Here is a 142178-nt window from a genome sequence, read left to right as displayed (position 1 = left end):
GAGACTCCTCTTCTGACCTTTTCAACTATCCAGTGTTATTTTAAGTCCTAGACTCCTGTGTGAAAATGCTCCTACAAGCAGTGCCAAGCTTGAAAGTTGTGCCATATAATATGGATTTCCCTTACAAATACAATCGGATCTCATCTCTCCTGTGAAAATCTTGGCTTTTCTTGTGTTTTGGTAGCAGCAACAGTTTTTCTGGACTTCAGCAGCCTGGACAGCTGAGCATCCAAAAAGTTACTATTAAGTACGTGCACATAAATCACTGCTGTCCTCTATACTGAGCTCACCAGGCTTATGTGTATACACAGAGTAACTGTGTTACAGGACAGAGAGTTCAAGCAGACTCACTGCCTTTGCACGCAGTGTGTAGTCACTCTCCACATGCACATTAAACCTGACATGCTGGGCTTGCATGATGTTTACAGAGCTGCACATGGGAAACTTACCTTTTCAGGGCTGCAGAAGCCACTGGTTAGCATCTGTGTGCAAAATCCTCCAAAATCCTGTGTACGGTCCTGGAAATATTATCCTGATTCTGCTGCTTGGGGAATTTTAATTCATCTGCTAAGCCTGCAGTCAAGCCTGGCTCCTTCAGCTGTCTTAGAAAGATACTATTGGAGTGGTGAGAACACTTTCTGAAATTATACCTTCTTCCCAGAAAATAAAAATAAATATCCCTCCTAAGGAACAGAAATAACCAAAAAGCTCCTCACCACCTGGTTGCTGTCAGCGAGTAAAAAGGCATGCACTTTAATATTTTCGAGGAAGTCACAAGTGAAGTAGTCCTCCTGAGTAGATGTGTCAAGCCTGGCTCCCTTTTGAATGGATGAGCGAAAGGAAATGCCCACAGGGAATTCCGCGTTACTCAGCACTGCTCCCATTTATCAGCATTGGTGGACCTTGTCAATGCTGAGAAATTTGCTGGAGGGAAAAGACAGGGGCTAAAAGAGCAAAGAACAAGAAAAACCAATATAGTGACTCAGAGTATCTCCTATTTTGGGTTACTGCTGGTGATTGGAAGTGAAGAATTGTAGCTGTGATCCTGACCATGCTCCTTACTATGAAATAGGGATTAAACCCCTCCAGCTCTGTCAACAGACTGACATCTAGTGGAGGTGAAATGATGGGCTGCAGAACTCAACCTAAAATCATCTCTCTGAACGTCTATACTGAGTTCATATTACTCACTGCAGATGTTCCGTTCATTTAATTTGTTAATTCCATTTGTGAAATATAAAATAATTTCATGAATGAATCTATGACTCTTTATTGTAAACTTAAATCACAGGGGATTGTAAGTAAATTTGCAGCATTTCATTTAGCCTACACAGAAATAAGATTAGGAGCTAGCTAAATCATATAAAAGGTTGTCCGTACCTAAGATACTGTGTCAGCAGATAAGCTTTATAAGACAAAGGCAACAGGACTGGGATTTGTATCTTAGGTGTTAGGAAACAAATACCTACAAAGTTTGGTTTCGGAGCATTTATGAAAGCCAGTCTTATGTCACCTTAAGAAAAAATATTTTAGAAGATGCCATTGGTTACCACATACATTCTCTGTCTCTCTCTGAGGACAAAATATATCCAGTTATATAGAGGGAGCTGTTTGAATGACTGGCAGATACAGAACTGAGAAATAATGGGTTCAAACTTCAGTTCTCCAGAATCTTTTTCTTTAGGTTTTTGTCAATTTTTGCAACTATAAGAGCAGTTTAAGTGTAGTGAAGTTTAGTGAGTATTAACTTTGATATAATACTATGAAACACATGAAGATCTAGTTAAAAATCTCAGATCTTTTTTTCTTAGAATTGTCCTACGCCAGCTTTATATTCCTTTGAAAGAAACATGGAACCTAAACTTTAAAAAAGGGAAAAAATATTGCTATTAAAGTAACATATTCAGAAGATTGCAGAAGATTTGTGGATAAGAGGATATTTTATTGCCTTTTAATTTCAAAACCTTAACACACCAAAGAAATATCTGATGAAACTTTGCTGTTATATGTGTGGACCTGAAAAAAAGAAAATCATGTTTCTTTTAAACCAGTATGTAGAGGCTGTCCAAAAAGTTCATCTAATTATATATCTGAAGGGAAGCTTTGATCCATTCATGTTTTATATGTTTTTTTTCCCACAAGATCATGTCAGTAGACTAAGGTTAAGTGATATATAGATAATTATTTTTTTTAAACTGCCATCTTAACTTCCTTAAGCAGCCACAAACATACATGAAATTAGATAGTTTCCTTCTGCATTTGCTGATTATAAGATTCGGGCTCTGCGCAAGTCATTATTTGTATTTACATGACAGGATTCTGATTTTCTAAATTGAAAAAACCCACACTCTTTAATGACTGGGAGCAGTAATGCTACGGAGCTATGAATTTCCCAGCTCACATGGAGATAAAAGCAAATTTTGAAGGAGAGGGTTGTCCGTCTGTTCACCTGTGCGGTGTCCTCCTTAAGCCCAAAACTCATACAAATCAGTCAGCCCACTGTGTCTGCATCTGTCTGCCACATGTTATCACTTGCTAGATCTAGATTACATGGGTTTTATTAGCCTCTCCCCACATAATTTACCAGCCTCTGGATGTGCCTGGTACCTCAATAACACTGCATGCAGTTATTAAGTAATATAAATCAATAATTAAAATAAATATTAACTATTAATACCGTGCAAACACAGACATGTTCAAGACACTGTCAGGGATGGGCGAGCCTGCTTTTTGATCTGAGCAAGTGCTGATATTCACCAAATACAAATACCAGTTTCACTGGAGGGGTAAATAAGGAGAAGACACAGTGGTGAGTCAGAGGTGGAGCCTCGGTTGGCAAGAACTGGGTCTGGGATTATGTTAGTCTAAAGCCCCTCCTGGCTTCTCTCTTCCCCTTTCTCCTTGCCCATCATTTCTGTTACCTGGGACTCTGTAATTGCACAAGACTATGGGTCTTCCCATTAGGCTTGGGAAAACATCTTGTTTGTCTCCCTTTCTGTGTTGTCTGGTTTAGAGGCAGGATGAGAAAGGGAATAAAGGAGAATATGGCTTTCATGTCTGCTAGACTTCATTTCTGTCTTTTACCCGTGCTCGCCCTGCACTGATGAAATAGCCATCTTTGTCTGCAGGGTGAATCAGTACAGCAGGCTCATCACACCCCGGGGGCTATGCTCAGAGATAACAGGCATCAGGATTCACGCTGTTCATCGCCGGGTGCAGGGGAACATGCAGGGTGGCTGCAGGATCGAAAGCAGGATGAGATAGTTCTTGTGTAATTAATGCAAAGTAAGAGGCCCGAACTCCGTGGGCCACAATCTCTGCTCTGCTGCTTCTGTTTTATGCCAACATCATTGAAAGCCAGAGACGTATCTTACACAAAATCTGTTGAGTTGCTTTCCCACCTAGAAACTCCGTCCAGCTACCTCTGGTGTAACTTCCCGAACTAACATCCCCTTACCTCCTAAAATGTGATTTACACCTGCACATCCCTGACTTCTGAATACAGGCTGTAGTTTCCCAGCACTGTCACACTCAGTTGGGCAAAAGAGGAGCCACTTGGTAAATCAAAAGTAGGTAACAGAGTCAGTTTTTCCTAGCAGAAGACAAAGGTTTCTAAGACCATCACGTTAGGCGAAGAGTCTGAGGATGGTGTGCACCTTCATTCCTGAAGCAAGGAGTGCCTGTACCGAGGAATCTATTATAAATCACATTTTTAGTGAGACTGGCAAAGCTGCATAACTCTGGCCTCGGGGAATCTGTCTAATTTGTCAGCTAAAATTCAGTCTCCTGATAGAAAACTAGTCCATTCATGCTTCGTGAAGGCTAATTATCCATGGAAGGAATCTGCTCAGGGAACTGTCAGCAGTGATGTGGTGTGGCACCATCACCCGTCTCAGAGCTTCCCAGGGAAGGTCGGTGGAGTTCCCCCTCCTCCTTGTGCTGTGCCTTAGCTGTGCAGCCGCTCTCCCCTGTCTCTCCTCTGTACGTGCACATCACTTCACAGCACAGTCAGCGGGATGTCCCAAGAGAGAAGCATCCCGATGTGGCACTTTTGCAGGTAAACCACTTGCTCCCAGTAGCAGGCTGTCCTCTGCGTCTGGAAGTAGCAGGAGTTTGCTGTAGTCGGCATGGTCTAAAAGAGGCAAGATTTGCAAGAAAAGGTATGTTTTGTTAGACCATTAACAGAGTTGCAGAAACCAGAGGAGTTCTTCAGACCTGCAGCAGAAGGTGCTTATGAACTCACTGTCACTTACATTTCAAGACAGAAGGAACACAAATAACATACAGCAAATAGGAGCTTCCAAAAATAATCCTGGGAAGAAACACTACTTAAATTCTTAAGAACTTGTTTTTTGTAATCATTGACATGCATTATGAACTGTAAAAACTCCAGCATTGAATAAATTGCCACAGATTTAACAATTCCCATATCAGAGAAGAATGAAAGTAGTTACAAAGATTTTCTAAGTACAGATCCCCTTCCATAATGTTAGGTGTGCAGTGTATTTTTTTTCTTCTGGGAAATAATCCTCTGTTGTTGGTCCTAAACTTCGATGAGCTAAGTACATCTAGCTCCATTTGTTCCAACTTAGTAGCATTTTTAAATTACCATGTTTTAGCACTGCTAAATATCTCAAACTTGTCACTAGAATAGTGATGAAAATGGGAAGAGATGTTGGAACGATGGTTGGATCTTGTGGAAAAAAAGGTCATTCACAATTATTAGCAACCATTAGCAACTAGAGGTTCAGTACGTCTCAAGGCCAAGTCATGATCCTGTAAGAAATCTCTTCAATTGAGAGTTTAACTTAATTTAGGAGTTATTCATCAGGCAGTTACGAACAGGTCTCCTGGACGGAATTAATTGTATTAAAAAAGGAAAATAGTATGAATAAGAAGATAAGAGTTGTTTGGGAAAAAGTTATGTACAGCCCCAAGCTATGTATATCCACTTTTTCATTTGTTGTTATAGAAAGGCTTAGTTAAAAAATACTGTTACCAAAAATTGTTCGCTGCAGTTAAAAAGCATAATGCAGATTGACCGAGTAAGCCTGAATTCAGCAGGATGCTGAAGCCAATGCAAGTTTACAAGAAACTGAGCAGTCTTGGGATGATTAGCAACCTTAAAATAATGCCTGTGTTTAAGTTTCTTGACGTACCAAGGCCCCTCTGTTCTGTTTGACTCCATCAAGTTTGTGTGTTTGTTCTATTAGATGGCATCAATAACCAGTCTCTTCTGAGTGCTGTGTAGAAAAGGGAGCATAATTGTCTGAAAAGAGGCCTATTAAGTGTTTGCTTTTAAATCAAAGAACACTTTTGAAATATTAAATAAAGAGGGACTACAATATATAAGTCACTTCAACCCATCTCAAAAATACTGATGCACATTAATGATTTACTTTGGGCTTATACATCTATTTGCTTTCGTATTCAAAACGTTGCATTGTTACCTTGGTAACCCCAATATCTCACAGAATTTAGCTTATTCTCCATCTAAAGTACACCCTCTTAAGGAAATTCATACAGGTTCTCATGAGAGCACTTTTCCCTTTTTTCCCCCTTGTTTGTAAAGGAAGAAATAATGACTGGTTTTGTCGTGAATGAGCCATTTTGGTCTTTTTTTTTGGTCTTTTTTTTTTGTCTTTTCTTCCTCCCCTTTAAACATGACGGCAGACTTAGCCACTGTGTTCACTGTTTAACAACGTTCCCAGTCTTAAATGAGTTGGGCTGCTTTACTCCCGTATCAATGCATATTGATATGCTGCAAAAAGCCTTTGTAAGAAATTCCTCTCCTTGTTTTAGAGGATACCTTGGTTCTCAACAGTCTGGCCTCTCCTATATTCCTTTAAACAAGGGCAATGCAGCTCTGCTCTGATACGCTGGTATTTTACTGGGGTATCATTGACTGGGGCATATTTCAGCCCTTCTTAGCATTCAGGGCCCTTTCAGCCCTTGGTGCAGTGGCAAACACCAAGAGGACGTTGCCAACGAGCCTCACAGCCCCGCTTCTGCCCCATGGCATTCCCTGGCAGGTAGACAAGGATGGGGGGAAGAGCAGTAAATACCCTGTGGGAGACTGTACCTCTCAGAAGCCAGAGATGACTTAAATTGTCTGCCTTGAAATTATCTGGCCTCCCTCCTGCGCTGGTGGTGATTGCTGATGATCCAGCTCAGGGCGTTGAGCCAGGCGAGCATGATGGCTGCAGACTGATGTTGGAGCTGACAGCTCTCGGACAGGGGCAGTCCTGCTTTGCCCCGGGTGCCGGTTCCCACCCTCGCTCTGCTGTTTGAGGTCTAGCAGTCACCCGGGGGAGGAACAAGCCGATTCAGAGGGCTGATCCGGCAGGAAGGCTGGAAGCCAACTCCAAGACTCCCTGTCCTCCTTCCTCCTGCCTGCTCTTGGTTGCTGGTGTCCCGCACCTCCCTGCCTCCCACCCTGTGCTGGTGCGAGTGTTTCTGTGGCCACACATCCATCTGGGTTGGTGACCTGATCTGGCTGTTCTGCTTTTGCCACATCATATTCGTATTCGTATTCGTATTCGTATTCGTATTCGTATTCGTATTCGTATTCGTATTCGTATTCGTATTATTGTCATTATTTTCATTAGTTCCTGACGCCGGTCCACCACATGGTGGCTCAGCAGTCACCTTAACACAAGGGAGGAGATGCGGACCTGCAGGGTTGAGGGACAGGGAGTGTGAGAGGGCAGGACATGCTAACTGGCATTGCCACCCTTCCCGCAACGCATGACAGGGCAGGTGATTTTGGGGAGGCAGGTCAGAGCTGCAAAGGAAGATAAACTTCGCAGTTTGTACTGGGCAGACAGCCACCTGTAGTGCTGTGACACAGCCCAGAGCTACAGTGGACCTAGCCCAAACTAGACCCCAAGTAAGCCACAGGCGGCTCCTGAACCAGAAAATGCCGTCCGCATCCCTTCTGTCCCTTCCTGGCACAGGGCAGCATGGGGCTGCCCACCCCTGTCTGAAAGGGCAGAAAAATGCGAGTCAATGGAAAGCTCTAGAGAATTAGGTCCAAGGGATAATGTTCCCAAGAAGGGGTGGATGGAGAAAACCCTACAGTCTGTCCCCTGAGCAGGTACAGTGCAGGTGCAGGTACAGGTACAGTGCAGCAGGCACAGTGCAGGTGCAGCCGCACGCTCACCTGCAGCACTCCGCTAATGCCAGAAACAGCAAGAAGACTTGTCGAGGACTGTGGTTTACATGACAAATCAATGTTTGTTCCAGATGTTGATTTTTTTAATTAAGAAGATTCATTCAGAGCAATGCAGAAGAAATGAAAGAAGTAAATGCAAGCTTAAAGCTTCAGAAGAGTTTCAAAGCTCGTTACTCAATATTATTTACTTGCTGTATAATCTCTTCTCATCACTCATTGACCTCTGGCAAACAAAGAGTTGGGCTGACAGCAGCTTCCATCTTCTTTCCTCAAGCCAAGATTCTAAAAAATACCTTCTTTTTAAAGTTGTATTTCATCCTCTACAGACACTCTGCCCAATAATCTCTCTTAAAAGCACTGTCCTACCTGTCTTTGGCATTTAAGAATCTTGCTAAGAGGACTTCACCATGAGCTAGGTAGGTAGATTGGTTTTTTTACCAGGAGTAAAGGGGAAAAATTCCAAAAGAAGTGAAGCCAGCCTGCTTTTATAACAAAAACTCTTTTCTTGATTTTTTCTCTTTGATTTATAAAACCATCTCGTTAATCACTGCAAGGTTTCTGAGGGAAAAAAAAATGCCTGAGATCCCTACACAACAATGTAAGTTAGACTCACGTGAAGCAGAAAAGAAAAGACTGACTGATTTAATGATTAAACAAAAAGAGGATGTGTAAATGACTGAGGAATGTACCAGGGAAACATATTAACTGCAGTTTCTCAATGTGTCTACCTTTGCATTCTTAATAATTCACTTAGAGGAGATGCTCAGGTGGACTATCTCCGTTAGCTCTTGCTAACGTTAAATGTAAAGAGGTTTTATCTGTTTCAATCGCAAAAACCCCCAATCAGACTATGTCCGCTTTTTGACAGTTTATAAATCTATCTGTCTCAGAGCTGATCAAAGCTTTCCAAATTTTGGATGATGTTATCCTCTTAAGATTTTAAATTTGGATGAAATAAAGTGTTTTTCAGATTTTTGCCAAAAACAGTAACTGATTTTTTTCTCAGACAGAGAATTCTCTGAAATTGTTCATGTTTTGAAGTGGAGATGAAAAATGTTTATGAACATTTTAATGTGAAGTAGGAAGGAAACTTCCATTAAAAGCTTCGCAGTGTTTGGATAAAACCAGAGAAAGTAGAGTGCCTCCTAATCTGTCCTTGACTGCATAATCGATGTAGAAATTACAACACAGAGCTACTTTTATTATCACAATATAAGTTTGGAATTGCAAATACTAAGTGCCAGTGATACAATCACAAGGAATGTTGTGAAAAATACAGAACTAATTTGCTGATTTAGCAAAAGAAATACTTTCACTGAATGAATTGGTCAAATGAGCTTAATGAGCTCAAGTGACAGCATTTTTTTCCAGTTACACTGCGAATGAAGGTATTTTGTAGGAGTTACCTCCAGGCGATGAACAACCTTCTGTTGAGCACAGGTGGAAAGTAAATGGCTTTGAAAATGGAAGTTACCTGGGCATCTAGAAGCTCCCATTGACCTCAAACAAGGACGAGCGTCTCTGTGACCACTGTGCACAGGTCCCATTCTCTTCTTCCTATCTGATCGCTTCCTGCAGCTCCGAGCATCGCTGTTAACGCATAGGGCCTGAACCTGGGCTAGTTTGCTCTATAGTGGCTGGTCCTTGGAAAGCCCTTACACTCCAGATCAGATTTGATTCATGTATACTAACACAATTTTCAATTCCTCCTTAACACCAGTCTGTGAATTTATTGGAAAATAATGCCCAGGTTTGCCCCTAGAACGAGTACAGCATAAATGCCATCAGGGCAGTATCACAGGAGCTTTTCCCATACTGCAGCGGTGAGGACAGAAATAGCCTGGCTCTCAGCTGGCATTCAGTTTCTAGTGCTTCCATTGATGATCCTTGGCAAAGGTAGAACCATAAGATGGTGCCTGTTGAAATACGATCAATTATCGTCTCTGTTGGTGCAGGACCAGTCTACCTCAGGCAAGCTACCAGGCAGGGAGGTGTTATTTGTATTAGATGCTGTGGTAGCAGTAGAGAAAGCCACGATTCCCTGTGAAAGGTGTCCAAGAACAGGAGAGTCTCTGTCTGGGGGAGTTTGGGTGCTACCAGCTCAGGTGAGATCTGAACCATGTGGCCATCAGGTCAAAGGTTCTGCAGTTCATTAGTTGCTTCATGTGCCAAACCGCTCTATCGCACCATTTCGGATTAATCTTACTACAGAACTCGTCTTTGTATAACACAGTGGAGTTTTGCTCGCTGCAACACGTGTGAGTTACTGCTAGCTGTGGCTAGGGGCAGAGCTATCCACGCCAGGGATCAAATCGGGATATGGAGTTATAACCTCCTTCTTGGAGTATTCTGTCCTCCTTGTTCCAGTTGGGAACATGCTCAATTACTACCCATATTAGGGATATATTATCTTCTCCTGCATGAAGCTTAGCTATGTTGCCTCGCAAATTATTGGAAAGAAAGCCAAAGCACCATCCATTTATGACCACTTTCATGTTCCTCCCCTCCCACCCCTGCAAAAGCCATCCCACAAAGCTTGCTCACGCAGCCCTGACTGTCCCTAGCTCTGCAAAGTGGTCTCTGTGTGTGCCTGTCCAGAGTGGTGGGATGTAAGAGAGGAAGCCGTGGCTACAAGTTAGAAAGGAGAAGCTTGAAGTGCACTTTCCTCCTTGCCTTATTGGTTTAGAAATGGAAGGGTGGGGGGAGAAGGTAGTTTCTGGTTGTAGCGCACATTTTCCTAGCTCAGCTTAGCTGGAGTACACATGCTTGTGGTTCATCCTCACAAATGCCATATCAGGCCCTGGGCCAATGCAAACACCAAGTCTGTCTTCAATATATATAGTGAAAAAAATAGTTCCAGCTCACTCCAAATTAGAGTGTGTTTGCAGACAGGGGGAGGAAACAAGGAGGGCTCTGGTAGTTGTAGCCGAGTAATACTGATCTCTGCCCTTAATAGGTTATGTTATGGAAAGCACAGCTATTTTCCCTAGCTGGCATGCTTTAGAGTTGATTATAATACAAATAAAAATGTATTCAAACACACTAGGCCAAAGATCTTGAAGTAATATATCTTAATTCTGTAGGATAAGAGTTTTCACAGGACTGTGTGGGAATTAAGGTGCCAGCACACCCCGTAATTTGAGGGACATACAGGTGCTTTATGCCACATGCCTGTCTGAAACCACCAGTATTAATTCCTGATAAAGACATGTTAACAAGTGACATCATATTTGTTGATTTTGTCTTTAAAATATTCCCATGTTGTAAAAGTCTGCAAAAACACCTCCCTGAAACTCAGGTGTTGGTAAAAACGTTCAAATCTGACATTTAAATAGGCTGAGATCTTGAAATCTTTTTCATTTTCTTGCACCTGGAGATCCAGTCATCCATGAAGCAGAAACAGCATGAATAAAATAAAATAAAACAAGAACTTTGCAAGAAAGGCAGCAACTGAAATGGATCCTGATAAGTGTTTGAGCACAACTGAAGATAGGAAGAAAAAAAAAAAAAGAGAAAAGTTAACTTTGTTTGCAGGTGGTCAGTCACTAAAAATTAAATTGAAAACAAAAGAGACCATATAAATTAATAAATGATTCATGGCAATTAGTTTTCCAAGCATAAATCCATGCAGTTTTCATTGAGAATAAAGATCCCAGTCTGGTTTCCTGGCCTGATTCCAGATAAGGTAATTATATTGTGCCTACTTAAGTTTCCCCTTCAGTTCAGCATGATGTATGTGTCTTCCTCTCTGAAAACTGCTGTCTAACAAATCTAAAGCCTGCCACTTGCCTTTCGACGTTGGATAGCTTTGGGTTTTACTACAGGACTCTTTATACCTCTACCACAATAGGATTCATATTTCTTAGCGTGATAGCACTAAAAAATAGAGCTCAAGCCATAGCGTTGCTAAATCCTAATACTTCTAAGATTTTCATACAATTAAATATTTTAAGGCCCTTGAGTTAAAAGTTTCAGCCATGCCAAAAACACAGAATTCAGCCCAGAAAGGACACTGACTTTGCCCAGCCTCCAAAAGCTGCTGCGTGTTTTTATCGTTAGTTAGGAACCAAATTTCAGTTGGGCTACCCTCCGCAGATATGAACCTTGCATCTTAATGCTTCCCTGTGGGCTGGGGATTATCTGCACGTGACTTCAAGTTTCAGAGCAAGCTTAAAAACATTTCAAAAGCAGCTGAAGGCTGTTCCTGCAGCTCCACCTTTTGGGAGCTGGGGATCAGCCAGATTGCTTGAGTTGGTTATTTCTTTACTAGAGAAGGACTTTAACCTTACTGTATTTGTTGCTGACATTAATGTCTAAAATATAAAGAATAAAGCACCTTGGAGGTTTTAAAGACACATTGATTCCTCACAGAAAGCCCTAAAATACATTAGGCTGGAGATATTTTTATTCTGAGTAGTTTCTGAAGGCTGCTCAGTATCAGCAAGGACCCAGATATACATACTTCATCATCATCATCATCAAAACGTTTTCATCTGGCCTTCCTGCTTAAGATTCACTTGAAATCATTGTGCCAGATTGAGATGTGATGCAAGTAGACCATGTCAAATATAACAGGCTCACATCAAAATCAATACCCTTCTTGTACGTTTGAGTTGGATTTGGTTTCTAATCCTCCACTTGCATGCTCACAAATGATTGCAACCTGGAGACTTCATGCAGTAAGGTCCTGAGTACCTTCAGCACTGTTAGGTAATTTCTGTGCTCCAGAGGGAGGTCAAATTATCTGGTCCCTTTTAAAGAGGGCTCAGCACACAGGAGGAGGAGCTGGTACCCTGTACTGGTGGGCTGAAGACATTTGAAACATGCAGAAAGCAACCTGGATGCCATGAACTTCCAAAACACCTGGATCTGGACTACAGCACAAGTCTGCCTCTGCTGGAAAAACCAGGGGTATGCTGGAGACTGCCGAAGGGACTGATCCAGAGCCCACTGGAAGTCATGGCACAGACTGCTTCCACTGGCACTTGAATCAAGTCTGCGGTGAGCTTTAAGATGAAAAGATACTGCAGTGGCCAAGAGTGACCTTTAAGAGAGGAGAATCCCCCCAGAATAAATACCCTCCCTTGTTGGTTCCAGAAAGCGAAGGGATGAGTGAAAAAAATTAATAACTCACAGACCAACAACATAAAATCCTTTTTACCTCTTTTCACTATTCAGCTTTGGATTAAATTGCTTTGATGAATATCAGACATGTATTTGCCTTTCATCACTTTTCATGTTCTAAACTTTGCCCCCCGACTCGGCATCTCTGTTTCAGACTACTAAATATTATATGTGCACAGGAGCAATTTGGTGTATATAATGATAGGCATGATTGTTAAATTGGTTTCCAGTGTCTTTCAGGCTGTGTCCCTGCAGAATTGCAATTAAACACTTGACAAACCACAAGGCTATGCTAATCCCGCTTCAAAAATCTCTGATGGTAAGGATGGCAGTCTGCCTTCCTTCTCCACTGAAAGACGGAGAGACCCAGCATTACTCAAGCTCTTCTTAAAAATACTCTGTTTTTCCCCCTTGGCTCGGTGGTTCATGTTTCAGCTGTAACATTCTGCCTGAGTTTGCTATTGCCATGTAACAATCTCCTCTTTGTTTAGCCCTGCTACCTCATTTCTCTCTATTAGCCTTTAATCCCTGTCAGGGTTTCACCTTTGCAACGATGAGGTCACAGCTCACGTTGATTGGGAAAGGAAATCCTGATGATTGTTGCTGACAGAAAGCTGATAATGCTGGTTTGGGCAGCAATAAATTCTCAGTCTCTAAATGAAGACTAATCTTTGAGCCAGAAATCACCTCTTTCAGTAGTTTTTTTGGGCCTCATTCACAAATATTTTCCCATGCTCAAGCTGCTTGACCTTTGGAGCATTCAATGCACCTATGTTCTTGTGCAGAACTGTTTTCCAGGGATCAAAATAAGCAGTCATCTATCAGTGAGAGGCAGGTGAAGTTAGGAAATAAATCAATGATGTTCTCCTCATTGGTGATGCAGCACTTGGAGCTCTCTGCAGCTTCTGCAGCCCTAAGTGCAAAATGGGTATCTGCTGCTGAGTAGTTCTGCCCTGTCAGCATTTTTATTTCTTCAAATGACTGTTGTTGTCAGGACCAGTTATTTTTATTTTTTCAGGACAAAAGTACATCATGCAGAGAGATAAAAGAGGTGAGCAGGAGGGGTTTGTGCTGTTAAATTCATGTTGCTGACCCGATGAGTGATTCAATAAAGATAGTTCTTAAATAACCCTGAGCAATGCAGATGCTACTTTTACAACATTATAAATGCTGTCTGTGGTGTGGTTGACCACGTTAAATCAAGTATGGCCATTGAACTGGCCCTTCTCCGCTGCAGTATCCATTATATGCAAACTCCTTGCACCTCCTGCAATGACACAGCTCCTTGCCAGCAGCGAGCAGCGGGAAGTTCACCAATGGTTGAACAAGGAGGACTTTATTGGAAATCCAGTACTTCAAATAATTGACAATACTGTCAAAAACTTAACTTCTGCACATTATATTGTCTTTTTCTTTCTGTTCCTCCTGCTGTTCCCCAAAACAGATGTTCCGTCAGCACACTGCAATCTAATCTATTCCTAGTGTCTTATTTACCTAACAGAGCCTCAGTGCTCCCAAATGCAGCTTCTTTGTGTACTAATTCACTCCTGGAAGAGCTGTGTCCAGGCTTAATGCTCCAAGAAATGAGAAGCTGGTGGTTGAAAGCTTCAGCTCACTCTCTGCCAATCCAGTCTGGCTATTGTTTTTGTCTCTGCAGCAGGCTATACTCACTCCTTTGATCAAAATAACCCTGGACTTTGGTCTGAATGCAGATTTGAACTTTACAAATTGGGTCTCCCCCAACTAACAAAGTGGGCATTTTACTCTCTTTCCTGCCAGCAGTAACAAAACTCCCTGCTCCCGTGCACAGCTGGTAGCATTTTAGTCAGGCACTTCCTATGTAATCTATTATAATTTTTTTCTTCCTTCCACAGTGTGTTGGTCTTCCCAATGGTGAAAATCCACTATTGCCTAGCCATAATCCTCTCTGAATACAGGCTCCAGCAGAGCTCCTGAGGGGAGCAATTCAGGTGCCTGAACGCAGATGTGCAGCGCCATAATAGATGATTTAGGCTAGCCGAGATACCCGCACCAGGCTGGCAGATGTGATGTAGGAGCTGTGGAAGATACACACCTTTCCGGAGGGGCAGCCAGAGCCCAGGCAGGCTGTAATACAGTCTTGAAAAGACCTCAGCTAATTTCAGACACCTGCAGCCTGTCCAGGCAACACCATGCCATCAGAGGGGCAGATTGCTTCTGTGCTCATCAGCTGAACGGGTAAGTAAGTTTGCCCCGTACATTATCAAGGGTCAAACATGGATCATTACATGATAGTATAGAAACCAGCACTTCAGTGTTTATACCGACATTCCCACCTTTGCAAGGACAAACATCAATATGTTTGTATTATAATACTTATGCCTACAGGTAACTACTTTATATGTCTTATACATGTCCGCATCTGTCTGCATCTATCAGATTTTCCAGTCCTTTTGTCAACTAAATCTACTGGCCTGTGGGTTAAACTTTTCAGAAGAGAAAGGGAAGCTTTGTTCCTTGAATTGTTTTGACTTTAGGATTCTTTCCCATCTTGGTTTAGTGAAAACACTAGCATCAGCTACACTTTGTTTGTGTGCAAGAGAAATTTCTCATTAAAGAAATTTCGCTGGACCAAGACTCCTAAACCTGCCTCACATCCCCAGCCAAGAACCCCTCTTTACACATCCGCATCCCACTTTCTGTCAGGGACAGCTCGGGAGCTCAGTGACGACAACAAACACAACGGTTGCGGGTCAGACCAAAGGTCTATCTCACTGTCTCGGATCACGGAGTGTAGGCAGATACCTGGGAAATGCTTAGGTAAACTCAGCCCAGGGTTCAGGGAAGCACCGTTCTGGGAAAGCAGAGGCTGAGGAGCCAGCGCACACCAAGCAGAGACCCGACGTCTCCTTGGGGCTGAGGGAGCAGCAAGGAAGCAGGAAGGGTAAAAGCAGGAAAGCAGCTGCGATACAGAGAGCGCAAGCAGAGATGGTGGCATGCTTAACCTTGTTTCCTTTACCTGCCTTGGCTGAATAAGAGTGAGTTTCTTTAATTGCAAGAACATTCTCTCTGCAAGGGATTGGGCTGGATAGTCTGGCTGTTGTTTCTGCCCTTCATTTGTATGCCCTGGGACGTTGGTGAGACAAAATACTGCATAAATGCATGGGTAAATACCCTGCAGTGTAGCAGTCAAACTCAATGGGACCACAGCATCATCCCTCCCGCGCTCCCAGGACTCTACTCCACATTACAGATCTTGCTGTTTTGTGCTGACTCCTTTGAGCATCTGGCCATTTTCTGCCTGTACTGCACAGCTCCATTTCACAAAATTTAAACCTCAAACTGAAAATGGGCATACTAATACATCCTGGAAGGGAGATGTCTGTGGAGATATGGTAATTGCTGATGGATAAAGTCCCAATAGATGGCACTTATTTCTCCTGGACCAGATCAAATTTCCTTCCATGCATTGCAAACAGCTTTTCGTGTGCATCCCTTTGCAAGCAGCCCTTAACAACAAACACACTATCCTGCTTTTTGTACAGATGTTGCTAAAAAGAACAAGTATTATGGTTTTAAAGTAACTGGTTTTGGCATCTTACATTTTATATATCAATATAACATAAAAGGTAAAGAAAAACAAAGTAATCCTGATGTTGCTGAAACATATACCTAACCTATCCAAACTGGCATCCTGAATCTTATCACAAGGAAAAAATAAGCAGCTCAAGACACGGAAAACCCTTTAAGGAAGAAAAATTGGGATGTCAAGTACAGTGCTACTATTCTGCAATGCTATTTTAATCCAGTTACACAACTAGAACTGAGTAATTAAAGTCACCACAAAGCTTTCTCCAGCTCTGCACTGAATTCATTATTCCCATTTCAAAATATAATTGCTTAAGCTAAAGTAACCACAGTATTATTGTCACAGATCTGTGCCGCTGCAGCTAGATAGGATACCCTTAATCTTTCTCAAGCAATGTAGCTGAAGGCAGACTCTTGCAGCAGAACAGCTTGAATGCCATACCACAATTACATGACAACCTTTGGGACTGAGAATTGCCTTGGGTTTTGGATATTTTATATAAATAAATGCTCTTTCTTGAAAAACAAACAGTTAATTTCATCAGTATTTTAACCCTCTTGGCTGCAGGCATTTTTCCTTCAAACCCCATTTTCCATTCTAAGATTTCTTCTTCTCTTTTCAGCACCTCTTTTTGTTCAAAGGTTGTATAACAATTACGACCAGGTCCCCTTCAGAATATTTGGCCTATCCTAGAGGTGGCATATAATTAGTCTAGTCTAGTGCCTGAGAAGAAAAGGGCCTGGCACACCTGATAAACTGGGTTTTCCAGGGAACTGAGAGGCTGCAGAGATGCCTGACCCATGAATCGCTCGTGACCTAACGCAGGATGCAGGAATTTCGAAGGTCAGATTGACGGACACTTCAGGGTGTACTCCATGGCAGAGATTTAAGCTTCTGGTGCACTTGGTGATGAAAACTTAAGATGATTCAATACCAAAGAGCCTTGGTGAGATCTGATGGTTTCACCTATAACAGATGTGCACCTAAATTCTACCTGCTTAAAAAGATGTAGTGGCTAGGTGCTGTAGCCTAACATATCCCTATTGACTGAGTGTTTTCAGGCTGCTGGTTTTCAAAAGTTTCTCCATTCTTGTATTTTTGTAGATTTTCTTGGAGATGGAAAAAGTTGCTTGCCTGCCAGAAAGGCCATCCCACCTGGGAACTAGGGAGCACTTGCTCAGCAGCCTGAGAGCATGCCAGGAAAAAAACAAAAAAAAAAGAGAGAGAGAAATCCATGCTCATTTTAATATAGGAAAACTGCAAATTTAGACTTTTCATTAGCAACAGGCAGTGCATCATATGCTCCTCCGTTCACCCCCTCTTCAGGCACCCATCAGCTCAGGTCTATGGTCACTCTGATTTGACACAGCTTCGTGCTTGAAAACATGAGGCTTGTTTTGGCTAAGAAACAAAAACTGACCTGCAGCATAGAAAATTTCTGCCCAAACACTAAGGTTTTGCCAAAATCCTAGCTCTGAAAAGAGTATCACGTAACAGGGAGCGTTGAGCAAAAGTAATGGTAGGCTGCACTGCCAGCTCCTCCTATAAAGCAGAAAACAGGAGATGGGAGTTTGCCTCTTACTATAAATTACCATATATTTCCTTTTTTGCAGCACAGGGTGCTTTTGATCTGTGCAGCGTTCTCCATCCTTATAAACATACGTCTGATAAAGAAAACCAATGTGCTTTCAGGTAACTTTAGAAAGTGGTTTAATTTACCTCTGAATTTTCTGCAGAAATTAACTAGTGTAAAAGGATGGGGTCAGGTTTTAAAGAAATTTACTCAGGCTTTACAAACTAGGAGGCTTACAACGTGACACGATTTTTTTGTTTTGTTTTGTTAGAATTTATTAATCCCTAGGTTGCAATAGATCAGTACCAGCTGCTTCACTTCTATAGATGGGATTTCCTAATTGCCACCCCCTAGCAAATGTTTTATATCTTGGGACAGACAGATCCAAAAGGAAAAAAGTGCCAGACCTCACCCAGTCTATGGAGAAGGAGTTAAACTGTATTTCCTGCAATATCAACCGGGTTCTAGCCACTGGTTGATAGAAAATCCACGTTTTGAATTGCACAAAGAACGTAACTGTGTGGGAGACTGTGGAGGAAGGCTGCTTGCTTTGAGGCCAAAATTTGGACAAAGGAATTATAGTCACTACAAGTATAGACACACCAAACTGTGTGTACCTTACTTCTATGATAAAGCGAAGGTAATTTTTTTTCTCTTTTTACACCCTTGTGCTGTTATTTATAGCTGCTTTGTTGTGCTTATGTGATCTTTTAAGGTAATGACCTATATGCTGGACTGCTAAAAGCACCCCGGTTAAAACACCTTCCACAGCAAAGCAGTGATTTCTTTTTTTAATACAGACCATGTAAAAGACCTGGTTTACAACACAAGTGCTTAAAGAGTTGCATCAGCCACAGTGATGGGATAGCGAAGTGCCGCGCCGGGTTTGAAAAGACTGCTGAGGAGCAGGAGGTTCTCAAACTGGCTTTGAGAAGGAGACCTGTCACAGGGTATATAACCCCTCTGAGTATTATGGAGCTGCTCTCTCGGACCTGGTTTTGCCACCAGAACTTCTGATTCCCTGATGAATATGGAAAAGTCTGAGCTTGGCCAACAGCGACACTAGCTGCTTGTGTCCATATAAGCTGTAGATTTATACTGCATCATATGTGTGCACTGAGGCTTTCCACCAGTGGCAGATCAAAAGCTTCAGTGTGAGCCAGTAAGGGATTTTTTTGCCTGGTGGGTTGTTTGGTGGGATGCTGAGATTTGGACTGAACAGATTTGTTTTCATAAAAAGCATCTGGGTTCTGGGGAAATCACAGTTCTGTGTAAACACGTGAATGCCCAGTCCCCAAAATACTGAGGCTGAAGTAGCAATGTTCAGTTTTCAGTACTCTGCCACATCATTGAGACAACAGAGTTTTTGTCCTTTCCCATCATGGACCATTTCCCAACTTTGGGGAAAGACTTGTGGCATTATCATGAGACTGTCTGTAGAAGGACCTCAGCTATTCTGGAAGAAGGAATAACCAGTTTCCCTCTCCCTGGGAAACCACAATGTCATTTCCAAAGATATATTTCAAATAAAAATAATTCAAAACCTGAATCATTGAAATTAATTATTTGAATGATTAAATTTGAAAAATCTAAAGCCTTTTAAAGAAAGAAGTGGTCAATTTAAGAATGATTATAACACATTAGATCAGAGGTCTATCTTGCTCCATTACCCTATCTCTGGCAGCAGCCAATACTGGGTACTTGGGGCAAGCATATAGTGATTCTTCCCAAGGACACTCTCCAATCCTCCAGAAATTTGAAGCTCAGAGTTCCTGACACACAGGGAAAGTCTTTGAAAAAATATCCCTCCCTGAATTTTACTTCTGGGAATCTATGCAGCCACTTTTGTAACCTTGTGAAGTTTTAGTATCTACAATATCCCGTAGCAAGGAACCCCACAGCTTAATTACCCATTGTGTGAAGAATCACCTCCTTCTTGTTCATTTTCAGTCTAACCTCCACTAATCATGCACCTACTAAACATCATTTAATCTTTGCTTATGTGTTGTCAAGTGAATGCTGAAATAAAATATGCTATCACATCTACTATCATTATCATAGTAGCTAAACAGGTCACACGTAAATGAACCTAGTATAGCAATATCCCTATGAGACAGTAGGAGTAAAAGGGTTATCTGCATCAGCATTTCAGTTTCCACCATTAGTGCACTTATGAAGTGAATCTCCTAGTTGTCCCCACCTACTATGCTTTGGTTTGTACTGTGGAGAGGTCATAGAATACCAGCTGGATTCACCCTAGATGAAAACTAAATCAAGATGCATACCAAGAGGGCTCCTAATGTGCTCCAGCCTCATGGATGTTTGGTACTACAGCTCAGACTAGACTTTTTTTGGAAAAAAAACCCCGTAGGGTTTGTGCGTTTGTGGAGGGTGAACATCAACTCCTTACCTGCAACTGTTTCAGTCTCCAGATCTGATCCTTTTATGCATCACTGCTTGCTAGTGTAGACAAAGCCTACACAATTTGCTCAAGGCCACAGAGAACATCAAGGGCAGTGTGAAGATAAAACTCAGCCCTCCTGAGCTGCTTCTTGCCTCTTTGCATCCAAACATATTGGGCTACATATAGCCTCATATCAGGATGCACATCTGCACCCACCAGCTGCAGTCAGACAAGATGCCCCCCCATGGGGAGAGGGGGCATCTAGTATGGACCTGTCCCTCTCATCTTTCTTTCCTTCCCACAGAAAAGTGCTTTTATTTCCATCAATGAGTGCCACAGTGACCTGGGACAATTCCACCTACTGGCTTCTGACAAACCAACTTAGTCGTGGGTGATGATATAACTGGACTAATAATAGGTCAGCAGTGCAAATACTGCGAGGCCAGAAATTATATAGCATGGTGATGACAGTCTCTTCATGTTGAAAGGATAAGTGGGCAGTATTACTTTTCAAATGAGATTTATTGACCGTGAGCTAAAGGTGAAGAGGCTGCAAGTCATTCCATCAGTAGACTTTCTTCCACTGTTTAACAAGTGATTATTTGCTCTGCTGTGTAGGTGGTTTACAGTTAGTTGAATCACATTGCCTTGGTATCTTATAGGATATCAGCATTTCTATGCCTCAGTCCCAGTTGAAGTGCCAATACCATCGTCAATTTGCTTCAAGTTTTATGTATATAATCTCTGGTTTAAATTTAAGGGTGGGCAGTGGGAAAGTACGTTACTTTCTACCAAGTCCAATATATTTTATTTTCATGTTCTAGTCAGGAAAGCATGGTATTTAAAAAAATGCCTTTCTGTAAATACCTTAGCACATACTTTCTTATTTGTTATACAGCCAGATTTTGAGGAGATAAGGACTAGATTAAAAAAAGCATTAACATACCTAAATATGACACGTAGCTAATCTGTCTTGACTCTTATGACAATCTCACTAGGCATCTGCAGACCTTCAGAAATCTGGCCATGTGGAAAATGCTTTCAGATCCACAGAGCCTATCAAATATTTGTTGTTGGTTCTCCCCTCCCCGCACCAAGAGTTTCCTTTTTGGTAAACAAAAAATAAGGTTGATGTGTTATAGAAGGTCTAATGCATTAGCATTGTAGAAGAATCAAACAAAAAGAAAACGGGGTAGGGAGAGAGGGACAGACAGAGAAAGAGGTTCAGTCATTAATGAAATTCTGTGGTCAAAACTAATGGCAATGCTCCATTGACTTCAGGAAAGCAAATTCAGGCCATGAACTGCAATTGGAAGAAGAGAATAAAAGCATATTGTCTGGACAAGACATATGTGCAGTCTAAGTTCAGACATGGATGCTACTCAGTTATTTTAGCATGTTGCATTTATGAGCCAAACCCAGGGCTGCAATTACCTGTGTTCCTTTTTTGAGCGTGAATTAAGTTTCATATAACGTTTACTAGCTGCAGAACAGAGCAGTGATTGTTTATATCGACACAGTGGCTTACACGATATTCCAAAGAAATGCCAAAGAGCATGGCAGGTACTGAAGAGCCATAGAGGGCAGGGAGGAAGAAGACTTGTGTATGCAATTAGATTGCAAAGGAAATTAAATAAGCAGAACATAATCGCCAGGTTGGTATTTAGCCTGTAAACAGGCTATAATATACCTGCTTTTACAAACTCCTCCTTCAAAAACATCTGATGTAAACTCTTCAACATACTGCAAATAATTACATTAATGAATTTCCTTTAATCTCATATGTGTGGGACTTAAAACCTTGAGTGAGGCACCTGTGGTTTGAAGCTGATTTTTTTAACTTACCTGTATCTGATGGTCCCTGACACAGCATTGTAAATTAGTCATGGCTAATTTGGTTATAGCTATGTTTTATCTCTTTTCTTTTTTTTTTTGTTATGGCATCCTCTCTCTCCAAATGAGCACTATCCTCACTGCATTTACCTCACCTGTGTTTACTTTTCCAAATGTTCGTGATCAGGAGCAGAAGTGAACCCTGTAACCTTAACCTGAGCTGTGAGCAGAGGACCACAGAAAACCATTTAGACTTCCAGCCATTTCCCATCCACTATTAACAAAGATAGGAAAACAAGTGTTTGTAACTCTCTCTTTCCCTGTCAGATCAAGCCTGCAGGCTCCCTCCCAGTCTGGGGATCTGTCAATACAATAACATTATTTTTTCAGACTCCTCTTTTTGACTGAAGTCCTCAAATTCCAGTCAAATGGAGCAGAACAGGGCGATTTAGAGTTTTGCATTTGAAGCTCCCACCAGTTTCCATAAAAAGTCCCTGATATTGAAGTGAATTCAGTTGAACAGCCTTTTTAAGATTCAGTTACAGACCCTTGCTGGCCTTCTGGTAAGATTCACTGGGCAACAAATATTGTCAACAGAATTGAGTTCCTTCAATGACAGTTTCCTCTGACAACACATTAATGGTCTTTATTTATTTATGGCTTACATTTTATGTGGTTTCCTATATTATTCTATTCATTACATTTTATTTTTGTAAAATGTGTGTATGTATATTTTATATGTACATTCACACACACACACAAAATTAAAAGATGCAAGTTAATGGAGACCAATAGAGAATGATTTAAAAGAAGACAGAGTTGTTTCATTCCTGCTTCACTGATAAGTCGGCCTGAACCATAATCTCTACGTGCTTTCTGTGAATGGGGGAAAAACTATTAATTTAACTCTGCTTTTTCATACATAATAGAAAAATAATAGGTTTTAAACTTCCTAGCCTGCTGCTACTAGTTCCTACTGATAGATCCACAAAGATGGATCCCACAAGACCCTCAGAGGTACTTCACGCAGAGGTCTCCCTCGGCACAGCTTTTGGCAGATTGGGAGGTCTCATTTTTTTTCTGAAAAGAACCAGCCAAGTGATAGCACTTGATTCGTATACTGGAGTTTGTGGTCTATAAATAACTTATCTGATTTACATACAGGTAGCTATCAAATGCTCTTCTCTCATCTGGGCAGTTACACTGATATTATCTGGCAGCCACTCAACCACTTAGATGTAAATCCATTGGGCTGAAATGACTTTAATCAGATAAAAAGGGAAAAGCAAAACCATAAACTTCCAACTCTCCCCAGCTCCTTGTTCAATCTTTCTTTCTGCCTACATTGTTCTTCCATTTTTGTCAGTTTTTAGTTTTTGAGCATTTTCAGTTTCTTTGCCCGGTCGCTTCCTGGTCTGCATTTTCCATCTTCCAGCTAAGATAATACTGAACAACCTTCTCCTCCATATTTGCTTCATTGCTTTAAATGGGGCAATGAAGTAGAAGAAGAGGAAGGTGTCTGATAGCATCTGCTTTTGCTTATCCTCTGAGGAGCGTGGCAAGATGACAGAAAACAGCTTTTTTTGTCTACAGAATTCTATATTTTGCTGTTATCTCTGTTAGATTAAACCTCATTTTCCCTTTTACATTGGCTTGTCAACAAATGGTTATGAAAGCCATGAAGCTGTGTTGGCTTTTATTCTGCTGAATTCAGTGGTGAAATTCCTGTTGACACCAATGACTGGATCCAGCCCCGCATGAATGAAGCCAGCTCTCGCCTATGGGAGGGAGAGAAGGTCACCACCAGTTTAGATACGGCCATACCAGCTGTGCCCACCCTCTGTCTCCCCACCAGGGCAGGCCCCAGGAGGGCTCAGTGCTTTAGGATGCCCTGGACCTGGCACTGGGGTGGGGTTCAGGTGCTGAAATTCAGGCAGTTAGTGACAGCCTAGATGCCCCCTGGTCTCCATCCTCTTCCAGAAGGGTATGGGTCTCCTGGAAGTCCTCTGTCATATCCCAAGCCACACACAGATGTCTTGGACACCCTGAGACATCTAAAATGGCACTAGAAGCCCATGGTTAAGGAACTGAATCCCACCCATCAGGTCCTTGCTGACAGTGGTATTTCTGACTGACCGTCCACCTTCACAACATGTGGTCTTGGAACCACATGGAGAGGAGCAGAACAAATTCAGATAAGGCTCTTTTTGCTTATCAGTCTGCCTGGGGTCATTGTGGCAGGACTGGGTGGGCTAGCTGAGGGCCACAGGGGGCTAATGCACAGGGACTGGTATGTTGGGGAGGAGCCTCTGCAGCTGGGCACCATGAGCTACCAACTCACCAAATTCCCTGGAGACCCCAGACTGCTCCTTACAGATTAACAGCCCTGTCTCACTTTTACTTCAGACAGTTGCATTTCAGGTAGACCTGCACCTCCATCAGTAGGTGCTTTCAGACTGAAGAGAGGTGGCTGTTCCAGGGAGCCACTGTTTCCTTAGGAGGTGGCTTGACAACATGGTCTCTGGTCTCCCAGGCTGCTGCTGCCTCTCCTCCCTCCTGCCTGCATGCTCAACCAGCTGGGTCTGCTGCTTGGTAGGCCTTTGCTTCCCACCCACTCACCAGGAGAAAACTACCTCTCCCACCCCAAAAGCAGGTATTTATGTCATTTTAAAGACTTCAGTCAGTTCAAGGAAAGAGGGACACAGGGACCAAGAGCTGCACTACAGGGCATTGAGCCCTTAGGCTGGCTCTGCAGGATCAAACCACCCCTTTGAGACTCTCCCAGCTCAGGATATCCCACTGCAGACTGTAGGAGCCAACGAAAGCCACCCCGTTAGCACATGGTGGTGAGCACCCCTCAGCAACATGGGTGCCGAGCTGGATCTCTGCACAGAGCTCAGGACTGCAGAAGATACTTTTCTTTTTGGCCTCCCCAGTTACTATCGCCACCTTGCAGTGGTCCCAGCCAGCCTTTCCACTGTTTCTGTGAAGTTTCTGGGTTATAAATTTAAAATACTTCCACAAAGTGTCAACATTTTTATATAGCTAAAGCTACCTATTAAGATTAACCAATTAATAAAAATTTTTTGATCTCCCGTGGAGTCTTTGCCACCCAAGGGTTCAGTACAACTTGCATTTATTAACAAAACATCAAAACATGGGTTTTTCAGGTACCCATCTACATATTCTCCATAGACAGAAGAAATGGGTAAAACATGGTGTGAAGAGGTGAAACACTTGCCCAAGGTCTCTTTGTGATGTTGGGTACCTGACAAAGCATGGACAAAGCATGAACTTTTCCTTAACTTCAATGGACACCAATTTAGGCTTTTAGTATTATTGCCAGGAAATGAAATAAAACTCAAAATGTCCTGACCCTGGTACAGTCGTGGAGAGTAATTGGATAATATTACTTTAGATAGCTCAGGAACCCCCCACTGGGTCTCCTTGGCTTGCACTGAAGAAGCCATCCAGACCCCTGCCACAGCCGCCGAGCAGATAGGAAGCCAGGTCTGGTACAATAAGCACAGTCAGCTGGAAACAAGCGGAGCCAGCGTGGTTTCCCTGTACAGCTGGTGTTGTGTAGAGAGCAAACACACAATGAGCCCTTCCTCCTATTACAATTGCATTCCTCCCTTCCATGGGCTCATGCAGCTCCCCTCAGCTGCTGCTGGACCCCCCTGGCTCTGAATGGCGCACAACCTCCATCCAGCTCTGCCCAGCACTTCCCAGCTAGGAGATCAATCCTGTTGGCTCATTTTTCCTCCTCCTTGCTTCAGTAGGAGTGTTTTCTCCATTTCACTAGAACATAACTGACTGCCATGGAAAAGAGGTTGAACCAGGTGTTTCCCAGTTCATCTTGCCAACCCATGGCCTTCGTGTTTGAGAGGAGATGGGGGTCCAGAGAAAGGGGGTGTTGAGTTTTGCTGCGGAGATATCAGAGAGGTCCTGCTGACCAAACTGCTCTTTGAACTGCTCATTCTCCCTCCAGTCTCCTTACAGAAAGGCTCCTGCAGAGGCAGCCTCTAGACGAAGTATCGAGTACACAGCCACCACTGAAGAGAGGATCTCCAGATCCAACCTCAACTGACCCCTTTGTGCCTGTTCACTCTTACTAAAGAAAGCAAAGTTTACCATTGTTAACTGATGGGGTCTGATAAAAAAAAGAATCCGTGAAATTTAGTGGCTGCAGATGAGGTCTCTAATCTGTAAGAGGCGAAGTGCATCGTAAGTTGAAGGCTACAGAGTCCATTTTTCCTTATGTTTTGTGCAAGTTGTTCTACAAAGTATTTTGTCAGTTATTGATACAACAGGTAACCTGATGCTTTCTGGTAGAGCTGGACAAATGGTCACCAGCTCAATATGTACAAATGTACAGCAATTTTTCCACTTTGGAAGGAAAAAACATTCTTTTCTAATTTCTAAATACTAGACAGCTGGCCACAGTTAAAGCACCATCTAGTACTTTCTGGTTAGCCTTACTTAAACACATATTTGTAATTTTCAAAACCTAAACTGTAGTTACAGAGTTATGATGGTATCCGTTACACTGGTGCTTTTTTATCATTATTACAACTTCTGCCCAAAATGTTGGCAGTATTAGGACAACTCAGCAGCATGTAATTTAACTTACCTCGCATCCAGAGTTGAGGGTGGTCCCTCTGATCAGGTCCAAGGTCACTGATGGGGCAGGTTCAGAGAAAGTTGCTCTTGCTTTTGCCAGGGTCAATCTGACAAGAGCAACCAGAAAGCATTTCTCTTTTATCAGCTCTCCCCCCCCACCACTGTGTTACCTGCACCGCACCTCACTCATGTCAGAACCATCAGCTAACAGCAAAACAAAAGAGCTATCACCATCTCGGGAATCAACCTGCAAAGGTCATTCTGTGAGAATTGCCAGGCCAAGATATTTGTCACCCATGGTGTCAGATAAAACTGCTTTTCTTTCACTTGGGGTTTGGTTTTTTTTTAATTTAAATGGGGTGAGGGAATCCATTTCCATCAGACCAGTACCAACGCCAGACTTAAGCTTGTCATGATCATAAAATAACAGTGCTTTGCCTTCATGGGCTCTCAAACACCATTAAATCCCGCGTTGCACCTCTGCGCCACGTGAATCGTCAGACACCAGCTGGTGACCTGCTCCTCTTGCCGCAGGGTGGAGACACTCCTGTAGCCCAGTCGCCGCTGATGAAGCGAAGGGGAGCGAGTCGTGAATCCTGACTCCTTGCTCCTTGTGGTCGGCAGCTCAGTGAAGTTCTGAGGTTACTAGAGCCGCTAGCAGATGTGTAAGTGAAGGCATGGAAGGGCTGGATATGATATACCCAGTTACCAGAATAGCATCAAACAGCCCGGTTCCTTAATCCTCACTTTTTATCACTACCAAAGATCATTTCAGCATGAGCTTCAGCATTATATCTCAATGATATAATCATAAAACTTCCCAGTTGTTCATAGTTAGCTACGTGACATTTAGTGAACCTAGTTCAGTGATTAAGCACAGTTCCAGAGAAGAGTCGTTCTTGTGCTTCTGGACTCCAGTCTACCCAGACAGCGACCAGCACTCGTTGCAGGAGGGGAGGGAAAGCCCCACCTTGCTGTTGTTCAAAGTCCCAGGTCTTCTGATGGGACAAGCCTGCTCTGCCAGTTGCCTTTTAACACAGGCAGACCCCAAATGTCTTCTAAGAACCTGATTGTAGCATGAATTCATGGAGAGGCCATGACATTTTGTGGCAAGTGAGAACACGCTGTCGGTAGGACGTGGGAATTAGTGCGGGGAACCTGTATCTGCAAGTGGTTCAGACTCCATGAGGTGGCTCCCCACACCCCTGACCCAGTGCCCCTTGCTGCAATACAATCATGTCTGGGCCCGTGATGAGGGACTTTGCTTCAGCAGTACTGGCACAAGTGTCAACCATGACTGAAGCTTGCAAAGAGCGTGGCAAGTCCCCCAAATGGCCACGCAGGTCTGAAGGACAGCAACAGATACCATCCAGTTCTCTCACCTACAGAACAGACAGAGAAGCCCTCAGAAAAACAGATCTGGAAGCAGAAGGGAGAAAGTATGTTTATATCTTGTGCTCACATTGCTTCTCTGCATTACCCATGGTCAGCAGAGATTTAACCTGGATCCTCTGACCCTACGTAGATGAAGCATGGTCAATTCACATGTTCTGTTTGCCACAGATGCAGGAAGCTCAGAGATCCCCTGTGTGGCCTGTCTTCCCACAGGGAGTGACAAAGTACCATCCCAAATGGGAATATCTTACAGAAAAGGGCTTTTGAGTCTTCTGTATTGCCTCATGCTTCACATTGGCTATTGCACCTTGAAGTGATGGGGTACATGGATTTAACTGTACGAAATAAATTTTAAAAGAGGGTGGCCATAAACTGTCCTATGCAAGTGTCCATCCTGGCGTAATCTAGATGTGATACAGAGTGCCATGGTAAAACGTTTGGGGTATGAAAGCACAGTGTACCTCTGTCTGTCTGCAGTGACCCCAGGACAGGTTTTCTTTCTGCGGCTCTTCAATATCTCTCTTCTGGGTCTGGAGGACATTTAACTTCAATTGCTTTGTTACAAGTAAACACTCAGTCAGTGACAGAAGAAAAAGAAAAAGATGGACGCAGGGAGTGAAAATAAGAAGAGGGAGAAGATAATCCAATAAAGGGAAAGGGAGAGGAAAAAAAGATATGAAACAGGATAAGGTGAAAGAAAAAAAAGGCTCATTACAGAACAGATAGTGCATTTTTAGCCACAGCAGGAATGAAAAATCTTTCATCAGATCAATGACTTTGGAGACTTGGTGGGCGTACTTTACGTCTCTCTTGTCTAGTAGCAGCAATTTCCACGCAGCCTCACACCTCCCGCGCTCACCACAGGCAGCAGGGAACAAAGGCGCTCAGAAAGCAGGAGTGATGTTGGGAACGGCTTTGGCATTCCTTGCCGTTGCAGAGCGGGGAGGACCATTCAGCATCAGACCAGACGGGTAATTTGAGGGAAGGGCGTCCTCCACAGGCACGCGGGGCCGGCTGGGGAGCCCCGGCCGTGATGGGCAGAGGCTGAGGTGCGCAGAGGGCAGGCGAGGGTGCGGGACTGCCTGCAGGCAGGTTTGAAACCTCAGCCGAACTCGGGACCCGGGGATACAAATCACATTCCGGTCCCTCTCACTGTTTCTCCTTAGGAAAACTGGTATTTCTTACCTAATGGCTAAGTGCGTGCTGGCCAACCAGAAGTGGCTCCGGCGTTTTTATCAAAACGACGCTCGCTTCAGACTCGGCCAAGAGAGAACAATCAAGCGCTATTTTCGAGGGCGTCTGACTGCACGCCCTTGGAATGAGCATCCCTGGGAGACCTCAGCTGACATCTTTTAAAGAGCCAGGAAAAATCTCAGCTTAGGAAAGAGAAGGATTTTTTTTCCTTTCAGAGAGAATGGCCTTTTCTACAAATCAAAAGGAATATGTTTAATCTGACTGGGTGTTAAACATACTAAAAACCAGAAGCAAAGCGGCAGCCGATGGACCCAAACTCGAACCTTGCTATGGAAAACAAACACCGTTCAAATGCGAAGACATAATATCAAGACAGTAGACATGCCCACAGTAGAAAAAAATTGCAAAATGCTTTATAAGCAGATTTTGATTTTCTCAAAAAGAAAAAAGAAAATAATATTAAGGAGCACAATTATTTATTTTGATTCTACTGAATTCCGACAGCCTCGTCTTGAATTCTGCTTGGAACTACATCGGATTAATTTTGAACCCCCAAAACTTAAGCTACTCTGCTGTCTAGCATATTTTGCTTATTTTGAGATGCAGTAGATCATCATGCAAAAAGTAGATAAAAGCAGAGTTTACCACTGCATGAGTATTTTTCCTGCTATTCTTACAAATAGTATCCTCACAATTTACTAGCAAAAAAAGTTAAATGAAACAGATATGGCGGGGGGGGGAAACAACCAATTTTCTATATTAACTCTTACTTTTGTACTGATCTAATACACCACACGGACCATATACAAAAGACAAGGTCATTTTCCAGACACTTTACAATCTCATTTTAGACAAAGACAAAATGCAGACCAGGCACTCACTCACTACAAGCAAGCTGACATCCCTCGGTCATTTTGCCATTTCTGTAGAGGAAGAGCGAGCAATATTTTACATTCACAAAAGCTCTCTGAAAGAAGTCATGGTGACATGACGTAAGGGGAATTACTGCTGGAGAGGATGTGGAGGAATCTGTGCTCATCTGACATGTATGGCAAGGCTGGACCCTGAGCCCTGGTACGTACACAGGCTGCTGCGGGTGGTGGGTTGTGAGCCCTGGGACTTCCCACAGAGGCAGCCTCTGGAGACCCCGGCTGTCAAGGTGTGCAGGGCCCACGGGGAGCCAGACGGGGTGCATCTGGCCACTGAAACTGCTGCACATTGCCCACTTGTCCGTGGGCTCTCAAATGCCATGGCAAATCATACTATGTGACACCCAGCATAGCGAACGCAAGGGACATCCCCACAGGACACCTGGTTTTTGACTTCACATGGAAGTAAGCTAAAGTAGTTGACATTCCTTTCTCAAAATCCTTGCAGTGCTATTTACTGGTCGCTCACAGGGTATTTGTAAACTAGTTATTGCCACTGTGCAAGTCACTGTTGTCTCAGTAACTTGTAAAAGCAGTTGCTCTGACTTGCCTGGTCTCTCATAACCTCCTCCACATCTTTTCCTTGCTCTTCAGTTTCTCCATTACAGTCAGATTTATTTGCCCGTTTGAGGGTACCAAGTCCTGTCACAGCCCTAAATGCACCAACAAGCTCTAATTAGCATGACCAACCTGCAACAGCCTTTCTCTGTAACCCTCCCCTGCAGCCGCTTCCCCCCGCTCCTCCTTGGCGCTTGGCCACCGGTGCTCCAGGCCAGCTCTGACATGGGGCAGCTGGATCACACTGAGCTGGCCACTGTGGAGAAAGTGGTGTGAGGAAGGGCTGCCAGAAGCCTCAGCTGGGGCCTGCACACATCAATTTGGGAGCTGCATTGGGGCCCTCAGCCGTGGTCCTTGCCTGAGCTGTGCTGCACATGTGCTGTGTCCAACCATGTCAACCATGGCCAACCATCGCCAGTCCTCCCCACAGCCTGGGCTTGGCCTTGGCGCTTCCAGCAGCACCAATATGGGGTTTTCCAGGCCAGGCTTTAATGTCTTGGGTTCAGCTGGCCATTAAATGCATCAAGCTGTCAACTAAGAATATTGTCACGTTCAAAAAGGATATCTGGCAGCATATGTAACAGGGACAGTACTAAGTGTGTCACCCTTACTTGTGATGAAATAAATTTTTACCCAACTGCCTCTAAACCTGGAATTTAACAAAAAAAACTCAGAATGAGCTTCTCCTGGGTCATCTGTTAATAGCAATTACTCCTGACTGGACACAGGCTAGACTTTGCTGCAATTTCATGGGAAGTTTGGAATATACATGACATTAAAATGGCTCTGCATGTAACATACCTCATTGCAAAGGGAACAGATCCTTTGTTTAATTTCTGTGAAGGACTACCTACCTGGGAAAGCCCATCCCATAGACAGCATCCCTGGGGCGGGTTTCTTGTCCAATTGCATTAGTGATCTTCCTAGTGTCAAGAGCAAGAGACTTGGGAGACAAGCCGTCAAGCTCAGCTGGTTAAGATAAAGGCAATATGGTCATGGCATGAACAACATCTCTATTCCAGCAGGTGTGAATTGCTCCTCAGGCATCAGGCTTTCTTGTTCTAAAGTTCTAGTAAGCTACACCTAATACATACATATACACAATTTTCTTATGCAATATGGATTAACTCCACCACAGAATACAGAAAAGCAGTGTGTCAGCATCCCTGTAAAAGCCTTTTATGGAATACTAAATCCAAGCTGCTGAAATCTTGCAAGAGGATTGCTAGAGGCTATCATCCACAATGTTTCTAAGCGCCCATGCCCTTTTTTTCTGCCACAGCTGGCACCTTTTTTCTGCATCAATAACATTTTCACAAACAGACCAAAAATACAAATACTCATTTAAAAATTAAAGGTAGTAAGATCACACTGACTGATGAGCAGAGCATATTCTCTGTGTTCAGTAGAACGAACAGCATATGTAAACATCTTCTGACACTCGCTCCTGGAGGGAGTTGTCTTCACAGGGGTACCTACATACCAGATGATATAAGGCAGCCGGTGTTGAATTGGTGGCTCTGTGCCACTCTTCACAATTAGATATTAAATAATAATTGCATTCACTTCAGTTACCAGTAAGCATGTTTTTAACTGGCTTGAAATATGGGCTGTCATCCACATACACTTGCTAATTGAACTACAGATCATTATAACGAGTTACTGTATTTAATCTGGAAACCGTCTCTGTTTTAATTCCTTTATACTGGCATGGATGTGAGAACACAGCTGCATTGAACCTGCTTCCATAAAAAGTGCAGTCTGTCACGTGTTGGTGACACTGGTGTAACTCACTCTGCTCCAGAAGTCAGCTTGGGTCATGTTTTTCACTCCACCCTGCATTGCACAAGGTAGGAGATTTCATCAGGGCCATGTTTGAAGCACTGATTGATTGCACGTGTTCAGGCACAGAAGCAGTCACGAACTGTGTGGGCAAAGTGGATGCTATAATATGTTTCATGGGCCAAACTCAGGCATAGTGTGATTTTGTGGTTGAGACAGGAACACATTAATGCTGCACGACCTCCAGATAATGGACATATTCACAGTGCTGCAATTTGCCATGTTGGAGCGTTACAGTCAGTCACCAGCAGCTTCCAAGAGTTACCATACACTGTAGTTAGCACAGCTACCCTGGAAAGGCACACGGTATTTCTCTCCAAATCATGAAATAACTTTTGTCATCACTGCATAAGCTTATCCAGCTATCATACGTGGCATGTACTGATTTGAACACTCTTACGAAACTTGTTTGTTCTTCATTGCTATTGTCTTTGGCTGTCTTGCCCTCCCTCTGTAAAAGGAGTAACTATGCTAGGATTACATATACTATGCTATTTTGCCTTCTCTATCTGCTAATAAATTACAGATCCATCAAGAAGTGATTTTTAAACTCAAGAAGTAGAAAGTAGATCAATCTATCAGCAAATTGATCTGAAATATTCCTGGTTTGTTATTATTTTATTTGACCAAAGCTATGGCCCCGATTACTCAGAACCGTCAATGTACACTTAATGCTTACTCAGGCAAACTGTCCTAATCCCACTAGAAATAACTCTGAGGCAATTTTTCCTGCCATAAGATTTGTCCTAGAAGCAGTCCCTGTAGCACAGAAGTCTTCCCATGTGTGCAGGATGCCTGACTTTTGGCAGAACAGCCTGAGACCCGCTGCTCCTCCCGTCAGGAATCTGGCTAGCACCTACGAGCCTTTGCTCATTCGAGTGATTTTTGTCTCTCCATACTCATCTAGGGTCAAATAAGATAGTTTATCAGGTAATTCGATCCTATATAGTATCTGTAATTGTGTGTTATTATTACTCATGCTTTTAATGGTGTGCGATTGTTTTTCCAAGGCAGATGATATCATTCTGTGTATGACTGAGCAGATGACTCTTAAAAAGCAGACTAATGAACACTCAGCAGTCTGTACTTGTTCTCGTTGTTTTCTTCTAAATGCTCATTTACTTGTGATTCTGTTTCCCCACAATTAAAATGATTTGAACTTAGATCTACTCAATCCAAAGAGAGCACAGCAAAAGAAAAGCCCTCAAAGTGAGTGGATCTCAGTGACAATTTCATAAGCACATTCTCCCACTTGAACAGCTTTAATGATTTGCCAATAAAAATTACAAATACTTTGTCCCATTTGCAACAAATGAAACTTTATTGTCACAGGTTTGGATGAGAGAAATACTTAATCTTTCCTGTCATTATTGAATTATCTAGTTTTTCTATGCTGATCTATTAAAAGTTAAGACACGTCACAGTGACCATGGCACTAAGCACTCTTTAATTTTATTATACACAAACCATAAAATCATCTACTGGATCAACGTTCTCATATGACATCAGGACTATTTAAAAAGCTGCTTGCAATTTTCAAATATTGTTTGGGACAATGTAGGAAAACAAGTTTTCCAGGAAGCAGTGGTAATCCTTCTTCTATCCTATTTTTACTCAAAAATGCAGACAGAAGAAGGGGAGAGGGGGGTGTGTGTGTGGTGGTGTGTGGTTTCTCCTTTACAGAAAGAAGTTTGTAAATTAGTTTGTTCATCAGTTTGATCCTAAAATTAGATTTCTGCTGTCCCAAAGTTCTTTCCACTGCAACTAAATACCACTTACAGAGGAAATAAAGGATCAAAAATTACAGTCTAGAAAATCAGATGGAAACAGTTTTTGTATTTTTGGTACTAAGGCTACTTACTTTTCCTACACTGGCAAGAAAAAGAACTTGACAATTTAAGGAGAGTCTTCCATCCTCCTTTTCTTGGACTCTGTTAGCGTAATAAAACATTTTACTTTTCAATCTAAATTGGAATTACGTAGGCTAGTAATCCCTGAAGTCAACTATATCTCTTGTACTTTGGAGTTTTCCAAAATCTTCATTAGTTAGTTGAATGATGAAGGTCATCCGCTATAAATATATCTGCTTCATAGCACTTTTCTACACAAATATATACTATTTATCAAAATCATAAGGACTGTAGAGGTGGCCGCTAACAACAATGAACATGTTTTAAGCTGATGGCATCCTGAAAACCAGGCTATGTATAGGGTTGGGATGCTCTGTAAGTGTAGGGGGAACAAATACCGTCAAGAGGGTATCCTTTAGTCAAATTCTATTTATGAGAATATGTTATCATAAAATCTTCATTTAAGGAGTGAGAATGCTGCAGGCGGAGAAGCTTCCCTGCCAGAGAATGTAATGAAGAGTTCTGTATGTACACAGTAACGTTGATATGGTCTTTTATTTGCAATGGATCAGAGAGGAGGGTCTTTATTAGTCTTATCCAAAGACCACTCAGGTCAGTGTAAAGATTCCCTTAAGCTTCAGGGGCTTTTGTATAAAAGGAAGAGACAAATGCCTAGCGCCAATAATGACCGATCAAATAGCGGACTGTTTTGAGCGGGAAATGTGTAATATATACATATAATTAATTTGCTTACAGGAGATATATTTTTGTATATGACACGATTTTTTCTGGTAAGCAGAAACCATGACATACATTTGAGTATTTCCGATCTGACTTTCTTTATTTCCTCATATCTTAACAAACATAACAAACTGAAACATGGAGCTATTTATTTGGTGTTCTGTAATAAAAAAGATACGTTACTTTGATGCCCAGAAAATACATTAAACATTCATTTATTTGTGAGAGTTTCATTATATTATTACATATGCCTTGGTTTGGTGCATAGGAAGTGTACAGTTTAACATGCTGATTTTATTACCAATTTTAAAAAGGTATAGAGCTTTACTCTATAATAGCCAGGAGACACAGGTCTGAGTTTCCCATGTATTGCTGAGTACAGATGAGACTGGAATTTAAGCAATATGCCTTATCCTTGTAAGAGGTTAATTTCAATGAGAGGTATTTGTTTAATTAGAATCAAACATAATCTTACAATCAAATAATAAGCACAAAAAAGGGGTATTTTTTTAATATGTGCAGTAGCTTGTTAGTCTCTTACTATTTCTAATTCCTTTGGCACTTCCTCTTGTAGCCGTAGCTGAATGGCGCTTTTTAAATACCTAGGCTAAACCTTTCAGAAATGATTAGCAATTCTGGGTGCCTATTCAGAGTCACCCTACTGGGGCCCAAAAGCGAGTATTTGGCACTTTCTGATAATCTGACTCCTTCAAGGTAGTTAATATTGAGGTGAAATTACTAATCCTTACCAAACTTCTTCCATCCAAAGATACCATATATTCATCCCAATGAACTCTGACATCTATTTTGTTCCACATCCTCAGTCACTCTGGTTATCTGGCCAAGGAGCAATAGTTAAGATCTGCCTAAACATTGAGAAAAGTTTTAAATTTCACTAGGCAGCTGAGCACTTTTACACACTACTTATTTATACAGACAACTACTACATCAGGCTCACTTAATTTGCTCCACCCTATGTCTAATCAACATAATACCTTGTTATTTGTCTTAAACTATAAACCAAATATTTAAAAATAAAACAAAAAACCACTATTGGGTTTTACAAACAAGTATATGACATAATAGTTTGTGGTAATGATTTAGGTTGGAGCGGCTTGCTTGTCTGGGATTTTAAACGCTCTCTCAGAACCAGTACTTGGAGACAAAGATGTGAACGTTGACAATGTTACGATGAGATACCACTCCACCCATGACGTAGTTCATCTCCAGTTTCAGGATGGCATGGAAAGGTCCAACAATGGGCCTCACCTGGCGAACTACACCTGTTGGGATAGAAATGGGTTGCTGAGATTAATAGGGGAATCAGAAGGGTTTGGATGAGCTACACCCTGCTCCACTACAGCAAGAGAAAAACTCCCCTTCATTTTCAGTATCGCTGATGGAAAGTCATTTTATCTATTGGATCTGTAAATGGCTTGCAAGAAAGTTTGCAAAATAAGAATAAAATATAACTTTTGAATAAAAATATCTTGCAGAAGATCTAGAAAGAGCACTAGAATGTTGCTAATGGCAGAAAAACGATATAATCTGAAATGAGAAATTTTTTTTTACCTTTTATTCAGAGCGATAAACTCTTTTAATAAGTCTGCGACACTGCTTTTTAAGTAGGACATAAGGAAACTTTCCCTAGGTAAGCCAGCACACACATTGCCCTGAGGAGTACATAAGCATGCACACCTGGGAATGCCACGCAATTTCTGGTACCGTGTTGAAAACCACATTTCATTTGGAACAGTAGAAATTATTGTAACGGCAATTACGATGCAGCAATAAAAACGCTTTCCCTATAAATATCTGATAACACTAATTTGTAAATTGACAGTGTGTTGCATCGTGGATGGATAACCCCACTGGAAGCAGTCGGAATAAAAGCAGGCGAGTTTAATGAGGAAAGGGGGACTATCACAGCATCTGTCCCCGTGTCATTCCTCACATGGATGGTGGCTGTTCCCTCACCAAAACCAGGGGCTGATAATGAGGAAGGAAGTGGTAAAGGAGAAGTGAGCTGTGTCTTTTAGGGCTCTAGTCTTTTGGTTTGTTTTACACAGAGGTGCCCCAGTGCCGGGGCACAGCAGGACGGGGACTGCTGGGGGCTGAGTGGTGAGGTGCTCAGGGGGTGGAAGGTCTTCTCCAGCCAGGGCTTATCCCACCCCCCCAGGCAGCAGGGCAGGCCAGGGGCCAGCTGGGTTCAACCAAGGGCCTGGATCACTGGGCAAGTTCATGGTGATGACAAAGGGCCAAAGTCAAACTAGGAAGGCAACATATGGGTCAGGTCCAGAACAAGAGGACCCACAGCTGTGATGGAGCTGGAGACCAGCTCTCTTCCAGCACAGCTCAGGCAGGGACTGAAGCTGAAATGGGGCTCCTGGCCTCTGGTCAGGGTGTGGAGGAGGACCCTAGGGAGGCCCATCTGGGCCATAAGGTCTTACGGTGCCTTGGCACTATGTGGCTAAACAGAATAGCATTATAGCTTCGGACCTACACAAAAGAGAGTCAACGGGAGCTTTGCCATTGACTCCAAAGGCTCAGGAACAGACCGTAAACATGTTCTTACTTCACAGTTATTTTCTAGGTCCGGTGTTATTAGAGTAGGGAGCTACCAAACAGCTCACATCTGAAAGGATGTGTCCAAAAGGTCAAAATCACGTAAACCCGAGGTCGGCCAGCAGGCACAGGTCGTCTGGCGGAGACCCCCTCCTCAGACCCCCCCTTCTGACAACTGACTTATCTGACAGGGCATTTGATTCAGAAGGAAATACACAGTTTAAGAAAGGATTATTTAAGACTTATTCATTCTGCATGCTGGGGGTTATGTTTCACAAGCAGGCAGCACACCAGCACCTTCCCGGAGTCCCAGCCGAACTCCTACAGCAGTCCCCTACGAACACATTGGCTTGAGATCTGATGGGAGAGATAAACGTTTGCTTATGCAGGCTGTCAGCACCTTTTTCTAAGGCAGTGAAGACATTACAGTTTTGTCCTGTTTAAATACCAACTAATATCTTCAGCATGCAGTAAAACTGCAAACTTTTCACCACATTCACTTTGCTTGCCATATTTGATGAATACACTTTTTAAGCATCCTTCCCCCTACAATTTATATGTACATACATACATATATATACTTTTTTTTTTTAGTTTTCTTGGCTACCCTCCTGCACCTTATAAAAATGACTGGGCTTGGCAGATGATATATTGAAAAAGAAAAGCCTTGCTAAAATTGCCCTCCCTTTAGGGTAGCGTTTAAAGCATTTTGCTAACAACACGTCACATTATTGCAGGCAGTGCTTTAACTGACAACCACAGAAACACGCAGCATTGGAATCACTCAGTACTGGCAAGCTGTTTAACCCACCCTGTTAGCAGCTCATGCAGTGATCACCAAGCCTCAGATGGCAAAGGTTGCTGTTTCCATTTAGCGATCTTTTTATAGTGTCCTACGCTTTCTTGCTCTGCTCTCGTAGAGTCTGCTCTAGTCTAGAAGTGTGATTGCAAATCGTGTTTTTTTCTGACGTGATGCAGTTCCACTCAAGATGGTTTACGCCACAGTATGGCATCTATCCATACATTACTGATGCAGCATTCAAAGCAATTAGTAACTTCCTCATTCCCGTTTGGATGCATTCTGCTAATAGGCAAAAGAATGGAACTTTTATTTTCAGAGTGGAATGGGCAAACACACTGTGATCCATGTGGCACTACTTTTCCACACAGATCTCTTGCTGCAGTTTTAAAATCAAGCCTAATAATGGTGTGAGAAGCCAATGCTGCACATGTTAAAACAGCTATATTGAAGCAAGAAATTGAAGGAATGTACAAAGAAACACAGCACTCTCACAATATTTACTTATCCAGTTTGTTGTGCCAGTGTCCTAGATGGTCCTGAAATGACCAACAGTGCAAAAGAACTATTTCCCTTCCTCTCCTATTAAATAAATAGGATGATGCAGTGAGATGGGTTTGCACTACAGCATGTGTATAAGGATGCAGTCATTCTAAATGGGCAGAAGAAAAATAAAAAAGAGTAAGAAAAAAACCTTGAAATGTTCTACTGGACAAAAGCATATGGACAAAGAGGTTTTCAGCTCTTGGCAGATTTACTCATCGAGAGCTTTCCATTTTTTTTTGTGAAAAGTGCTAAAATGGAAAACCTGAGCCTGAGCATTTTTCTCCACCAAACTCAAGGACAAACATGGGTGGAAACCATGCAATAGCAAAGCTACTCAGAGCCTGAAACCTGGCTACACATTTATCCAATTCCCAGTGATCCTATTGCAGTGTTCCTAGGACTTGTCTCAGAAATGCTGTTAAAGGCTACCTGCTATAATGTCTGCTATAGCCTTTTGATGCTACCTGTGCCTGATTCTCTAACGTCTTGTGCCTTTCATGTCAGGTACGAGGGAGGCGCAGCTATTCTAGACCCAAACGAGGCCAGCAGTGCCTTGTGCCTACTCTCACAAAAAGACGTCTAAAGAAAAAGCTTGAGACTCGGGCCTGGTACATGTAATTCACATACATGGCTCAATGAATCAGTCAGTATCTCAAGAGCATTTAGCACAGGACACATTTGAAGATGCCACGTGTAATAATTCTGTATGTTTTTAAGCAACGTTGCAGTTACTGCAACATTTGCATAAACATGTTGTTCCACTATGCCTTTTGGCAGACTAATGCTGGGTCCAGATTTGTGGTCTGGCATCCTTCAGCATTTATAGCTGAATATTAAGTATAAAAACATGCTTTATAGTAATAGGAAGGTTACAATTTTTAAATGTACTGAAAAGTCAGGAAATGTAGAAATTAAGCAGCTGCTTTTTGATCTCTTTTTTACCAGTCTAAATCCAAAGTAGCTGGATGGAGCCACTCAGATTTGACATGGGGCTAACTGCAGACTGGGACTTGGTCCTGGATCACTGCAGCAGTACACACTGTCCTGTGAGTCACTCTCTATAGGATGCCAGGAGAACAATAGTGTTGCTCATTAGACGACCTGAAAACAGAGTGCTCTCAAATACCACCATCAGCTGGTCCTCTCTGGGACCAAAGCTGCAGGCTCTACAGTTGGTAAATGGGGCGAGTTTATTTAAGCAAGTTCACCCGAATGCTTTTCCAACAAAATTAGATTTCAGCTAGGTTAGCATTTTGCACAGAAAAAGCCAGGAGAATATTGGTCTATATTAAACCAGGGTGAATCACTGATAATAAATGAACAAGGAGATTCACGCTGCTGCTGAATCCCATGTGCCAGGCCATCTCAAGCATCTGTGTTGTCGTGCCTACAGGCACATCTATGGAAGCAAGCGCTGTTACCCTCCACTCTGATGTGCTGCTGTTGCTCTTTATACTCTTCAGTTCATAATCTGTGACCCAAACAGAGGCTCAACCTACAGAAAACCCTACATGTCACAGGCCAGGCAGACTACTTTCCATCAGCTCACCTTTGTTTGGTTTTGCTTTTTTGTTAACTGAGCAGAGATGTTATTACATGTCCCAAATCTGCTTGGGCATCTTCGTGGTTTGCTGACTTCCTTTTAGAAAACAATGATAAGACTTCTTTTTCTTGCACACTTTGCCCTTATTGTAAACAGGATCAACGCCAATCCTTTCCATCTGCTGATCTGTGTAAGCAAACAGCCTTGGCTTGAGAGGCAGTAAGTTTTCGGATGTCACAGTTATTTCTGCAGTGATAGTCTGACCACGGCCCAGAACTTTTAAAGCTCTGTAATTAATACACTGAGCTGCTCTCTTGCCCCGTTTCTTCTTCTTTCATGTTTCATATTTCGATTTTGTCTAAGGTAAAAGTATGTCACCATGTGTAGTGAGGACATTAACCTAAATAATATATAATACTTATTTTCAAGTGAGAATAATGACAACAACCAACAATCTTAGAGCCACTGTCACGGGATTACTGAGGCTTTGCTTATCAAAGAAGATGGGATAAATAAGACAGCAAGGTTAATATTGTTAATCTTCCTAAGCCTTTCAGCAGAATTTCTATTATTGTAATCAGATGCCACAGGTATTCCTTGGCTTGTCCATACCTCTTTAAGATATCATTACATTTCTCTGCTTTGAAATATATGAGACCCTCAGGCAATTCACCTCTGTGTCTGGTTTCTGCTTGTATTTTTGCATTATGCAGCTGATTTGCTGAGAAGGTCCATTTTGAACTTAGGAGAAATGCTGCTGTTTTGTTACCACATTAACCCATTCTGGAGGACAAGTCCCCGCGTTATCATGCATTAACATTTTGTCTCCAGAAATCCAGACTCCTGATTCTGACTTCTGTACTAAGCTCACTGCCCAGTGTGCCGAAGGAGCACTTGCAAAACTCTTTAAAATACTTTTTTTAAAAAAACTTTTCTTCTTTTTTTTCCACTGCTAACCACAAAATCTGCAGGAATTACACTTGCAATGAATCTGGGTCATTGTGTTCCTTATACCTCTTGCCGAACACTGCATTTGCATTCTCTCTAGAGAAAGTTCCTCTAACAGGGATCTCCACAGTTTGCCAGAAAGCAAAGCAGAACCTAAGAAGTTTATTTTCACACTGCCACTAGAAAAGGCTGTTTTGGGTTGGTAGAGAGGATGCATTATGTTATGTTTTCTCTTCCAGAGGTGAAGGTCGCAAGATTTTCCACAGGGATTGATTCTTGAGTGTACTCAAATATTTAAATCTGTATCATCATAAGAACACAATACAGACTAAGTTGTACCCGTTCCTCAGAAAGAGAGCCTCAGATAACCTAAACTTTTAAGAACCCCCACAAAATCAAGCTGAGAAGTGCTAGTGGAGCAGGCAAGGGATCAGAGGCTGAAGAGAGAGGCAACAGGGACTGCTGATTACTGGGGAGCTGTATCTGATGACTGCTGGAAGAAGAGGGGATGTGCTGAAGTAAACCTCCTCTTGCCTTACCTGCATATGCATATGCAGGCATATGTATTTGTGTGTATATAAACAATCCAAACTACTGCCAAATCAAAAATTGTTCTTCCAAATAACCTGTGGGCTACGCTCAGGAAAATAAAATAAATGCAGTTATTAAAAATGTGATCGATCCCCTCAACCACATTTCAAGCTCTGTGTTAAGTGACAAGCACAAGAGCTCTTTTCCTCTTACCGCCTTCCCATCTCTTCACCCATACCCGGGGTTACAGCTATACTGTTTCGTTCCCGTCATCACATGCCAAAGGATAGTAATAAAACTACCTTTTTTTTTCCCCTTTGTGCTCACAGCAAGCACACAGTCTCCTTTCTGTGATTCTTCTCAGGTGGCAAGTTAACAAAGAGATGTGTGGCTTTTTACTATCAGTTGAATCCAACAGTATTGCCCCTTTTTCATTAGTGCAAGACTTCACACTTGACATTATAGGCAGGTACTAATTTAGCCAGTTTTTCTGGGAACAAACTATTTAGGAAAATTTGCTAATTTTTTTTTTACATTGTTTAATTGTATGATCACAGACTGACTAACCTTGGGATGGATGGCAAGGAGTTACTGAGAGACCATGAAGTGGTGAAAAGAAGAACAAGCCACTTTTCTGAATCATTAATCTATAGTTAACATATTAGTCTGGTCCTAAATAGAACAAAACACATCTTTTTATTCATTCTGAGATCTATTTTAAATTAAACACTCTGTAAAAAGTATCTAGATTAATAAGAATAGGATATATATTTGAAATACCAAAGGCAGACAAACAAGTCTGAGCATAGCTCTTTGTTCGCTTTTCCTTCAAAATAAGCACATGCTGCTATTGAATTTTTTTTTTCGTGTTTGCATCCTGGCCATGCATTATTAAAATTAACTTTCACAAATCAGAAACTAATAGGACAACTGAGAATTAGTCTTCATTCACTCTACTGCAAGTGGAACTACTGTCCATATATTAAAAAAAGAATATTTTGCATTAGTTAGAATTAACACCAACTTGGCATATGAAGTATGATATGAATTATTGTATGGAATATGGCTCCATAGGAATGTTAATATCAGCTCCATTGTAAAATACAGTCATAGACAGCAAAGGGTTTAAGGGCTGAGGAAAGCTAAAGAATCTCCTAGGATCTTCTTGGTAATTCTTACATGTGATGATGTTTCTTTGCCCCTGATACACAGCCTGTTTCACAGGCTGCCTAGCTCTGAGATACCTAGGCAATTTCTAATCAAGTACACACCAGCAAGGCAGGCAGGACAGCAGGGTATGAGGCTTAACAGGTGAGAGGCAGGAATACATACCAGGGCTGAAAAATGCATAGCTTGTTCATGCAGAATGTATGACATTTTGGTAGCAATACACTCATTTCTATTCCTCATGAGATAAATAAAATCCCATGTGAGATGCATAAGAGCCCAAGCAAATCAGTTTTTCCCCTAAATTTCCTAATCCTTGGGCTATGAGTCTACAGGTCTGGTTGTAAGCGAAAGCTAAAGTCCATCACAAAATGTGCCCCCTTTGGAAAAAAACACAGGAAGGCTTGTCAAGAGAAAGTGCTATTACATGGTGAGAGTTAGTGCTGTCTGTTTTCAGATGGAACTTTTGGGACGAGCTGCTAGTGACACCTACAAGTGACACAATGACACAAAAAACACCTTATAATTTTTCCTCTAGCTATTTTCCATGTGCTTTAAATGGATACTTGGAACATGAAATGATTAATTTGGAAAAAATCAAGTACCAGAGAATGTGGTGAGAGCTGTGGAGCTGGAGCCTAAACTCAGCTGAAACTCAGGTAATTTATTGGGCTTTATATTAACTTCCAAATAATCTCAGCCTATGTTCTGAAGTCCTACATTTGGCTGTTCCTGGATCTCTGTTTCCCCACAAAAAACACTCGTTCTTTTTACAGCCTTGTCAGAGATGAATAGTCCCAGCTGCCACAATGCAACGGCAACTACCCTTTTTTAAGCAATGGATCTTTGGGAATCACAAAAATAACCTTTAAATAGTCTGCTAGTCTGTGTCAGGCCACGGGTATGTATGATTATGTACAAAGGACGGACATAGGCTCTCCTCTAATGTTAGCAAACTTTAATCCCATGTGGACGTTGCAGTAACGAAGCCGAGAGGTTATCTCAGCCTCCTGGAACCTAAAGCCATTGCATGGCTATTAAAGGAAAGTAGCCCAAAACACCGGCACGCTAGCGGTAATGTGTAGGGAACAATTTTTTGTAGGGGAAAAGCACGTTTATTAATTTCCCTTAAGCAATACAAGAAGACTGATCTTCTCATGTTAATGCAAGATCCTGGACTATAATTTCAAGTTTGCTTTTCTCCTCAAGGCCTCTTGCTTTATACTGCTGGCCAAGATTTTCAAAATTAAGAGTAAACATCTCAGATGCATCAGTGTTACTTAAAAGCCTATTCCTAGTTTCAAAAGAGATGTTGAGGCAAATAGGAAGTTTAGGACTAGAGAAATGATCGTTGCAGTGGCTATTTTAAAAGGCAAGATTGACAGGATCATTCCAGAAACAAGCAAGAGAAAAAAATCCAGCCATGACTAAATGCTTCCTTGGATCAAACCATAGACAATGAGTTGCGGGCTAGGCTTGAATACCAGACTATCTCAGTCTACAACATGTAAATACATATCTACAGCGTGAAGCCAAAACTATATAGCCAAATTGGTTTTTGGCTTTGTAGACCTCAACTCAAAGAAGTCATGTTAAGATTTGTAAGAAAAAAGTTATTTCTTATTTAGTATTCATTACAAATATAGAAAGTTCATCAATAAGGTTGCAAAATAATTCACATCCTGGTCATAAACAGAAAACGTATATTTTAGGCTATTTTATCCATTTTTTTTCTGTAAAAAGCTTTGGGGCTCTGCATATGTTAAAGTTTAATTAAATTCCTTTCCTAAAGGCTGCTCTTTATTCCAAAAGGTTATGCCAAAGTAATGATTTTTGGTGCTTAAGTTGCTCTGCCAACATAGTTACTAGAGTACATACTGACCTATACCATGCCAGGGGAGAAGGGAAGTGAATCAACTGTTGGGTATTTGCTTAATGTATCCTAGCTTTGAAAATATAATGCTTCAAACATTGCACATTAGGGAATGTCTTACTGCATTTGGTAGAGTGAAAGCTGCAGTTTTTCCTTTTGTAGCAATCCAGTCCTGTCATGTTTTCAACATTGCCACAATCCAGAATCAGAATCACAGAATAGCTGAGGCAGGAAGCACCTCTATAGACCATCAGTACAACCCCTTGCTCAAAGCAGAGTCACCTAAGGCATGTTGCTCTGGGCTGTGTTCAGTCTGGTTTGTGTGGCAAGGTTTTGGTAGCGGGGGGGCTACAGGGGTGGCTCCTGTGAGAAGCTGCTAAAAGCTTCCACCATGTCCAACAGAGCCAATGCCAGCCGGCTTCAAGACGGACCTGCTGCTGGCCAAAGCTGAGCCCATCAGTGATGGTGGTAGCGCCTCTGGGATAGCATATTTAAGAAGGGGGGGGGAAAACTGCTGTGAAACAGCAGCCAGAAGAGAGGCATGAGAACATGTGAGAGGAACAGCTCTGCAGACACCAAGGTCAGTGAAGAAGGAGGGGAGGAGGTGCTCCAGGCACCAGAGCAGAGATTCCCCTGCAGCCCCTGGTGCAGACCATGGTGAGGCAGGCTGTCCCCCTGCAGCCCATGGAGGTCCACAGTGGAGCAGATACACACCTGCAGCCTGCGGAGGACCCCACGCCACAGCAGGTGGATGCCCAAAGGAGGCTGTGACCCTGCAGGAAGCCCGCGCTGGAGCAGGCTCCTGGCAGGACCTGTGGCCCTGTGGAGAGAGGAGCCCACACTGGAGCAGGTTTGCTGGCAGGACTTGTGACCCCGTGGGGGACCCACACTGGAGCAGTCTGCTCCTGAAGGACTGCACCCTGTGGAAGGGACCCACGCTGGAGCAGTTCATGAAGAACTGCAGCCCGTGGGAAGGACTCAGGTTGGAGAAGTTCGTGGAGGACTGTCTCCCGTGGGAGGGACCCCACACTGGAGCCAGGGAAGAGTGTGAGGAGGAAGGAGCGGCAGAGACAGCGTGTGATGAACTGACTGCAACCCCCATTCCCCGTCCCCCTGTGCTGCTCGGGGGGAGGAGATAGAGAAAATCGGGAGTGAAGTTGAGCCTGGGAAGAAGGGAGGGGTGCGGGGAAGGTGTTTTAAGATTTGTTTTTATTTCTCATTACCCTACTTTGATTTGATTGGTAATAAATTAAATTGATTTCCCCAAGTCAAGTCTGTTTTGCCTGTGACAGTAAATGCTGAGTGATCTCCCTGTCCTTATCTCGACCCACGAGCCTTTCGTCGTATTTTTCTCCCACTATCCAGCTGAGGAGGGGGAGTCATAGAGCGGCTTTGGTGGGCACCTGGCATCCAGCCAGAGTCAACCCACCACAGGATATCTCTAAGGATGGAGACTCCACAGCTCTAGGCAACCTGTTCCAGTGTTCAACCACCTTTACAGTAAAGAAAAGAAGTGTTGTATGTTTAAATGGAATGTCCTGTATTTCAATTTGTGCCCATGGACTCTTGTCCTTTCCACACCACTGAGAAGTCTGTCTCCGTCTTCTTTACTCCCTCCCATTACATTGACCGGATTCCCCCTGGGCCTCCCTCTTCTCCAGGCAGAACAGTCCCAGCTCTCTCGGCCTCTCCTCCTATGACAAATGCTTCAGTGCCTTAATCGTCTTCATCACCCTCTTCTGGACTTTCTCCACTATGTCCATGTCTTTCTTGTACCAGGAAGCCCAGAACTGGACACAGCACTCCAGTGGTGACCTCACAGGGCTGAGTAGAAGGAAAGGATGACCTCCTTCAGCCTGCTGGCAATGCTCTTCCTAATGCAGCTCATTGTCTGCTTTTGGCACAAGGGCATGTCATTAGCTCATGATCAACTTGGTGTCCACCAGGACCCCCAGGTCTTTCTCTGCAGAGCTGCTTTCCAGCTGGGAAGCCCCCAGTGTGTACTGGTACATAGGGTTATTGCTTCCTTGGGGCAGGACTTTGCATTTCCCTTTGCTGAACTTCATGAGGTTCCTGTCAGCCCATTACTCCAGCCTGTTGGGGTCCCTCTGAATGGCAGCACAACCCTCTGGTGTATCAACCATTCATGACAGTTTTGTTTCCTCTTCAAACCTGTTAAGGTGCACTCTGTCCCCTCATCCAGGTCATTAATGAAGCAATTGGCCCCAGTATTGATCCTTCAGATACACCACTGGTGACTGGCTGCTAGCTGTGCTGCTGATCACAACCCTTTGAGCCTGGCAGTTGAGCTGTTTTTCAATCCACCTCACTGCCCACTTATCTAGTCTACATTTCCTCAGGTTGCCTGTGAGGATATTAAGGGAGACGGTGCTGAAAGCCTTACTAAAGTCAAGATAAGCAACATCCACTCTTCTTCTGTCATCCACTAATCCAGTCATTTCTTTGTAGAAGGCTGTCAGGTTGGTCAGGCATGATTCCCCCTTCATAAATCCTTGCCGACTACTTCCAGTCACCTCTTGTCCTTAATATGTTTGGAAATGTTTACCAAACATTGGTGGATTTGCTCCATCACCTTTCCAGGCTGAGGTGAGGCTGACCAGTTCCCTAGATCCTCCTTCCTGGCCTTCTTGAAGGTTGGAGTAACGTTTGCCTTCTTTCAGTCCACAGGAACTTCCAGTCGCCACAATCTTTCGAAGATAATAGAGAATGGCCTCACAATGACATTGGCCAGTTCCCTCAGCACTTGTGGGGGCACCCCATCAGCTCCCATGGACTTGGATATGTCCAGTTTGTTTAAATGTTCCCTAACCTGATCCTCCTTCACCAAGGGTGAGTATTTCTTGCTCCAGACCTTCCTATTGCTCTGAGGGCCTCGGGACTCCTGAAGGCCAGTCTTATCAGTAAAGAACGAGGCAAAGAAGGCATTGAATACTTCAGCTTTCTCCATGTCTTTTGTCACCAGGTCTCCTGCCCCATTCAGAAGCAGGCCCACATTTTTGCAAGTCTTCCTTTTGCTGTTGATGTACTTGTAGAAGCCCTTCTTTTTGTCCTTCACAGCAGGGGGCTGTGCCTCCACAGGCAGTCTCACAGGCATTATGTTCCTCCAGTCCTTGCTAGTTCATGACTGTGCCTAAAGGCACAATCCAGCTGTCAAACTGCAGGCACTTCCCAGACCACCAGATGTCTGCTGACTTCAGAAAGTTAATGTACTCCTTAGATTCCTCCATCTCTCAAAAGCTAAATAGTCCTTTTCATTTTCTCTCTTTTTTTCTTTTTGTGAAAGCTATCTATATTTCTTTCAATTATTTGTGACAATAACAGTGTAGGCTCCTGCTATGTGGTGCTCTATAGTTTCTGATATAATCTGTTTTATTAATAAGTGGCTGCTCTTTGGAAAATGAAATATTTCTTGGTAATCATCACTGCAGGCATCAAATCACATACAGAAAAGTAGCTCTGAAGATATCATTAATCCTTGAGCTGCCACACCTGACAAACATAAATATGGTTAAAGGATTCAGAAAACTCATTAATCAAAATACAAATACTGAAATAGATTTCCTCTTGCTTTGAAGTGTATTGTGAATTAGACCTTTATTCAAGTTTGTTGGTGAACACTTCACAAAATAATAGATTTGGAGAATCAAGTTAGAGTTGGATGTTAACAAGGTTTCCATGCTGATGGAGAACTGCTTCACAGGAATGTGGCTGGCTATACATGTCTTTGCTGAAGTATCTGGGGACAAGATTTTCAAAAACATGTACTTTTCAAACATGGACCTCCCTGATCTTTATTAAAATTCCTAAGAAAATGGCCTAATTTTCAACTGTTGAGCAACCAAGTGCTTATAAAATGCTTTAGAAGTCAGTTTGGACACATAAAAATCGCACTTTCATAAGCTGCATGACACTCAGGGCAATTTCACTGTTGGTTTAAGCTGATCAAAGATAGTAGTCCTTCTATATCCTCCACCCCTTCCCTTGGACTGAAAGAAACTCCTGAAAGAAAAAAACCCCAACACATCGCTTGCCGCACAAGCACTAATGCCGGGAACAGGGACAGGGCTGGAGTGTTTGTTCGGAGGCAGACAGGAGGGGGGGATTTCCCTTTTGAGCACCCACAAAGCTCCAGATCACTTAATACAACCCCAACGCTCCCTATTAGGGAACAGAAAGGCAATGGTGATTTAGGTACTGTGAGTATTGCACCGCTGGCATAAACAGGACTCCTAATGACTCGGGCCGGTTGGCGCAGTGCTGAGCCCAGTGGCATGTTATCTCAGGAACAGGCAAAAATGCCCGCGTCCCCAGAGCAATTCAATAAGCGCTACCCAACAGTGCAGCTCAGAGCTGTACTGTATCCTTCTCTGAGAGGTGTAGAAGAGGATCAAAGGGAGGGCAAGACACCCCTCAGAAAAAAAGAGGAGGGCCTGCGCCTGCGACCATAAGCAACAGCTCAGATCTCTTCCATGCTCACAATATCTGTTGACCACAGTAATCATTTATAAACCACGTAAAGACAGAGCTCTCATTTAAAGACCGGCCAAACAATTGTGTCTGAAACTCTCCAGCCTTTGAAGGACCTGTACCTAGGGTACAAGTCTCAGTTTAAGTTTAGCTAAAACTGTTTGAATCTGCTTCTCATTTTGCCTTTCATTTCACCTCTGAAGAAAAAAGAAAAAGGCAACTACAGTACAGGAGTTACATTTCAGCATGAAAAAGGATCTTTCTGATTAGCCTTATTCAACAGATCAGAAATTTGGGATTCAATTTATCATAAATGCTATCCTTCAACCACTCAATGAACTTTAATTTCATTAACGCTTGGGCTTCTCTAGAAAGCTCTGGTTGCTGAAATGCATCAAATGAAGAGGCAATAAAGAGGCCTCATGATATTAATACATTTTTTGGCCAGAAACAAATGGTAAATATTTTCAAAGCTATTATCTGTCATGTTGGATCATATGGAGCCTTGGTATTATGAAAGAATTAAAAACAACCTTTGATTTTACTGAGGTTTGGCTAGTTTACAAATACTATGATCTTTATTAAGGATACCAAATAACTTCAGAGAGATGTGCTCTTATCTTGGTTTGGCAAACTTGAAGTGCTTTTAGATCTCTGGTTTGCCTTCCAGCCAAACCTCGCAATGGGTTTTAATGTTGACAATGCTGCGAAATCACTCATGCCTAAAATGCAATAACTGTACTTGAAGTAGCCTCATTAAAAAATAGTTTCCACCATATATTTTTTAATCCTTCCTGTTCCACCTCTGAGAAGGTGACATGCTTTATGTAGTATAAGAATGTTACATATTACAAAAACAGGTGGAAAAGCTTCAAGGCTCAATGTCCAAAATGTGCAAAATCACATATATCAGCCTCCTGCTACTTTATTGCCACATCTTATTTAGAAGGGGTTTAGTGTCCATCACAGTACATCATCACATACCTGCAATCTCTCCATTTAGTGAGAGTGGCTTAGTTTACCCTACCTGTCCCACGACCACGTTATTCAGTTTCAGCCAAGCTTTGATACAGTAGCATATCCATGACACCTGGGCAATTAATTATTGTAACCCTAAGCATTTCTTGGCAAAGAGCCACACTATGGCATACAGCACGATATGGCTCTGTGATTCAATTTACCATGGAAGAAAAAGTACCTAATCCTGAGGATATGACATGAAAGCCCTTATATAGCCGCTCAGTCATCACCTAGAGGCGACAGCTCTGTTGGTATTGTTAGCAGAACTTCTGACGAGGGAAGCTGTCTGAATCTTAATGTGTGTTAATCCCTGACCAGATTGTCAAAATAAGGCTGAAATAAGGGGTCACTTCACCACATTTGACCCCTTTAAAAAGAAAAGATAGGGTGGGGGTTTTTTTTAAGTGGGCCATGCAGCTGTGCACCATGCTGGGAAAGATTTACGATATGCCTTGAGTCTCTTACCTTCCATCTCCCGTTTTAGAGGCTGTGTAAGCACTACTGCAGAAATGAGATGCTTGCTATCAACACACAAACTCGGGAGCAGCAGCAGAAGCAGCTGAATCAGTTGCACAAATATTTCACACTTGGAGATCCTCAGAAAAGCAGGTCTCTGACTACACTAAACCAGGGCAAAGCACCTCAGAAGGCTGAATTCACACAGACGTCTTTCAGAGGAATTGCTATAGTATGTTTCTCGCTGTACTGGATTTCAAATCTGGCTTTATTTGCTCATTTATGACTTATTTGCAGTGTTATTTATTTGCCTGCCGGCTTTATGGAAACTGTAACCAAAGGTGGTCTGTATGAATGTTTTTGCAATATGTTACACCTTCCTACCAGAGAGGTGAGATGAACATTGATCAAGGAGGAGCGTTTGATTAACCAGATACTTAGAATGTGCTAGAGTGAAATTTGGCATTAGGAAGGTTGTTCCACTCAAGCACGAGACTCATTCTCACCAGAAAAGCACCTTCAGCATTTCTCAGTTATGAAATGAAAATTCACCTCCTGCTCGAGTTGCTTGTTTACCTCCAGAAGAGCTCTCCAGCCTGACATTTTTTCTGGAGGGAAGGGAGGGTGTTGAGAGATTTGACTACTGAACAGTGCAGTCATCAGCATCCCAAAAGGGCAGGTTCAGGCAATAAATCTAGGATCCCGTTTACCAAATGGCTTCTGGGCACCCTCGTCTCAAATGCGTAGCTACTAATTTCGACGGGGCAACCTGGCATAGAGAAAAACTGACAAAATATTCTTTGCTGAGGGGCTCCTCTTGTGAAAGGGGCAAGCCTAGATGAAACCAGAACAAAGATACTGAAAGGGACTGTGTCTTTTTTAATGTGAGGCTGCAAGAGCCTGTCGAAAAACCTGCTGAATTATGTCCCTGCTCTGTGTGCTCACTGCGAATGACTGGACAGCATTGGTTTTGTATTGCCAGACACCATTGTCGCTTCATGCTAATGACATTATAGTCATGACAAAAGGTGGCTATTGTTGCTTACTTTCTAGTAAGAGTATCCACAAGGGGAGATAAGGTATGTGCTGAAATCCTCGTCCCTGTGAACAGCGGAGCTCTCCCGGACGCCCTGGCTCTGCCTACACCTAGCCTCCATTTCCCCACAGAAAAGCAATTGTAGGTGAACTGCTACTTTCAGCATCACAGCCATGCCAGGAAGCCCAAATCAGTCCAGGGATCTCATTATGCTAAACACCGTAACAAATGCACGGTAAGAGCCAGCCAGCCTCTGGCCCAAAGATAAAGAGTCTAGAGCAGCAGAGGATAAGGGAGAAGCAGAGGGGAATGTGAAGGTACTTGCCCAGCACTGCAGAGTGGGTCCAGGGACAAAGTTCAGAACCAAATCTTTTGCAGTCCAGTGACTCTCAATTTAATGTCAGAACATAAAAATATTTGCGTGGTGGACTGTGAAAAGACTTTGCCACCCTGGGAATGGCCAAACGACTTATAAGATACAGAACTACTACCCCCATGCTAAGGACAGGTTTCCCAAAAAGTCAAATACACCTCCAGTCTCCTTCTCCTGCCCCCAGCCAATATGGGATCCCACAAGCACACTTTCGTATGGTATCTGGTTTTGTTTACCTTCTGATCATTTTTTAAAAGTCTCTCCCCAGCCTCTGGAACATACTAAACAATCATGATACCATAGTAGAAATTAGACTACTAATAAATCCGGTGTTGTGCTATCAGTAGTTGAGACGCTTTCTGTAATGGCTCAAAGGTAACATCATGAACTATCGCATGTGTAAAAGAGGCTGGAAATTCAGGACGGAGATAGAAGTGAAATCCTTGTAAGTAACAATGAAGAGCAGTAGTACATATCTGTAAAATGATAAGCAACCATTCATATAATTTTATTCAAGCACCAGCACAACACCCCTGGGAGGCCCTAAAGGTACAAGTGAAATTTTATAATTGTATTGGCTCTGGATGCTTTTGATAAGAATAGTACCATTCTGCCTAATAGGCAAGAATATATGCTTAGGTTAGTATCAAATGCAATATGGAAGATTTCAGCCTATCAAAACTACTTTTACCTGTATTATGAAATTTTAAAATCTTCCTGAAGTTTACCAGACTACAAGGTGGTATTACAGTCACCTAAGGAAATGAATGCATAGCTGAGGGGCAAAATGTTTTATAGTATCTGATAATACCTTAGGCATTGATAGGACATTTTTGTACAGGTTGAAAATGCATTCTTCATTTTTCACTGACAGCTGGTTAAAGGAGGAATGTAGTGTAAAGTCTATAAAAGCTTTAAAAAAAAAACCTGAATAGGTCTGCACTTCTGGTTTTCTCCCGCCCATGCTAAGTGATGTACAGTTATTAACAGTATCTTTTGGCTTCAGTGCCACCTTGGCCTGTAACCACACCAGGCAACAGAGAGTCCTACAGCACTTCTTGAACCAGGGAAGAATAGGGTTTTGCATCTCTTTTTAATACAATAGGGTAGAAATATTGGAGGCAACTTTTTACACAATTCTTTTTCTTCAGCTTGCACAAAGTCTATGCACTGCCACTCCAGTAGGCTGGCTTTCATTCCTGCTCTTCCACTGGAAGATACTTTCTGTAGGTCAGCATAGCTGGTTTTGGAGTCTGTTCTTACTACTTTTGGCTCCTCCATGTCTGATACTGCTGATCATTGATTCCCATTTGATATATTTTCTTTCCTTGATTTTGCACTACTGTCCTCGCCTCTTTCTTCTCCTACCTTTGTGGCTGCTCCTCCTACACCTCCTTTGGGAAACAACGTTATTTCTTTTTCTAACATTCCCTGGGGCAGCTCTTTCCTCTGTTTCTAGTTCTTCTTTTTCCTTCCTCACAACCTGCTCCTACACACTCTCATCTCCTCGTATGACCTCAGCTGCTATTTCTCCATCAACAAATCACAAACCAGCCTGCTCAGCCACTCTCCATCCAATCCTACATATTTCTCAGCTTCATTAACATCTTCTCCTTGATGTCTCAGTGTCAACTTAAAGGGATAATGGCTAAAACTGATGACCTGACTCTCTTCAGTCCACAATTCTCTGTCAGTGTTGAAGTCCTCACTTTTCTTCTGTAACTCCATTTCTAATAGCTCCTCCCACTCTCTAAACATTTACCAAAAGAAACCTGTAGCTTTTCACTTTTTTTTGGTGTTACACTTTTGAGAACATCTTGTTCCTTTTCATTCACACAAACACAGTTTAGGTGCAGGTCCTTCTTAAAGCATCGTGTCTCTTCTTGTTTGTGACAACCTCGCAAAAAACTGTTTTCCTAATGAAGGACTTCTTACAAGAGCATCTTCACTGATCTGTTCTTTCTCCCTCTCTTTTCCCAGTGCTCCCTCCTTTCTTTGAATCCCTTCACTGGTTTCCGCTGCTCTGACATCAAGTCAAGGTTTATCACACTCAGCCCTTTCAGTAACACTAGTAACTATTTTCCTGCTTTTTTCCATATGCTCTTATGCATTTCATCTCTCTCTGAGCTAGTCCATGCCTTTTCTTTAAAAAAAAAAAATCTCCTGTAGAGGCTTTCTGTCTTTTCTCTTGTAGAGAAAATTTTTCTTGTGGAGAAAAGATATTTGGTGATCTAATTTCCACTAGCAGATAAATAGCTTTGATACTCTGGTCATTTCTCCTGAAATCTTACAACAGAATGAAACATGCGTATTATTCCTTTTACCCATGCATCTATGATTTATTAACAGAGTAAATGTATTATTTCCTCTACAATATAGGCAGTAAAAAAAGATTAAAAAATAGGCTACACAGATTCAAGAGGCATATGTCCATCAGCGGTCATCAAGCATGATGGTCCAGGTGTGCTTTTCCAGAAGCATATAAACTGATGATTGAAGCAAGTTGGAACATTATATTTGGAGAAAGATTCCTGTATAAGTCTGTTACTGGCCCATATGTTGGACACTGGTTACTGGGCTAGTTGGGCATTTGCTCTGCTGGATTCCCTATGTTATATCCCCACAGTTCTTATGTTCCTGTAACTTAATGGGATAACCAATAAATCTTTCTGATAACCAATAAATCTTTCTGATATTGTCTATGCCCTTTGTCTTTTTCCATCCTTATACAAACCCCTCCCCTTTCTTTACGAGGGACTTACTTTGTGAACTCCTGTGGACTAGGAGCCCATGTTACTTACTTGTCTTGAAAACTTTCCAGCACTTTTATGGGAACACCTAACATACTGATTATTAATAACAAGAAAAATGATATTATGATGAGAGCAGCAGAACTGCTGCTGGCAGAATTACTTGCAATCCTGATTTCACACATACGACATGCTGTCCTGAACCTCTGCCCCTCCAGGTAATATCAGCTGGGGTTTTGTTTTGTTTTTCCTTTTCCAATTCTGCTGCAGGCAGTTTACTTTACAGCTTCCATCCATTAATCTCAAAGTACTTTTACATAGAGGAATTAATTAAGACTCTTACATATAAGAATTAATTAAGACAGTAGTAGGCATGTTTTATCACCTCCATGTTGCACATGGGGGAACTGAGGTGAAGAAGGAGTTGCCCAATTCTTTTGCAGAGCTGGGAATGTACTTAGGGATATCGTATCCTCTCAACCTGGTGTATAAGAACATCCCTTCTCTCCTAACGTTGTGAGGCAAGTATCCAGTTTACCAAGTAAAATATTATTGACACGCAGTCCTATTATTCAAAATGGAAACGCTTCCCTCAGGCGAATACCTTGGCCAGTCAAATTTCTAAACACATCCTTCTTTCTTATTTCAGACAGAAGGAAGAACACAGCACGAAAAGCAAACTACTGTAACTACTGTGGGATCTGATAACATTTATACTCTTCTAAAGAATCAACCCAATACCTGAAATCTGTAATCTTATCATCCTGCTTTAACAGACTCTCCCTCTTTCTCAGCATTCACATGTATACTTCTGTTTGATAAAGAAGGAAATATAAACCTAATGACTTATGATTTTTATCTACAGTTCATAAAACCTTTGCACAGCTGACGCTGTACTATCATGCTTCTGAAATGCAACAGTGCCACCTTCAGATCATGCTAAACATGACTTTTTCACAAACCATCATGGAAGAAGCACAGCAGAGATTCTTCTTTTCGTCCAGACAAGTCCTGCCAGAAAGCCCAGAAGCACATGTATAAACCTGAGCAGAACCTGCACATTCACATACTGAAGCACAAATGTTCATTGGGAACACTGGTCCTTTATTTTCATAAATAAACATTAATAAAGAGCAATCAAATACTACTTTTTAATACCTGGCATATTCATTCTCTAACCATGAGAATCACAGCATATTCCCCTGCCACTGCACTAGCAACTCACATTGGGCAGAGCAGCACATCAGCTGGGACCTGCTCCTGCTCTGCAACGTTCATGTAATTTGCCAGCTATGCCTGGGTATGTTGAGTCCCACAGTGAGAGCCAAGCTACCATATACACTGTAAATATATATCTGCATGCATGTATGTATATATCCTAGCTACATTATACACATTACATACTGGATATAGTAGGCATTATATCCCCCAAAAGGGCCCTGCTCTGAAAGAAACCTACCAGAAAGTACGACCCCAGGTTGTGTTGCAGCCCCTCCCTGCTATACGATGAGATGCAGGTCTAGCACATGACCCATATACACTATATGACCTATATACCTCCTGCCATGTCTCCTCCCTGCCAAATTGAGACTGTAAATCAAATGTGTCTGTGCCACTCTGAAGTGTCTTCTAAACCACAGCATTTGACAGATCCCTTTTACCCTCAACAGAGGTATTTATTTAAAAACTGAACCAGCCTGTCATTAAAAAATAAAACAGGTAACAGTTTCAGTAAATTCAGTCCTGCTTTAAAAATTTGATTATTATCCAAAAATTGGTGCAATGCTGTTTAAACAAGAAAGAGCAGTTAATTAAATTTATGGTCTCTTTGCAGACATACTACATATTTTATATTTGGTTTGATTATAATGGGCAAACCTCATCATTTTAAAGCTAAGCCATTTGCATTTGTAATTATAGCCAGTTCTGAAAAAAGTTAAAATACTTCTCAAATTAAAGTTTAGGCCTCTGGTATTTTGAATAAAAAAAAAATCTGTGATATTAGTTCAAATTACATATATTGGACTGGAGAATGTTAAATCAATACAGGCTTGAAAATCAAGGTGGGAATTAATGACTTGAGTTAATTTCTGCGACCTTGTTCTACAATATTGTTGAGAGAAGAAAGTAAGCAGAAAACACTCTACTCACCCACTGTCATGCCGTCCATGTAACGCTTGATGATATCAAAGGAATCTCTTAAATTTCCTTCTGTTATGTCAAATATGATATCTGCCTGGTTGGCTGGATATGTAGGTGTGATGGCACGAAGAAAAATAATCTCTGCAAATAAAGAGTATCACAGACTGTACTGAGAAGTATTTGAAAACATCACTGAGGAACCTGACAGAATTTGATCCAAAATGACTTGTCCTCAAAGCTGGTGGAGGACACCCCCCACCCCCAGTTTGTCCTTTAAAACTGAAAGAAAGAACATCTGGGGGAAGGGAGGATTTCTCCTCCTGCACCATCCAAGAAGCCCTGAAGCCAAAACGCTATTACTTTGAGAGTCCAGAAAGACGACTCTTAGAAACCAGTCGGACTTCCAGCATGTACCCAAAGAGGACAACACTGAGGATCCACAGGGTGGACAGTGGAGGGGGACCAAACAGATAAACCCCTGAACTCTGATTCCCTTAGGCAGTTACACAAAGTATCGCCATTACAAATTACAGAGTCCTTTTGAGTACTGGAGGAGGGTTTTAGGTTTAGAAAAAAAAAGAGAAACTATTTTTCAAGCCTCCTGTGACCGAGGTAAGTATTATTATTGTCATTATTATCCTCACTCTGCAGATGATGAAACTAAACCACGGGGCTGTAAGAATTCACTCAAGGACATGCGCTGAATTAGTTTAGGAACATCTTCTGGGCTTCGGTAGTACTCTCAGATCGCTAGGTCTCATATCTTTTTATTAAATCACGAGGACAGACTAATGAGGGAACGGTTTAGGAAGCATCCTGGGCCAAATCCTTAGCTCTGCTGCCAGTGCACCTGGTGAAGCTGAAGGGGTGTGTATGGGAGTAGAACTGGCTATGGGGCATTCCTCCATTCCCTGTGAAGTAGGGCCAGCCAAGGCCTGGAATAGGCCTGACACAAATCTACAGCAGCTCTACGCAGATAAGTTATTGTGGTTAAATTGTTCCTACACGAACAAGGACTGGGACGTCTCTTGCCCTACTCCTTCTGCCTGGTCAGAAGTGAAGAATCAGCTTTGGCTTTCATTTAGGACAACTTTCTGAGATAGCAAGGCTGAGACTCTGGGTGCATCAGAAAATGGGATTTAAGATCTTTTAGAAACCCTCCAAAATAATCTTCCTTTCCTCCGTCCCCTTCTTCTCTTCTGTGCCTATGCCACACAGTAAGTTGCCGAGTGGCTCATCCTACAGAGCAGCAGGGCTGAAGGCAGTCATCCCACCTATGGATGTGTACGCAGTCCCCAGTGAAGCTGCCAGAAAATGAATACAAATGCCAAGGAGCAAAAACTGGCTCTTGATCTCTAAGTTTATATGTGAACTAAGCAAAGCGAGTGCGATCCTTATGAAACTGCAGGACTTAAAAACTCGCAGGTACTGCAGAGGCTGAAGAAACTGAAGAAATAGATGAGTGCCCATGAGAGTGCAGCATCTGGGGCTGGAAAACTCACTTTAGATGACTGGACAGCCACTCACTTGGATGCTTTTTGAAAATCTTAGCTTAAAAACTTTCTGTCCAGTCCTTGGAATTTCCCTTCCTTTATTCTATATTTCAGAAAACAACACTTATTTTTTTCATAGGTCAAAAACCAGCAAATCACAGTACTAGGTAGTATATTCAATATCATGTATTTTGTGATTAATGTTTGCATGTAGATAAAGGCTATATTATTGGAACAAGCCACCTGTCAATAGCGAACAACAGACCATAAACAGATGAGAGAAATATAATGAGCACCTACTTCCTATGGCAAAATCTGCAAAAAAGGGAAGAAAAAAGTCATGGGGCACACAGCTATTATGTGAGTAAATGTGAATTATGTGGTAAATGGGAATTCAGACTCAATATTTCCTTAGACTGGGAAGCTGTATGAGTTAGAGCTCAGAATGACTTTCTTTGCCCCATAGAATTAAAACTCCTGGCTATCGAAGGTTTTAATTAAATGAATAGTACACTATAATTTGGAACCGTGCAAACATTTTACTGCACCGGTAGCTAGTCTGGCTTTAGGCAAGGATTTCCGGTGGAGGTTTTATATGTTGTAGTCTATTAAATGGAACAAGGAACAAACCACTTACCTTCAGGTCTTGTAAATTCTCTGAACGTGGGCAGTGAAATGACAGTGTGGGAAATTGTATGGACTGGATCCAACACACAGCTGACATCATTTGGTCGACAAGACTTAATGCAACGGATAGTATCTGTCTTTTCAAGTCTCACACTAAGAGAAACGAGAGAGAGATGCATATATATCCTGAAAATGAATTACTTTGTGTTTTGCAATCTGGGGAGCTAGAAACTACACTTGCGTTCATTCTTCACCTCAAGAACTTAGACAAATGCAGATCATCAGAACTGCTGGACCACTGAAACTCTTGGCTAAGAGTTGCAGCCAAAACCCCCGCAAACCCAGTTCTTCAAGCCAGGCATGTAAAAATAGGGAGAACTGTAGTGCACAATATGCCATGTAAAGACTCTTTCCAAGTACAAACAGGACGAAACAACTCGGGCCAGATCCTCAGCTGCAGCGCACTGGCGTGGTCTCACCAATTTCAGTGGAGCTACACTTATTCGCACAAGTCTTTTTGTACTCCGTGTGATATCAGTCATATAAAGCAGAAACAATTGTTTCCATTCTGGAAATCTGGCAGAAAATATTTGAAGGGCCAACTTTCTTTCACGATTTTCAGTGCAGCAAGAGCCAGAAAAGCCTCTCTTAAATCTTTTTTTCACACACCCCCTTTCCATCTCAACTGAGAAAACAGAGAGGAATGGAAACTGGGGGAGGAAAAAAGTTAACCACATTATTTAAAACCTCAAAGATTGAATTCTGAGTTTGGGGAAATGGTAAGGGTCATTTCATATTCCATCTCAACCAGCTGCTCATTCGTCCTTGAAAGTCTATTAAAAGTTAAATGGCTTCTTCTCACCCTTGTCCACTAGAGTGAATTTAAAGTCACTTACAGTTCAAGAACTTCACACAATACCCGGTCTGTGTTCATGAGAGATGAAAGGGCTATGCTGGGACTTACAATGTGACTAAGCCCCACAAATGATCTCAACTTTGACCTGCCCATTTCTTCATATTTCTAAGTGGAAAAAAGAAAAGACTGCAGTGTCAGAGGGGGGGAATTAAAAGATTAAAAGGAAGAAAAATTCACTGAGTAAAAGGGAAACAAAAATGGAAGCTTTAGTTTGTCAGATACCTCTGGAAACAAATGGTTCTTGCTCTTTTCAAAATGTGTTACGCAAGTCCACACCTACAAGCCATCTTTTTTCAGATGTTCAAAGGAACTTTATGGCTCTATTAATAATAAATATATCAGTAACTTCCTATTATAGGCTACCCACATTTGCTCATCAAAGAAAACAAAGCCAAACACGCTGATATTGTATGAAGCTAAAATAAGATAAAAGAGAAAACATGAATCAATATTAAGGAAATCATGCTTCAACCGATGTGAACCGGCATAGTCCACAGGAAGGCAATGAAGCTAGGTTAATTTACACCAGCTGAGTCTGGCTTGTTATTCTCACTCTGTAGTTGATGTTTTGAGACTGGCCAGGAGTTACAGGCCAGGAGAGACCTTTTACTTCCCACCTTTACCTGGGTACAAAATTTCATCATTTCCTAGACATCTCACAGGGAACAGAATAGGGCTTTCTGCTGAAATGCCTCATGCTGGTCATTTTGGAACAAATTCATTCTGGATATATGGACATAATAGTCTGACCTACGATAACAGATTCCATCCCCTTATTTTAAACCTCAGCTGCCAAATTAAGAAAGGACTTCCAGCTAGCTGACCCTCACGCCTGTGAGGATCAGCTAAATTACATAGTCTAGTTCCAATGTAAAATAATCTACTTCAAAATACGTAACAAATAGAATTGAGGCAAAATGTACATCATTCGTGTTTGTTTCCCTCTCTCCCTTTTTTTTCCCCCTTATTGTGTATAGAGGAGTTTAGTAAACATTTACATGTATACAGCCATACAAACAAATCCTGCATCTTTCCTCAGGATCCTGCTGTGCTAGGGTCACAACAGCCAAGTCAGACTGGTTTTACTTCCAATAACGTGTTTACAAATTCTGAAAAAGTTCTTTAAAAGTTCTTCTCTTTGCATTATCTAACACATAAATAATAACTATACCATCATCTAAAGGTTTTAGGGACACCAATAAACAGTAGCTTGCATAACTCATTTTGGGACATTATTACTAATGAAGTACTGATACAATACATACAGCATCCTAAATTTTCTTAGCTGTATTTAGATAATAGAATTTGTATGCAAAAACATTGTGGTGGGAGTGTCTGAAGCATTCAGTATTGGTCTGCCTTTGCTCCTTCCTGGGAAGGAAAGGGAGCTTTACTCTCAACTTCAGCTAGAACAAAATTTGGCAAACACAAACATTTCTCAAAATCTTATCCAATAAAGCCATGAATTTGTTTAAGAAGAAGTCGTAAGACTTACATTCGTAATTCTCACTTCTGATTCACTGGAGTAAAGCATTCTGACATGAATTAGGTACCCTGCATACATAAGCGGAGGATCACAATGATCACAAGTGATTGGTGTTAGTTTCTAACTGAAACTTGTTTCTAGATCCATCCAGCTTGTAACCATATATGTGACAGATAAACGTTTGTGACAGCCCTATTTCTTTGCATCATTTCCCTCTCCTCTTACAAATCCCACAACCTTTTTTTTTCGCATGCTCTGTCCACACTGCTAAACTTGAGTTTGTGCTTTCATTTTCCCCTGCCTAAATATTCATTCTCCAACCTCCTTTCTTTTGATATCCCTGCTAATTGCTTCAGCATATCCAAAGTGCAGTTGGTAACACTTTGCTCTCTCATTGCTTTGACAGCACATCTTTAGACATCTTCTGGAGCAACTTCTTTGACAACTAGCATTTATTTCAAATACTGATATTTACTATTAATGATGTGCTCTGATCTCAAAATACTTTTTATTTTATCCTTACACATCATCTTTGCATTTGATCTTCTGATTAGCTGACATTTGCCTTTTTGCTCATGTTGTCCTATAGTGGGGACTGTGACTGACAGAAGTTTCTTCCTAAGTGCTGAGAACTTTCTTTATCCAAATCTTTCCTTCAAGTTTTCCCCCTCTAACAAAAATTGCAGCTTTGGAGCTGGTACCTCCTCCAGGCATTTTTCATTTAGAAGAGAAAAGTTATGAAACAGCTCAGTTGCTCTGATTATTTTGCAAATAATCCTCTCCTGAATGTAATTTTTTCTTTCTTCTTGGGTCCGGGTGTCACTCCTTTTCATATTCTCTGTTGGATTCAATTAGTAAGTTCTTTGGACCAGCAGTCGTGATTTCATTTTCATTTGGAAAGAACAATGCACATAAATGGCGCTACATAATTACATACATGTTCTTGAAAGTTCCAGCTATGCTGCAGCATTAAAGCATCTAATACAGGAGAATCTGAGCTCTGTGTTCTTGAATTACTTGCTGAATGCAATTAATATGGAAGCATTTTACAATACTGAGGGCCAAATTCTCACAATCCCTTCTTTTCCTGCCAAACAAATATATATTAATGCTTGCAAAAATGAAGTTTATTTTTGAATCTTTATCCTACTTAATTATGGCCTCATAATGAACTGGTAGCCAGAAGGCATTTATATACAAGCATCTTCTGTGGCGGTAAGAAACCCTATTAGCTCAAGTAGCATGGGCTTGTGCTTTCAATATTTAAAGCTGGGAGTCTATCCCCACTGGCAACTTCTGGCAGCTTTATAAGTATGTGTCAACAGACTTATTAAACATTGGCATTCCTCGTGAGACTTGAACTCCTGTCAGCCAGTTGGGATAAACTTTGCCTTAGGGAACATGTAATACTCTGGCAGAGTGCTGCGATCATGCCCCAATCTAGTCCTTGGCTGATGAGCCTGAGAGCCCACAGCTTACAGCTAATAGAGTAATTTCTTGTGTTCAGGTGATTAAGGCTTGTGATCTTGGTTCAGAAGGTTCCCAGTTTCTAACCCTGTACATTGCCTGTGCTGTCTGTATTTACATAGCGAGGTTTTTTTTTTAGATGTGCATTCACATAGATTATTCCTCATTCATCTATGGACTGACTATTCTGCCTATGTACCAGGCAGCAGAGATATCTGACCCCAGGGTGGCATAAAAGAACATTAATTTTTAGATCATACCTCTGGGACTGAGCTTTTAATATTTATCAATACAAGGACTGAAGAGTAAAATAAATCCTTTTCCAGCTCACAAAACAAAAGAATTCCAAAGAAATTCCAGTTGTATTGTCTACATTGTTCTTGATTGCATACAAGTAAAGGAAGAAAGTCGTAGAAGTAAAGGAAGAAAGACTTGGATATTGGAATTCTGGCTGACCTTTCAGGGCTGCTAGGGTTTGGTTGGGGGCTTTTTGGTGGTGGTGGCGGGTAAAGTCTTTACAGTTAAAATTTATCAGCTTTGATATGGAAGTTGGAGAGACAAAAATGTTATGAGACCAATTAAACATCTTTTTCAAATGTTCCTGTAGACACATCTCAGGATATAGCCTGTGAAACAGAAAGGAGCTCTCTGCTACTAGCTGAATGCTGTTAGGAAGTTCATTGCTGTTTTCCCGTCATTCATTTTTCAATTCAGTGGAAATTCCACAGAAAAGAAGATGAAAAGTCTCTAAAATAAATGTTCTTTAAATGAGATTCTCTTTTGTATTATCCTTAAAAGTTAGAACTGGGATCTGTACCTGGTGGAAATCAGCACAAGCTCACTGGCTACAACAGAGCAATGATTAACTAGTGCAGCTTGAGAATCTGGCTCCACACTTTCGAAGTGACTTGTGTGCTGGGGCATCTCTGAGGTCCTAAGGGCCTAAGTTATGCCCTTTTAATAGATGTTCAGAAAATGCACAGTATTTACCCTGTAAGTGATGAAACTCCCTAAAGATGTCTCCGTTGAGACAGCTCAAATTATGTACCTATTTTGTTTTGAAAATTTAGACCTAAACATCTGTGTATCATCAAATGAGCCTATGCAGCTGTGTATCATCAAATGAGACCAACTCCACTACTGTGTGCAGTAAATTAATAGTTTTCAGTCATCGCTATATTCAGATAATAAGGTCTTGGACACCAGTTTCTGCTTTTTATAATGATGCAGAATACACATAAGAATCTCCCCAAATTGAGACATTCAGTGATAAGGGAAAATGGAGAACTGTAACGATGATGGTGAATAAAATGCAAGTGCAGCATGCAATGGATGAACTAAAACTTTATTAAAATTGGGAAAAAAAAGCTACTCTTAGAAGAGAAAAAGTAGCCACTGATGCCTGTAAGTTAGGGATCAAAGCTGTGCAGAGACAAAGATAAAAAGTTTGGCAACAAATGTGTTGACAGTTCCATGGCGGGAAAGTTGCATTTGAATTGTCAGAAGAAGGTCTCTGGGCTCTGTGATTTGCCGCTGCATGACCACAATGCCACTGTGGTTGTTCACTTTTTTTGTGGTGAAAAAACCCTCGTGGTTCCCGCTGATGATGGACAGCAGAATTTTATCCCCAGGGACAGCATTGGGAGGGCCCATGCGGAAAATGTCGGTGGGTACTTGAATGTTGGTAGGAAAAGAGAGGTGATAGTAGGTTATTCTCAGAGGCAGGCTCTGGCACTCCTTATTTTCATTACAAGGCAAGCGCTCACAGCGACTGCAAGAAAAGTGAGAACACAAGACAAGAGGAAGATTAGCGTACATTTAGCAAGCGTGATAGGAGAGCAAGGGCAGTGGGGGTGGGAAAAGATACGTTGACTTGCATACTGTATCCATTCTTCAGCCTGGCACCTCAGTCATATTGCAAATGGACATTTATTAAATAAGGATGAACTTGTCTGTAGTTGGTGCTTTTGGAGAAGCGTTGCCATTTTCATAAGTGTTGCCCTTTCTTTGCACGCACAGATGGATGGAGTCTGGCACCTCAGCATGGGTGAGAGTTTATCTGCATTTAGATGAGCTAAGCTCTTCCTAGGGAGAACACTGGCTTTTTTTCCCCCCCAAGTTTTATGCTGTTGTTGATTGGACATATGTTAAATAAAGGAAGAGATCCTAAGTGGTTAGTGAGTTGACTGTGTCCTACTTGGGATGTCTGGCTGGATTTTAAGACTGAGCAAAGTATTCTGAAAACCACAAATGTACAAGGAGTTGGTCTTTCTGAGAGAGAAGAGGCACTCTAGGTACTGCACTATGTATGTTCATCATCTGACAGCGTAGAGAGGAATGTAAAACTTATTTCCAACACTGCCTGTATGTTAAGGTTCATTTGCTTTGAAGACAAACCTTCCTCCTCTCTGTGCTACCAGGAGAACCAGCCTCAGTCAGTCCAACACACACCTAGGCAAGCACTGAAAACAAGATCCAACGGCCTGATGTCTCCAGCATGTGCCCTACACATTCAGTCCACTCTTATGCAGCCCTGAGTCACAGGAATGACGCTGGTGAGTGAGAAAGTTGCCCTCTGCTGTGTCCTTCCCTTATCACTAGGCACTGTATTACAGCGTCAAATGCAGAGAACTAGGACCGGCTGAAAGTGAATAATGAATGTCAGCACTAGAAGTCATGATCTGCATGGAGGGAGCAATCTCCTCCCTTTCTGTTACTGAGAGGAGTGAAGTTTGTCCTGTGAAATATGGCACAGACAGGTATGGGCATTAAAGTAACTGCTATTAAAGAATGTTGTAGTTTACCAGCATATTAATGATGATCTGACATGTCATGATACCTGGTAGGTTTGAGAAGTCTTTAGAGAATTGCATACAAGGAAAGATTATATGAATTAAAGATATGCCCAAATCACCGCATTCAAGTTGGTATCCGAACATCCTCTCAGACAGGTATGTGGAAGTAGAGGTAGACATGATGATCTCAGCTGGATCTTGACTTTGCAAAATTTGGGGATGATCTGGTTGTGCTCTTAGCTCCAAACCTGCTTCATGCCTAACTATGAATCAATTAAATTACGTACAAGAGTCTCTCCACTCAAAAGCAATATTCAGTCCACAGGCTGAGGTTTTGGAACCTAGACTATTCATTCATTTCTTTACTAAGAAATGCTCCAGCATGATTGCTTCTCACTACCTCAAGGAAATTTGAGTGCCCATTTCATTTATTTTATTTTGACATATAAAATTGAGCTCCTATCAGGAGTATCTGGTATCAATAGAACTGTGGCTCATAAGCAAGCACCACTTTGTTGCCAGTGCATGGTGACCTGAATTCCAGGAACTTCTCATTATATGCAAAATATGCATTTTCAAAAAGAGTAGTTAAAAGCACCCTCAGTTCTTCAGTTAATGTGTTCTATGTTTTCTTTTAATACCACTTGCAAACCAAAGTACAAAGCAATTCTTTGAAGACTTAAATGCATTCTTAATTTTATTCATGTGTGTAAAGAGCACACACAAGTCTTCACAGGATGGCCGGCTAATTAGATGTGGATACTCTTGGAATATTTTCAGGTATAGTGAGTTCTGCATTCTTTTCTGAAATGTCATCAATAACTCCACTGAAAAGAATGACTTGGTTTTGTTGAAATCATGAGGCTACTTGGTTTTGCTGAAATTATGAAGCAAGTCAAGGCAGTTAATTTCTTAGTTGGAAATGTTTTCTTCATGTAAATCTTTTTAGAAGCACTTACATGCTCATGAGCACTTACATGCTCATAAAGATGCCATGATTTATTCTTTTATAAAAGTAAAATGCATTTTATAATAATAGCCAGAATTTTAAGAGAACAAAAAACCAAAGCTCCCAGCTTCCTAAGATTTTAAAAAGGACATTCTGCTGCTTCAGAAAGTTATTTGTGGAGACAGATGTGCCTGTGGCTAGGAGTTAGAATTATTCAAAATTCATCATCTTTTATCTTATTCTTTGGTGGTGCACACTACACACTGCGCACTTCACTGTATGTTTAGTTAATGTGCACTAATTGTTCCATCAAATAACCACAAAGGAGAGATAGCAAATATTATTGCTTTCAAGAATCAGAGTTCATTCCGGGGTCGTGCACCAGAAAGGCAATAAGCAGTGAGCATTTAAATCCCAGTGTACTCTCTAGACCTTATTTAAATGCTTCCCTTCAGTGGGCAGAAGAAAATCATACGGTGGGGGAATCCAACAAACTGCTAGTAAGTGAGCAGCCCAAGACCCTGGGGGCTGCTCCAGCTCCATGGCATCTCAGAAGACATGAGCTGGCCGTACAGCTACTGTGCCCTGCCACCACGCCGCGTCGCTGTGGGAGAGACCACGGGGGACCCGGCGGGAGAAGCGGAGCACTGAGGAGGCAGCAAGATGCTACTGCAGAAACCCAACCCAGAGCCCAAGCAAAACATGCACTGCTTTGCAGTGAGGCAGTCTTATATACATCTTTGCAAACCTCTGCAATTAGGCGCATGGGCTAGAAAAATAAGCACAGACTGCCACTAAACGCTTATTCCTGAATTTGTTCCTGATTATTTTAGCTCACTTGCTACTCTGTTCTCTTAGGTTTATTTATGTGGCTGAAATACTGGTTTCAAAGAATTACTCATAGTTTGAATGTCATGTACCAAACACTGGTTACTCATAAAGAAAAAGAAAACTACCAAAACTAGAGAGATTCCATCTTAGATAATGAATATAACATTTCCTCACGGAGAAATGAGGAGAAAATATTTTCTGCCTTCTCTCCTGTTAATTTCTGAGCCTGGTTTTCACTCCATTGTGCCCAAAGCAGCTGAGTGGCATACAATTCCTCATGCGCTGAAGGGAAAAGAACTTTTTATTAGCAGGATTTTTGGCTTTGTCATTTACTTCATACAGGGAAACCATCTCAGCATGCTGAACAACTAACCAAGTATTATTACCAAACTATACGCTACACATCTCTGAAATTCGACCCTGTAGATTTCCAGAGCTGTAAAAATCTTCCGGACCTCCTAGAATATACTCCATGACACAGGCACTCGCTCACGCTATCATCGGTGTGTATTTCTTTTCAGCAGGTTGCACCACACCTTGGGGCCCAGATGAGCCATCGGCTGGGCTGTATCACCACTTCGTGGATCTCTACATTTATGTTAATAGAGCAGCTGTGTAGGGAAGGTGGTTTTTGTCTTAAGCAGACCAGAACTTAAACGGAATGAAACCAACTGATGGTTGGTTTTCATAGGTATTTCTTAACCAGAGGAGAATCTGGAGTCCTAGTTCAGGCTCAGGCAGGAATACAGTATACAGCAGTACAAGATGGAGTATAGCAATATTCAGTCCACAGGCTGAGGTTTTGGAACCTAAACTATTCATTCATTTCTTTACTAAGAAATGCTCCAGCATGAAGGCATGGTTTGCTTCTCACTACCTCAAGGAAATCTGAGTGCCCATTTCATTTCTTTTATTTTGACATATACAGCAGTATACAGTAGATGGGATGGACAAACACTCTGCATGTTCCTCCTGTCTGGAGCTGGAAAGTCTCAAGGAGTTTTCAAGCTACAGAAGAGACAGACCCATCTTCATTTTGCCCTCAGCACTGAGCCTGTATGTCCTATCCTTGTCTCCTTCATCTGCCTTTCCCAACCTGGCCCCCTTTCCTTGCCTACTGCCCTTCCTGCTCACTCAAACGTTTGGCATCAGGACTGTCTAGTCAGCCAGTGCCAATCCTCCTCTTCTTGCTCCATCCCCTCCTGGCTGACACTTGGTTCTCTCAGTTTCTACCTCACAGCCCTAGTCCCAAAGCAGACACCCCTTCCCTCAGTATCTTTGTACAGCCATCCCAAATTATTCCTTGCTCTGACCGTCTTCATCCAAATCTGGCACCGATCACCCTTAACCATAAGTTCCTGACTCCTGTGGTTGGTTTGCCCCTTGACTCTAAATTGTTTTACCCAGTTTTACCTTCTACCCCTCAAGTGTCTCCCAGATTCATTCTCCTCACCTGGTCATACCTTCAGATCCTTCCCTCCCTACATTCAGCCTCCTTATCCCTAAGAACGCCTTTCCTTCTTACCAAGTCGGCTCTTCTCTCTCCTGTGCTGGAAGCGGCTTTCTTATCCATGGAGTCTGGGTGGTCTTTGAAAGCACAGAAGAAACAGGCTCTGGGGTTGTCAGGGCCGGCAGCGCCTGGCCCAGGACAGATAGGAGCTGACATTATGGGGAAGATCGGGCTTCTTTCCCGTGGCTATATGTGGGAGCAGGCACAGACAGCCTGTGGAGTTGGTACCTGCACATTTTAGACTGCTTTAAAGAGCTGCAAGAGGCTCAGGTCTGCTAAATGAGAAGAGAATTGTTTGTTGCTAAAAAAGAAAGACCTCTCTACTGATAGGAAGAATGAAATTGCACTGAGGAAGACAGTCAAACACAAAGACAGATTGCCACTGAGGCTATGAAATCCTCATCATTCAAGGACTTGAAGCAAAAGTTAAACAAACAACTCTCAGAAATGCTCCAGGTAGACCTGACTCTGGTTTGGCATACAGAGGTGGATTAAGGTTACCCATCAAGGTCCTCATTTCCTAAGGTTTAAGAAAAAAGACTAAATGCAATTTTACAAAGTTCATAATTTCAGAAGTTTCAGAGGCTTTTGGTAAGGATGACAAAAAGCGCAAAAGTAGTGTCCTAATAAATTTCAGATTTCTGCTCCAAAACACGATGTCAAACTGTTAAAAGAAAAAAAAAAATCACCAAAATGTCTTAAACACACAAAACAATGTGGTCCTCCCTACCCTTGTTCTTGGAAATGAGTGAACTGCTTTGGCTGAAATTTGCCAAAACTTGAGCTGAGTCAGACACCTGGCATGTAGAATTTCAGCCGTTGGTTACGTTTTGGCAAAATTCTAAGCAGTTAGAATAATGAGAAGCGACAGGCAACCTTAATAACACGCAGACATGTCTAGAATATAAAAATATTTCCCAATCTGACTGAATGCAGCACACATTTCTGACATGCCGCCATAACTGCTTCTTTATCTTTTCTACTATTTTTCTTGGCTTAAATGTTAGATTTCAGTGTCGTGTAAAGAGAATTTAATTGTTATGCAATTTGAAAACAAAAAGTGTTTGGCAAGGCAGTACAGCAAGTTAAGTCCTATTGTGAGTAGCAGTAGATCTTAATTATCCTTGGAAAAATACCAAGCCTATAGGCTGATCAAGCGAAAAAAAAAAAAAAAGGCAGAATTTAAGCAAAAGAGACAAGACCTTCAAATAAAATTGTTACCATTAAGGATCAGACCATGCCAGGCACTTTGCTGGTCTTTGGGGAAGGTTACACAGGCTGTTTCCTCCTGAAGCTCAGAGTAGGTATACAGCAGCCTGAGCTTTCAGCCTGTAGCATGGGATGATCCTGCGATCACTTCACCTGATGACAATCACCCCTGCAACAGCCACCACGCAAAAATCTCTGCTTTAAAGGTATTGGGTCAGGAAGCTTCTGGATCACTGAGGGCTGTTGCCTGTACATAAGGATTTTAAGGAAAAATAAGAATGAACAAACTTGGATTTGCAGGACTGATCCCTATTAAATTATAGCTGTTCCAAATAAAATATTGGAGAATAGGGTAAAAAAAATCCCATTAGGTGCAAACTTGATGGGAATGGAAAACCTGTTGTTTTTCTTATGATGTGCCAAGTTGGTGAAACTGGCATGTGTTTTGAATAAAAAGGAGAGGAAAATGGTATCTGTAATAGATACGATGTTATGAGAAGCCAACTATTTTGATTTTAGAGTCCTGGCACACGGTTGGGTGAAAAAGTGATTTAATGTCATTATCATGCAGAAGCTAACGAAGATATGCTAGCTATCAGCTATGTTGGGTTATATATGCCAAAAATAAATGATTCAAGAACATGTAAATTAGTTTGGATGTAAAAAGGGTGCTAAAGAGCTGTCTTATGAAACTGTTCCCCAATGGGCACGAGGTAACCCAATACATAAAACCTGATTCTGGCATGTTGGTATAATACTCGTATACTGGCTAAGTATGAGAGTACCTATCTCCCCACTGAACTAACTTGGACTTTTTGCAATAAAGATAATGAACTCATATTCTCTTTGGTTTAGGTTTATGCAAACACATTTTTGACAATAAATTTAGTAACTGTGTCTGTAGCTGTTGAGAGGGAAAAACCTAATAAATCCAACAAGATAATAACTTGAGGAATTAAAATAATTAGAACTTCACCGAGCAGCTACAGGATTTGTGTCTGACTCATAGCCTAATTATAGCCCTAGCAGATCAGAAGAATCTCTCCCTATGAGTCTGAGTTAGGCAGAGTAAGCCATTACAGGGCCCCAACAACCCAGACACAGAAAAACAATTCAGACACTCTACTACTTCCCCAAAAGATCCCTTACATCTCAAATAGCCATTAGTTTCAACACACGCATAAAAATACAGATAAGAGAGAAGATGAAATGGAATGTGTGTGTATGATGCATATTTTATAAACTGAGCTTTGCAACTGAGGGATGTCCATAAGAGTAGACATCTGCTAATTCTGCTCAGTGGCCCGTTGCAAATTACTTTTTTTGAATTAGGATACAAATGAACTCACAATATTACAGATAAAGAGAACATCTGCATCACGAGGCACTGCTTGTTTACTGATGTGACAAATATAATTTAAAACTTAATTCCTACTGACACTTCGCAGAATACGAGCATATTTTATAAATATCTGGTTTTATACCATGAACTCCCTCTACAGCATTCTGATCAAATACATCTGCTGTGCTACTTATATGGTATTTCACAGATTGAGGTTTAAATGGAAACTAACTAATCCCCACAAAGTCCCTCTCATGAAGATCAGCATTAGCTTCATCCTGCAGAGGAGGCACAGAGTACTCAATTTTATCTAAAAGATGGTGGGCATATGAACACTGACTGTAAAAAGCAATAGCGGGCTGATGACAAATGTGATTTATCAGCTTGCCTCCCTAGCTGGTGGAGCGTACACTTACCTGGGTATGGGGCACATGGAGGGGAACCGTGGAGCCGCATTTGGAAGAATCGCTGGAGTACAAGGTGGCCATAAAGCCACAGGGCGGGAAGAAAAGCAGTCATCTGCATCAGCCATAAACTCTAGCTACGTGACTGAAATTTTGCAACAACTTCTCCACTTCGCTAGCACCATTTGATGGGTATAAATGAGCTGCCACCTGCCCCCCCTCCCAAAGCTGTCTCATATTTTCAGCACCAGAATGCACAGACTTTCTCTGAGCTAGGTTAAAAGACACAAATAGGAGCAGCAGCTAACATACCACCCTTGCTAGGATTCCCAGCTTTTTTAACAGAGGTGAAATGGTACTAAAAATAAGACGTTCTTGCAATGCTTTGCAACAGCACTGGTAAGAATTCAGAGAGGGAGCTAAAAAGAACTCTTTTACTGGAGTGTAATAGTAAGGAAAGACTACGTGTGAAAGGAAATAAAAGTCCGAATTTTAAAGCTGAATGTAACCCTCCTAACAGGTTGCCTGCAAGGTAGCCCAAGAAAGAACAGCAGCTTATGGCTCTAGAGATCGTTATGATGCAAACCACTGACACATGGCAGTTTTTAAGGGAATACCTTTTTCTTAGACTGAAACAGGAGCATGAGAAGGGGACCAGACCTGTGTGTGCAAAACATAGGGTAGGCCTACCAGCAAAATACATATTTGCCAGAATCCGTTATGTATTCAGTCAGCAGTGGTATGACATAAAGGAGATCATGTCACCAAAAAGCTGTTCAACGTTGAAAAAGAAAGTACTTACGTATCTCCTGACTTGCGGTAATTTTCTGGACATTCCAAAGACAGACAGCGAAAGCCCCCCTGGATGTTAAAGCAGGTCTCATTGAAAGAACAGTTGTGGCTTTCTGCAACACACTCATCGATATCTGCCAAATGGAAAAAGGTAAGTGATTAAACACGTGCCTTTCCTCTACTTGCAGGTGCCAGATGATGAAAGTATCATTTTAGATACTACAGAACATGGGATGCAATTAAACGTTATTACAGGATTGGAAGGGGAGGGCAGGAGAACGAAAAAAAGAAGAAAACTAACCCAAACAACAAGCAAGAACAGGAAAAGGAAGAGCAGCACTGCCACTAAGTGGACAAGACCTGAATATTTGCTGAAATGTTTATAGCATATTTCCTTTTAATGGCTAAACTAATTAATACCATTTCACAGTGGGAATCTTCATCTTCAGAATTTGTTAGAATTCTTTAATAATGTTATAAAAAGTATTCTCCACTGCATTCTATAGTTTATAAGAGAAATTTCCGGTATATTTCTTATAAAATACTGGTTTCTTCAGATTTCAAGCTGATGTTTACTGCTTTACCTATATTATTGTAGGAAAGGCGTATTTTTAAACATAAAAACTTGCTAGAACTTTTCAGAAGTCCACAATCCAGTTAGGTATCCCTGCAGTTATGGAACTCACCTTGGCAGCTGCGTGCATTGGGTGCCAACCTGTAACCAGTGGAGGGACAAGTACATTGAAAGCTTCCAGGAATATTAATACATCGAAAGGAACAGATATGTCCTCCAGTAGGTAAAGCACATTCATCAATATCTGCAAGAAGAAAACACCACTAATTTACTCTGTGTTCACGACATTCAACCAAGTACACACGTACGGTGTTCCTGCTGCGACCTTCAAATACAATTTCATTACTCTAATTGCTGGGCAAGGAAACAGATCATCAGGTAGGGGTGGCTCTAGTCAATAAAGGCTGTCGGGAATAAATGGAGGTGCGAAGAAAATTAAAAGCAATATAAGGGCCCAAGAGACAAAGTACATGGATAAGAGCAAGCACTTTACAGTGACGTGTATCATAATACTTTACAAAAGGGAGGGAGAGGAATAGTTTTATCCCTGTTCTTACAAAAAGGAAATTGAGATGAGGTGTTTTGCCCAAGGTCTTACTGTCTAGTAAGTCCTGGAGACCTAAGTCCAAATTCAGGATTTGTTCATGAGGTCACACCCATATCCTCCTTGTATTTGAGGAAAACCTACTTACACATTAGTTCAGAACCAGCCACAAAAAGAGGATATATAAAATACTACCTAGTAATATTACATATTACATATGTAACATATAAATGTGTTTGCATCTTCACTTGCTGAAGGCTAGAAATTCTGTTAGTTCCTCAGGAAAAAAAAAAAATCTGGTAAGTTACAAAAGTATGCCAAGCTACAATTCAGTGTAAACAGCAAAACTGACACACACAAGCAGAGATATTTCTAGACTAGGACATGGTTGGAAGATCTGCATTAAATAAAGTTTCATAGTTTCACAGGAAAATACCAAAGAGAATCAAATGTTAAATGAAACAATTACAGGAACATGGCACTGTTCACGTATGTTACAGGGAGAATAAGAAATGCTTGCTCATCCTCTTACCTGCAAAATGATAATGCTTACCTTCACATGAAATCCCATCTACGTCACTAAGTTGAAAGCCACGGCGGCAGTAACACTGATAGGAGCCATACACATTGGCACACTCTTGACTACAGGGGCTGCTCTCACACTCGTTTAAATCTGAAATGCAAAATTATATACCTGAACCCCAAATTTCTTGCTATACTCATCACTTCTATTACAGGACTAAGGCAAAACTTTGGAAAACAATTTTTTAAATTAAAAAAGAATGGTATGCATGTCACTGGGTAAGCTGGAAATAAGGGGCTTTGGGTGTATTACTCTCAACAGGGTCTGGCAGTATACGTCAATCTGCACTGTGCTATTATTTCCCACTGTCCTTCAAGGTGTGTGACTTGGAGGGAATCTTTAGGACCACACTTGCATTTTTATATCTGGATATCAGCAAGGCTGGTTTTGAAGGTCTTGAATCTGATCTATCCGAATCACCCTTCAAAATACAGTAAATGCAGACTCATACCTCTGCATGATCCAGCCAAAGTGCAATATATTGGAACTGTGGGCTACAGTGGCCTTGATTAATCATAACTGCATTGATTTCTCATGCCATTTCAGTGCAGTCTTACAAGCTAAAATCAAATGGAAATAGCTAAACAAAAATGAACTGTATCTCGCACTATACGCCAAAGCATATGACAGCCATACCTTCACATGACCTGCCATCAGTTGAAAGTTTGAATCCCATGGTACAAGTGCAGTAATAGGAACCAGGAGTATTCTCACACTTGTGAGCACAAAGACGGCCTGGATAGCGTCTGCATTCATTGATATCTGCAATGATAAATATATACAGAGCTCTATGTATTGCCTGGCTTCACTGCAGTAGTAGTCTGGACAGGAATGTGCTCATAAAAGTTTGATTTTTATTTTCCAGATATAAATGTCATACTAGAGAGGGAAAGACTTGCTCAAAATGCTCATTTCGATGCACCCCAGTGCATAATTGAATTAGCTCTATAAAGAAGAAAGTTGCTTTGATCTTCCAAAGGAATGTTTTGCTGTAGGTGCATATAAAAGTATCACAGAAAACAATTACACACACTCTCATAATCTTACCTTTTAACAGGATAACAGATAACTTGTTGACAATACTAATACAGCTTCCTTTGAAGTATCAGCATCTCTTTAATATGGTACTAGATTTATACAAATAATACAGCAGTCAATTTTACATTCAGATGAAAGAGGTTATGCAGAGAGCAATAATATCCTTTATACAGGATCATTTTTTAAAATGCCATGGCTGCATGTATTTAAGTCGATAGGTGCAACTTACCAATACAAGTTCTACTGATGACATCAAAAGAATAGCCAGATTTGCACTCACAACGGTAATTGCCTGGGGCATTTATACAAACATGTCCTTCTCCACAAGGCTGACTGGAGGATGAGCACTCATCCACATCTAAAAAAAAGGAGAGAAGTGATTGAAGCATGCAAGTTGAGAGAAGAGCAACATGTTAACATATTTCTGTGTCCCCTAGCAGTTGTAAAGTGTTTTGAAACAGAAAGCAAGATTTTGATCTAGCTCTCAGCTTCCACAAGAAGATCAGAGTCACAAATCCAAACTATTCTTACTGAGACAGGTTATCTCTCAGGTGTCCTGTTAATGTTAATGGACTTGGGAGGAAAAAGAAATCAGGAAATCAGACAATCTTTGGAGGAAATCAGGCACAAAATTGTTTTATTATGCACACTCAATATTCATGGATCAGATCTTCAGCTAGTGTAAGATGCCAGAGACCCACAGTCAGTAGTGCTTTGATAAGCCATTTACAAAGATTGAAAACACATGCAAAAAATACCTCTCTTTGCAAGAGCCACCTTAGTTAAAAGCCAGCCAAAGGCATATATGCCTTTCAACATTACTTGAATGGCTTCTGTGGGACATTAAGTGGGCATTATCTTATAGCTCTGTATTGGGGAGATCTGAGACCACACAGCATTGTTCCAATACACTAATAGAGTCACAGACAATGCCATTTTTGGGGGGTGATTATCATCTCTCCTCTTCTCAGAATACAGGGTTTCATGAGTTATATGAAGGACAGAGGGTGGATCCTTGTCATTCTTCACTTGTTGGGACTGCCGTGAGGGAAAGAACAGGATCAAGAATTGACTGTGGGAATGAGAAAAACATGGACAAAGTGCAAGGAACTAGTAAACAAATCATAGATGTGATCTATTTTCTTCGAACTGTTTTGTCTTCAGAGCTGTTACTTACCTACGCATCTTGTTCCATCTTCATTGAGATGATAACCTCGGCCACAGCTGGGTGAGATTCGCTGGCAGGTATACGAGCCATCAGTGTTAATACAGATCTGCCCAGCTGGGCATGGCATGTCAGTGCTCAGGCATTCGTTGATATCTACAAGGGCACAACAAGTCAGTGTAACTATCTGAGGTCTGAAGATGTTTAAGTCAAGATGCTTTCCTTACGTAATCATTCAGAGGATTACATCCTGATGTAATCCTTCAGGATTTGAAAAGCTCTGCCCATGGGAGAACATTCCTGTCATTTAGCTTCACTGATATAAAGCTTCCAGGGTGAAGATCAGGAGAGGTAGGAGAGGCCCAGATCCCACTGAAAAGCAGTGGAACTTGGGTATGGAACTTGGGTATAGAACCTGTATTTGTTTAAAAGCCTTTGAAAGTCTCCTCTAAACATATGAAGAGATGATGAGCAATTCGGCTCACCAGCTCAGCCAGTTATGCTGCAGTCTGTGGGTTGTGGCTCACGGTGAATGAGCTATTTGGTAGTACGTGCTCACATAGGTAGCAGCTGACTCCATTTTTGCAGAGAGATGAACTACTGCTCACAGATTTTCACCATGAATACCTTACCTTGTCTTATGGTAAGTTGTCCATGTAAACACATAAGAATGCGAATAGCTTATTTATGTATTCACAAGACTATGCAGCCCTCTACCATCCATCAAACGTATGTCTGGTTTTTTACAAGCTGGACATCATATCACTTTGTGACAAAGATATCCTTTGCCTGGTAAGAACCCACTATAAAGTAAACTCTCAGAACATGTAATGAGATGAGACTAAGCTGTATTAGAGTATGATCTAGTGTGGTGTATCTAGCCAAGAAAGTAAGGAACTCACTGTTACACAAGGTTAGCACATGCTATTAGTTTGGGGAAAGGGGTTTCAGAGTCGGGAATCAGTGGCTACAGGAGGTACCAAGGCAGCCTTTGCTACCTGGAAAAGTTAATGTAACTAAGACCTGACAGTCTGTAGGAGCAGCACTGTCTGTGAGTGTATGGGCTTGCATCCCACAACCTTCAGCAAAGTCCAGCTTCATGTGAGTACTTCTCTGCCTAAAATTTTCCCAACTGTTTCACTGGGATATTACCATCATTTTACACAGTCGTACTGTAACTGTTGAAGAGCTACTACCTTCCAGTTGGTATGGTATTAAGCATAGCTTCTAGCTTGCAAAATGTTGGCTGCCTGAAGATGGGGAAGGCTATGTCATTTCAACCAGGCCTATCCCAGCTCACTAGAGTGTAAAATTTTCAACTTACAATGACACTGGAAATACAGGAAAGTTTTCATACTTCTTCCTTCTCAACACCACATAGGGGAGCATTTGATTCACAGTTTGTAAAATCAGCCTGTGAAATTGTTTTGCTAAATATTTTGAGCATATGCATTTTAGGGGACGTAACTATTGCTGCTGCAAATTGATGTGGCTTTGCTAATGTCAGTGAAGGCACACTAACTTCTAACAAGCGTGGACCTCGTGCTAGCTATGGCAGATATATGTCTTCAAAGGGTTTGCTGTGCACAAGCCCTGGCCCCCTTCATTTTAAAGGCTGCAATTTTGTTTTCAGCCGCAGTGTTTCCAGTGTCAGATTTCGGCACTACAGGGTATGATATGGTCAGGAGAACGAGGGGTTGACAATGAGCTAGACTTGGCAGCTGCTGCCGCTCAGCCAGTTCCACAAGTCCAAGACACGCTACGCCGCTGGGGGAATTCAAAGTTAAGTTGAGACTTGAAAATACTACTCAAGGGAATAACTGATAGATTTGTAGGTCACATTAGACAATTCCATTTAGAGTCTGCTGGAAACCAGTAATTCTAACATATTTATATAAAGGTTACAATTCTGTTCTGTAGGAGTCTTGGAAACAAGGCATTAGCCCAACAGATTGTAATCAGTCTTTAAAATAAAACTCCTCTCCACTGTGTATTATAACTGTCCCATCATTCTCATACACAGTAAGATTCTTGATAAGCTATACCTAAAGGGGGACAGGTCTGGAAATACCTACATACCTGTAGAACCATGCATACTAATAGCAACAAAGTGTATTACAAAGGATGTCATAAATTACAGCTCTTTATACGAAGCTTTAGCTAAAACCTTTCGGATAGAGAAAGATAAAACATATAAAAATTTTTTTACAAATTTTGTTTCAGATAAAATCCCCAAAGACTAAATGAAAATGTTCAAATGCAGCTAACTGCCTTAGGTAACCAAATCTCATTAAAAACAGAGATCTAGTATGTAAGTATTTTATTTAAATGCTTTTTGTCTGTAAACCTTACCTGTGGGACTAAGCCTGCCTTTAAAGGAGCAGAAAAAACACAGAGCAGAGCAATGCATACATGCATGAAGAATGACTTGAGAAGCTCAGAACTCACCCAGTGAAACTACAACTTATCTCACAAGCAACACTTAAGTATTCACTGAAATAAGAATATGTCTTACCAATACAGTTGCCTAGCGCATCTTGTATAAACCCATTCATGCACTGTAGCTTGGGTCGGCAACGGAAAGATCCAGGAGTATTCTGACAGATAAAATCGGGGGGGCAGTTATGAGTACCAGTCTCACATTCGTCAATATCTGGTACATCACAAAAAAAAATCGTTAGCAGGAGTTTGACAGAAGCTTTTTCATCACATTTAAAACATAAGACATAGTTAAAAACGTCAGACAGGTTAATCCTCAGCGTATCTTCATGCAATTCAATGCAGTGAACCAGCATCAACCTGACCTACTACCTCAAACGGAATCTCAGTAAAACCAGGTAGAATAAGTTAAGGTGTTTTTATTATTTTGTTATTAACATTATATATGGGGGGGTAGGTTTATTATGCTTTACAAGCCTAGTTCTCACAACTAAATGATTCAAAATTATTACAGAGCACCTCAAGCATCATGTTCAGCAGTGTTCAGCATTGATTCAGCAGTGTGCTTATACATGGGCTCAGCTTTGAGGTCAGCAAGATTTAATTATACGTCCAAGTGCAATTTTAATTTTAACCTTAGATCCAATACAGAAATTGTTCATTTCTTTCATAAATGAATTAATTGGCCTTGATTCTCATCCATACTAAGGCTTGCAATATCCTTGCATTATTGTGCTTTAAAATGCACACAAATATGATTTCTGCTCACTTTAATATTCCATTCCAGTTCAGAATAGACAATAAATATTTGTGAATAAATTATGATTCACATAAAGCAGACAAGGGCTAATGCGGCTTCATTCACGAATGTAACCCTGTCCACATAAAAGCAGCTAAAATTTAATGTTTGCCACCTTGAAGTGGGATGAAATGTCCTAAAGCTATTAAAATACAGAAACTTTCTAGCAATAGGATGCCTCAGCTTTCCCATTTATGCAGCTGACACAACAGTAGATACAATTGCTTATCCCCAAGAGCTTTGTGATACTTAAACAATGACTGTGGAGCCCGTTTTAAGTTTAGGATGGGTTAACACTGAATTGGGTTCAGCAGGGTTCTACATGTTGCACAACTCAGTCATTTTACTTGGCATTTAAAAATCATACATGAAGATTATTCATTTTCTATTTTCATCACTATTAACATAACATTAATAATTAACATTATTAACATATCTTATCTAGATAAGAAATTTCTAATGTTAATGGCATGCATAATTTACTGTGTGTACTCCTTTTTTTCCATCAGAGAAAGACTGTTAATACTTGCTGGTAAGCTATTTGTTGGCCTAAATCTGATGTCATTCAAATCAGCAGAAATTTTACTTCAAAGGGATCAAAGTTAGACCATGATACTTTGAAAAACCTTCTCTCTATGTTCTGCAGGTTTTGCATTGGAGTTTGTTGGTCAGCTTTTTTATTCACTCTATTATTCATCACTGATCGGTTCCTACAATAAAACCTTACCCAGAATTTTGGTCAAGTTAATTTACTCAGTGGAATTAAATTAGTCTGTTTATAAACAATTCTAAGCTCTGGGAGAACAGACTTTCTCAGAGTGGAAACCAATTCCACATCAAATGGAGTTTGCTGCTAATTTATACCTCTGCAAAGGTAGCATGTCAGGTGAAGTTATGGATGCACATAACAGCATACTTTGATCTGGATGCAACTTGAAATCAGTCATTACTTTAGTAAATAAAACTATTACCCTTGTGTTCAAACACAGCTAGTCAAGAACAGTGCTTTTAACCCTTTTTCCCTCTTAAATCCTTAAGAATGTTGTGATTAAGAAAGTAATCCCTTTGTAACGAATTCAAACCTCCTGAGGATAAAGGCTTACTTTTTTAAAAAGATGCATCTACCTTAGCGTTTTCAAATTGGTCACTCCACTTGCCATACTTCGTTTCATACTCTGAAGTGTGCAAACTTGTTTCTTTCAGGTGAAATTAAACCATTGGATATGCTTCAGGACCAGGACTTAAGCACTCCACTCACTAATGAGCAACCAATTCACAGGACCAGACTAGAGCTAGCCAGAAGTAAACATCAGAAAATTGTGTATAGTGTGAGTGCTAGGCCTTCAAAATCAACTGTTTCAGTCCCCAGACCAGCTCCTGTCGCGCAACACAAATTGCCAGTGTACAATAAATGTAGTTATCTCTCCTGGAAGTCTTCGTAGTAGACCACAGACAGCTTGATCTGGTATCTCAAGGTGACAGGTGGAAAACTACTGTCCCAGAAGAACTAGCACTGTCTGTGTGTCCCTGTGTAACTACAGCTTACACGTGTATTTACCAAAAGAGTATGACATGATGAGGTACTTATTTTTTTACTTAAGTTTGGAAGATTTCAGTTTCCCTGCCCAGGGCATACCTTTGCAACGACTGTCATCTGTTAGTTCATAACCAGTTCCACAGCTTGTGTCCCGCTGACAGCGAAAGGATCCTAATGTATTGACACAAGTTTGTCCAATCCCACAGCTGTGTGTCCCAGTGATACACTCATTAATATCTAGAATACGAAAAAATATTAAAAAAAAAAAAAAAAGAGTAAGTAAGAAACATTAAATCACTGGGTAGAGATGAGATCAAAGGCTAGCTGTGGGCACACCTCCAACCAGTCATTACTTTGAGCATCAGGATACAAAGAATGGTGTGGATTTGGCCTCACACTCACACACCCACAATGTGGCTACTCATCTCTGTTCTCAGAGCATGAACCAGTAAAGACATTTTGACCCCACTGGTAAGAGGACTTGTGACTGCTGATTCACTGTACTTAAGAAAGAGGAGGAAGTTGTACTGAGTGAGAGCAAAGGGCCAACACCATCTGACCGAGCTCAGTAGCAGATGATTATAGTGACTACATGAATGAGGCAAACTTTCAGAAATCCCTCCCTTGCTCTGCCTCCCACCCACATGTGGCTCAGGGAGTCCCTTAAGCCATAAGTTGCAACTTTCTATTTTATAGCTACTGATAGACATTTATTTTGTGAATTTTTTCATTTTCTCTTTGAATGCCTAAGAATATTTGGCATCCACATGTATCAAATGTAAAAGTTCTTCCTTTTTATATTTCACACTAGGTTAGTGTTAACCTGACCAATCATCAACATCTATTTTATATCCTGAAGTTTGTATCTGAGCTACTTACCTAGACTCCCTTTTCAATCAATGAGAGAAAAAGGCACTCCTGATCAGTAACACTTTTCATCCTACAATAGCTATGCAAAATAGGCAAGATAAACTGTGCCCTGGAAGTGCTTGTTTCTCTCAGTTAGCAACAAAAGGAGCCTAGGCTAACTAGCGCAGAAGCAGATGCCCAAACTGCACATGTCTGAAGTCAAGTGTGATAAGCTCTATCCCAGCCCATTTCATTTGATGTCCCTTTAGTTGTTCTTCTCGGAGAAACTTAGTAATTCTTCCCCTTGACTATTCCCATGCCACTCCTGATATCCAAGACTTTCATCCCTTCTGTCAGTTGTGTCCCTAACAAGCTGAAGAATCCTACTTTATTTCATCTGCCTTATCAATTACTACCTGCTACTATAAAAGAGAACAGGTATTTTATTTTGGTTTTATTCACAACAATAAATTCAAGATCTTCTGCCTCTTCTCCACTCTAAATCCTTCATCTGTTCTACTGATTCTTTCTTAACTCCGTCTTCCCACAACTCTCATTCCAACACTCCATCAGCTTTTTATGATCTCAACTCTTTCCCCAGTTGGCATAAGCATATTCTGATCTCCTCTGTCTGGACCTTTTTTAATCTACTCTTGCTCTTTTAAAACAAGGATGTTGATAATCGAGGCAATAGTTTTATTTCTTTTACCTTCACAGTTGACACCATCTGGTTGAAGCTGATACCCAACAAAACAGGAGCAGACGTAACTGGATCCTGTGTCCCTGCACTGCTGAGAGCAGGGACCACCACCTAATTGGATATTTTAAGAAGTCTTATATAATTAAGGGGCTCTTCACAGGAACTTGAAACAAACCATCGATTTACAGGATGCTTGCTGATTTATTTAGAAAAGCAGATAATTAACACACACATATACAAAAGAAGGAAAGGGCTAAACACTAAAAGAAGTGTTTGTAATTACTGGATGCTTTTAGCTCTAAAAATGAATACAAGAAGGAAGTAAATTAAGGAGTCGCTCATAGCCCATTGTTAGAAGTAGAAGGAAAAATGCTGATGAGCTCAGACACCTCCTCAGGTTTTGGCGGGGAAGTTAAAACTTTGTATGGTGATTACTATACAGTAAAGAAGACAAGATGCATCAGCATAAGTTAAGGAAACATTTTCACTATTAGCTGCATTAGGCTTTATTTTTAGCCCATCATTATTAGGACCATACTCCTGAATTAGCTATAGCATGTGCTCTTTTCCCACTCAGCAGGCAGGAAACACAAAAGGGAGAAGAGGGTATTGTGGGTGACAAAGGCTTCAGAGATCCTAAAGGAATCGAGACTTAATACTGGGTTACTAAGGACCTAGTGAGGTGTGGGCAGGAGTCACAAAGGATGTGAAAGAGAGCTGGGGTTATTCTGGCAGACAGAAAGAGAGGATACTATAGGAAATTTACACAAAATTTGGCTCATCATTAAGAAACCTTACTTTTTCTGATCTTGTCAAAAAATAAATTAATATTAAAAACATTTAATATTCTCACAATAGAGAAAAGGTTATACACTTCCAACTATTGGTTGTAAGAGTATTGATATTCTTAACACAAATAGAACCTCTCTTCTTCCATTTTTCAGAATGGTTCGATAGGCATTAAACAAAAGGTTTGAGATAAGCACAATCAATGTCGGCAACTGCAGCTATAATACTTTAAACTTTTGAGTGAATTAAAATAATTTTTTAAAGTGCAACAATTTCTAATGAGGACAGGGCCATTAATACACCACAGAAAATTAGGTCTGTACACAATACTGGCAAAGGCAATGACATTAGAAGGAACTGTAGTCTTGTGGCTGAGATGGACAACTACTGCTTTCTGAACCTCTGCTAATACTGTGAGCTCCTGTCAGCCACAGTAAAACCTATCGTGGAGGTGTTGGAAGAACAGAATTAATTTCCTCATATACCATGAAGGTGCTCCAAAACAAACTGCTGGAAGTTCCACCGCCTAGGAAATTTAAGTTTCCCCTGGTGAAGATCAGAAAATCACAAGTAATTTTGGCATGCCAAGTTTTTCAGAAAATATACTGTAGACAGAAACTCTAATTTGTAATTAGTCACACCAATCTGTCTCTTGCAGGCAGCTGATTAAATGACAAACGCAACAACTGATTACATAAAGAAATAATGCTAGGAAAATATATAACACATTTTTCTATGTCATCTCTTGTAATTAGCAGCTGGAGACAAGGAAGAGAGCCAGTGTTGGCTTTGACTAGCTAATGACCTAGTAGACGTTTCCATCCTTTCTAGAGTGTAATAGCTATACAACATGCAGCACAGTAAATCATCTCTCAACTGGAATATAAGTCTATTAAATTGATTTTATCCTAAATAAATTACTTAGTTCTGAAATGCTTCTAGAAAATAATAAATCACTGCTGTTTTAAGTTTATAGACATGTAAATCACATGTGACAAGCAATAAATCAGAATACTTAGCAGAACAATATCCCCGTAACACATTCTTCCCAGGAGGCAGAACAGCCTGACTAATGAGGACAATAGCCGCTTTTCTTCCTTTTTTTCAGGTGATGCATCTCAAAAGGAAACAAGTTTCACTTCATATTCAATCACCCTGATCATCCCAAGAGGAGAATAAAAGAATGTGCATATTTATAGAGGATCCCCATGTTCTGAAAAATCCAGAGTACTCCACGGGTTCCATCGGTAACACCTCTGAGGTATTACCCACTAGAAGTTAAATAAAAGTTAAATGTATAGTCCAAGCTTCAGTTGGGTAAGACAAACTCCACTATGGGAGACAATGCCTCCCTTGTATTTAAGAACTACTGAGACATCACCTAATGGCCTACTATTTCTTAGAAAGGATCTTCATTCTGTTATTTTTACCCATAACTAGCCTAGGCAAAAGGTTTTGGCTAATCTCTAGATCTAAGTTTGCTTCACTTTTGTTGGAGGCAATCACAAAAGAGCTGGCTAACAGGACTAGTCACCTGACTTACCTCTGCAGCCATCATGAAGATAAGGATCTTCTTGGTCTAGTTCCTCCTTTGAAATTTCAACTAAAAAGAAGAGAGATAGGCATTAGAGGAGAAAGCATTTTTCTTCTCACAGTAAAAAGCTGCCTGCTTGGGATGGGACTCAGACCAGGGTTTTGGATAAACCAGGACAAAATTAAAGAGCGTTATTTACATATTTTACAGCTATTTCATACTTAAATTTGACATTCAAATGCACGTGGCCATGGGGCATTTTCCATCTGACTGATTCAATATGAAAGTCACTCTGTGATCATAGATTACATACGGGCTGAGATTTTCAAATGCAGGTTCGTAACATTAGGCTTTTAACCAGAGCTTAACCTCATTTTCATAAGACATGTTGTTGAGGCATGCTTGGCTTCCACTGACTTTATAGTAGCTTGGGGTACTCACGGTTTTAATGAAAATCAGATTAACCTCAGTTATTTATCTAGACTCCATTCCAAAAAGAATTCCACACCCAACTTTTGGGCACCTATTTATGGCATTCTTTCAAATGTACTTCACATACCTTAACTCAGAGAGTTTTAATCAGCAGTACTTCTGCTACGTGCATGTGTCCTGAGAGCGCTTTCCACATGGAGGACATAAAAGGGCTGAATACATCCACTGCCTGAACCTATTGCTTGCCCAAAGGACTAGCTAATGGACTTCCTCCAATCCCGCCACTTTGAACGCAGGGGAAATGGTAGGTTGGTAGTGCGATGTGTAAAAACACAATCTCAAAATACTCTGGTTATTGAATAGGAAGCTTAGTCTCATTTCAGTGATCGTCCATAAGCCTATTCAACCAGCGGTCACTTACAAGCAAATAATACATCACGGATGTGAAAGCAAGTTTTTGTGCAGTGGCACAAGGCTGGGTTGGTACATTGAGTCCTCAAGCCATAGGGGTACATTTTGGTCACACGGCAGCTAATGAAATCAGTTTGCCCAAGTCTGGTTTGATTTTGTAGAGGTCTCTGGGGACACAGTACCAGAGATTACTCTTTACGTGACTAAGAAAGCACCATACAGGGAGTCAGCTTGCGTTACCTTCTGCGGCAGAATGCCTTGCATGCCTTGCTGCTGCGTAACACAAAAACAAGATGCGAGTCCAAGAAGCTGCCTTACAAAATGGAGACTGATCTCCCCTTCATGACTAACAAAGGTCTCTATTCATGTTGCTTGCTCTGCCTTTCTACAGGTAATTTTTATTGTCGACAGGGATATTTGACATATGTTCAACCACCTGCTTGTTTCTTAGTTTAATGATGAGAGCGTTGTCCTGCCCTGCTTGTTGACATAGACCCATCTTTGTAATGCATAATGGTTACTATGTGTGCCATAACAACCATACTAACCATATGCATAATGTTATTATGCTTGCCACTTGCCCACAAGGGTGAGTGGGGAAATACTGTGCGCTGTGCTCACAACTCTGGATTTCCAAGTGTTGATATATTTCTCATGTCATGCAGGTACACTAAGTCTGCAAATTTTTGTTATTAGCAGAGTGGTCTAAATACAAGGTATCTACCAGTCCAGTCACTTCACCCAGTGCTAATGGACAAGGGGAAGTCCCCTGCTGAGACAGCGGTACACAAAGAAACTGGCAGGGCACTTCGAAATGTTACTTGATAAGGGTGTACACTGACATAAGCCACGTTTGAAAGACCTCAAACAAGCCTGATAACACGCTGGCTCAAGCAGACCAATGCAAGTTTTTGTGGTGGGGTTTGGGTTCGCATTTAAGTGATTGATTAGGATGATGTCTCCCAAAATCTGTCACTGGTGATCTGCAAGCCAGACTGCATGTTTTCAGTGCTCAACTGCCCACGAAGGAGGCAACACTATACAGCATGACTCTTCTGCAGTTTCAGGTCTGTCTGCTAAGTGAAAAAGGCAAAAAAACCCCAAATCCAGGTCTGTGAGGGTCAGTATGTCCACACTCATTCTCCAGCTCTGTGGACTAGGTATGGAGAAGGGTGCCAGGAACTGCTGCCATCTAGATGCCCCTCTCTTCTCATAAAGTTGAAAGAAATGCAGATACCATGTTTCCTGGAAACGTTCAGTTCTCCCAGACAGTCCAGGCACTTCAAATGCCCCCAGTTTGTGGGCATTTGCCTCTCACACAAAAGGCAACATTTGAATTCTGCCGAGCTGGCAAAGGCCATCTGGCTTTTAAATCCAATTAAAAGAATTGGTTGTTGATTTTCTTTTTAATTAAGAATTTATAAGTGGGCAAAATGCTATTACAAATTAATAGCTTATACTCAGTTTCCAAGATAAGATCATTAGTGGCCAAAATAATCTGTCTTATAGTTAAGTTCTGACACCAGGAACTGAGCGACCACTTTCCAGTTCTTTTAGTTTCCTGTGGTATACAACGGTTTCAGCTATCACTAGCCAGAAAAATGAGCTCCAAAACATGCATCAGTAAATTACTAAGAGGAGATCTCAAGTTAGAGGAATTCCAACAGAAGTAATCTAAAGTACAAGCACTCCTTGTACTCCATATAATTTTGTGTCTCACTCTTTTATAATTTGCAACATAAAATACCTTGCTCCTTTTTAGGAGCATCATCACTGACGGACACATCAATGCCTTCTTGACCCTTCACACAGCAAGATTTGAAGACAATTCCACACTGGTATCCTGTCTTCGGGTTGGGTTCACAACTCTGTCCTTGAACTTGGGCAGCCTTTCCCAGCAAACAACAGTAACAACATGTCTGTTAAAAAAAAAAAAAAAAAGTCAAATCCTAGCCCTGAACAAATCAATGCAAATTTTGTCAGTAGTGTCAATAGTGTTTCCTCACCTTGGAAAACTGATGGAAAATTTTCTGCAAACTCTTTAAGAACTCCTGGTATACTTAGGCTCAGACATTTTAATCTGTAGTCGAGTCCAGTAAGCTCTGCAGCTGGCCTACATAGAGCCAAGCACAGAACCTGGATCCAGTTCTCACAGATATTGTGTATGGGTGAATGCATGCGTACGGTGATGTGGAGGACCAGAATAGTCCACATATGTACATGGAATTTCATTGCTCCCTGCCTGCATAGCCCAGTTTCAAACACCAACAAACAGTGGGAACTCTTAACACCTCTGCTTCCCTTTTGTGTCCAGTTCAAGTAAACTGGGACACAATCAGTGAAGTGCATGACTGGGTTTATAATTAAACTGCCTACTCAACTTCCCAGCAAAAAAAACCCCTCTCTGAACTAACAGACAAACAAGTGAACAAACATGATTCATCCAAGGTTAGTTAACAGGTCATGAAGAGAAGCTATTCTGCTCTGAAAATCAGACTACATGGTCAAACATTATTTAAAAGCATCACAGCCCTGACATGGCTTCCAGCAATGAACCACGATCTGCTTCTTCCAGACCTGACGAACTACGGCCCCGGAATACACCACAGGAGTGAGCACAGCACAAGTTAATCCTGTGGAGGTCTCCTTTTATTTTAAATTGAGAGGACACTGCTGATTCATTCAGTTTTCTTCCTTGCTGTTAGAAAGCAGCAAAGATGTTTGGTTCTCTGGAACTGGTGTCTGCCAGTTGCTACTGTCATGTAAAAGCAGATTTAAGCTTTTATTGTTAATTTTATTATTCTTCCAGGCTCTTTTTTGCTGGAAGAAAATAGCCTGCACCATTAAACAGAGCAGATGGAATATAAAATAACTAACCATTGAACTAAATTTTTGTAATCTGGTGCTTTAAGCACCACGCCTATTGAAAAGCAGGCAACTATGACATTTCTTACACTACTCTGAGATGTATACCCCTGCCTATATTCTAAGTTTTCCCTTACAAGGTATTATATATGTTTCTCTCTCTGCAGTGAAAGGTTCTTTTAAAACCTAGAGCAGCATGAAAGTAAAATAATAAAATCCTTTTTCCTTGTTTCTTCCATCTTTTTTTACTTTACAGCATTTTGAAATATGTAGGCATGCTATTTTGTACTTTGTCTTTAAATACACAACTGAATCCTTTCCCTGCTGCAGAACGCTTGTACGGCAGGGACTCTTCCCTCCTGCCCAGTGCTGGGGTGTTGTTTTCATGCCTACCATAACGTTAAGATACATGTTTTCCCTTATTAACTACTGTTGTTTGGTGGGATGGTTCCTCACTACCCACTTTTTTTACTTGGTTCTCCAACTACTTGCATCCAGTGGCAGATGCTCTGGTTGCATCACTAGTATATCTGGGATATTTCCATCTTTTCTGGCTCTTCTGGATGACTTCAGAAATAAATACTTGATGATCTCTTCCAAGAATTGCAACATTTCTGAATATTTATTCTAACACGTCTAACATTTTCCTGACGCATCTTTCTCCAAGTTTTTAACATCTGTCTCTAATTTTGTTAGATTTCCAATTTTTACAACCATAAATTAGAAGACAGAAATGAAAACTGAGCTGAAGATTCACTGTTTGACTTAAGCTTGCATATTTTTGAGAACCAAATCTTATTTAAGTTACTGAATACAGCTCATGGCTTGCCAAATTCTGACATTATATACTTCTGGATATCCTCACTGGCTTCTACTGGTAGGCATATGAATTGACTCAATCTATTTCTTTGTCTTGTCACACAACGCTCAAATTGGGAGTTACAGAGTTTCTCTGGATTTTTTTGTAAAGAGTGATCATTAATCTTGCCATTCTTGAAGTGTCAAATAACCTTGTGTTCTTTATTTCTTCCAGGTTGAGCCACCACTTGAAAGACCTCTGTCTCCAGCTAATGTGAATCTTCAAGTACAAAGCTTGCTAAGTCTTGCAATGTCTGTAAGAAACTGTATCTTCATTTAACATAATTGTATTCATTGAACCATTTGTTCCAACCTTTATTTATTCTAACTGTGCATGATGCATCTTGATTTAACATCTCGGTAATAATTTATGTTGCTATACCGCAGCCAAAATGATCCAGAGATGAAAAGTGTCAAATATTTTCTTAACTGATGTTTATGGTAACTGGCTTTTAATATTGACCCTAGAAGATTCTGCACTGGCAGTCCTAAAGGCTAACATTTCCTGTTCAACTAAAGAAAAAAGATGGAGAAGCTGATGAACGGCCTTGTGCTCAGAGCACACCCAGGACTCTGTAGACACGCATATGTCTCCACATAACTCACCTGTGAACTTGGAAAGTCACCTTTTCTTTCAGTTCCCCACTGCGGAATGGTAATAACACACCAGTGATAAGGCTAGTTTAACTCATGTTCACGGAGCACTCTGGTATTCTGAGACACAAAGTAGTATGTCATTGTAACTATCACTATCCTGGTAAGATTCATCTCAACATTTCCTTTTGCACACTAATTTTTTCAGGGTTGTTAGCCCCTTCTGAAAGACTTTGATCCTTTAGTCTGGAGTGCAGTCTAGACTCCATATTAGTTCAGTTCTTGATGTGTTTGCAGCTGTTTTCCAAAGGTTGCCAGCTGCCCGGAGGCACGTTGCGATGACTGTTCACCCATTTGCTAGAACCATTGCTACCTTCATGGATGGTACAACCTAATGATCAAGTTGTTATTACACACCTTCACTGCTTGTAAGCCTTTACTTAAGTGATCCCGATAACAATCTCAAACCTTTTTTCCTTTTCCTCTCCCCTGTTATTAGCAAAAGCCCATGCAGCTTCAAAGCCATGCCTTGTCCTTCATGTCTGGATAGAAAGCTGTGTTCTACTTGAAGTCCTATGATCCCTTGACTACTCTTACACCTTACCTTCTCAGAGAAAGGAATAAAGATGGAAGGAATAAAGGAATAAAGATGGAAGGAATAAAGGAATAAAGATGGAAGGAATAAAGGAATAAAGTGTTACATGTGAGAAGTCTGAAGATTTATTTTTGGTGTGATTAGGAAGCACCTGAAATTGCTTTAATCAATAAGCTCTCTTAATTAGTTAAATTTTATAATAGTTCTTTAGTATTTATGTCACCATTTAAGTTACCAGATCTGGAAGGGTGAACCCTGTATTAACGTTGCTTTTGTGTATCTGTCCACAAGAGGTCTCTCATTTGCTGAAATCCAGACTAACTAGTAGATGCTACGAAAAACAGACCGAAAAATATACAAGTAACTCAGCGGAATTTTTCAGAACTTTTGAAGATCTGAACAAAAATTAAAAATATGTTCAACAGTCCAAAGCAATAAAACTTTTGTGCTCACCTAATATACACAACCAAACTGGGGAGATAAGGCCGTGTCTCGATCTTTGGAAAAATAAAGCACCTATGACAAATTTTGGGGAAAATGTTCAAGCACCTTAAAGGTCAAATTTCTAAAAGCTTCACTCCTTTCTGCAGGGCTGTTGTGGTAGAAACTTTCATAAACCCATTTCTACATCTCCTGTATCAGCAACAAATCTGGAAATTGATTACTGTGTTTTGATGAAGATTTTAAAGATTAATGATTAATTTTGCATCCTTTTTTTCAAGGCAAGAAAAGCTATGCTTACAAAAAAATGGAGGAGTAAAATTATGCCCATTATTACCTATGCCTACCACCTTTAAGTGTAAAAGCTGAGGCAAGTGTTTTCAAAATATGGTCTTTTTATCTTCTTTCCAATCGCAAGTTTTGGATTCAAAAGAAAGATTAGCTGCCTCATTTGCTGCAAAGTGCTGTGATTAATCCTACTAATTGAATTACTAAATAACTCTTTCTGCTTCCTTGAAGGAGGCAAAGAGGATCCAAAAGATTTCCCATGCTACCTAAGCTAAATTAAAACAGACCAACTTAGGCAAAATGAGATTCAAGCCCATGTGAGATGGGCTTGGTGTGAATGTAAAAGTTCACCACAGCAGGGAACAATAGCCAGACAAATTGTATGTCTCAAGGTCATCAGATTAAAGATGTATTCAACAAAAGAAATGATAATTGTTCACTGATATTAGATCATAAATCATCTATGTCCATCATGGATTAAAGAGATTATCTACAAAGATACTCCTACAGTTACCTCAGTACAATTATTAAGTGTAGGATACTCGGCGGGGGGGGCAGAACGTGGCTCACAAAGATTAAATAACACTGACTATGTTTATAGTAAATTAAACAGAGACAGAATATGGGCTCAGGCATTGTCCCGCAATTGTCTGTAATATTTAAATATTAGCAAGCTCTAATGGCAACTAACATCCTCAGACAATGCTGAAGCATATTTTGGGCTTAGCACAGGCCAGCGAGTGTTCCCAACACCCCTCATGCACTGTGTTTTGCAGGAGAAAGACATCAGTTACATGACATGAGCTGTGCTGAGCCATTTATTCTCAGGGCCAGAGATCAAGCCCTAGTCCATTTTATTTAATAATACAGCTGTCACCATGAAAATCTGCCATCTTTAAAGAAGTCTGGCCATTTTAAAAAACAACATCATTAACTCTTCTTCCTCATGCTGACAAGCCCACATAGGGAAACATCAGTCAATTGATGGGAAAGTGGGTTTCCTTGAACAGTTGCATTCTGTTTTAGAGTTGTCCCGTGGCATGTGTTTAAAATAGTGCTGCTGTTATAAACCTGTCTCTGGTAGCAAGCACTTGAATCTGCAGAGTACTTGCCATCAGAGTCCTTGTTCATCTGTTCATAGCCCTTCAAAATACTGACACAGAGGACTAAATATTTTTTCATGCCACATCTAGACTGGGGTGGACAGGCTTCTAACAGTACCGGCTGCAGAGAGGAATCTCCACGCCAGGAGCAGGGCATACCCTGGCCGTGGTCAACAGGTGAGATATGTCTCCTCTGTGGGACACGCTCTACTGTGGGACAAAATCACGGTGCACATGCAGACAAGTTTGTGACAACGCAACAATGCCAACCTCATCAGCATGTGTTACCTTTCTTCTACTCACAGTGAGAACGTGGATTACTTCGCAGCCCTGGCATCAGCAGCATCCTACTGCCAGGAACATGATCAACCCGGCATTTTGGAGAGATACGCAACTTGTAAGTCAGATGTTGTCTGCTATCTTCTATACAGTAGATTTTTTTTAACTGAATGAACCAAAACATTCAGTATCTTTGGCAGGGGGCAGAAGTAAAATGACTCTCATCTATGTTCATGACCACTGAAATAAATCCGTAATAGGACCAGAGCTGTTCATGACTGGGTCATGGACAAGGTCATGATCTTACTGGTGGAACTTTCTTCCAAAACCACTCTGCAGTGTGGTAGGAACATGCTGGCTTTCACGAAAGGAGAGACAAAGATAGTAACAAAGGTAGAGGGCAGGGCACAAATTAACTAAAGATGGCAACGACAGGCATTTTTATTCTAATACCACATGCTATTATCACAAGCTTACAGATGCCTCCATTCAATCGTAAATCAAAGTCATGTTAACTAAGGCCATGTACACAAGCTGGAATTATAAGTATGCTGAGAGGATTAACTTCAGTCCTACCCCTTTGGACCACCAATACTGAAAACCACTGAGTTTGACCTTAGGCCATGAAGCTCTAATGAAAGCTAAAGTCTGAAATAAGGCTGAGTTTCTCACCCATCCCTTCCTACAGTTTTGATGTCTTCTCTTCATGCAAAAATAGTTTCCTAGCCAATTACCCGTTCAAGACTTTCTGCCCTTTTGCATTCAACCCTCTGCCTTTGCTAAAATGTAATGAGACAGTCTGCTTCACTCAGCAAGGAAGTGTTTCTCTCAAAGAAGCACAAAGTGGACAGCCTTAACAGAGACACGAGGTGTAGGTGGGAAAAAACTGTTTATGTGCATCAAACGGAATATGGTGACCTTCAGGGTCAACCCTTAATACCAGTCTAGACAGTCAATACCATTTCTTAAAGATGAACAGGAGTAGCTCTAATGTCTCACCTTAAAGTATTCAGCTTCACAGGCGGAATTTTCACCAGTATGTGAGTCACACTCCTCACGAACGTTGGCAAATTCAATCCCATCTGAACAGTACTGCTTCTCCAGCTGGCTGTGGCAGCACTGTACCTGAGTCATGCTGACAAAAGGATGGAAGCAATGGGAGAAGAAAGTCACATATAGGTAAAGAACAGATAACGAAAGTTTGGACAACTAGTACTCATACTAGTCTCATGGAAAGAGGTTCCTGTGGGCATGCATTTTAGTTACAAAGTAAAAATATTATCTATTCTCTAAGGCAGAATGTCTAGATGATATGTTTAATACAGTTAAGGTCATATGTTTAATACAGTTTAACTGCCTGTCTACCTTGCAGTCTGGACTAACAATTTTTTTAAGCAAATATATAACTTCAACCACATTTGCCACAAGGCTCAAGGTCTCCAGGACTTGCATTCTTGCATGTTTTGTGACAGCTGGTGACTGAACAGAGGATGGCAAGAACCAAATCAGTGCTCCGGCTAATAGAAGGGAGAAGACAGGCCCTGGACACTTTGAGAGCCTGCAATCCTATGGGCAGTCAACCCTGGCACCTGATGCCTCTTGCTCAAACAGGTACGGCATGTTGAAGGATGCTCATAGTGTTGCTCTGTGGGACAACTGGAGATATGGGGAGACGTGAAGATACTGAGGAAATTCACAGTGAGAAACAGAGTGTATTGCAAGCAAGAGGTGAAGAAAGACAAGGGAGAGAAGAACAGTATTACAGGGCAGGAAGATGTGGAGAGGAGACAGGATATAAATCTACAGGAAACAGCTTTGTTACTTCCACTGCTCATAAAATCATTCTATTTTATCTCAGTTTCAGTGAATAAATTGAAAACTCCTTCCTGTGGAAAATAATCTGTGTGAAGAGGCTTTAAACTCCTCCACTCCTGTTGCTACTGCCACTTGCAAGCAAAGCCCATGCAAGGAGATATCTCCCCTCTCTCCACTCTCTTTTTACATGCAACTCTGCCTTGTTGGGTAGCATTGTGGGTGGACCTTGGTATTTAAAGCTCTTCCACCACTACCTCCTGTAATAGACACTGGGAAACAGAGAAAAAAGTTAAAGAGGAGTAACAAATCAGATTACACATACAAGGATATAAACATATCCATGTGTTTTGTGATAACTCAATTTCACTAAGAATAATGTTACCTGAGTTGCTAGGGGGAAAGGAAACTATGCCAAAGGCAATCCAAGCAATTCTACAAAAAACAGGGGCACCTAAAAGGGATGCCCTGATATGTTAGAGCTCTATAAGAAATGCACAGAAAAACCCTATAAATGCACTTTTATACCCATCAGCATCAGAAACCTTATACATCTTACAGACTAGCAACACTGAACGCATTCTCTTTGCTGTCAAGAGTATTCACCTTTTTTTTTCCTCAACTCTAGTTATTTGAACAGATGAGTAAAATCTTTTCAAGGGTTACCTAGAAATACATAAAATTATATAAAGATATTCAGCAAACCCTTTACTCTTAAAAATCCTTTATTTACACTGTTGGATATTTTGGAAGTATAAAGAAGTGGGGTGGGTTAGTTGCACCACTGAACTACAGGCTTCTCCTCCTGTCATCTGAGATAAGTGGATTCCTGTCATCTGAGATAAGATGCATCACCTCTGGAGGAGCTTCCCTGCTCTCAATGACCATAGGATGAGCTTTCAGCTCCCAGGCAGCGTAAGGGACTCCCTCAGCTCTAAGGCCAGGCCATCCAGTCCAGCTCACTAAAAGCAGGGGACACGTGGGTAGTGGGCTCAGATTCTGCATCTCTGTGCATATTGGTGAGGCGAGGTTGTCAAGCTACATTCCGGAAGATTCCCGATTCTTCTTTCCTGGATTCTGTAATGGTCTGACTGTGCAGTTCTGACTTGGACAAAAACAGCTATGAGATTTCAATGCATAGGAACAAAAACTAGGATAAGTTAATGAACAAATTATTCAAAAATAGAGTCTAAAGTCATAGCAAGAAGTTAAGCCCAGGACAGTAACTTTATTTGGCAGAATATTTGAAGGTTTTGATATTTGTTTTAGTTCCAGTTTGGAAGAATATGTGACTTTTTTGTTGCTGAAATTCCCTCCAAAGCAGAATTTCCATTCCCTGCCCAGCTCTGGGGTGGTCTGACTGTCAGGACTTTGGAAGCCTGTAAAACCTGAACTTCAAGCCCAAGAGTGTGGGAGCTGAGACTTTCCAGCTCCTTCAGCCCTCCAAGTCCTGTTGAGGAGCTAGATATGTTAGCCACAGACAAACAAACAAACACCAGCAGTCTTTCAGTAGATCTGTTCCATTTCCAGTGTGGCTTTTTTTTTCAAATACAAGTCACCTCTTTGAAATCTCTGACAAATTGGCAATTTCAACCAAAACAAAAAAGTTTCTTAAAATGCTTCCCACAGCTGTATTCATAAGTCATGTGGCCCACCCCAACTGTAATAAGGAATTAAAAATCAATTGAATACTAGATTAAAATACCATTTGTTCATTTTCAGAACAACAACAATAAAATCACACTTCATTGCCCAAATCCTACAGTGAAGCTGCACTGGTAGCAAATATTGCTTGAGGCTGTAAACTCTTGTGTGGCTGTAACAGAGGTAGAAAACCTTCAAAGATGGCAGAGAAAAATGCTAGAAAAATCTGCATGGTACTGGTCTTCCAGCTGCAACTTAGCCTGCCCAGCTGACCATCCTTTTCCCTTTGCACACCAGCTGTGCACACCACGTGCTGATGGTCGCTAGAGCATACCACCACAAGCTCTTCAGACTCCAAGACTTTTGAGATGAAGAGTCTCTCTCCCTGTCTTTGCTAAGTTGTGTGTGTCTCCCTGGCTTAGACCCTAATATAATACACACCCACTTGCTACTTCACAGCAGAGCAAAGGAGCCATCTCTAATGGCTAACAGGACATCTAGATTTGTCTCTTTGCGTAAAACCTTTCAATTCTTCCTGTGTAGCATTCCTATTAATTTCACCTCTACACTACTGGTCATGCTTACAATATTGGTCTCTAAAAAAAGAGAAAGTAGAGGAGTACCTCCCTGTGTTTTTTTTTTAATTACTCCTAATAATTAAAAAAGCCAAAGGCTACTTCTTCCTTATCTGCCATATTCTGATTTTCAGTTAAAACAGCGCAACAGAACTTTATTGACATAAATAGGTATTTACAATATGTCTGAAATCTTAAAACACTAAATACAGAATCTCTAGGAGCATGAGGCCTCATAACTGACATTCACGCAGGATATTTCATGTAAAATCATGCATTTTCTGGTTTCTCTGAAAGATGAGTTTTATTCATGGCTCACTAGTCAACAGAAATCACTCAGACATTTAAAAAATCCTTATTCTTTGTTGCAGATGCTGATCTACAATTAAAGTTACTTCATTACTAGGTAATTTGATTATAAATCAAGTTAAGAAATCATGTTTTATATTCTCACTTTTACTTTCTGTTAAAATTTAACCAATGTTACAGATTTTCATGGAATAAATTTCCAGCTGAAAAGCTGCATGTCCATCTACCTCCACAGTCCTTTCACATTTATTATTCTCCTTCCCAGAGGATGCACTCCCAAACCAGCATAGATTTCGTAACCACCTATTTTTCCTTTCATTTCTTTCCATAAAAGCATTAAAATTTAACTTTACTCTGAAAACAATGTCTTTGTTGTCAGCCTAATTTCATTACCCTCTGCCTCTCTCCTTCTACTTATTAGCCTGTCTTCAAACTATGTCAGTGCTATTCATGTGCACAGTGGAAGGCCTTTGACAAAAAATACTAAAATTATAAAGGGAATGATTCCACTCCAGAATTATTTTGCAAACACAAGCTGGGTCTTCCACCCTTAGTCCCTTCAGTTTGCAGTTTAACATGCAACAGAAATGAACTTAAGAAAATTAAGAGCAAGAGCAAGATCTGCTATTATGACACAAAATGACAAATGAAAACAAGAAAGTGCCTCAGCAATGAAAATATATATATTTGAACATGTGTTATAAATTAGCAAGGGACTCAAGTAAAAATAATTGATTCAACAAACCTCTAAATTCATCAGCTATAATCCATAAACAATTTTGGAGTTTACTTAATAAAAGTTTTCTTGAAGGTAAAGGGTAAAATTATACTGATATCATATATTATGTAGAGAAACAATATTGATAACGCTGTGGCAGAGAAAGGACTGAGTTTGACACTATTCACAAAGTGAAGTAAGCAAGTTGTCCTAAATGAGTGGCAATAAAACCCTGACAACATAGCAGACTGTTCTTCTATCCCTCTGACTGTGAAGCCAAAAATCTGAGTGACTGTGAGGCACACTTAGCAGGCTACAGCGAAGAGATAATAATTAATAAAGACAACTTCTCCAAAAATAACTTTAAACAGCTTTATCAGACATAAAACTGTCACAACTTTGATGTCCAAAATCTCAGGCTCTTCCAGACTTAAAATGGCATAACTCAATAAACATCTATCAGCAGTTAAGCATCTGGTGCCTATCACTCCGAACACTCTTGTCTTATTCTTTCCTTGTGTTCCCGTCTGAATCTGTATCCAAGTGCTGCCACTTGTCTCTGCTTGGGAACACAGATCACCTTTTTGTTCTGGTTTTGCACAGCACCTAGCAGTGTTTTGTAGCTTCTTCTTTTATGCCTTTTTGCAACACTAATAATAAATAATGTTATTCCCAATGTAACTCCAAGAAGACTTTACACATTGCTAAAGGCATGCAATTCTCATATGGAGATATGCTGTTTCTGGCCCAGGGATTAAGTTCACTTGCTAAGAGCTCTGGGCAGGGGAAACTCTTCACTTTGAAAGGAAGAAGATTTACTGGGCAGGTTGAGTTCCAAAAATAAATGGCAGCTGTTTCCAGCTGCTGTGAGTTTAACCACATCACAAGAAAATGGATGAATGGACAAAAAGCTGCTGTTATGACAGCCAAAGATATCATTCATTAAAACTTTACACTCATATTTACTGAGTCATGAAGACACAGAGAAAAATACTGTCATTTTCCAGAGTGATAATACAATGAGGTATACTCATTTGTGGGACAAGCAACCAGAATAAGAGATTGCAGACATGACTGGACATTAAGACAGGAGCCTTGTTTCAACTTAAATGGAACTGAGTAACAGTACCCAGATGGATCTCACGAATTCATGTGAACTTCAGACAGAGGGCTGGCTCACCTGTGGTGTAGGACAAGAAAGTGAGCACATCTGCAGTATGAACTGTACCATATTCAGCAAGTGATGCTCACACGGATGGCAAGTCCCTCAAGAACCACAAGAGACTTTGGGGGAAGGATCCTAAAAGCACGTTGAAACCCAGAACTGTCAGCTTGTTTCCAGGATGCACGGCAGATACGAGAATGTCAGTGTTTGCGTGGAAACCCTTCTTGATTACTATGAATGTGCTTTAAATGGCTGGGAAAAGGTCAAGTGGGTGCATCTCTAATTCCCTAACACAGCTTGTTCCTCCACGAACAAAAGAAAGGGTGATTAGAAAAGCAAAAGAAACTCTAGCAGTGGGCTTGCTTTGAGGGAAGGACTGAATCTGAGATGCCGTTATGTTATTGCTATTCTAAGCAGAGGGTTCAAAACCAGCATGTAAATTCTTGTAATGCGTGTTGGGGAAAGTACTCACATCCAACCCGTTCTCTGTTGCATGGTCTTTGCAATGTAACTGCAAAATCATTTTTTACTTCAGTAACTTCATCAAATCTGCTCACTTCACAGCATATTTTTCCCTTGCATTCAACTGCTAACCTTGCAAACCCAAGCTGAAATATACAGGGCAAACAGAGCTCCCTCTGGCATGAAGTCATATGGGTTTGTACACCCAAGAGACCATGGTTTTTTAGAGCACTCAAAGTCAGACGATCTACACTGCCCAAACTGTTCTGCACTAGACAGTCAAAAGATCCCAGCTGGGGTTGAAGCGACCACATAAATGACAGGTATCTGGCCCCCAGCAGCTCCCACTGCAGGTAGGTGTCTAAATAGGAAGCAAGTTCTTTTGAAAATCTGTAACCAATCCTGTGCTATATTCTCACCTGCCTAGATCTCAGCAAGTGCAATTAACCTGATTTTGGTTTTGCTTGCATCTCTGTGCTGTAGGAATAAATGTACAAAATCAGTGGCATTACCCTCACGTGCTTGCAAAGGGAATCATGCTCTCTCACTGTTCATTCTGGCTCCAGTTACACCAGCAAATGGGAGTAGAATTTGGCCCTTACTTTTGTGTCTGAAATGGCATCATAAAGTGATTTTTCTGAACCTCTCACAGATATGCCAGTTTGCAATCGTAACTGGAGTAAAACAATATTGCCATTAAACAAAGTAGTCAAAGGTGGCGATTTTACTTACTCATTTTTATAGTGAAGCCAATGTTTGGGGGGGCTATGATTATTTATCGTACAGTCATGAATGCAACTGAACTGAATTTATCCACTGTTTTTTGCCAATAAGAGCTCGCGCCTCTCACAGAATATGTGCATTTACCCACTTCTGATTTACCATTACATCACTATGATTTTCTTAATTACGTCAGTTATGCATAAAAGCTAGATGAAGTATTAGTAAGCTTTTTTCAGTTCCTGTGAAGTCCTAAAGACTCTAAAATGACAATCTTTAACAGAATAAAGTACATGTACAGCAGAATCGCAACTCACATTAATCAAATTATCATTAAATCATCAAGATTCTCTCTCCCAGATCGTTCAATAGACTTAGTTTCCTGTTTTTCCTGCCTCTGTTTTGTCTGTAATTCTTCTGACTCTTCAAGTATTTCCTAAATTGGGATTTAAGACCTATCTGTCAATTCTTCTGCGTAAGAGACTGCTTTCTATGCCAATATAAACACAAAAGTCAGAAAACATGGACAGACTTGCCTGCAAGACACATTCTTTCCGTAATAAAGATCAATCCAACACTTCTACAATTAGCAAGGTTAAATCACTTTGAAATCCATTTGAAAAGATAGAGGGGAGCAATGTAACGTGTTTTAAATATGAAGTCCTCTGTGAAACTGTCGTCTCACAAACGGAGTTCGTTACCCAGTGTGCAACACCCAATACGCACACAGAGCCGAGATATCAGTTTATTTCAAGTTTTGCACAAGACCGGGTGCTAGGTGGTAGTTCCACAAAGCTAGCCTCCCGCTCATTCATACAGGTATAGTATTTATACAGTCTAGTTATACATATGCATAAGTAATTACGTAAAGCAGTTTTCTATTGGTCTATATTTTCTCGTCTTATTCTTAAAGCTACAGTATTACTTTAATATTTTACGCATGCCCAAAGGTGAGGTGACTCTGCTTGGGCCGGGGTCTCCAGCTCAAGGGGTGTGACTTTCGGTATTATAATGAGGACAGTAAGGGTGCTTCTTATCACACTTCCCCTAGTAGCTTCAGATTGTTCCCAAAACATCTTAATTAGCTTACATACTTCTCCAGGATGTGTTTCACTTCCCAAGGACAATAGTTTTAATTAGACATTCCACATTCCGGTCTGAATCCCCCTTATCAACTTTACGTAAGTCCTGGCCTTCTACCAGCTCCTGATTGACTACACAACTGCCCCTCAGACTACCAATCACAAATTGTTAGCTCCACAAATTAAATGTAACAGGTGTATTTAACAGCAAAAGTAACACAAACTATCACAGACATAAAACATATGAATGCCCCAACCATATAAGAGATTCAGTATAACCAAAATATTACTCTGCAAATAATTTTAACATTTAACTTCATTATTTCATTTGCTAGATTACATAATAGAAATTTGTATCCTATTAAATGTCAGTAGAATTAAGAAATCTATTTATTAACTAAAGGCTACTATTTTCTACGGTCAAATACGTATGACAGAAGTCAGACACTCTACATAACTAGGAATCTCCTTGACTAAAGCTTTAAGTTCCCCCATCCAGCAATTCAACTGAGAACCGCAGGACAATTATCTGTGTGGCACCACACAGGAGAAACAGTTTTAAAAGGCTGTCTTACATACATACATATGTATGTATGCAATCCATAGATTATTCATGTACAGGATCTGTTGTGTTTCTTGATAAACTTTTGCCTAAGAATTTGGACCATCGTTAGGCTAGATTCACAATCGGTATAAACTGAAGAAGCTTTGCTGACATTAGGGGAGCCATGCTGAGATGTATTGACTGTAGGCAGAGTCCAAGCCCTGTGAGTAGAGTACAGTGGAAAAACTTCTGACTAAAAGACAGTACATGCCAAACAGATTAGAGCTGTGTGACTCTACGATAGACCAACAGCAAAAATTTAAAGGACGTAATGGAAGAAAAGTAGGTACTCAGTAGGTACTCCCCAAGGCTAGATGTGGATTTGAAAAACTTGCATTTAAGAGCTGGGTGCTTCATCTTCTAAATCAGCTTTCATACTTGCCATTCCCATAGTTTTACATAAAAATATAAACTATAGTTTAAAATATAATACATAACTATATACCTGCATTCTCTGGCCTCGGATATTAATGGTAGAGAAGTACATATTCTGTTTTTATTTGCCCATTCAATACCCTTGTCACAGCATTCTTCCATTGAAAGATCTGCAGAAATGAGGAAAGAAAGAAGAAAAAATATACATTTAATACAACCTTAGTAAATGGTATTGCATCTGCCAGTTAAAAAAAGAACAAAAGAGAGTCAGTTCGTTTTCCCCTCCCTAATCTACACACAGAATAGTGCACCCATCCAAAAGGCAGCCATGGCCAAATGAAGCACCTGTTAGCACCTTGAAATCAGCCCAAGTGCTGGAGGTATTCCTTCCTCAATGAAGCAAACTGCAGTTTCCCTTAACCTTCCACATAAAGACACAGCCTAGGGTCTGATACTCGAGCAGAAAACAGTTTAGATAGAGTCCTAAAAGGATCTGTTGGGTTGCACTCCTTTATTATCAAAAGCAGCAGCAGCAACAAGCAACCTTTTAAAATCCAGAAGAATACAGGATAAATCAAATAACTGTCTGATATGCAAGACAGATGAGTATCATTACAAGTTAATTTGCAGAACTATTTTTTCCTGAGGTTATTATCCAATTAATCTGTTTTACTCAAAAGTATGTCTGTAAATGCAGAAGTATTGTACAGAGAGACAGACAGGTATATGGTATTTTGACCACATAACCTAAAAAAGAAAAATTAATAGAGATATCAACTGATACCAACCCTGAAACTAAACGGAAAAGCAAACTGAAGGTAATTATTTGTGCGGAGTATGATTTTTGCAATAGTCTCCAATTTAATAAAACTAAATACTGTTAATGAACTGACAAGCACTACAGGTTTGCTTCATACTCCAAGTGCAAAAGTTCACTGCACAGCAGGTGTATCAGAACTTGGAATAAAACATGAGTCACATTTTCCTATTAATTATCTTGTGGTCCGGACACTGAACAGCTCCTTGTATAACAAATATGCAATCTGTGTAAAAAAACATCTGGTTATCAAGAGAGACAGCTTTCTAATGTTTTCCTTTTGTTTCATAAGTTTTTTGACTGATGGCCCTGACAGGCTGCACCCCCAAGCGTTGAGGGAGCTGGCTGATGTCTTGCCAGGCTACTCACGATCATCTTTGAGAGGTTATGCAAATGAGAGAAGTTCCTGAAGAACGGAGGAGAAAAAATGCCACCCTGTCTTCAAGAAGGACGAGAGATAAGCTCTGGGAAACTACAGGTTGGTCAACCTCTTCTCACTGTCTGGGAAGGTCATGGTGAAAATCCTCCTGGAAACAATGTCCAAACACATGAAGGACAAGAAGGTGATCAGGAGAAGTCAGACTGGATTTATGAAGGGGATATCATGCTTAACCAACCTCATAGCCTTCTACAATGAAGTGGCTAGCTTCGTGGAGGAGGGGAGAGCAGTGGATGTTGTTTACCTTGACATCAGTAAGGCTTTTGACACTGTCTCCTGTAATACCCTCATAGACAAGCTGGCAGTGTACAGGTTAGGTAAGTGGACAGTGAGGGGGACTGAAAACTGGCTGAGTGGCCAGGCCCAGAGGGGTGTGATCAGTGGCACAAAGTCCAGCTGGAGGCAAGTCATTAGTGGTGTACCTCAGGGGTCAATACTGGTTCCAACACTGTTCAGCATCTTCATTAATGACGTGGACACTGGGAAAGACTGCATCCTCAACAAGTTCACAGATGATACAAAACTGGGAGGAGCTGCTGATGCACCAGACGGTTGCGCTGCCATCGAGAGGGATCTCAACAGGCTGGAGAAATGGGCAGTGAGGAACCTCATGAAGTTCAGCAAAGGAAAATGCGGAAGTCCTGCATCTGGGGAGGAATAAACCCTATGCACCAGTACACACTGGGGGCTTACCAGCTGGAAAACAGCTCTACAGAGAAGGACCTGAGTGTCCTGGTGGACACCAAGTTGATCATGAGCCAGCAATGCACCTTTGCAGCAAAGGTGGCCAACACCATCTTGGGCTGCATTAGACAGAGCACTGGCAGCAGGTTGAGGGAGGTAATCCTTCCCCTCTGCTCAGGACCAATGAAGCCACACCTGGACTGCTGTGTCCAGTCCTGGGATCCCTGGTTCAAGAAAGATATGGACTTACTGGAGTGAGACCAGTGCTGGGCCACCAAGATGATTTATGCACTGGAGTATGTTTCATATGAGGAGAGGCTGAGACTGTTTAGCCTGGAGAAAAGAAGGCTCAGGGGGATCTGATCGATGTCTATAAATACCTGATGGAAGGGGATGAAAAAGAGGGAGCCAGACTCCTCTCAATAGTGTCCACTGACAGGACTAGAGGCAACTGGCACAAAGTATACCATATGAAGTTCCATCTGCACAGAAGAAAACGCTTCTTTACTGTGAGAGTGTTCAAACACTGGATTATCTCAAGAGGTCCCTTCCAACCAAAATTATTCTGTGACTGATTACTTAATGAAAAATAAGTAAACCCTTTCACCTATAGGTCGCTGTGCTGCACAGAGGAAGGCAAATCTCATTTACTTCTTTTTGATGGAGAAGCTAAAGTACAGAAGGATGAAATAACTCGCCCAAATTACACAGCAAGCTGGTGGCAGAACAAGGAGTGCACACCAGGTCATCCCCAGACCATCTCTCTCCACCAGATCATAGAATGCCTCACATGACTGTCTCATTCTTAGTTTTGCTCCAAGCACATCTAAAGGGAGCAAAATCCAATAAGCAGCAGCATTATATCCAAGACCATCCTTCTTCACAAATTACTTCCTGCAGAGTCTACTAAGGACAAGCATCTGTCTCCTCTGGCTCTCCCTATACCAGTTACAAAGCTGTTGTTCCCCTGGTGCTCCTGATGTATGGGGGTTACCGCCTCCTTCCATCTGTCCATGTATCCACCTCCTAACCTGTTGTGGTTATCAAAATAAGCAGAAATATTATTTAACCTGTTCATGATCACACTTACTTTGACGCACATCAGACAGAGTTTACTTAAGTACCTCAACTGGCAGATCTTCATATGTGGGAAAGTAAAAAGCAGCTGAAAGCAAGTAGAGAAGATAACCCCCTCCAGCAACTCAGCTGTTTGCAGGGAACAACCTATATTCCCGACTGGTGATTATAATCCAACAATTCAAAGCAAAAAGGAAAGTGTTAAATGAGATTTTAGGATGCACCAGTCATCTTAAGGTAGGTACTCTTAAGGTAGTTATCAATTCTACAGTCTCCTAGTGCAAAGCTCTGGAGTACTGAGCATAATTCTGGCTATCCCTCTTCAGGAAAGATTACATCAGAATGGAAAATGTGTAAAGAAAGGCTAGAAGGATGGTCAGGGGAATCAAAGCCCTATTGTATCAGGAGAAACTGGAAGAAATAGACCATTTTAAGCCTAGATAAGTAAAGCTTGTGAAAGGATGTGGTTCCTGTCAACAAATATTACAGCAGTAAACAATAATCAGAATTATGGGATCAAGTAAACCAGACATTTTTAAATAAGAAAATAATTATAATTATAAATGGAATTACATTAAATGTTAGTTTATAACCTCTGTACTCTATGACCCAGGTCATCCTTCTAGTCTTTCTTACATACCCAAACTAATCATCAAAATTCTGTCATTATGAAGTCAAGGCAATACTTCTCTTGAATTCCTCAGTGTGTCCCGAATTCATGCCAGTGTCTGAAAGCTAATTGTAGTTCATAATGCTACAGAGAAAATCAGTCTTGTAAATAAGTATCTGCCTGTAGTGAAAGACATGAATTTGTGTCTGATCTCTTCTTTGGGAATAGGGACCCTGTCTGGTGCGCTCTGTCTGCCAGTGCACTGCTAACAAACATTATATGCATCAAATTTCATACAATGTGTTACAAATAGCTGTATTTTTAGTGCTGTTGTCTGCAATTAATCTTAACCGTGTTGAAAAATGATACACATCTAACTGAAGTGCAGAGCTGGCTGCAGGTTTTTGCAGGGCTTTGTACAAATGGGTCTTTAGCCAAGTTCCTCCCCAGAAGGACAATCCCTGGCTCTGGACACCAGTTCTTCCCTCCCAGGTCTGGCAACGCACCTCTACTCCAACCAAATAACTCAAGAATTCAAAGCAGGCCAAGCTATGCAAGTTCGTCTGTAAGAGTGCATCCAGACAAAGAAGGATTTTGGATAGTTTGTTGAGGGAGAACTGTGGTCCAGGCTCATTTTTTTGGTGACATCACAATTCATATCCTCCAAAGATCCTGCCAAAAATCTCTTGAGAGTCGAGGGAAGTGAAAAACAAGCAGTAAAAAAAGGACTCCACCCTCAAGGCCATTATTCTAAAACATAACAATAAAACAGTGAAAAACATTTTCTCTAGCTTGGCTTTGCAGTTTGCTTTTAAAAGTGGTCATTCGTGGACAAATGTCTACTCTCTCAAAATCTCAGAAAATATATGTCTCACAGCCTGGGTTTCAACTCCTGATTGCACCGGAATCGATTCTGACTATTTTGGCATCAAGAGTTGTTAATGAGTATTTAGAAACAGGACAGACTTATCGTCTCATAACTGTATTCTCCAGTGTTGTGGATTCAACTGTCCATGTGCGTATTCATGTGTCTCCCAGTTGGAAATCATTGGGCAAGCAGTTCACACTGAGGCCGTTTGTGCCTCCTTACACCCTCAACAGCATGGGGTGGCCATGGCCTCTCCTCAGTTTCTCCTAACTAGAAGTTCACAATGCAGGGTGTCTGAAAGGAAGGGATAGTGGAAAGCAGATGGTAGAAACTGCTTTGATTACGACATCTTGAAGAATCTCATTTACTGTGCAGAAAGTGATGGTTCTTTTTTCTCTGAATGTGACCATGTGTCTTTTACTGCAGTTGACGGGCTCGTGGCACCCCTCAGCGCTGGAGTGCCAAAGAGGATCGAACAGGAATTACAGTACTGCTCCTCTGAACCTGGTGCCCCTTCAACTGTTTTGCCAAGTGCATAATGTTTCATGCAAATCAGCCAGAGAAATCTCAGGCATCTGAGAGACAAAACACTTCTGGGAAAGGTTGTTGATATTGTCTGTGTTCAGCTGAAATGTGCCCTTTTATTTGGAGGGAGAAACCCTACAGGAAAGTTGTAACATGCAGGAATACACTGCCTGGTCCATTGTGTAAGTTTGTGAAGCAATTGTTCAGCTTTTTGGTATCACGAGACAGAAAAATATGAAGATAAACCCGAGATCTGTTAAGACGGTAGCATGTTTACTTCCTTTTCACTCAGATAAAGTAATTTTGCATGCTAATTGACTAATTGAGAAAATCCAAGTCTATTTTGGATAAAATCAAATTGCAGCTTCATCACTACTTTGTCCCTGTAAAAAAGCGTGTGCAGCAGGGCATCCAAAAGAACCTGAGTTGTGTTAGTACAACAGCGAGAATGCCTGTCCTGATGTTAAGGTGGTATATGTAGTATTTTAAGAGAGATTTCAGGAGTCTTGGGAAGAGGACAGTAGAAACACAGCTGGAACTCAGATCTCTAATTTTAAAAAGCTGTCATGAAGAAGACCTATCAGATAAGAAGTGATTAAAGGTCGCACAAATGAAAACATTTTTTGCACATGATGCATTCATGTGCTAGCTATGAACTATGCTTACATAGACAAAATGCGTACAAGCATATGGTTGTTTTAAAAAAAGGTAGTTTGCTAATCTTAACAGGATTGCCATGCTGTGTGGGAGTTCAAAGCAAGAAATGCGGTTAAAATCCGTATAACCTTAGACTTCTATGATGTAATAATTGCTTATTCAGCTGCTACAGTGAATATTTTCTGCAAAAGAAAGATAAGCTTAAGAATGTTACCCAAAAGCATGATTCCTGGAATAAGAAACCCTGAATTGTTTCTGGGAATTGTGCAAAAAATAAGCAGAAGTAAAAAGGACTGGATAATTTTCATGGCAGTAGCATTCCAGCTAGACCAAAAAGGGACAGATTTTTTTAAGTAACAATCTACAACAGCAGCTATTTTGTACAGATGCTGACGATGGAAAAGCCTATGTACAATCCAGGATTGGATAGCTGTTCATTACTCAGTGCTGATCTATGGAACAGTTATAAAGCTGATGATAATATCAAACCAAAGCTACATCTGAGCCTAGGTGGGCTTACCAAGGTAGTGCTAGTAAAGCTTTCCAGTTCTTCAGTGCAATAAGTGATGCGACCGTCAAATTCATCGACTTCCCAGCCCATATAACCAGCTATAGTTGGGTATGGATTTGGAAGTGAGTCCAGGTCAAGGGGTCAAAGTTACACATCCTTATTAAGAGGTTTTCAAACTTTTAAGCCCATTAATTGACTACGTTTGTAAAATGTGGTGCAGGTCTTGCCCTTCACTCGATTTACTCTGTAAGAGACTCAGCGCTATGGAATGTGAGAAAACAGAACATGATTATCACCTCTCAGCATATGCAGATACAGGCAGCAGATGGACTCTGTGAAAGCTCAGCACTAGTCCAACACGTTTCAGTAACAGTATGTCATCCAGAATTTCTGGAACTCATGCTTACAACAGACATGCACTGGCTTAGGTTTCCAGTAAGAAAAATACTTTCAGCTCTCACAGCATACCTTTCTGACGAAACCTTTCTTGTCCTGTCAAGAAAACTCTCTTACTAGTGATGCTCATCCATCTAACTGTCAGCTGGAAAAAAAAAAGTAAGTCTATATACAGAATTTGATCCTCAAAATGACAGATCGGCCATCTGTATTATTCAGGATCACATTTTTTGTCTTCCAACCTCCCTTTACATCTGTACTTTTCTGACACAAAACCAGAGCAACTGCATATCCCTTTGGCCAAGGCTCCACTGTGCTATAGGTTCAGGGCAGACAAAGTGTGCTTGGCCTGATCTGCTATGCCGAACCAATTGTTCTTGAAACAATGACACCTGGCTAATATTAGGTGGACAAGTCAGCTGCCTTTGTAGCAGAGATGGCAGTCAACTGCTGGCAGCTGGGATTTGTAGTCTTGATTTTTTGGCTGTCCTTACAACAAACTGTGGAAATGCTGTTTCTGGCAATGCAAGTGCACTCTGGCTGGCCACTTACAGCATCAAATAGACCCAGAGACATGTTTAGACAAGAGGGAAGCCAGCTGACTTCAAAGGTCCAACTGGTAATAGACTAACATGATAAGTACAGCCTTGTTGCATCTTGATCTTGTGTGTAAGCCTAGGGATTAGGCACATAGAGTAGAGGAAAAGGTAGAGGAGACCTGAAACTATGAAAGAGAAAAACATACAACAGAAAATCTGGCTGCATGATTCCCTGAAACAAATGCTTTGAATTGGGAGTAATGGAGCGATGCAGGAAAGCATCACCATTCTCCATCTGAGATGAGGTATTTGCTGGATCTCTTCAAACTGCAGTTGGAATGACGATGCCCCTCCTCCATTTTATATGCAGAGAAAGAAGTGAAGTGAATAGGAGCTTTTCTTTTTCTGCATAGACATGCTTGTTTACCCCAAGACTGTACATCAAATATGCCAATATACTGATGGGGTAAGATGAATAGACACAGCTGAGCTGCAGCATTAGTCCCCTTTGGACAGTAAGCTATTCTTAGTCCTTCCACTAGGTTGTTCTTACAGGTTCCCTGAAAGAATATACCAGCTTGAACTTCATAACAAATGCATAAAACCCGGAGCCAGAATGCCCTCTCTTGTAATCCCCACAACAGCACGAGCCGGTCTCCAACACATCTGCTGCAGTCTGCAAGGCTGTGTTCAACACCAGCTGTCCCTCTCCGGTCCTGCTCTAGACTACTCTTTGCCCTCAAAGAGGGCCTATGGCAATGGTGCTTCTCTCTCCCAAGTGTGGAGGTCATATTGGATCTTTATTGGACTGACAGACAATCACTCACAGTTCCTGTGCTGCTAAGAAATATGATATTGTCCCTAAATAGGCTTAAAGGGTTTGAACCTTTACCTTCAGATGAATTCTCAGCTGAGTGTGATTATTTCAGGGTAGCTGAAATCTCTGAAGAAACCCAGTTAGCATGCTCACTAAACTAGCAGCACCCTAAAGGAAATGCCTGGTATGTTAGTGTGTTTTGTGGTTGGTTTTAAAACAGCCAACTTTTTACTGGAAATTTTCCTAGGTCTGGAGAACACTCACTTACAGGGAATGTGGCTCTGGTAGCACCAGCAGTGGCCATCACACAATTAGGGGGATTTTTCAGATATGGCCAAACCTCATTTTATGAGGTGTCTGTTTGCAGTTTATAAAAGAAGCCGAAGGGAGGCAATGCTATATTGCAACATGTCTTATTTTCTCTGGTGGGGAAAGTAAGTGCTTTTTTATTTTGCCTCAGGTCTAATAAAAAAATCTTTCAAAAAAAAGGCAACTGGCTACTAAAAAATTAGAAAAGAAGACTCCACCTATTGTGGGAAGACTATAAGGCATCCTATATACATATCAAAATACCACAGAAGATGGGGATATAGGAGCCCTCAAGAGGTTATCTTCTCCTACCCACTACTCTCAGGCAGAACTGATAAAATTTGGTCAGTTCTAGGAAGATTTCTATTTAGTTGTTCAAAACAGTATCAAGTGAGGCTGATTCCACAACACCTCTAAGCAACGTGCTCTTGTGCTTCAATGTTCCTAATGATAGGGAATTTTTAATAATATATTTTCTCACTGTCCACTCCAAAAGCCCATTTAAATCCGTTCTTTTGTTACTACCTCTTATACAGAGGCTCTGACACACTTCAACAACCTTCTAGGTATCTGAAGACTGCTACTTCATGTGGATGTCTTTTCTGTGAAAAAATTAACTTGAATTTTCTCATCCTTCTGGATAGGTTATTTTTTAGAATTCTGTGAGGAGGCTGGAGTTTGAAAGATACTAAGACTAGAAGACTGAGGCTGTTCTGAAGATTTCTAGAAGACATGAAGAAATTGGGAGAATTTTAATACTGGAGCCCACCGAGTCAGCACCATATAAACAGCCCAGTGTAAGTAATGGCTGTCCTAGACTTTACATACTCGCAAGAACATGAAAAACAAGGGTGCATTCACAGCTCTGATGGACACAGGTGGCCTAAAGAACCCAGTCTCACCAAGATGACATGGGTGGACCTACAAAAAAGACTCATAATTGGAAGGAACAGGAACTGCTCCTTCTGACAAGCACATGCTAAATTTTGTCCTCCACTCCTCCCTGTGCTGGTTTTGGCTGGGATAGAGTTAATTTGCTTTATAGTAGCTAGTATGGGGCTGTGTTTTGGATTTGTGCTGAAAACAGTGTTGATAACACACTGATGTTTTAGTTGTTGCTGCACGAGTCAAGGACTTTTCAGCTTCCCATGCTCTGCCAGGTGCAGAAGAAGTTGGGAGGGGACACAGCCAAGATAGTTGATCCAAACTGACCAAAGGGCTATTCCATACCATATGACATCATGCTCAGTATATAAAGCTGGAGGAAGAAGAAAGAAGGGGGGGATGTTTGGAGTGACGGTGTTTGTCTTCCCCAGTAACCATTACACATGATGGAGCCCTGCTTTCCTGGAGATGGCTGAACACCTGCCTGCCCATGGGAAGGAGTGAATGAATTCCTTGTTTTGCTTTGCTTGCGTGCGCGGCTTTTGCTTTACTTATTAAACTGTCTTTATCTCAACCCATGAGTTCTCTCACTTGTACTCTTCTGATTCTCTCCCCCATCCCACCAGGGGGGAGTGAGCAAGCGCCTGGGTGGTGCTTAGTTGCCGGCTGGGGTTAAAACACGACACTCCCCCTATGAAAAAATCATGCAAATAATGAAATTACTTCACAGGGTGTTGATAGCCTAAAGTGGCACTTCTTCTTTCCCATTTAAGAACAAATTTTTATCTTATCTTGATTTCTTATTTCAAATCTTAAAAAAATGTGTGATTAGGAAGTTTTATATAAGGTGTTACAATTAATCTATTATTAGTCCTGTTCATTTGTATAAAGGCCATGATTCAAATTGTACTGTAGTAAATGAGAGTCTTTAGACAGACCTTAAAGAGCTTTGGATCGAGTCCAAGTATATATTTTTTTTTAAATTAAAGCAATTGAAATAGGAAGGATATGGGAACATGACAGAGCAGCACATCTCAGAGTATCAAACATATACATGCTCAAGCAAGGTTCAAGTAGCTAATGAACATGGAAGAAACCACAGACTTTACAGAGCAGGGAGAAAATAAAGATCCATTTTTTTGTATATATTTTATGTAGCAATGATTTAGGAAAGGTTTTCTTTTGGAGAATATATTACTAAAACTCCCTCTTCAATGAGATTTTCCTCATTATTGAAATTATGTATATTGAGCTGCAAACTGATACCTAGCTCTTCCAGATTTTCTGCCGTAGTATTGATATTAGAAGAACTCAGTACTCTGAGTTTGGAATTTAGTCAGTGATAAGAGCTTCAAAGCTGGAAGATTGTAATATTTTGAACAGATGTACTGCTAGTAGCATTTGTACGGTATATCACTTGAGTGCTTCATAAGTCCTAGGAAACACCCTAAAAAGCTGGAATATACCAGACAAAGTATGTCTATGTCCACACACTTACTTTGGCATTGATACAAAAGATTTTTTCAGGTATTTCTTTCTTTATTACTAAGTTTAAGGTCTCAGTCCAGATTTTGACAGTACTAGACTCAAAAGTGAAGCCTTAGCAGGGAACATCTTACACCCTTGTGCAACGTGGGTCGTTTGTGGGTGCTACATTAGCCAAAGATGTGCCAGTGTATTCAGGAAAGCATTAGCACTAGAGATCCTTCTTTAGAACTGTTGCATCCTGTTGATCAGAGAAGACTTTCAACACAGCTTTTACCAGACTGTCCCAGTGTCTTGCCAGAGATTATTTCAGCAGGACAAGAACCATCACCCAGTCTCATAAACAGGCAGGTTACTGCCACAATTTTTCCGTTGCTGTATGCACTCTCCATCACTGTAAATTACCCAGTACATCCTCTTTGCAGATACTATGACTGTTCCTTCTCCACTTACCTGATATTACTCTGAGCATTTCTAAACTAATTTTTACTCACTAAATATTATGGACAGTAATTCTTTACATTCTTCTAAGGCTCTTCACTGATCTGTACTGACCCTTCCTCTCCTTTATATTCTGTCTTTTTGTTTCTTGAGCCCTCTTCCACTGTTTTCCCTCTTGCTCCTGATGACTCCTTCATTGACTTCTTTGTGGACAAATACTGCGTTCAGTTTTGGGCCCCTCCCTACAGGAAGACATTGAGGTGCTGGAGCGTGTCCAGAGAAGGGCAGCGAAGCTGGTGAAGGGTCTAGAGCACAAGTCTTGTGAGGAGCAGCTGAGGGAACTGGGGTTGTTTAGCCTGGAGAAAAGGAGGCTGAGGGGAGACCTTATCGCTCTCTACAACTACCTGAAAGGAGGCTGTAGAGAGGTGGGGGTCGGTCTCTTCTCCCAAGTAACAAGTGATAGGACAAGAGGAAATGGCCTCAAGTTGCACCAGGGGAGGTTTAAGTGATATCAGGAAAAATTTCTTCACTGAAAGGGTTGTCAAGCATTGGAACAGGCTGCCCAGGGAAGTGGTTGAGTCGCCATCCCTGGAGGTATTTAAAACGCATGCAGATGTGGCGCTTAGGGACATGGTTTAGAGGTGGACTTGGCAGTGTTAGGGTAACGGTTGGACTCGATGATCTTAAAGGTCTTTTTCCAACCTAAACGATTCTATGATTCTATGACAATTTTTCTACTCTTTCTCACCCTGTAGTCTTCTCAATCTCCTGCCTCCACTTCTACATTTTATCTTGGAGAAATGTTATCCACTCTCCCAGTTTAATTATATGTGATGACTTAACTATTAACATTTCAACACCTGGCCTACTTCCTTCTATTGAATGTACACATAAATATATGTGCCTGACATTTCCTGAGTGCTTTACAAAAACTTTTGCCTATTCTGACTAAAATAATCTGCTTGTTTTGTTCTTTCTTAACTTTAGTCATTTTCCTTATTCCCTGTCACTGTCAACCACCACTTTTTGCTACCTCTTTCACAAAAGCTTTTGTTCGTTTATCTGTTTCATACTAAACTACTTTATGCTACCATTAAAATTCTTGCCCATGCCCTGATTTTTTTAAATTTTTATTTCAGCTGTCTTTCTTGACTTTCTTTGTCTCATCCCCTTTTATTCTCTACAGATATTTTACTACATCTAGTAAACTCATATTCTCTGTTTACTGAATTGATTTTGCCATCTACTTCTTTAGATCTATCCATAACTCACTAAACCAAACTTAAAATTTTTTTTATGGTCCCAGGTAACCCTATTTCTGACAAGTCCCAGAGGGCTAAGATCCATCTTGCAGTTCAGAAAACGTTAATAAAAGCATTATAGAACAAGTTGGTCTTAACACAACTATTTATTAAAACCACATGTAAAGGTGATCTGAAACTTGCAGAATGGGCTAAAGTGCAACAATAAATAAATAACTTTTCAAAATACATTGATCTGCTATTAGATAATGCCTGAAATCTGACAGAATAGTATAAATACACTGCAGTAACTTGATAAGCTAGTTATGGATTTTCATCTTGGATTTCACTAATGTGTCTGCTTTCAATTACGCACACAAAAAACAATTTAACATCTTGCTCTTCCCCTGATTGCAATAAAATGTCATGTCTGAAAATGGACTATTAAAAAGAAACTCAACTGAAAACTAATTTAGAGATAGCACTCATATTTTAGAACTGTATTTTTTGGTAGTATGTGATTTTTTGGGAGATGTTATCTATGATAGCAGGCAAGAAAGCACGGATTTAGCCTTTTATAAGTCCTACCTCCACCCATATACTTCTTATAAATTTACTGCTATAAAAGCACATGTAAAAATCATAATCTTAAAATAAAACTCATTCCACAAAGTCAGTGGAACATTTTTTTTATTACAAACTATAAGCTCACCCTGAATAGACATGTTTCCAGATGTTTAGTGAGTTAAACTGTCTGTGCCTGTAGTACCAAGACACGCCAAAGACACAGCTAGAGGATGAACTATTCATACACTGACCGGGCATAATGATGTAATTCATCTTCTTCAGTAGATGGTAGTTCATATCATAAGCAAAAAAAGTTTTTTAAAAATGCAATGTTTACAATAAAACGAAGCTGCATTGTGAAATTTCTAAGGTTTTAAAGACCCTTACTCTTGCAAAGAATGATGTGCATGTCTATATTCACATGCACTGGGTAGTTCCACTGAAGGCAGTTCCTTCTGTTTTTTCAGAATCAGAACTTTAATTACTAGATACTGATGATTTTATAATTAATTAGTAAGGAAAAGCAATTGAGAAAACTGATGGTAACAAGCTTATGAGGAAGCTCTATTTCAGAAATATGTTGTCCTAGTAACTTGGCAATTGTATCACTAAAGCACTTAGGAGCTCAGCTTTGCCCCAGGCAAAGTCACAGAGAGGATCACAGGCTCTGCCCCAAAGAGCCTGCACTTAAACAACATGATCTCACAAGGTAATTACTTCATTTGCCTGCAAAACAAGGATGGCCATGTGAAATAATGATCTTTCTTACAGCTATTACAGTTACTAGTGATTATTACATTATTAATTACTAGTAGTTATTTCACCTGAGCAAACTCTGTTCTTCAAAAGGTAGTGTGCTAAGCAAGGTTCCTCATCTGCTTTTAGACATTTAAATCTAATTTTATCCAGTGTACTGTTTTCAAAGTTCTAAGGACGTAGAAATTCTCAGCGAAATTAGAGTATGGATTTTTATTTGAGAATAAAAACCTGATATACCTTTTATTGCCAAATTCAGCTATACTTTGTATTTAAAAAAATTTTGAAAACCTGAACTTATGTATGTAATTACTTATCTTTTTTTAAAAAGTAGACAAGTAAGGAAGGTTAAATGTACACTGCGATTACAAAATTAAATTCTTCAGTGTTTTACAATAATGTTGAATGCTTAAAATTACTATGTCCATTCACTGGACACAGTTTTGCTGACGTACCCTGTTGTCTGAGAGAAAGCCGGAGCTATCTTGGGATTCTGGCACTAAGTGTTGCTTTCCTAACCTTTATTCTGTCCCTCCTTCTTTAAAAGGAGTGGCTAACATCTGTCTATCAAAAGCAAATATTTTGAAGGATATCTCTGACAAGTGCTCTGCTATATGAAAATCTAAGAGCCAAAATACTGTGATAGTAACAAATAATTTACTTCACTGGCTTTTGTCTCCCTTTGTTAGGCCCAGGCCAGAGACCATATGTTTGTAAACGTTTGCCTGGAGTAGAGCATAATCAAGCCTCAACTCTGAATGCCCCCCTTGGGGTGACTCTAATAGGAAAAGGTCATTTATCTGCTAGCTATGATAAATTCATTATCACCATATGAAAAGTAGTTTCTTTGTCATATCTTACCAGTTACATTTAGGCCAGATTACTACACCGAATTAAATCAAGATAATATCCTCTTTTTATACAGTATCAGAGAACAGGAAAAAAGTGCACAGTATGGCAGGGGACTCATGGCCCAGACCCAGATCCCTGCTTTCAAAAGCAACCACATCACACAGAATTATTCATAAATGTTTCACATTTTGTCTTTAAAAGCCTGCATCTTGTGCTTCCCTATCCCTCCCGCTCCAATGAGATTTCAAGTAACTGTTGATCGTGCTTCTCATTTTGGGGGGGCGTAATTTGGTCCCCAGCAGATCAGACCTGACACCTCTCCTGACCGCCGGTTTCGGGACACACCGCCTTGCCGGCCTGCGCTTGAGCCCGACGCCCACCGCCGGGCGCCTGTCGTTGCAGACCGGCACCGCGCAACGGCGGGCGGCAGCGCCAACCGCCCTGACATGCCGCAGTTCCCGGGACACCGCGCTGCAAAGGCCCCGGAGCCGCCCCCGGGGGCCCGGCCGGCTGCGCCGCCAGGGGCCCGCGGGACGCCCGGCCCCGGAGGAGGAGGGAGCCGCCGGGCGGACAGCGCAGCCCGGCGCCGCGACGGACCGACTCACCAACTCCCAGCGGCAAAGCCCGTCCCTGCGGAGCCTCGTCTCGACCCTCCGGAGCAGAGCTAACCCGCTCGGGTGGCAGCGGCCCCGGGGGGGGAGCGGGAGCCGGCGGTGGCAGCGGCGGAGCCGGTGCACGCCACGCCTTTCTGCTCACTTGAACATGGCAGCGGCGCTTTAAAGCCCGTTCGGGACGCCCAGGGGCACGGGAAAGGGGGGGGACATCAGGGGAAACCCAGCCGCCCCGCTGCCCCATCCCCCGGGGGCCCGCTCCCGCCCCGCGGTCCCCCGTAGGCCCGCTCCCGCCCCGCAGCCACGGGACGCCGCTCGCAGCGCGGCCGCCCGCGGCCCCGGGAGGGGGAGCGGGCACCGCCGGGGCAGCCAGCCCGGGGGCCGGCGAGCCGCCCCGCCGCCGGCAGCCTCCCGGCCAGGCGGGGCTGCGCCGGCGCCCCGCAGCCCGCCGGGGCGTCCGGGACCCCGCGCCGCCTGCCCCGGGGGCAGAGCCGGGCCCGCGGGCGCCGGGGCCGCGGCGGCGGCGGAGGGAGAGAGCGGCGCGGCGCAGCCCAGCCCAGCCCGGCGGACGCCCGCTGATGGGCTCGGCGCCGCTCCCCGCACTTACCTTGGCCCCGGAGCGAAGGCACCAGCGCCAGGAGCAAGAGCAGCCGCAGCGGCCGGGCCCCGCGGAGGTTGTCCATCGGCCGCCCGCAGCTCCCCGCCGGCGGGAGCACTCGCACCGAGCGGGGGCTTGGTTCTCCTGCAGCGTCCAGTGGGCTTCCCCCTTTTTGCTTGCTGCTGCTGCTGTTGCTGCTGTTTCTGATGTTATCCCAGCCGCCTGAGACCGGTTGGAAAAGAGCTTGCAGGAACCCCCCACTCAGTGGGCTTTACAAAGATTTAATTCACTGCCTACCCGGTTAATTATACAGCCTGCAAGTGCTTAGCAGAACAGAGCCGCCACCGCAGCTCGGAGGCAGAGACCCTGTTGCTTCTGATACCCCTACCTCTCTCCCGCCACCCCCACACACGCTGTAGAAGTGACTCCCTTTAGCTCGGAAAACTTTACAGATACTCAGCGTGAACCTAGGGCCGGCGTGACTGATTCTGTGAAGGAGAAATGCAGCGACTTCTCTCGGTGCCAAGTAGGAGAAAGCCACAGACAAAGGCAAAGCAAAGAAAAACAAAAAAAAAAGAAACCACCTAGCAGAGAGGGAAAGGTTTAACCTCTGGAGGGGAGATTTTTCAACCCCTGTTCTTGGTCTTTCCGTGGATTTTACTCCAACACAACTTTTGTCAATAAAAAGGATTTTAAAAAGGAGACAGATTCTAGAATCTTTCAATGAAATTCACTGGAAAAAAAAATTCCCTTCTTTCCTCCCCCTCTTCTTAAAAAGTCAGGATGAGAATTTCAACCCAAATGAGGCATTCAGCTCTGCTCTCCCTCTCCCCTCCCTTTTTTTTTCCTTTTTTTTCTTTTAAAACCTCCTTATCTTATTTAAACAGGAACACAAACACTGATAGTGGTCAAAGGAAGAGCTAGAGTTGAAAGCACCCAGTTGGCTATGCTGTTGCAGAGATCTTTAAGATAATGGGGGATAATATTTGCAGGCAAATGCGCATGGAAACAAATGGAGAGTTCATCACCCCTCTATACTTTGCCCTCGGTTTTACTCGGAAAAACAGTTGGAAGTTAGTTCGTGTTTACTCGGCAGTTGTGCCACATGGACTCTGATTGGACTACTCCTCTTGTAACTACTCAATAACTCAGCTTTTTAATATGTCTCCTCAAGATGTCCAACTGGAAAAAGTATTTAAGGCAGCAAGAGTTGAAAGTGTGCATGTTTTGTTCTGCCCCAGGTTACTTGCTCTTTGCTTTTCTCACACAAGAACATAAAAATGGCTGTATGGCCAAGGGTCCAACTATCCCAATAGCCTGGCTTCAGCAATGATCATAAGTGGTCACCAAAGGAAGAGTATGAACAAGGAAAACACACGTGATAATTCTCCCAACTACTCTCCCAGCCTCCAGCTGCTTTGAGTTTGGAGTATTTCCTCAGTGGAATGCGGTTTCCGTGCACTTAATAGCCCCCAGTGAATTTCTATTCCAGGTATTTATCCTGTCTCCCTGTGAGTTCTTGTAAACCTTTATCATCCAAAATATCTTTGGCAACAGGTTTCATGGATCTACCACTGACTGTGTGAAGGACCATTTCTCCCTTTTGTTCCTTTTGAACCTGGCTCCACCAACCTTCGCATGGTGCCTCCTAACTCTACTGCAAAAAGAGACATCAAAGAACTGACCCCTATCGACACTCTTAATGCCATTATCATATCCTGCCCAGGTGATCTTTTTTCGACTGCTGTTTCTTTTTTGTTTGCAGCGGGTTTTTTTCCCCCTATATTTTATTGGGAAGGGGCAGCTAGAAAAGGGGACAAAGGATAGAGGGCTGACTTTATTTAGGGGTATTTTTTGCTTCCTTTTTCTACACGTGGATGGCTATTTCTGTCTCTTCTTTAAATGCCCTAACTCAGTTTACAAGGATCTTACATCAGTTATAGCAGGACCTTGGCAGTGTTTCATCACAACCTCCAAGCTACTGTTTTTCACATATCAGACAGCTGCAGGAGGTAACTAACAAAAATCACACCTTGTCTAAAGTTTGTACCAGCTTAACTGAACCAGTAGAATCCCCTCTGTAGAAACCCTGGATTCAGTTCAATGTTGGCTTATTTCACTTTACTTTAAACCCTGTCCTAATTGATTAAAGGCGGGTAGAAAGAAGTTCACCAGTTTGACTAAAACAGTGTAAAATCACACATAATAGCCTGTCCACACATGGAGTTACCCTGATTAACACCATGTGTGGACATTTGTATTCCAGAGTAAGAATTCCTTGTTCCTGTTTAGTTTGCCACCACAAGCTGTTTACCAGAAATGAGGCAAATTCAAGTAATAGTTTAAGAAATATTTCTAGAAACTAGCACAGCTATGGTCATCTGCAGATCTTATAATAGGTTTTTCCTTGGTTTGGGGTGGGGTTTTTTTGCATAATATTAATACACATTTCCAGAATAAATTGGCACTCTCACCTACAATCAGATTCAGTGGCCTCGAGTACATGTGATTCTAATTACTGACCCCAAGCTTTGTAGTGAGCTAAGCCATGCACTTCGGGCTCAATTCAAAGCTCCTGGAAGTCAAAGGAAAGTAAAGGCCTATGAGAGGGAACATTTTGCATAACCACATTTTTTCTTACATCTGTTTGCAAAGGCCCTGTAATCCTTTGTGTAGCTTTTAAAACAAACAAATTCTTTAATGAGGTTTTTATTTTACTTCAGAAGAATAAAAATCATTGGCAGAAGCTCAGATTAATGAGTAATGACAGTGTAACAAATCATTGCGCAAGTCATTTCCAAGGGTCTTGTTGAGAGTAGATACACGCAAGTAGACTGACAAAGAATTTAGAATTACTCTAACAAATCCATTACCATCTATGGCAGCAGGTTCACAGTTGTCATTCAGCTTACTTGGTTTTCATGGGAACAGGAATTCTTGAGATGGCCTGAATAAGCTTATGTAAGGACATCAACCTCTGCCTAGTGAACGAAGCCACCCCATAGTCCCAGCTGTTGTGCCTCCCAGCTCCTCTGTTTTACTGCAGCTCCCAAATCCTGATTTTGTTTGTTTCCTCCACCCATCTGTCCTAGAAGTTCATCAGAAGAGAGGGAAAAGAAATTGCTATATGTTCCCTGTTTTCAGAAAAGATGTTGCCAGTAAGAAAATAGATTCACCTAGAAATAAAATCTACCCATAGTTACTGAAGGGAAACTCCTTGGCCCCTATGGCAAAAAAATGAAGCTACATTTTGGCTCTCATTAAGGTAATGTGCCACACTAAACATCCATAAAAAGGCCTCTTCCCTTCTTAATGGGAAGATTATTTCACTGACTGCTATGGACACACAAGGATTAAGAAAAGCCTGTGTGGATCTTACCATCTCCCACTGTAAAAATAAGACGCCAAACTCTACAGTAGGCAAATCCATAGCTATTGGAGTACAAATGATCCACTCAGCTTAGCTCCAAACACTAGTATGTGCAAAGTACAATTGGCACTCAGCTTCTTTCCTGGAGAAAACACTACCTGAATCTTTTCTGAATTAAAAAATAATTAGAATAATAAGGAAGACCTCTGTCCAAAAGACATGTGGCAACAACTGCGTCACATAATCATTTTAATATTGGAAGTTTTGGAAATTTTTAGTTTTTAACATCTTAATATTGGAAATGTATTTTTAAGGTTTATGGGCACCGTTCTGACTATCTTGCTTGTCCTTCTGAACAGTATCGGCAGGTTTTCCAATTGAACTAGAACACACCTTTTACAAAAAAAACTTGTCAGAGTTTTCAGAGATGGGTGCACCATAATCCTTGGTTATTTTTTGAAACTGTTAATGGCATTACAGGTAGTATTTGTTGCTTATTTTGAGTCTAAATCAATCTGTTTAGTTTTTAATAGATCTCTGGGCTTGTATTCATGTTGAAGTTACTGTCACTATGTACTCAGTGCTTTGTGCATCATTAGTGACCATCAGAGCACCTTAGGGTAATGTAGCTTGTGGACACCTCATACACACCTAGCATGTCTTTGTTAGGGATTAGCTTGGAATAAAACCTCCCCTTAGATAAGTAATTTTGTCCCTCACGCTGCAGGCTGATCTTCATTTTCAAATCCCATACTACTGACTATCCACGCCAAATGGATACCAGGCTGCATCACGCCAGGCCCAAGGTAAGCAAGGGAAGGTGGGAGGACTGAGAGCCTCCTCTGTTCCCTAGTGTGTACGAAACTGTGCCTCCAAGTCTAGTCAAAAAGGCTGACCTAGCTACCACCTTGTATGCCATCTGGCTTACGGTGGCATCCTGTAGCTAAAGTCAGGCAGAGAAGCTAGCTCAGGATGCCTTCCAGAATAATTAGCGTGTCAGATAAAATTTATAACCATCCTAAATTTGGACTGCTCTTTATATAAATAATACTGCATACATATATATGTACATATATAAGTAATATTACATATATGCATATATATCATTATGTGGATGCCAATAGCCCAAGCCCCTCATACTATATGGGTAGCAATACAGATGCTTGTATGCAAACCAGGGTATCTGCCTGGGTTTTATGTTTCAAATACCTGAAGACTGTTAGAAGAGGCTTGGCTTACTTTATAGAGCTTTCCTTGTACAGACAATCCCTTTCACTGCTAGATTAATCCCTGAACATTTTTTTCTTCTTTGCATGGATCAGTCTGTGAATACCAAGGCAGAATTTAACCTTTTTTTTGTTAAATATTCCAGGCTGGGACTCATAATCCTGAACCCTTTTCAACATCATTGCTTCTAAGCATTTTGAGGTTTTACCCATTTTGGAGTTTGTATCCATTTTGTAAGCGTTGCCTACATTTTCTTTTCTTTCCTGTCTGATTAAGAAAAAAATATATATATCTATCTTGGACACTCAAAACACACGCTGGTTTTCTATTAATATGTATAAGGTCTGCTTCTAAGACAAGGAGGAGTTTATTGGGGCATAAAGGAATGCTTTGATGATCCATGTCATTTCCCTTGTGGCATTACTTGTAGAATTCAGGAATAACTCAATCTGACATTCATGGGGTATTTCCTGCCTCTCCTTCTAGAGATGCATCCTCCCAGTCTCTCAGATCTCCCCCTTCCCATAAATTTCCTTTCCCCTTCTAGACTCTCTCATGTCAGTGCAGGCAGAGCTAGTCTTATGCGTGAATAATAGGCAAGGCGTTTTCCAGGACCTGAGGCCTAGGAAAGCTGGGCTCCGTTTGGATAAGCTGGAGAGCAGTGCGAGTCACGCACACATGGGTTGGAGGGGACAACGGCATCTGCCTTAGACTCTGCTTGGGGCCTCCACAAATCTAACAACAACAGGGATCAGTCATTGTTTTAGCTGCAACCTCTCAGAGGGTGACTCTTGAATTTGTCAATCAGCATCTGTACCAATGGTTATTATTTTCACTGTTCAAACAAAAATAAAATCTCATTATAAAGGGTGGGGAAAAGCCATCAATAAAGTAAATGGCTATTCTGGCAAAAGGCCATGTCCCTTCCTGACATCCCTGATAAATCTGAGCTCTATCCCCGTCAAACAAAAATAATATCCAAGTATGTCACCAAATGATCTTTGGGAAACAGAAAACATACAAGTGAATATAAGACATTTCAGGTTTGCGTAAATAAAATCCCAGAGTCTGTTGTATCTAATAGCTTAAAATCAGGAGCACACAGTTTTCTACGTTTCCTCGTGATCACTTAAAATCTGCTTCATTCAGTGCTATTTCATTATTGTTTTATGAATTTGCTGTATTATTTAAAAATGTTTTTGCATAAGTCTAATAAAGAAAGAAGCCATCCTATCCATCTGCAAACAGTCCCAGCCTGCTAGAAAACTTTTATCTTACCAGTAAAACTGCTATTTAAACTCAGTATAATGTAAGCAGACGGTCAGCAGAAAGAGTATGAACGCTGATAAAGCTCTACAACAAATTCATGTATACTGGGTTTCCTCCTTTTCCCTCAGCCTCATAGACAGACTCTGTTTCTTTTCCTCAGTCTCAGTTTCTTTAACAGAGGTTCCCAAACTTTATTTAGTCATGTATCACATCTTTTAGACTTCACAGCCTTGGGCTGTAATATCTTTGTCTGAGGAACCCAAGATCATCCTTGGTGGCCTGATTCTACAAACACATGTTAATAATATTATACACAGGGAGTGGGGCTTGCATTTACACAATGCTTACACAATTCTGAGTGGTGGCTATGGGAGGGCACCTTAATACAAATTAATTTAAAAGTTATTGTAGTGGAGCAAACGTTTGGAAGAAAAATATTATAAACATACCATATTTTCTGGGATGATTCTACAGAAACTGGCTGACATCTGGGATATGCGAAGTTGCTGGACACTGGCTCTTATTTGGAACGGTGGATGGATCAGAATATCTTCGGACAGCTGCAAAAGGAAAAATAAACAGATTAGCCCTATTAAATGAACCTAATGGGTTAACCTGTTCCACAGTGCATGTACCCTGTGGCTCCCAGGTCTCAGGGCAGACATTTTCATTTGTATATGCTACATCATTAGCCACAGGCCATGTAGATGAGGAGACTGGCTCAGAGTCTTTGGAGAAGAGCTGTACTATCATTTAAGTTTTGCATAAAAATTGAGTTTTCTGTCCGTCAGGGACTACTCTGATTCTCCTTTCTTAGCTCCTGGCTGAGCTCTGGAAGCAGAGCTAGCAACAGAATTTAGGTTCCATCTAAAACAACTCAAACCAACCAACCGTGTACCACCCACTTCATTCCAGAAAACCCTTGCCTCCCACTGTTATTTCTTTTGACTGTGATCTCACAACTGTTCTCAGATCTAGTCACAGAGTTTGGGACTGGGTCACTGAGATATTCCTAGGAGAGGGAAGAACAGTCCCCAGTGCAATGTGTAAAAAAAGAGGATGTGACATACAGACAGCAGCAACTTACACCAAAGGGAGGTAGAAAAAACATGCTCAGTCTACTCTCAGAAATGACCCCCCCACCCCCCACAAGTCCTAACGATTTAAGAATTAATTATCTGGGAGAAATGTGGCCTGCTAAACAGCAAGTTTGAGCAGACTTGAACAGAACAGAGGTTCTGTTTCCAGCTCTCTCTCTGGCTTATGAGATGTCTTTTGGCAAGATATTTACCTCTCTCTGCCTCATTTTATCTGTAAGAATAACCTGATTTGTAAAATGTTTTGAGCTCCATAAAATTAAACACGCTGCATAAGAGTTAGCTGTTATAAACTAGCAACCTTGAGCCATTAACTTCCCTGAATGTGGTATGAAGTAATTTAGGCCAATTTTAGCTTAACTTCCATTTCCCCTGTTTAAAAGCAGCATCCTATATGGTCGTCTATATTAGAATAACGTTAGTGTTCAGAATAGCTCTCATATTCTTTTCTCTAAACTTAGAAACGTACAGACGGACAAATTTCCAGCTGAATAGCAGATATATACATTTGCTTTGATAGTTATTCCATAGTTTGTACTTTACTTCTGAAATGTTCCACAAACATACAGGCCAGTCATTATGAGGATCTAACTTGTGCATGTAATAGCTTCATTGCAAGTCAGAAAACAGGATTCTTTCAAGATTTTAGATTTCTCATTAAATAGGTGTATTCTCTGTGTTTTCGGGAGCAATATAAATTGTGTCTTAACTCTCATAAAGCAGATAGCTAGTAAGAAAAGCATTTGCAGAATCATTAGCATGGATCCAGAAAAATAAGTTTCTTTATTTGTAGCTTTCACTTTTTCCCTCAGTTTATGCTATATACTGTATTTAATAGCTCTGCTAAAGACGAGTGAAATCTTGGCTCTATGGAAATCATTGGCAAAATTCCCACTGACTTCAGTGGGGCCAATACTGCTGTTAACTCTTCCCTACAAGGAAAATCCAGATTGCCTAAGGAACTGACCTGCCTCTGTTAAGACCACGATCCAGACTGCTTACAAGTTGAACTGACCTTGTACAATTACTAAGGCTGTTATTCTTGAGAGTTCGCCAAATCCTTAAGACAAAACTAGCATCATAAATTATCCCCAAACTTTTACCCTGAAGTAAAACAAACCTTCTCACTTTGTAAGTGAAAGCATCTATGCAGACTTACATCTTCCAGTGGTTTCACTGACAATTTTGCTTTTACAGAAATTAAAAAATTCGTTCTCTGTTTCAGAAAGACACTCATGTTTCCTAAATGAACACTGATGAAATGTTTTGCCCTCAGGTCCGACATTTCACTATAAATACACTAAAATATACAAAATTTGGTGAAATACTAGTATATTCTTTTGTATCTCCTGAAGCTATCAGAATTAAGGATGATTTAAATATATGTTTACACCAGACCATTCATTACTATGCTGGGTATATTTCAGCTTGCTTGTTCCCATCAAAATATAAAGATGACTTTGTGAGTAGAAAAAAAAGCACTTAAAGGACATATATGCACGAAGTACGGAGACACACAGATAACACTTCCACACCTTCCAATAAACACTTAGCAATCTACTTCAGTAATCTACTTCAGTTTCTACACTCATTTAGTTATAATGTGCCTTGCTCCCCAGATCCACGAAGCAGTGGCAATACCAAAAGCCAACACTGTTTTGTTTGCTTCATTTACTGAAGCCGGGGCATTAGTATCAATCATAACTTGACCTTATACTGCATATTCTACTACTTAGCTATACATTACAATCATGACTGGTTTGGTCGCATTATGTTTTATATGATGCATTGTTTTATATGATGCATTATGTTTTATATGATGCATATGCATTTATATGATGCATATGTTTTATATGATGCATTTTATATGATGCATATATGCTATATATACATTTCAATCCTCCTGCACCAGTACAGGAGGATTGAAAGCCAGGTCCCAAACCATCACCAGATAACAACTGCAGAGACTCTGCATTCAACATGTAACAGAAAATTCCGCAATATGGTCATAGTGCAACAATACCCCTTAAAATCCAGCCATGGAGAGTTCTCTATAATGGTAGACTGAGGATCTTCCATATTTAAAGTGCTTTGCTAAACATACTGAATGCAGATATATCTTAGTGGTCATTGATCTGTGTCCCCTTGATAAGTCTTTCTAGCGGCTTCGATGCATTTTTCTTTTGAACTCTGGGAAGTTTTGCAATAGATGTTAAAGTACTGTTGTTCTCTTCCTAGGTGAAAGAAATTTGACTGTTTGCACTGAACCAGCAAAGCTAATAGCTTTAACTTTGCAAGTAACTGCCACTGAAGTAAATGGTAATATTTCTATTGGAGTGCTGTAAGACTTGTTCCCATGAGATGGTATGTAGTCTGATTTCAATATAGCAAAACACTTAATCATTTTTTAATAGTCTTATTAACTTCAGTGGGATTACTCACACACCTTAATTTATATATGCCCTTAAATTCTTTACTGAACTGGGTTATATAAAGTGTCCTAAACAGAAAAGCTCACTCACGCTTTTCATTTTCCAAAGTATATGTTGGGAACTGTAGTCTTTCACTACTATTTCTCAAGTGCTATTTAAAAGCTAGCATTTGCCAGACTCCATCATGGGTCAAAAGAGTCTTTTTCACATACACGCTACCCATGCCTCCTTCTGTATTTTCTGACACCTCACACAATTTGAGGTCCTTTTGACTTCATTTGTTGTTACAGTGATCTATTTCCTTTTTTAGAAAAGCCAGCCTTACTAGAAATGTCTGTAAATTCTCTCCTGTTTTGCTGTTCTGTTTCTAGTAACAAAATCCATGCTGGAGCTCCTACAGTTTTCACTGCTAGATGTTTCACTTCTATTCAACTCAATATTGGGGAAGAGGACATGAATAATAATGTCAGCATTGCTTTCATATGTCTAAAACTGACCTTAGATTTTGAAAAGGTGGAACAGTCTGTTGCTCTGCTATTCTATTTCTTCTGTGAAGGAAGCAATGACTGTTCTCCTTTTTAAAGAGCTAGCTAGCTTGTCACTGAACTTCTCTTCAGAAATTACTTTCTTGGAGAACAGACACAAGACTGTGTTTGTATCTCAGGAAAGTGTATCCCATATTCACTTTAATCAGGAGTGAAGACACAGTAGTAGGGACTTTCAGTAGACTACAGGCAAATACACTGTCACATCACCATGACTGTTGTTCATTGTGTGAGCTAAATGTAAGCTGCTTCAGGCATGGTTATACATGGTAGGATCACTCCTTTATTTGATTACACAGACATTAGCTGTATACTGCTACAGTATCTGGCACAGTGGCATCCCACTTGTAAGACAGACCCCTAGATATTGCCTCGATATAAACAGTAACTAATAATAGTAGTAACAGTATACGTACTTTCAATAAAAAACAAGGGGAATCCCTTTTTTATGATAGCCTAAAGAATTCCTTTAATCTGTTCTCTCTTCCTACATTCCATGGCTCCTCCTTATTCAATATACTTAATATTTGCTTTAGACACCAGTTAAAATACTTGAGCTTTAAGCCATCAAAGTTGCTAACAGCTTCTCATCAGATTGAGGGCTTTTGAGATGGAAGATTAACTAGAGATCTTTCTTGTTGGAAGGAGAAGTCTGCTCTTAAGAGCACAGCCAGGATGGACATCAGACTTAATTGTGTATGTGACTGTATACAGTCCTCACTATTTATGCTAGCAGGATAGCAAGGTCAAAAAAGTACTTATCAGAAGGTTTTTATCAGACTTTATACTGCTTTCAGCATGGGCTCTTTCAAGCTTATTGTGAATATTCACAGTACTTTCTAAATGTTTTCCTATGGTCTTATGTCCTATATGGCCCTTATGTCCAGACATATGAGGACAGGGGAACCTCAAAACACCTCTTCCTAATTTTTTTTTTTTTTAACTAATATAGGTCCTAGAGAAAGCTTCTGTCATATCTATGAACAACCATCTATAAAGCTTTCATTGAAGAATACAGCCAAAGAACGACAAGTCATTTGTACTTTTCCTCCATCTCAGGCTGTTGTTTTAATTATTTCACACCTGGTATTCTTTGTGTTTTTTCTATTTTTTTTGTCTTTACAGTCATTTTGATGATTGCTTTGGCTGTCAGGGAACCATTGTATTCCACGGTTACTCTCTGCTTTTGTGACACACTGATTAATAAAGTCACTTTAAAGTTCCTGTGTCCTGTTTAGAGTAATGCAAAAGGGTTTTGTTTACAATCTCTTTCTTATTAACCGGCAGTATTGAGCAACATATACAGCAGCCTGTAGCAATTTTAAGTTATACTTTATGACTGCAAAGGCCGTATACCACTTGAGAAGCAGAATGCAGACATAATGATTTCTGTCTGTCTATCTCTGTCTGTCCCATGTGACACTGTTCAAAATTTATACTTTCTTTTTAGAATATGAGAAAATGCTCAGCCAATGTGACTTTGTCTGGCTCACATTTTACTCAGTTTGCACTACTTTTGGCTTTGGCATTCCCATTTACCACCCAGGTTGTATTTTATTTGGAGGCATTTTCATGGTGCTCCTCTCTACTTCAGAGGACTCAAGAGTCAAAGGAATAGCTGTTTTCCATTGTAAATAGGACAGTGGACTGACATTTCCTTTGCAATGTGGGATTGGAGCTGTCACTGTAGCATTTATAGCATTGTTTAGCACTATAGCATTGTATAAATCACGTTTATACAATGAATTGTTTAAGCACTCTTAGTTATCACAAGAACAGGATATGTATTTTCTGGGGGACATACACAAAAAATTACTTAAATTCACTTAGATTACCATCTTCTCTTTTGACCCTAATACAGATGAAAAGCACCCGTAATTATTTGTGAAACACTACAAAAATGCTAAGTTTGAGCATGTATTTCTTTGCTTGTTTGTGTATTTATGTATATATGCATGCATTTTTATGCTGGCCTGGTTTTTAGATCAACACATCCCCAGTTCCAGCTGAAATGCATGGGAGGTTAATGTTCAGTGTCTCTCAAAATGAAGAATTCTTGTTTAAAAGACCATTTGTACATTTCAGCAAGTTAGATGTTTTTGCCTCAGGACTCCTGCACTCCAGCCATAATTTCAGGGAAAGACTGAACAGATACATAGTCTAGAAAGTCATCCATGGCATGAAGAAAAACAGAAGTGATATCATAACCAAAAATGCAAAGGAAGTATAAATATATATGTGTCAAGATTCTCAACTGTGTAAATCCTCATGGCTCCACTCATTTCAACCAAACTGTGCCAATTTACAACAGGAGAGGATTTCCAACTCTTGGAAAAAAAGGAGGTGTAGTATTCTATGTATTTCTGTATTTCTATATGTAGGATAGGAAGTTTACTAGTGTTTCTTCAAATATATTCTAGTTCATCTCTTTATTAAAAAAAAGAAAAAGAAAAGCCTTTTAAGAAATCCTAGCCAAAGTTTTGAAACTTAGACTTGGAAAAATACCAATCGCTGTAAAATCAGACCTTTAGCACATCATGGTATAAAGCACTACACTTAGCTGTAATACTTTAAAATATTCTGACACTGCTTGTAAAATCATATATAGGACTTGGATTTAAAGTTCTTTCTGTTATTACATTTCCCGTCTCCTTTTTTTATGTCTTTTTTTTTCCAGAGTCAAAACTTCTTAAAGCCTCTGCTTCAAATGAAAGCAAATCTGGTCCCAGATGTCACTAATTGGGAACAGGTTAGCAGAAAAATTTAAACAGAGATGCCTGAAGTTACAATTCATCATGTGGGATCTGACAACAGCCTATTTCGCTAGGCTCTTTCATTTAGTTTGTATGATAATAAGCTTTAACTAGTATCACGCAAAACACAGAGGATACATTCAAGCAGGAAAATTGCATTAATACAGGTCTTTCTAAATGCTATTAGTGTTTGCAATATACTATATACCACATAAACATCTCCTTTCTATCCATAGGTTTCGCATATGCACAGATCAAAAAAGAAATCCATTAATTGAATTATTTTGTTTCTCATATCAAGCAACCTGTTGCTTAACTTCTAACATTTAAAAAGTAAATTTAAATTGAAAGAGTTAAATGTATTTCAGCAGATCATTAGTTAAAGAACATTTTAAAATTAATTTTCTGTAATAAACAAGATATTTGGAGAGGGAAGGAGGAGTAGAGGGAATTGTGGTTAGTTATGATGTAGACTTGGTTTTGCTGCTGGAATCAGCAGGAATTTTGCCATTAATTTCAAGGGTAGAAGGATCAAGCTAACTACATTACAGTTGCACTAAACAAATCAACGGAAATACTTACTGCCCACAGGGTTAAAACAGGCCATACTTAATTTGAAATCTAGTCTTTAAAAAAGTAGAACATCTAATTACAAATAACCAAGACAGTTTTGTACATGCAAGCTTGATCCAAAGACCACTGAAGTCAACTAACAATTCTTAACACATTTCAACTAGTTGAAATTGCCTGATATGGCTTACTATCTGCTAATTATTTAATTGAGTAAGATACTAGCACTTGTGCTCAATTAAAAATGTAGAATTAGTATTTATAAGGCTTTTTTCCTACAATACAATGTAACAATGTAACCGAACATATAAATTCTGGCATGCTCCAAGTTACAGTATTTTCTGAGCCTTATTATCCATTGTCCTGTGTCTCATGTTAGTCATTAACACTGGTGCTAATTGTAAGTAAGACAGAATAACAGTGGGGTTTTTCTTTCATTTTCTTTTCTTTGTCTCAAATGACTATATGAGCATCTGGGCAAGAGTTAGGTCCATTGAAGTCTGTGGCAAAATTCTCCTTACTTCGTAGGAAATAGGATCCAATCCAAGTTATGTGAAACATTTTATGTTGTGGAGATTACTTCAGACATACTCTGTCCTTCAAATAAAGTGAAAACTAGCAGGCAGTTGGTATGTACACGTATACTAATTAACCATATATTTATTGTTCTAGGATGTCATTTATTAATGTGTAAATTCTTTTTACTCTTCATTTCATGGTCCTGTGAATATTAAGATCTGCATTTGAATACTGCAGTTGAGATACACTGGTTCTGAAAAGAAAGGTTTTAAATAGTGAGATCCCATTTTCTTTTTCAAGATCACTTTTTATTGCTGGATCCGTAGCTCCTTATAATTATTCTGCTATGCAATACTAGACAGTCTGACTCCCTTTCCTGTTATAGTAGTCTTTGCTCTCGCTGCCGCACTGTGATGTACCGTGGGAGCCAGACAACCACTGGACATTGAGGAAGGTGTATCCCCTTTGGAAGCCTTGACTCAAGAGAAGGGGAGATGGAACTTAAAATTGAATTTCAACAAAAAATGAGTTTTTCACTTAAAAGAAAATCAATGTAAATTTTTCACTTAGTGCAACTGGCAGCTGCACCTGAATTCTAACATGGAGTCATCTTCCTGTTGGTTTAAAAAGATTTTGTAGTTTTTCTGTTCATTTAATCCCTGGTCTCTTTAATGGGTTCGTATAAAGTCTCCAAGCAGAAGAGCTCAGAAGGCTTAACAAGGTAGGTGAAATGGAGAAAAGCAATCTGCCATCTTCTTATAACAATTGTGCGAAACAGGCAAGTAAGGCCACAAGTAAGTTTTCACCAATTTGTCTTACAGGATATTTCAAGATCTTGAAGGAAGTGTCCAAAGTACCCTTTCAAGCTCAGAATGTCTTATCTTCAACCTTTAGTGAGGAAACAAAATGGTATCCACCATGAACAATGTCAGGAGTGGCAACTTTGGCTTGTGGAGGGAAGAAAAGGAAGATGATAGGAATTGCCATATCTGCCTTATATTATGTTATGTAGCCATAGACCTCCACACCAGACTGGGACAGGAGCAGGCACAGCGATAGACAATTTCAGTGCATGCAACAAGCTTGCATGAAGACTTAAAGCAGATCCTCATGACACAAAACACTGAGGTGGCAACATCACTGCAGAGTGCATGATTTTTTTCCCAATGAAACTGGAGCAAGCAAGCACCAACATATGCTGCTCAGCTCCCATCAAATTGTAAATATATACATGCAATGTGACCAAACACTGAAATGCATGAAGTACAGCTGTTTGAAGGGATAGCCAGACATATCCAGCACAACCAGAGGCTGATGTCTTATAACCAGTAATGCAGGTATACAAAGGGATAGGAGCAACTCATTGACATACTTGCTCTGCTGCACTGGAATTTGGGGCCTTCCCTTCCAGCTCTGTGACTGTTTGTATCAAGTCTGTAAGGGTCTAACAGGTCACCACTTGAGGTGCTAGCAGAAGTGGAACAGGATTTTATCATGGACCTTGGAGGGGTTAGAACAAAAAACGTTAGTTGGAGGCAAAAGGTACAAATGCTATTTCTGGTTTTATGACATCCATAGTGTGCTCAAAGCATTATTGGTAGTTACCGTTAGTTATGAGTTGCACATTAAATTCACTATGGAAATTAAATACAAACACTGAGATTACTATGAGAATGAAAATCAACATTATAGCATTTTTACAATTCTCTCAATCTTTTAGAAGTACTAAGAGAAGAAGAAAGAGACTGTAACATCCCGAAGTAATTTAAAAGCAAATCATTTTGTTTGTACCTGCTGTGTCTCCTTTTGAAAAGCCAGTTTGGCTTCCCAGTGAGGAACAGGAAAAATAAATGTACTATGCTGATCAGAAGTATAATTTTCAGACTACTTTCAGTTCATATTAAAAGATATCCACACAGGCACAGGTCTCAAATCTGTCCTACAGGGCTAAAGAAAACAAGGCAATGCAACTTCATTGCTCCTAAACTAGCCATTTGCAACCGCTTTAGAATCTGAATCTCAAACAGACTTGCCTATACTAGGCTCTCTGATGTACTAAGGGCAATTTTTTAACAATACGAGAAAGATAATATAGTGGAGCCTTTTCGGTAATTTGCCTGAATCCAAACACATAGCATCTGTTGGCAAGATAGAAATTGTATGGTTATGTCAAAAGTGGCATGCATTACTTTAAGAAACAAATCTCCCATGCAGCAAGGAATTTAAACACCAGCGTAACTTTTAAGTACCTGAACAATGCTCTTAATCGAAAAAGACGGCTCCTGTTTAAAGTGACAAACTACGTTAAGCATCTTCCCGAATGAAGGCCCAATACACAGGAACGACGCACTCTGTCTTATGATTTAAGTAATATGCTACAATATTAAAACTTCTAAATTCCATCAAGCAAACTGGCTAATAGCATTATTTATTAGAGCTAGAGGAGGAGAAAAAAATTAAAATAACAAAATTATGATCTACACTGCTTGTATTTTTAGACTTGAGTCTGGGATGCACTTATGTTCATAGCAAAATTCTTAGTGAGTTTTCCCTCCTTCATTCAAAACTTTAAAAATACTCTTATTCCAACTCAAAAGTTTTGAAATTTTGCACTTTATTATTTACTAGATGTGCAGACCAACAAACAGGCTGTTGTCTACTACCTGATATTGTTTTATTGCACATTAATCTGACATTAAGAAATAAAGTTATATGCTAACCTTACAGAAGATTATGATTATTGAGGGTTAATATACACTGCAAGCAACAAATAATATATGCAAAAGCCTTAATGTAGTACAAAAATTCCTAATTTTATCAGAAATCTTGTACTATATTGCTAGATACACTATATACATATATATATAAATATATTAATTTTCTAATCAGTCAGCAGGAGTCTAGGTGGAATTCAGAGTCCTAGTGTGCTAACTAGAAGACTTACTTAACTGTGAACTGAGTAAGCATGTTAATGATGGACAGCGTGGTAGCATCTGGATAGACAGTGAATTTTCACTAGATAGGCCATGAATAAATAGTGATTTCACTATTTATCCCATCATTAGTAGTTTTATGCTAATATAACAATATTATTTTCAAAATCCTAAACTTGCATAAATCTCATGAAGTTGAACGAAAAAGAGGATTACTTGCTGTTAATAGCATTAAGCTGAAGTTCATAATGTAAAATATACTCTTCTTAAATCCCTGGAATTCATTAAATAAAATGTTATGCACTGTAGCTGTGGTGGACTGAATGTTAATCTAATGCATATGCTCTGGGAATGTCCATTCATAAATAAATTCTCAGATGAAATATTTGAAAGCATTAATATAATCTTGGACAGCAATATTCTTCTAGATCTTAAACTGTCTAGTTTGAGGTTTTAAGAAATATATGCATTAAGGAACCACATAATTTTTTGTTGAGCCTTAGCTGAAAAAAAAACCCAAACCAGTTGATTCTTCAGAAAAAGACATGCTAAAGGGTTACACATTCTGCAGCATTACAGGAGCCTCAGTGAATCAGCAAATGCAGAGAGCACTATTCTGCTTCAATGAACAACAGAATACATTTATGGAACAGTCAGGTTTCCTGGAAAATCATGATTAACATCAGCTTGGTTTTGAACTCTTTGGTTTTTTCTCTTTTTAGGCTTTGGGGATGAAAATTTAAAACAGAAACATGATTTTCTACTTACCCTGTATTGAAAGTATGTATGGCAGCTTAATAATCTTAAAGAAAAAGAGACTAGATGAATCCCTAATTAGAGTGCAAAAATCAACATAATTTTAACCAGAATCATTACTCTCTAAGATTGCCTGTATGTTATTTTATGTCCCAGTTTTGAAGGACGACAAATACAATGAAATAGCTAAACCTGACTGCAATTCAGTCAGATTCGGAAGCCAGGCTCCCTTAATGTTTTATGAAAATAACAGCTTAAATTCTTACTTAGAAATCTAAATAGCCTAATAACACAGAACACCACATGCCCAACAATCTCTAACTGGGTGACTTCAGTCTTTATTGTTTTTAAAAAGAAACACATTATTTGCACTTATATTCTCAGCATGAGTGGTCAGCATCTGGAGCTGAGCAAAAGAAATAAAGCTCATATGAGATCAGAAATGCATCTATGGATTCAAACCAGGGGTCCATTTAGCCTAGTATCTTTTTTCTAACAGTAGCCATAAGTGGATGCTCAGTGAAGAGCAACAGAGGAAAAACAGACTTGACTTTCCCTTCAATAGTCACTCAGTCTCCAATTATATTCAGGTCACGCAATTTCCTGAACTTAATGGAGTTTTTCTGTTTAGTAATCTTCAGTGGATTTCTTTTCTAAGTGCTTGTCCACTCTCCCCTAAAATACACATAAATATGAGCGTCTACAATGCCTTTTGGCAAGCAGTTCCATGGGTCTACTACCCTTTGCATAAAGAACTACCATATTATATTTGTTTTGAAGTTGGCTTAGCCAGCTTCATTTGATGGTCCTTAGTTTTTGTATGAGAAGAGACAGTGAACAGCTGATCCACATCAACTGTCCCCATGAAAGCCAGGATTCTGTGGATCTGTCATCAGCCCTCTAAATCACCCTTTTCCGAGTTAAAAACGCCTAGCCTGCTAATCCATCCCTTCTACAGAAACTCCATACCTTCAGCACCTTTTTTGCCTTCTCTGAACATTTTCCAGTTTTAATATACTGCTTTCTGAGATCAAGGGATCAGAACTTGCACAGTATTCAAAACAAGGTTGAGCTGTAAATGTGCATGGTGGCATAATGGTGTGGCATAATGCTGGTGTTCTCTCTTTCGTTTTCAATCCTGAAAATGCCTAACAGTTGATTTGGTTTTTTGACTGTCATTGAGCAATGAATCAATGTTTTATGAAACTAAAGATCATAACCTCAGAATCTTGCTCTTGAGTGGTAACAGCTGGTTCAATTTTACATATGACTCTATAGAGTTGTTTTCACCATGTGTATCACTTCAGAACTATCTACACTGAATTTCAACTGCCATTTTATTGCCCAGTCACTCAGTTCTGTAAGTTCTTCTTCATGTCTTCTCTTCTCCTTTCTACCCTGAATAACCTAGTATCTGCCACAAACTTTTAATCTCAATGTTCACCTCTACTTCCAGGTTATTTATGAGTGTGTTGAACAGAGTAGATCCTAGCACAGACTGCTGCTGAACTTTGCAAATACCAGTCCATTATAAAACTGACCTTTTACACTTATTCTCCGTAGTCGATATTTTAGTCAACTGTTTAGCTATGCAAGGACCTTCCTTTTTGTTCTATGGCTGATTAATTTTCTTAAAAGCTTTCAGTGAGAGACTTCATTAAATGCATTACATATCTACACAGGCTATATTGCCTGGAACAACGCTGTCCACAAATGTGTTGATCCTCTGAAATCCCAGACCAGAGGTCTGTAAGGCAGAACTTTCCTTTATAGAAGCCATTTTGAGTCTCTTATGTAGATCATATTTAGGTAAGTTTCCACTGATCTTAATCTTTATTATGATTTTATAACAGAATTCTGCATAGAACAGATGACTGCACATTATAAACACTAACAAATAAGTATTTCCAAATACAAACAGGTAATGTTTTTACAAATGTGGGGGCAATAAGGCAAAGAAAGAAAGGCAGCAACTTAAGGAGAGTCAGATGATGCATCCTTGCCATAGTTCCAGTGGCCCAAGGTATAAATGGAGTAATACCTATTTGTCCTGCTAGATTGCTGGGGAAACAGTTATGGTTCAGAAAATCAGAAATTCCTTCTTGCTATCTTGGCACTTCTGAGGAATACAAACTGACTTACGGACTTATGGGTACTAGCTGTAAATTTGCACTGTCATGTCCTAATAGTAGCTGAGCTCAGCAAAGCTACATTTAATCCTCTTCATTGATGTTCGGGCTGCCTGGTCTGGAAGGGGAGCAAATGATTACGTTGCACCTTTTACTTCTGCATCTCAGATCCCAAAGTTGAGAAAGACGTATAATGGTCTTACTGCTCTTAATTTCTTTGCACAGACATGCAGCTGAATTGTTATCTTCTAAACTTCCATTCAGGTTTGAGAACTTGTGAAAGAGACCTTGCTACTCAGTGAGCAAGGTTCACAAAGCAGAATCTGCCATTCTGTCCTGAAACCTGCAGAGTCAGCTCAAACAGAAGACATGAACATCTTTCAGGGTGGAGAAATGGCTCTGCTATCTTCAGTCTATATTACTGTAGCCTTAGCAGTGGACATAGCCATGCTATTTCTAGTCTTTAAGCTGCTAAAATATTAGATTTCTCAGTGTGCAAAAGCACCAGCTGATGAAGCTGTATTGATTTACATCAATGGTAAACTGGATTGCTTGGCTTTTACTTTCATTGGAATGTACCATTCTGTAAGCCAAAATCATAGGTTTTACTGAAAATATAAAGTCAGATGATTAATTCTTTTTCTTTAATTCATGAGAAGGAAAAGAACTAAACAATTAATTGTGAAAACCTAGAAACCTGGAAAGCTAAAGTTGTCTGGGAAGCAAACTTCTATAGTTATTATTTGAACCCTTTCTAGCCAGACAAAAGGTTACTTAAAAGTACCTAGGAAAATCTTCAAAGAAAAATACAGCATTTAACTGTAAATCTTTTCCTTCCCTATGATGGAATTTGATTTAAAAATAAATGCATTAACTAAAGTTACTTTTTTTAAGTGATACCCACAGACAGTGTTCCATGGCCAACTGCACTGCCCTCTATCCTTTATATACCACAATGACTCATAATCCCTAGAAAGCTCAATCTAAACAGAAATATTTTCTTTTTCTACTGTCTGGAGGAAGACTAGTCTCCTAGGCCCATCCATTAAAACTCCCTATGGTGCAAAATCAAAGATGAGTGAAAAATATTGGCATGGCATTCCCAATGTACTGGACACATTTCTAATTAGTATTTACATTAAGGGTGGCTACATTTCTAAAGATATTTTTAAGGCATTTAATTCTTTCTGAGTTCAATATGAATTAGCACCTAAATATATTTAAAACTCCGCTGTGTAGGGCAAAATGGGAAACAGAATTCTTGTTAGAGGCCAAACAAAAGCACATGTGTGACAAAATATTCCTTATCAAAATTTAGGACAGAAAACTACAGCGAGAGGTGAACACACAAATGGAGGACAGGCTAATAGAAAGATGGCAATGTTCACATAAATTAGTTGTCTTGTTTGCCATAATAGTTGAGCTGCTTAGCACCCTCTTAGTGAGTATTTTCAGCTTTTTTTCTTTTATAAGTAAGAAGTCATTCAACGAAGTAACTATAAAGTAAATTCAAGAGGTGTACAAGGACAAACAGCACTAGTAGAGCAGCCACAGATTAGTGTCCTGGGTGTGGGCAGCAGCTTTACATATACAGAACAATTTATTTCAGTTTCTCCTGTTTTAATGAAGACTAGTTTATTACAGATCTTTTGCAAAATGAACTGATGCAAGAGGCAAGGAGTAAAGAATGTGAGTTTCTGAAGATGTGTTGTTCATGTCTGTTGGTAATAGCCAGAGTCTGGTCAGCCCTGAAGCGTGGAAACCATATGGTAAGCTTCACAAACACTCTGAAAATAACTGCTGTGAAAACTACTTAAGACAGCAAGGAGCGTGTTACAATTACAGCATTCTTACCGTAAGCTTCGTCAGCATGGATGAAAGAGGCAGCTATAGCAACAAGATGAAAATCAGAATATTTTAGGGGCAATTGCTGGGTCTTTGGCAATAGAAGCTGTGCACATGAGTGAAGAACATTTTGGCCTTTAGTGGTTATAACAATAATAGTTACAATTAAACACTATTGCATAGAAAAAAAGTGTGTTGGGTTTTTTTTGTAAAGCTTACAATGTACTGTAATAATTTGAGACTGCAATGAGTTGTAGGCTTGATTTGTTTGCAGGGCACCTCAAACAAAAAACATCTTCAGCATAAATACATTTTCTGTCTAGAATAGTAGCAAAACCCAACATGCATTCAACTTCATTCAAATAATTCAAATAGCCAGGCCAATGTCTGTTCCCCACTCAATCTGCTGTAGAGCAAGCAGACATTCAGTACCCCATAACCTTTTTATACCTAGATTTAAGAACTGGGTAGTGGAAAGGAAATCCTTTGCTTTTAACCATCCTGTGGGCACAAAGCCTAAGCTACAATTCTGCACCTATAGTTATGCTTCTAGCTAAACTGATCTGTTAGGAATACTTAGCTGTCCCTGATAAGGGAGGCTTATCTCCAATTCAAGTTTGAAATTCAATTTACCTGCCTCTTCAGTGCACCATATAATGTGAGATTCAAGAATTTTCCAAAAGAGAAGAATCTTCTTAAGAAACTTCTTAAAAGTGAAGAATCCCATTAGAAATCCCTCCTTTCTCTATCCAAACACTGTAACTTGAAGTACAAATACAGCATCTCGGCATCAGATAAAGACTATTCTCTACACGATAGAAAACCCATAGGTAAATGATCATGACTTGCCCTACCAATGAATGGCAAATACTTCCCACTGTGAACTGCTGCTTCCTTGGGTACACTTAGGTTGTGTTACATCTTAGGGAGCTCATGTAAGGGGGCAATGTATCAGACTGGTCTGTTCAGCACACTGGCAAATCTGCAAAACAGTTTAGACCTCAGCACTTTAAAATGTCCTGCCTGCAGCTGATTGTTGCTCTGTGTTACTCCAATTGCATTATTGCAATTTCCTTTTACATTTAACTCTCCTGCATAATTTCTAGTTGAGCTGGTATAATCTTTGTAGATAAAAAGTCTTCTAGGGCAAACGTTAAAGGCTAAAAAAAAGAAACATAGGCAAAAAGGAGGTTAGATTGTCTAAAATACTTTTTAAAAACAAATTGCTCTTTTGTTTTCCTAGTGTGTTCACACTTCTGTCTCTTGTATATTATTTTCACAGCCTGGGCCAAAATCAATAGACACATAAATGTGTGGAAGATTATTAACTTCCATTAAGGCTTGTGACACAAGCCTTACTCTCACACAATAGGTACTTTAGGTACAATAGGTACAATAGGTACAATACTCTCACACAATAGGTACTTGGACAAAGAATGACCTTATCTGATCCCAGGTCACTACTTAATTAGATGCCAGAGAATTATTACATGAGATGCAGCAGGTGAGAGAAAGAATGTACAAATTTCTTAACCTTGGGCAAAGCTAAATTAGCAGCTAGAACTTCTTAGACGCTGAAGTTGAGACACAAATATATATGAAGCAAGCATCATTAGTTGTTATTTTGCACATAATTTTACAAAAAATACTAGTGATAAAATAGTAACTGGCATAGCAAACTGCAAAATGATCATATGCAGTTGCCTCAGAGATTCTCAGAAACAGAAGATATAATCCAGACAGAATATTTAATTTCAGTTTTATATGAGGAAGATTGCTTCACAGATGATAAAGAGATTTTGTATCATGCTGGAGGAAAGTTTATTAGTTCCTAATCACTGGGAGTGGGTCTGTGAACTGGAATGTGACATTGGCAAATATACATTTTTATATGTAATAGCCCTATTATAACAACTAAAAATAAGCAACTAGATCTTGGATTCTGTCATTAAGTAAGAAAAAAACATGTAATTTGAAAAGATGGAAGAAAGATGAATTTTTTTTTCCCCCACAATTTTAAATGGCAAATTGGGTGGCACCTACACAACTCCATGGCTGCCTCAAATTGTAAGTGAGAAACCAACCTATGGAAACTAACAATCTTTGCTTGTATGTTACTTCAAAAATGGCTTATAATGTCTTACTTGCCTTGACAATTATGTAGTCATTCAAATGGTCTGGAGGCTGTGCTTTACAACGGTATGGTATGTAGCTGACATACAGATGACATACAGATGTTCCTTCTTTGTCCCACTGATTGGCATGGTGATGTTGAGATGAAAAGATGTTTAGATACACA

General features: G+C 40.7%; 1 protein-coding gene across 4 annotated transcripts; it reads right to left on the bottom strand.

Annotated features, from left to right (window-relative positions):
* Window positions 1–33567: 33567 nt before the first annotated feature.
* Window positions 33568–119154, bottom strand: FBLN1 (fibulin 1). 4 transcript variants are annotated; one of them, XM_072876289.1, is made up of 17 exons: window positions 117831–118105; window positions 102820–102919; window positions 94283–94418; window positions 88008–88179; window positions 85427–85486; window positions 83104–83205; window positions 81645–81782; window positions 79286–79423; window positions 76783–76926; window positions 75835–75963; window positions 75204–75329; window positions 74538–74657; window positions 73553–73684; window positions 72877–73000; window positions 59176–59318; window positions 57055–57186; window positions 33568–36091 (listed from the first exon to the last, which is right to left on the bottom strand). In XM_072876289.1, the coding sequence occupies exons 1-17, from the start codon at window positions 118078–118080 to the stop codon at window positions 35952–35954; spliced, it is 2286 nt and encodes a 761-aa protein (XP_072732390.1). In that variant the 5' UTR covers window positions 118081–118105; the 3' UTR covers window positions 33568–35951. The 4 variants fall into 4 exon arrangements, with proteins under 4 accessions (XP_072732390.1, XP_072732405.1, XP_072732395.1 ...); XM_072876304.1 differs by lacking the exon at window positions 117831–118105 and adding an exon at window positions 118444–119154 and having other exon boundaries at window positions 33571–36091; XM_072876294.1 differs by lacking the exons at window positions 33568–36091; window positions 57055–57186; window positions 59176–59318 and adding an exon at window positions 64393–64805 and having other exon boundaries at window positions 117831–118113.
* Between the last annotated feature and the right edge of the window lie 23024 nt (window positions 119155–142178).

This window comes from Ciconia boyciana, chromosome 1 (assembly GCF_034638445.1).
Source record: "Ciconia boyciana chromosome 1, ASM3463844v1, whole genome shotgun sequence".
In the NCBI taxonomy this organism is placed as follows: domain Eukaryota; kingdom Metazoa; phylum Chordata; class Aves; order Ciconiiformes; family Ciconiidae; genus Ciconia; species Ciconia boyciana.
The sequence above is the reverse complement of the archived record's forward strand: the minus strand, read 5'-3'. Positions and strand labels throughout refer to the sequence as shown.

Bases quoted from the DNA above. Each gene is read 5' to 3' on its own strand.
- FBLN1 (XM_072876289.1), bottom strand. From the start codon at position 118,080: ATGGGGCAGCGGGGCGGCTGGGTTTCCCCTGATGTCCCCCCCCTTTCC. The intron at 59,319-72,876 runs GTAAGTACTTTC...CGTTTCTCTTAG, and splicing joins TACCGCAAGTCAGGAGATAC to TGTGAGACTTGAAAAGACAG. The intron at 57,187-59,175 runs GTAAGTGGTTTG...CTTTATTTGCAG, and splicing joins AGAATTTACAAGACCTGAAG to AGATTATTTTTCTTCGTGCC.